This window comes from Maylandia zebra, linkage group LG23 (assembly GCF_041146795.1).
Source record: "Maylandia zebra isolate NMK-2024a linkage group LG23, Mzebra_GT3a, whole genome shotgun sequence".
Lineage (NCBI taxonomy): Eukaryota > Metazoa > Chordata > Actinopteri > Cichliformes > Cichlidae > Maylandia > Maylandia zebra.
The window spans coordinates 12469915-12612274 of record NC_135188.1 but is presented as its reverse complement, the minus strand read 5'-3'; the positions used below and the strand labels follow the sequence as shown (position 1 = coordinate 12612274).

At 42.0% G+C, this 142360-nt stretch overlaps 7 protein-coding genes and 1 non-coding gene across 18 annotated transcripts; 4 read left to right on the top strand and 4 right to left on the bottom strand.

Moving 5' to 3' along the window:
- The first annotated feature begins 17745 nt into the window (after positions 1-17745).
- Positions 17746-25365, top strand: LOC101483373 (elongation factor 2b). Its single transcript, XM_004552765.5, has 13 exons — positions 17746-17900; positions 19066-19280; positions 19496-19677; positions 20059-20270; positions 20368-20546; positions 20828-20933; positions 21201-21453; positions 21597-21792; positions 21885-22251; positions 22377-22730; positions 22838-23020; positions 23575-23707; positions 24982-25365. Exons 1-13 carry the CDS (start codon positions 17898-17900, stop codon positions 25173-25175), a joined length of 2577 nt encoding a protein of 858 aa, XP_004552822.2. The 5' UTR covers positions 17746-17897; the 3' UTR covers positions 25176-25365.
- Positions 21064-21131, top strand: LOC111501704 (small nucleolar RNA SNORD37). Its single transcript, XR_002721627.1, has one exon. It is a non-coding gene; the product is annotated as a small nucleolar RNA SNORD37 (small nucleolar RNA).
- A 2443-nt stretch (positions 25366-27808) lies between the features above and the next one.
- Positions 27809-32747, top strand: hmg20b (high mobility group 20B). 2 transcript variants are annotated; one of them, XM_004552763.3, is made up of 9 exons: positions 27809-27890; positions 28228-28383; positions 29107-29307; positions 29438-29558; positions 29641-29693; positions 29780-29846; positions 29982-30197; positions 30407-30539; positions 32162-32747. In XM_004552763.3, the coding sequence occupies exons 2-9, from the start codon at positions 28303-28305 to the stop codon at positions 32172-32174; spliced, it is 885 nt and encodes a 294-aa protein (XP_004552820.1). In that variant the 5' UTR covers positions 27809-27890; positions 28228-28302; the 3' UTR covers positions 32175-32747. The 2 variants fall into 2 exon arrangements, with proteins under 2 accessions (XP_004552820.1, XP_004552821.1); XM_004552764.5 differs by lacking the exon at positions 27809-27890 and adding an exon at positions 27946-28127.
- A 2715-nt stretch (positions 32748-35462) lies between these two features.
- unc13a (unc-13 homolog A (C. elegans)) lies at positions 35463-81866 on the top strand. The gene is made up of 42 exons (XM_076880813.1): positions 35463-35798; positions 41624-41653; positions 41746-41845; positions 43559-43676; positions 43909-44032; positions 44383-44453; positions 44559-44613; positions 45370-45399; positions 46980-47175; positions 48355-48474; positions 49887-50702; positions 51216-51309; positions 52209-52255; positions 52424-52502; positions 55526-55600; positions 55700-55919; positions 56950-57177; positions 57692-57833; positions 58306-58475; positions 58607-58722; positions 60700-60863; positions 60990-61143; positions 61335-61403; positions 61714-61803; positions 62199-62333; positions 64365-64498; positions 64692-64777; positions 65628-65754; positions 65870-65966; positions 66674-66817; positions 67026-67103; positions 67237-67314; positions 67485-67573; positions 67658-67804; positions 68531-68654; positions 72594-72650; positions 72799-72879; positions 73366-73513; positions 74277-74333; positions 77690-77782; positions 78189-78348; positions 78430-81866. The coding sequence occupies exons 1-42, from the start codon at positions 35777-35779 to the stop codon at positions 78716-78718; spliced, it is 5454 nt and encodes a 1817-aa protein (XP_076736928.1). The 5' UTR covers positions 35463-35776; the 3' UTR covers positions 78719-81866.
- On the bottom strand, positions 81684-95882 carry si:dkey-110c1.10 (unconventional myosin-Va). The gene is made up of 35 exons (XM_004552761.6): positions 95640-95882; positions 94913-95023; positions 94611-94779; positions 92998-93142; positions 92732-92888; positions 92348-92491; positions 92152-92233; positions 91946-92053; positions 91744-91856; positions 91397-91665; positions 91225-91306; positions 90867-91007; positions 90591-90722; positions 90384-90467; positions 90181-90297; positions 89975-90072; positions 89806-89892; positions 89201-89521; positions 88208-88364; positions 87765-88004; positions 87429-87638; positions 87244-87337; positions 87005-87153; positions 86697-86903; positions 86479-86579; positions 86225-86339; positions 85255-85360; positions 84795-84917; positions 84318-84469; positions 83940-84029; positions 83706-83838; positions 83331-83628; positions 82667-82841; positions 82497-82577; positions 81684-82409 (listed from the first exon to the last, which is right to left on the bottom strand). The coding sequence occupies exons 1-35, from the start codon at positions 95664-95666 to the stop codon at positions 82248-82250; spliced, it is 4980 nt and encodes a 1659-aa protein (XP_004552818.1). The 5' UTR covers positions 95667-95882; the 3' UTR covers positions 81684-82247.
- A 68-nt stretch (positions 95883-95950) lies between these two features.
- mbd3b (methyl-CpG binding domain protein 3b) lies at positions 95951-105906 on the bottom strand. 6 transcript variants are annotated; one of them, XM_004552753.5, is made up of 8 exons: positions 105760-105873; positions 102050-102118; positions 101320-101479; positions 100186-100323; positions 99866-99956; positions 99510-99687; positions 98321-98473; positions 95951-97068 (listed from the first exon to the last, which is right to left on the bottom strand). In XM_004552753.5, exons 1-7 carry the CDS (start codon positions 105771-105773, stop codon positions 98326-98328), a joined length of 798 nt encoding a protein of 265 aa, XP_004552810.1. In that variant the 5' UTR covers positions 105774-105873; the 3' UTR covers positions 95951-97068; positions 98321-98325. The 6 variants fall into 6 exon arrangements, with proteins under 6 accessions (XP_004552810.1, XP_023011317.1, XP_004552808.1 ...); XM_023155549.3 differs by having other exon boundaries at positions 102050-102115; positions 105760-105837; XM_004552751.4 differs by lacking the exon at positions 105760-105873 and adding an exon at positions 102459-102838.
- A 196-nt stretch (positions 105907-106102) lies between these two features.
- On the bottom strand, positions 106103-109008 carry LOC101480003 (cytochrome b-c1 complex subunit 10). Its single transcript, XM_004552750.6, has 3 exons — positions 108811-109008; positions 106772-106903; positions 106103-106343 (listed from the first exon to the last, which is right to left on the bottom strand). Exons 1-2 carry the CDS (start codon positions 108951-108953, stop codon positions 106783-106785), a joined length of 264 nt encoding a protein of 87 aa, XP_004552807.1. The 5' UTR covers positions 108954-109008; the 3' UTR covers positions 106103-106343; positions 106772-106782.
- A 501-nt stretch (positions 109009-109509) lies between these two features.
- Positions 109510-134299, bottom strand: tcf3b (transcription factor 3b). 5 transcript variants are annotated; one of them, XM_023155548.3, is made up of 21 exons: positions 134279-134299; positions 130840-130936; positions 128903-128975; positions 124147-124220; positions 123451-123523; positions 122887-122927; positions 122556-122688; positions 122026-122072; positions 118127-118223; positions 117943-118043; positions 117590-117683; positions 117405-117463; positions 116753-116828; positions 116240-116301; positions 115882-116079; positions 115051-115162; positions 114758-114905; positions 114434-114490; positions 113134-113363; positions 112888-113039; positions 109510-112756 (listed from the first exon to the last, which is right to left on the bottom strand). In XM_023155548.3, exons 2-20 carry the CDS (start codon positions 130912-130914, stop codon positions 112894-112896), a joined length of 1896 nt encoding a protein of 631 aa, XP_023011316.1. In that variant the 5' UTR covers positions 130915-130936; positions 134279-134299; the 3' UTR covers positions 109510-112756; positions 112888-112893. The 5 variants fall into 5 exon arrangements, with proteins under 5 accessions (XP_023011316.1, XP_004552806.1, XP_012774973.1 ...); XM_004552749.5 differs by lacking the exon at positions 134279-134299 and adding an exon at positions 133719-134272; XM_012919519.4 differs by lacking the exon at positions 134279-134299 and adding an exon at positions 133719-134272 and having other exon boundaries at positions 115051-115159.
- Between the last annotated feature and the right edge of the window lie 8061 nt (positions 134300-142360).

Genomic DNA, 142360 nt, shown 5'->3' with positions numbered 1-142360 from the left:
CAAACTTTTTTTGCTGGGCCCCCCTTTGTTTTTCAAGAAAAATGTTCGCGCGCCCCGCGTGCGCACGCACACGCACGCACACATCCTCCAACCACACACACACATATTTTGCTCCATTGCGGTTTATTTCACACCTCAAACATTTAGTAAACATTTAAGCAAATACAAGTAAACTGCAATAAATTACAGGTAGTAAGAAAATAAACTACTAACTCTTTTACGCTACGTCCACACCTACACGGGTATATTTGAAAAAGGAGCTGTTTCGTCCACACGTAAACGGCGTTTCGAATCACCGAAAACTGAGATTTTTTTAAACTCCTTTTTTGCGTTTACGTGTGGATGAGGAATAGAGAGTTCGTCGTGCAACGTCAAAGGTATGTGCCTCTTTTCACGTCATGCTGTGCGTCACGTTATTGTTTACATGAGATGAATTAGAATAGCAGATAGAGACAAAATACTGTTAATCTGACTATCTGCAGGTTTTACACGCTTACATATACACACGCAGTTACTGTCCATCTATTTACAAAGACAGAGGCATCACGATGTGATTATTTTACGTGTAGTTGTTTTTTCCTGTGTAATAATATTCAACATTGCTATCAATACATTTTTCAAAAAATGCCTCTCTGTGCAAAATGGGTTTAAAAACATGAACAACTGTGGGATACTGTTTGTCCGTGATTTGAATCGGGGAACAAATTGTGGCAGGATGAGTCTGATATTATTTGTATCCCGCTGTAACTTTACTGTATAAAGAGCTGACATCTCCAAAATGTCAGGAGTAGTTAGTGAGTAGAATGTGTATGGAAGCCCGTTTCCGCCACTAAAAAAAAAAAAAAAAGGATCCATAACTAAAAATTTCGAGTTATTTTCTCGAAATTTCGACATATTAACTCAAAATTTTGAGAAAAGCAACTCGAAATTTCGAGTTAGCGCTGCCAATCAGTAATCTACGTGAATGACGTCATTTCCATGTTACCCGGAAGCTGAAGCCCTCAGCTACAAATGCTACAGCTAAGCTACCGGTATTACATCCAGTCGTGAATGCACAGATTGCTGAGTGTTTTCAGCCTGGCTTCACAAATGATGAAATCCCTGTGTTATTAGCTGAATCACATGGTGTTACTATCAGCAAACATACTTTAATTTGTTGGGATCCGTTTTTGAGTGCGCGGTCCTGCGCCATATGCTTCCGGGTAACAAGAAAGCGACCTCATTCACGTATATTTTTGATTGGCAGAGCTAACTCGAAATTTTGAGAAAAGTAACTCGAAATTTCGAGTTATTTTCTCGAAATTTCGAGTTATGGATACTAGCTTTTTTTTTTTTTTTAGTGGCGGAAACGGGCTTCCATAAATGTGGGATACTGTTTGTCCGTGATTTAAACAGCCCAGCGCTGCTCCCGACAAAGGGAAAAGCAATTCTGCAGGGGAGACCTACCTTGGCACTTGTGCAGGTGAAACCAAAGGGCAGATATGCTTCACCATATTTTCTAGTCTTTGGCTTACAGTGAAATTGGTTTGGAAACATATTCAGCAATGCTTCATCTCCTGCTTTGCGTTTCTAACGCCCCGTGCTAGCAGTGTCCAAGCGTTTTCTTTTTTTTCCCCCCCTTTTCGTCCCTCCCCCCCCCCCAGGGGGCGGGCCCCACACTTTGGGAAGGTCTGGCTTAACATCTGGGACCGTTGGTTTCCTTGGTCAACAGAGAACACATGGATATCATGATGACAGATTTTCTGCCAAATTAGATTTTATGTTCCTTTCAAAAATGTTTTACAGGCCACAATTTTCTAATAATCATTAGAAATTAGCCATTACCAGATGAGGACTTAAGTTGTTGATTAGCCTTAAAAAGAAATGAAGGCTGAAGAAAGGTACTGAGCTGCATAACCTTTGGCCTAACTATTTTTTTCAGCCACTCAGATGAGCTTTGAGAGTCTTTGAGTTTCTACCTCGGTCTTCTCAAATAAAAATTATAAGTGAAATTCCTCCAGAGACTGAAAGCTGTGAAATAGACCAACCATATTGCTGCAGTGAATCAAATTTCATTTCTTGCTATTCTCATGGGATTGAGTGCTATCTATCTAAAACATTATCTATGGATAGACAATATTTTCCTGCATTCTATGTCACAGGGCCACAGACCCTCATCCATATCACCATATCTTCCGTGCAATGGTGCAGGACAATAATCTTTTGAAATGTTTTATTCAGCCTCTGCTGCCTGCGGTAGTAAAATAACACGATCTGTCAACATCAAAACTAATAGAGGTGTAAATCCTTGCACCCAATCAAGGACAAATGTGAAACATTTAAATGAATACATGCCGTACACAGAAAGTACAGCCTTGTCCATTTTCAGTCACTGTAAAAAGTAGATATTTTTAGAGTACAGTCGACTGTTATGTTGGTAAAGAAGCAGGACTTAGCTGCCTAACCTTTGCCCTAACAAGGATATATATATTCTGACACCATTTTGAAAAAGTGCAGCACGCATCATTATGTACCCAGTACGCTGCTGTAGCTCGTTGGCCTATGATGTTTCATCTTTCTCTTTTGTTTTTTTGCCCTTTTGAAACCTTATTGCCACATTCATGCGTGTGACATGATTCATTTCCTTTTCATTTCTTATTCTTTACAATAAACAGAAATAACACTACCAACAAAATGACTATTGACCACAATATAGGACTTTATAATACAAACAAAACACCTGTGTTTTTATGCTCTTTATGTTTCTTCAAGGAAAATCCATGATCCATTGCTATCACGGTGGGTAATGTTTGCAGAGCGTGTCAACACTTATAGAAATATTGCTTCACTTTGACTGATCCACTAAATGATACTTTGCAAAATTGCATCCTGGTTACCTGATGTCTTTATACCATGCTGTCATAGAGAGGCTGACAGAGTCTATTGGCATTATTTTCATTGACCACGTTGCAGATCTCCTGTTCATGCTAAGGGGTAAAGAACACTCTTCTGGCATCACAATAAGGTTGCAATGCAGACCTATACTGATGCATAGTCCGGGATAATAAATTTAGCTTGAAGGATGCAATATAATGCACTGTGATCATTTACATGGGTCATACAAACACAAGAGGAACACATAGTCCCATATAGTCCACAGATTTAATTTTAAAATGCACGTCTTATGTAATCTAGTGTACAGTTTGGTAATGCCATAGAATCCATGTAGACTGTTTCACAGTGCACGACAATATGACAGCTTGGTGCCTCTTACTGTATTTTTTTAAATATCAGCTTTTCTGCACCTTATAACCTTTTTGCATGAAACTTGCTGCAAATGAAAAACCTAAAATTTGCAAATAAACTTTACAGTTTCTCCAGAAATCCCTACCTCTGCTGTTTCCCACCCTTGCTTTTATCACACAATCGTTTTGAGATTTGGCTCAAAGACGTTTTTTGAACATTTTGCTGGGGCTGCATGCAGCTTTCAGCTCAGCTTCTTTATGCATTTATTCCCCATCCATGACTCCATATTTCTCCTGGTGTCTGAATTCAAAATCAAAACACATAATGTATTCTTTAAAAACAGGGATATTCTCATGACGAATGGGTACAAAGGGCTTTCTTTGCACTCTGTAAAGAAGTTTCCCCACCTCTCTTGAGACTCTCTGCCTTCAGCGTCAACCTTCCTTTGTTGTGCCATTCTGGATTAGCTGGCTTGTGAGCTTGCAGATTCGTTTGGTGTGTTCAGTGAGTGCACATCACAACCGCCACTAAGGTTAAAAGTTCTACCTTTTTGAAGACCAATAAAAGGTGAAAAGCTCAAATATTTTTCTCGTCTGATTTCTTTTAGTAGTATTATTTTCACCGGTGATATATGAAACTAAGAAGTAGTGTTTTGTTTTATATAGAGATCAAACTCTTTTGATGTGATTGTGTAACTTTCCCAGAAGAATCAGAGATTTTGTGAAGGAGTGAAATGTTTCATTTGTTGAAAAACTTTAACAAATCATACAACATTAAAATAAGCTTCAACCAGCTTTGGTTGAAGGTTGCTTTCCTCAACCCACCAAAAGAATTTCCACAGAGAGAGGAATTTTTAAAAAAAATAACTCATGGAAAGTTGCAAAAAGATAGATATAGACTGTATTACTAAGATTTTCATTGACAAAAATCCACCCATCAGTTTCTTCAGCCTCTTTTCCAATTAGGCTAACGAGTTTGTCCCAGCTGACTTGTGTGGGAGGTGGAACATATCCCGCTGACACCGACAGCACAGCTGATTTATTTTTCTGCCAAAATAACACATTTTATATTTTCTCATTGTCACTGCAACGATAAAGTTTACTGTGTGGAGGAATTTGGAGTAGGTTAGGGAAAGATCATGCTGTTACGTGTATACAAAGATGCTCCATACTGAGACGTTGGATTATAAGGATCCTTCTGATTGTCTGCCAACCCGTTCAGGGAGTATTCTGCCACTTCCTCTAGGTCACCTTGGATAGATTCGAGCCCCGCTGTGCCTCTGAATTTGATATGCAGTTGAGGAAAACGGATGAATGTGTAGCCATTATGATTATATGCTAAACCATCATTTATTCTGAAAGAAATTCCTTTATTAGGTTAAACCATCGAGTCCACAGGGGGTATGAAGCCAGTCTATGGAATCTAGAGATCTGCGATGACTGAATGACCAAAAACTGAATGTGAGCTGGTTCATAACATTGTCTGTGAACATATTGCAGGCGGTAAGCTGTAACTATGTGCCAGCAGCAGAATGTTTCGGTGTGAATTACCTAAAACATGGCAGATAATAACAGTGAATCAAGGCAAACAGACTGACTTTGCGGGGTGTAACATAGTGGTCACATTTAAACGTCTTCTGTATTTGTTGAGGATTTTTGTTGGTTTTGCTCAGGCATGTTTTGAGAATAGAAATCGATTAAAAATCCAAAGAAAAAACAGATGTATTGTTTGAGCCTTTGACTGTGGTCAGCACCTGATTTTATCAGTAAGATTTTGAAAAAGATATGATTCAAAAACCTGAGGACAACCTTGCACAGCAGTTACATCTTTGATGGCACATACCGTACGCTATGATCCTTTTCCAAATGAACGCATCTGTGACGAGCAGAAGCAGCATCTAACTTTTCCTAGATGAGTGCTAATTAGCAGACAAATTTACTCAGTTGCAATTATAGATAAAAGCTTTATCACTGTCATGTTTGAGCAATTTCCTTTTAGTGTAGATACATAGTGAATGACTGTGAGAGTGTCCATGGATGAACTTCCCTTTCACGGTAGGATTGCTGTCCATCCTGAACAGAACACGTGTCGTGTTGTCGCTTAGTATTTTATTTTCCCCCTTTAGCACCTGGAATAAGAAAATCAAAATTTCAGTGCAAACACTGGATATAGTGGATGTTATTTGCTAGTCAAAGAAATCCTTGTGAGTCTTATTCTCTTTTTTTCTCCAGCTTGTCATGCTTGTACTGATGCTGGCTGGTGAAAATTGGACCCTCTGGCTGTAATGATGCTTGAGACCTTTCGCTGTCTCATCAATGCAAGAGATGTTTGACCTTAAAATATGGTATGCACGTGTAAAACAGCAGTGCTGAAAGAAAAAAAATACCTGAACTCATAAGGAAAATAAAAAATTATTTTCTAGATCCATTCAACCATGCAGCTCATCGTAAAGTTACGACAAGGAGAGACATGACAGAAATATAGACATCCACGAGTGGGTGACTCATTATGAAGAGAAAGGAAATGATCAGATTTTTATGTCACTGATTGGTGAATGGAGGAGTGTAGTGATACCAATTTACAAAAGCAAGGCTGATGTGCAGAGCTGTAATTACAGAGAGCTAACATTAATGAGCTATCATGAAGCTACGGGAACAGGTTTTTGAAGCTAGGTTAAAACGAGAGGTGATGATCAGTGAGCAGCACTATGGCTTCTTTCTGAGACAGAGCACTACGAATGTGACGTTTGCCTTGAGAGTTAATGGGGAAGCACAGAGAAAGTCAGGACAAGCTTCACTGTGTCTTTGTGGATCAGAGAAAGCAAATGATTGGCTGCTGAGACAGGGACTGTTGTACTATGAGGAAGTCAGGAACGGCGGAGAAGTATTGGAGGGTGGTCCAGGAAATGTATGAGGGCGGTGACAGTGGTGTGGTACGAGTGACAGATGGGTGTAATGTGGGAGTGGGATTACATCAGGATCTTTTCTGAGCCTTTTTTCATTTGCATTGTTGACAGGTTGAGAGATGAGGTCAGGGAGGAGTCTTCTGGTATACAGAGTAGGTAGCAGGTGGAAGAGCGCCTGCTGACGTGGAGGTATGCACTGGGGACGAGAAGAATGAAAGCCAGGAGAGACATGTGCAACAGTAAAAAGTACACAGAGTGTCAGGATCTGGCTTTGTGGCAAGCAGAGGTTGGACCCAAATGCAGGACTCCAGAGACAAAACATGAACTTAAACAGCTTTACAGATGAGAACTAAAGCTCAAAGTACAAAAGAATAAACTCCTGCTTGTCACAGTGTGCCAAAGCAGACTGTATGAATTGTGAAGAGTGGACCCAAAATGCAAACACGAAGGAACATGGAACAAAACTTGATATTAACAAAAGGCTTATTTGATAAGCCTGATGAAAATAGTAAGTGAAGTTGGACCCTTTACACATGTACAAGACACTGACGTGGTGACAGCACTCCTTCATTAAACACTCTTTAACTGTGGTTTGTAATGGGACACAGACACTCCCGCTCCGCTGTCACGTCCGCTCCCTCCCTCCTCTTACTGTTACTGTGAACATATAAAGAGTCACAATCACAGTCACATCCCAGCACACCTGTTCACCCTGCCTCTGCGCCACCCCGGGAGCTTGCTGCGCCACCCCTCCTCTGCAGCCGGCCAGAGACCACAGATACACACTGGGGAGAAAGTAACTAGAACTAAACTGGGAAAACTAAATGCTAAACACAAAAGACAAAGAACAAAACCTTGAATGTGATTTTTTTTTTTTTTTTTTAAACGAACAAGCGAAATCCTAGCGACCCAGAGGCATGGAAACATGACGAGGAACAACAGATGACCTGACAATGAATGAATGAAAACACACAGACTAAATACTTGCAGGAGGTGATCAGAGGAAGTGGAAACATGGGGAAACATCTGAGGCTAATATGACTTAACGAGACAAAGGAAGCACAGCCAACTACAGTTTTAGATTTTAGGTTGTGAAGTATAGGGTTGGATGGAGGCAGATGATTCACTGTGGTGACACCTAAAGAAGACAAAAATGTCCAACTTTGCCTAAATTTGTGTTTAGCAAAAATTATATTAAATATTTGAGATCAATAATCTGATTTTCAGGCACATCCTGGATCGTTATATGCAGCATTATCCTAGTATTTTTATTTTTCCCTTCATTTGTTTACGCAGGACAGATTTCATATCCTTGACTACACCTTGTGATGGAAAGCAGGCTAACTCGAGCACAGGACTCCCTGAGACAATTTATTCACAGGAAACAATTGTGCAACAATTTCTTGCAGCAAGAATCTTTGTTTAGATGCAGATTCGGGTCCACAAATCATAAACCAATCGACAGAGTTCTGAAGCCGAACTGCACTAACACTGCTAGTTCAGCAATCAGGAGGTGAATGAAGTTTTTCCCTTAGCTTAAGAAGAGACAGAGGAAATCAGCAGATGAGCCACAGGTGTGATGGTCAATGTCGGGTGTACTGGCACGACACGGAGGCGTGGTTAATTCAAGCACAACCAAAACACACAGGAGAGTGAGAGAGCACAGAGCAGAGACAGACAGAAGAAGGGCTGGAGGACCACGACACGCCAAAATCGTTGCAACTGTGCACTTCTGATTACATGCCAGGAACAGTAATACGTTTATCCCTCTGGAAACAAACATCATTCTCTGTTTGCACAGCACTGCTCCTGTAGATGGCTTAGGCTTTTCCGTGCTAGATAACCAGCCCACGTTATGAAAAATTGGAAATTCAACATTATGAGAAAAAACCATTATGTCACACAATTGTGTTAGCATCTGCTGAAATTTGAAAAGTAAAATCACTGGCATGAAGTCATCCCAGTGATTTAGCATTTCAATCAGAATGCCTCAATCATTTGAATAAAGTCAAGTACAATGGAATTATACTGAATAGGTCTTTTACATCAAAGCCTTTGCTGTAAAAGCTCAGCTGCCAAAGACAGCAGACTGCATTCAACATGTAGGCTTTAAAATACAGTTTATTACATAATCATGATATTTTAGGGTTAGACGATACATTAGCCGTGTAGAAAGCTGCTGCACATTTTTATGTACTCAGTTATAAATCATATGGTTATAGCATTCAGTCTGTTGCCGCGTTCACTGCACTTGATCTCAAAATAACTCTTGTTGTTTTTGATTTCCTTCAGCTTGCCTTGGTCTATTGAGACTAGTGTCAGTAAAGACGCTGGGATCCCAGCTACTTACATAAATGGATTTCTGCTTTGATGAATGTGTATGCTCGAGCAGAATGCTGAGTCTTTCAATCTCGGAGACCATGTCTCGATGTTTTAAACCCTGCAGTTTCAAATAGTCTGAAACTTCTCTGTAGTTGAGTCTACAGAGTAGTAGCACTGGATAGCTCTCAAAGTTTAGCGTTGTCACAACTAGACTTTTCATTCAAGGAAGAAAACAACAAAATTCTCCACCCTTTATAAACAGCAGTGATAAAAAAGGGTGCCAGATTAAACTTGCACCTTGACTAAACAGCAGTTTCTTTGGCAATTCAAAGACATCATTTGCTAATTGGACATAAGGAAAAGAGTGAGTGTGACGTGTAGTTATATAATCTGGAGTTTCTTAAGTACATTATTGAATGTTAGAGCATAAATTAAAGATTTCTATTCTGCTAAGAAATGCTAATAGGTAGACTGAAAGCATTACCAAGAAACCCATTTGTGGCAGTGCTTGCTCAAGAGGTGTAACTGACATTTTGCTAAAGGGAGTTTGCATGCACAGTATATGTGTCTAATGCCGCGTTTCAGTAAAGCCTCTTTGCTGGCATCGCTCTGAAAGAGAGAAAAAGTGTCCTGCCAGAATTAGATCATGAGTCACTTTTAAATCACAGTGCTTTTTTTCATGTAAGTGCCTTTTTAAGGCTGTTTGCATTCAGTCACTTAATGCCCACAAATGCAAAATGTGAGATGAGTTAAAATGCAAACTGTCAGCTATTGTTAACTACTGCCATTACTTTTGTAATCAGTGCCTGCTGCATGATATAATGTTGGTATATCCTCCCATCACTCTCCGCTGCCTACTCTTCTCTATTGTTTCTCTGTCATCTTTTCCCTCTGCTTCCCGCCCATTCTGTCTTCACTGATCCTGTCCTCTGCTTTTGTCCCAATCTCATTTCTCATTCCCCATTTCCCTGCCAAGTGTAGGTTTTGACAAACCTAACTGTGAACTAGTGGATTTTCTTCTAGTCCCAAAACAAAAAAGTTTGTCATTAAAACATTTGCCACCGGAAAGCAAATACAGCCATTTATATACATAAGGGAAAACTATAGAGATATTATATCAGACTCTAACTAACACACACCTTTCTATTGATTTCTCTGGTCTCTGGACACCCTTTAAACATCAGCACGTAAGCAAAATAATTAAACATCAGCATGTAAGCATTGTGATTAAATATCAGCATATTACCACTGTGATTAAACATCAGTCTATAAGCTCTGTGATTAAATACCAGCACATATGCATCGTAATTAGAAATGTTAAATTGTCCCAGACAAGAGTCAGACTCCAGTTTCCTAATCAAAAGTATGGCGTGCTGTTGTTGCTGAGACTCTACCTGCCTTCTAATGCAGACTGGTTAGAGTTTTTAAAAAATTGTCACCTCAAGGGGCTTTACACTACAAGGTAAAGACCCAACATTAATTCAGAGAAAACCCCAACAATCAGATGACCACCTGTGAGCAAGCACTTGGTGACGGTGGAGAGTAAAAACTCCTTTTTAGTAGGAAGAAACCTCAGAAGAGCCAGGCTCAGGGAGGGGTGGCAATCTGCTGTGACTGATCGGGGTTCAGGGGAGGAAGACAGGACAAAAGACATTGTTGTCTTACCAACTTAAACACATTAATAAATATGAACATCTGTTTAAAATGTCAACAGAGTGCATTGCTCAACACATGTTACATTCTTTATGCTACCTGGAGAAAGGTTTCACCGACAGAGAGTGATTTCAATCCATGTAAGTGAGTTGTGCAAAGTATCTGCTTGGAAATCTGGTAACACTAAACTGCAGTGCTCTAACAGCTGTTTCAGTCCTACAAGCACAACCTGAACATCCTGTTGACTCAAACTGCAGAACGAGTTGGCATCGGGGACAAAAATGCAACTTAAACAGTGACATGAAATGACTGAAGTGCTTTTTGAAGGGGACACATACACAGAGCGTTAAATACAAACTTCACAGCGGAGCGGGCATTGTAGTAGAGCGATTATCACAGCAGTGTTGTTCAAACAGCTCAAAACAGCCTTGGTTTACATTTTACTGACCAGGATCCTCTTGGGTGCCGTGCACGTAATGATTTTTTTTCTGCCCAGAGAGAAAGGACAACATCGGTTCTTTATTCAAGCAACTTAAAGAGACACAAATAAATCTGTCATTTTGGTTGTTTGTTTGTTTTGTTGGGTAGAGAAGGCTGACATGGTTTGGGCATGTGCAAAGGAGGGACAGTGGATATATTGAAGATGGAGCTGCCAAGCAGGAGGAAGAGGAAAAACCGCAGAGAAGAGTCAAAGACATGTTGAAAGAGGACATGCGGGTATTGATATCAGCATGGGTTTTTTTGTTGTTTGTTTTTTGGGGGGAGGGAAGGGGGGGTCAATATGTAGAATAGAATAGAATGGAATTAGAATAGAATTCAACTTTATTGTCTTTGCACATGTCACAAGTACAAGGCAACGAAATGCAGTTTGCATCCATCCAGAAGTGCTTTTGCCATAATATAGATATATTAATCAGAATCAGAATACTTTATTGATCCCTAAGGGAAAATATTTTTCATTACAGTGCTCCATTATAAACAAACATTAACAGAGACAGACAATACACTAAGAATTACAAAATATATATTAGCAATAATATAGATATATAGATATATTACAGAAATGGGTCTGTTATAGGTATGAGGGTACAAAATGTGGGTCTATTATGGATATGTTACAATGTACATGGTATAGGTATGTTATGAATATGCTATAACTATAAATATGGATGGATGTGTCCTCTCACCACTACTGTTCTCCCTCTACACTAATCACTGTACCTCCAAGAACTCGGCTGTTAAACACCTAAAGTTTGCAGATGACACCACCGTCATTGGCCTCATTCAGGAAGGTGACCTGCATACCGGCAGGAAGTTGAGCGGCTGGTACTCTGGTGCAGTTAGCACAATCTGGAGCTGAACACTCTTAAAACTGTAGAGATGACAGTGGACTTCAGGAGACATCCCTCAACTCTGCCTCCCCCTCGCCATATCAGACAGCCCTGTGTCGACTGTGAAGATCTTCAAGTTCCTGGGTACCACCATCTCCCATGACCTGAAGTGGGAGACCAACATCAACTCCATCCTCAAAAAGACCCAGCAGAGGATGTACTTCCTGAGACAACTGGGGAAGTACAGGCTTCCACAGGAGCTGCTGATCCAGTTCTACACTGCGGTCATTGAGTCTGTCCTGTGCTCCTCCATCACAGTCTGGTATGGTGCAGCCACTAAACAGGACAGGAGCAAAAACGAGCAAAAAGTTGTTGAGCTCATTGAGAAAGGAGACATCAGAGGATGCAGGGGAGGGTTTGGTGGTCCTGTAGTCTGTAATGGTCTGGAGTCCTTGCCACATGTGTCGGGGGTTGGAGTTGGAGAAGTGTTCTTCTACCTTCTTTTTGTAATGGTGTTTGGCTTTTTTGATACCCATCTTTAGCTTAGCCCTGGCTGTAGGCGTGTGCATCTCCTGACCTGAAGGCGGTGTTGCGGGCCTTCAGGAGGCGACGAACATCCCGCTTCATCCAAGGCTTCTGGTTGGGGTACATGGTGACCCATTTCTGGGTGGTGACACTGTCTGTAGTTTTGGAGATGTAATCCAGTACAGATGAGGCCCAAAGACTTTCCCTCTGCTTATTCTCTCTTCTTGTTAAGTAAAGAACATTATTCCAAATAACACACTTTACTAAAATTGTCAAAATGATGAGCATCATACCTGCTAAACATTAGCATAAAATAGCACATGTAGCAAAGTGAAGCATTACAGCTGTTAGCATCTTTGCTTCACAATACTACGACAAGCTCAAAGTACCTTGTTTTTCCTACCTTTACAGAGCCACCAGCAGACTATAAGTCACATGGGCTAACGACATTTGAAATTGGTAAAACTGAACTGAATTAATTATTGTTATTGTATTGCTATTCATCCATTGGTATATTTAATATTTCTTAAAAATCTATTGATATATTTCTCTAACATTATCTACACATACATCTTTTACAGCATTACAGAGAGCCTTCAGGCTACCTCAGCTGACACTAGAGGCTGGAGACTTACAGTGAGATCACTTGGATGGTTTTGCTTACCCACTAAAATAATGTAGATTACATGCTCGAGGAAGCAGCACCCAAAGGACACTGGGATTACCAAAGATGACCTTAAGCGGCCTATGAACTTTTATTTTTCAGGTGTGATGGCAGAAATGAAAATGTTCTGGTCAGTGAACATTTCTGGCTTTTTGAATTTTGCTTTGGGTTTGTTCACCTTGTGGCTCAAGCCACTTTATGTTTCATGTCTTTCTTGTCAGTACTTTAGTTACTCTAGCATTGAAGTGTCCACATACATGTTAAGATCACCTGATTTCATCGTTTTGGACGGAAACTGGCATGCAAGATTTTATGACATCCACATTTCCCCCGTTCTATGAATTCATCATATCAGACAAAAACAGGCATTTTTTTTACAATCAATGTTTAGATATCTTGAAAATGTGTCCACTGCAACAAATAGATTTCAAATAATTGTGTAATTTTCTTATTTTGGAGTGATTAAATGTTAATTTTCTCTTTAAAAAAAAAAAGCAGTAGTCGCCCTCGGTAACTCAATCAGTTTCAAAGACATTGTTCTTGGATTGCCTTATAATGGATGTATTATTCAGCTATAGCTGACGAGAAGTCTAACTAATGGATTTCACCTTGCATGTAAAGTTCAGTGCTTCCAATCAAGACCATCTACCTTGAAACAAGCTTCAACATCAACTTCAAGTGCATTTTGTTTTTTTATAAGATTGCTTATCTGTAATCATAAATAAGATTTAATCACCCTGAAATGAAAATGAAAGAAAAGGTTAAGGCTTAAGAGAGCAAAGTGAGGCTGATTATTCTGAGGTCAAACTAAAGGAAATATCTGGATTTGGCATCTCAGACTAGTGTCACAGAAAGTATTAGCGGAATAATATTCCTTAAAAAAAATTTGAATTTTAACAAAAACCATTGCCAGGTATGTCTGATGTGATAGGAAACCATACACCTGTAAAAATCTGGGGTCATTTCAATGCATGTCCAGTTACTCAAGCTCAACTGCCTGTCGTCTCTCCCTGCCAGTCATTCAGCTGAGTGTTGTTCACAGATATGACAGCCCAATGGGAGCAGCAGCACGAGGCTTGAGAAGCAGCACAGGTATGTTAAATTAGAAAATTTTACACAGCCTACTTGTTGTCCTCAGAGGTAATTAATGCTGTCAGACTGGTACAGCGTGTGTGTGTGTGTGAGTGAGTGTGTGTGTTTTTATATGTGTATGCACGTGTCTCTGTGTGCTTTTGTTTGTCCCTGTGTGTCCATGTCCATGTTAGGCGTAACTGTTTTCTAATTCCGTTATTAAAACAGTCATCCCCCCAGCGCTCATCTCCTTCCACTATAGTGGAATTTTTAAGCCCTTTAAACAATGCTTTTTAGGGCTATAGCATGTCTGTACAATTCATGCAGAGCTCAATCTATCGATGGGTATCATGTAATTCTTCATGAATTATTTCCTCACACATTATCATTGTAAAAAGGTGTCAATTTTAAACGTGCACACTATGACGTGAATGCAATAAATGCATTTACATAAGCTTCTGAGTTCAGGCAGAACTGCAGGCATAACCTGGAAAATGGATGAATTATAAATAAGATTTGTGGATTGTGGATTTCGACAAAGATAACATTCATCATTCAAGTTTATTGCCATGGGAGATTAAACAAACATATCCTTTGAATATAAACAGGATAGCAGCCACAGCTTCTCTGGCTGTTTTCCCCTCAAAGTTATTTGCAGCTCTCTGTACGCACATGAAAGCCACAAAGATTGAAAAGAGCTCTGCAATTATGACGAACAAAATAAGAATAATACTTTGTTTTCTGGGGACTGGTTGGAGCAATCAGTCAAGTATAATCCAACACAACACCAGGGTCTTTATTTGCCCATGATTATAAGTAAAAACTGAGCTGAAACAGAGAGAGGTAACCATTCACACGCACATTCGTACCTATGGCCAATTTAGAGTCACAGTTATCCTAACTGTACTAATTGCATGTCTTTGAGTGGTTCATCTCCAGGTACCCTGCTTCATCCCACAGTCAAACACGGGGAGAGCATCCAAACTCCACATACAAAGGCCCCGGGTAGATGGCGAAGTTGGACCTTCTTGCTGTCAGGCAACCACTGTTCCACTTATTTTATATTTTAAAAAATACCCTTTCGAAGAGTAGTTTCATACCTTTTTTAATGCTTGTTTTGATTTTTAGAGGATAATTCTGTTAACGCTGCTTCAATGTATTTATTATTTTATGCATTTACATTAACTAAACCTTGAGTATATCCTTACTGCATCCATACAAAGTGGTTGGTTAGTAGTCAGGTGCTACTGAACAAAATCACCCAAGATCACCCCATAATCAGACCATGCAATGCAAAATCCCAAGAGCTGTATCCCACATTCTACAACCGTCAGTTAACACGCTAAATGTTAAATTTCATTAGAATAAGACTAAACAAGCAGGCTTCATTTGAAAGGGTTGCCCAGAAGAAGTTTCTGGCCTCTGGCTCTGGCAAAAAAAATACAACACCAAGTGGAGATGTTTGGTCATATTGCATAGCAACAGATTTGGTGAAAACTAAACACAGCATATCAGGACAAGCACCTCATATAAACTGCTAAGATGTAATTGTCATACAAGAGGACAATTATCTCATGCAACGCACCAAATTTACAATTTACAATACAAAACAAGGACTGAAAAAAACAAAAGAATCGAGGTGTCACAATGATCTCAGTGAGACTACCTGTTTAAAAAACAGATTCAATAATAACAATATAGGCAGAATGTATGCCAGTGAGAAATGTGTGGTACAACTAGTGATGAAGATCATCATTAGGGGTTAAGGATTCACAATTCCATCATTTATTTATTAATTAGAACAAAGCTATTGTTCCTCTATCTTCGGGTTGCCTGTATAACAGGTGAGTGGCACATACAAAAACAATAGAAATGACAATCATGATAATGAATATGAGTAAATCTGAGTAGGCTTCTGTGTTAAAACCTGGAACTGATGTGCCATCTACTGGATAAAAAAAAAAACAACAACAACATCACATTAACGATACTCCCTCTTGTGGTGTAACGGAGGAATAACTACCCTTCCTGCACTATGTTATTTTTGGAGACTGGGGCACACATTATTTTACAACAATCAAAGAAAATACATATTTGAACAATCATACCATTTAACTAACTATAATATTGTAACTAAAGATTATTGGGGGGTGTCCTGTTTTGTCCACAATGTCTTTCTTGTCCTTACACAAGTCCACTCTTTTACAGTAACAAGGTCAAAATAACAGTCAAAGTAACAATTAAATTATGTTACATGATACAGGTAACATAATTTCATAACTCAGAAATGTATAAAATGCTTGGTACAACATAGACCTATTTACATGTTCAAACTCAGCACCGGATGTGCTTGGAAACTGTTCAGCTGTTCACAGTCACACCTATTCGTAATTTTCATGTTGTTTTAGAACTTGAACACTCAAAAACTGTAGAGAAAGACAACAGGTTAGTTACCAATAATACTCTTTCTATTTCCTCTTGTTTGAGATTGTCCTCTCTATATTTAGGGGTTTGTCTTAATTCTGTTATTAATTACTATTTTTTTTCCCTACTTTCCTATTTTTTCTCACTAAAACTCTAACACTTTGCTCAGGGATAGTTTTAGGTTCAGGGCTAGTTTGCAGTGGTCACAGGGGGCATCCAGCTGGTACTTTAGGGTGAGCCGCCCCATAACCTGTCCACTGCCACTTTTCTAAGCCCAAGGTTTGTACACATTCTGTGTGAAAATACCATTCAAATGTAATCAAGATTCTTATATTCAATGAAAACAAACTTATGACAATAGTAATACTGTATGTGTATCCTTAGACATACAGCTGCTCCACTGTGCTTACACTGAAACCTGACACTGGCTTCGATAAAACACATAAAGGTAGCATAAAGGTAGCAGGTAGTTGTTTAACACCTTCCCAAAACAGCTGTGACTCTGAGTAAATGCAATGATTTATATTGTATTCATAACAGAAATATTAAAACAACATAACAAGTGAGAAAATGTACCATTTTAAGAACAACCGTAATATTTGACAGACTGAGACACCTCAGTGACCCACTTCACATTTATCATTTTTATATGTTTGCATCAAAAAAATGTTTAAAACAAAAACTGGTTTAATGAATCCCCAAAACAAACTACTGACATTGGGTAACATTTTGCTGCATTCGAAGACAGCTGGAAAGTCGGATTTCATAATTTCGAATGAAGTTCTTAAGAAGGTTCTTAAGTTTTAACTCGGGAAACTGGGGGGATCTCGGTGGCAGCCAAGAAAATAATGCTGATCTAATGGACCATCTTTTTTTAGAGGAAAAGAAATAATTAACCATCCAGCCATTCACAAAGGCAATCAACCATAATTGACAAAAGATTATAAATCATCATTTAAATTAGTTTACAGAGAGTATGTTCTATATTAAAATGATAAAGACAGGACATCGTATTAACTGTCTCCTTTCTGGGAAATGTTGTTCTGCCTTTAAGAGGATTATCTTCAGCTATAATTTCTAAAAACTCTGTCTTTAGTGTATACTCTTTACCAGTGCCATTTGGGATGCTGTTTTGCACAATAGCTGCCCTTTTTTTATTTCTTTAATCTAACTTCATGTTTTATTTCTTTATTTTTATCACTGTTGTATTTCATATTGTAAGAACTACACTGGAGACCTGTGGACTTTTACTTTTAACAGTGTTGTTTTTATTGTTGATTATCCTAATTTGTTTATTTTTACCTGTTAACATATCTAAATTTAGTATTTGTATGACTGGTACTCACTTTATTTTCCTGCTGACCTTGTTAGTGAAAGAGGCAAATATTTTACCGTTATCGAGCTACACTACAAGACGAAATCTCTGGATGTGTTTTTGTTTGTGTTTAGAGCATGGTTACACTGGACAGTCCTGTGTTTCCTTTGTCGCCAAGTGTAAACTATCGTGATAACATATAAATCGCATGAAAGCACCCGGAAGCAGCTGGAAATTGAGCCACGTTTTCCTTTATTTTGTGCATGGAACGAAAGTTCGAGTGCCCGATTTCAACTTATCGAATGCACCATTACGTGATGACGCATGTGGCTGACGCAAGCAGTATAAAGCGCTATTTTCTGACGTCAGCGCCCTCTTCCCTGCCTATGCCCTCGTGAGGTGGGCAGTGTAAAATTCCTTGTCTCTTTTCTCCACCAAGAGAATCCAAAACCATCTGTCAAAATGGTGAGTTGATGTTATTTTTTAAACTGAGTAATGAATTGTTGGGCACATAAGCTTTCCTCGCTGTCAATATTAAGTTGAGTATGTGAATATTGTAAGGATGTATTGTTACTTGCATAATAGTGTGTGTGGTCTGTGCTCTGATCAAAATGGCAACCATTTTGTTATCTGCCGGTGGCCTGCAAGGCCCGCGAAGGCTGACTAAAGGCAGTTTGAAAATGTTGCTAAATCATACATATCTATTTGCCTACGTTAGTGCCTCCGTGGAAGGATTAACGTTTCTCCCGACTCTTTTAAAGGTTAAAATGATAAATTGTAACCGCTAATGTAGCTAACTTTACAACGACTGCGTTTTGCGGCATCGTTAGCCGTCGTTCCAGTAAATTGTCACTTATGGCCATACAAATGTCACAGAACCAAGATATGAGTAGGCTTTTGAAAATTGAAAACGTAATGGGTCAAGCCAAATGGTTAAAAAGTGAGCTTGACCTCGTTCTGATCTGTAGGAATAATTTGCCGGTACGTCGGCGCTGTCAGTGTTAGCATTTAGCATGGATTCAAAGTCTGTACACGTGGCCTGCTCACGCCGACGTTATGCCGGGTGTTTGTGTTTTAACAGCCTTTTGCCAACGTATTTTTAAGTAAGGTGATACTTTTTTAAATATGGTTTCAAATCGATATTTGGATAAAACCCGGGGCAGACGACTTGGATACTTTTTTAAGCCAAACGTAGACAACAGTAACGTCATCTTTGATGATGGCGGACACCCAACGCCCAGGGTGGAAGTGCAGCACAGCTGAGTTTACCTTATGTAAGCAACATTTTTACAGGGCTGAGGGCGCAGTTATTGTTAGATGTAGCAAATGAACGATCCATGTATACTAAGCAGAATTACACAAAGCGTGAGCCACAGAGCCTGTTGTTTAAAATAACGGACATAAAGGGGGTGCACTTTTACCGTTATCCCGTCTTTAGTATCTTGTCCCACATTAGTTGGTGTCACAAATGATGCCTTTAACCTCATCTGCACTTAACAGGAGAATCAAAATAAAATAATCACAACATTGTATTTTCAACTCACTTTCTTAAATTATTTTTATTTTAAAGCTTAGGGCCAAGAAAATCAGACATGTGTTAAATGGTCTAATCTTGACTCTGTCCCTTCAGGTGAACTTCACCGTAGACCAGATCCGTGCCATCATGGACAAGAAGGCCAACATCCGTAACATGTCCGTGATTGCGCACGTGGACCATGGAAAGTCAACTTTGACAGATTCCCTGGTGTCAAAGGCTGGCATCATTGCCTCAGCTCGTGCTGGAGAGACCCGTTTCACAGACACCCGCAAAGATGAGCAGGAGCGCTGCATTACCATCAAGTCAACGTAAGGATTTTTTTTTGCATTTTAATTGATGTGAGATTTTTAAATTTAAGACAACAAATGTGCTGGGATTAAAGAATCTCATATCAGTTTCATATAGAGCTCAATTTTCTTAATACCTGTACAGTGTATCGTAGTATTTGGTCATTATGTGGTATGTTGGGCTATGTTGAGCACAGAATTTGTGGTAAAATTAAATGTTTTGTCTTAACTTGCAGAGCTATCTCCCTGTACTACGAGCTGAGTGAAAATGACACCGCCTTCATTAAGCAGTCCAAGGATGGCTCTGGTTTCTTGATCAACTTGATCGATTCCCCAGGGCACGTTGACTTCTCCTCTGAAGTGACTGCTGCTCTCCGTGTCACTGATGGAGCCCTGGTTGTGGTGGACTGCGTGTCTGGTAAGAGCCAAACCAAATATTTGTGGGCTTTTAACATTTTCACCTGCCAGTTCCAAGACCACAAAAAATAAGATACTAGGTGTAGTAGAACTGCAAGATATTTTTTTAGCTGTAGCCCAGCTATTTAATAGTGACCTGCTTTAGTGTTTGTGTTTAGATTGGTTAGGAGAGATGAGTATTGGCATTGGGTTTCAGGACAAGTTTACAGTCAACATGACTAAAGAACTGAGAGTAAATTGTTTCCATCCATTAAGAATATGCTCACACACCAAAGGAAGACTTGTGCCAGCACAGTCCTTGATACTTTTTTTGCTTATCTGAAATAAGATTTATAACTTTACATGCTCTTCAATTAGTTGTCGTATTATGTGTCCCTACTAGGCGTCTGTGTGCAGACTGAGACTGTGCTCCGTCAGGCTATTGGCGAGCGTATTAAGCCAGTCCTGATGATGAACAAGATGGACCGTGCCTTGCTGGAGCTGCAGCTTGAACCTGAAGACCTTTACCAGACCTTCCAGCGTATTGTTGAGACTGTCAACGTAATCATTTCCACCTATGGCGAGGATGAAAATGGACCTATGGGTAACATCATGGTGCGTAGCAGTCTGAACGTTTTAATTGGAACAAAGATTTGTCCGTTTGTCTGAGTACTCAGCACAGTTGCTGATATACTGTTGTCTCACTTTCAAGGTTGATCCAGTCCTCGGCACCGTTGGCTTTGGCTCCGGCCTCCATGGCTGGGCTTTCACCCTCAAGCAGTTTGCTGAGATGTATGCAGCCAAGTTTGCTGCCAAGGGCAACGCCCAGATGACACCCGTTGAGCGCTGCAAGAAGGTGGAAGACATGATGAAGAAGCTGTGGGGTGATAGGTGCGTTTCTAATACATAGAACCTCAGCTGTAGTGTTGAGGGCTGTCGAGATGTCAGATTGAGTGCATGGGGGCTCTCTTAAAGAGACCATTTCAGAGGGAATTGTGCAGAGTTTAAAGTGTGATTCTGAGCATAAGGTTATGATGGGAAATTGCACAGGGTGGGGTTTTTTTTTTTTGCTTTTATACATTCTAATTTAATAAAGTAAATTAACAGTGGCTTCTGTTATATAAATGTTTTTAGTGTATCTGTAATGATTAATTACACTTTTTCTTTTCTAGGTACTATGACACAGCAAATGGAAAGTTCGTCAAGTCTGCAATTGGAGCCGATGGCAAAAAGTACCCCCGCACCTTCTGTGCTCTTGTTCTGGATCCCATCTTTAAGGTATGAAACCTTTGATAATGTTTAAATATTTAAAAAGGGTTAACTGGAAGAAGAAATGGCAACACTGGCGGTCCGACCTTATGTACTTGTTAGTCTGCCTTAGTCAGAATAAAAGTTGCCTTGTATGCCTGCATGTGATGACTCAAACATTCTTCACTTTGACCTGACTAATCAGTGATGACAACCTTAAGCCTGAGCAGGCGCAGATGCTTTATTAGCATGTTCATAATAAATTGCACTGAACTAATATAAATGGTTTCCCTCTAGGTGTTTGATGCCATCATGAACTTCAGAAAGGATGAAGCTGCCAAACTGATCCAGAAGATGGACATCAAGTTGGATAATGAGGACAAGGATAAGGAGGGCAAGCCTCTCCTGAAGGCTGTCATGCGCCGCTGGCTGCCCGCTGGAGAAGCCCTTCTGCAAATGATCACCATTCACCTGCCTTCACCTGTCACTGCCCAGAAGTACCGTTGTGAGCTCCTCTATGAAGGACCTGGAGATGACGAGGCTGCCATGGGTATGCAGCTGATGTATTTCAAATTTGCTCATGCACCAAGCAGTTGACATTGTTTGAAACACCTGCTTAAAATAACCCAGAATTTTAGTCGTTGGATTATTATTTTTAAGCTTGACATTGCTTTGCGTGTTAATGGTCATTAGGTATCAAGAACTGCGACTCCAAGGCTCCCCTGATGATGTACATCTCAAAGATGGTCCCCACCAGTGACAAGGGTCGCTTCTATGCATTTGGTCGTGTGTTCTCTGGGTCTGTGTCCACTGGCCTGAAGGTACGCATCATGGGACCAAACTTCGTCCCTGGCAAGAAGGACGACCTCTACTTGAAGCCAATTCAGAGGTTGGTTTCAGCATCTTCTTAATTAATTATTGGCAATAAATTTGTGAGGTAGGTAGGCCAGAACTGATTTGTCCTGCTCTGATCTCTACCAGGACCATTCTGATGATGGGCCGTTACGTTGAGCCCATTGAAGATGTGCCTTGTGGTAACATTGTGGGTCTGGTTGGAGTGGACCAGTTCCTCGTCAAGACAGGCACCATCACCACCTACGACCAGGCACACAACATGAGAGTGATGAAGTTCAGCGTCAGCCCCGTTGTCAGAGTTGCTGTGGAGGCCAAAAATCCCGCTGACCTGCCTAAGCTGGTGGAGGGTTTGAAGCGTCTGTCCAAGTCTGATCCTATGGTGCAGTGCATCATTGAGGAGTCTGGAGAGCACATTGTTGCTGGAGCTGGAGAGCTGCACCTGGAGATCTGTCTGAAGGATCTGGAGGAGGATCATGCCTGCATTCCAATCAAGGTAATATATTGAATTTAAGTAAAAGAGCACTGCACTTAATCTTAAGGTTTATACGACAGATGAGATATTTAGGCGTTATTTTGATATGTCCCTCTAAACATTTGTGCATTAACACTTTTTTCCAGAAATCTGATCCTGTGGTGTCCTACAGAGAGACAGTCAGTGCAGAGTCAGATATCATGTGTCTGTCAAAGTCACCCAACAAGCACAACCGTCTGTTCATGAAAGCCCGTCCCTTCGAGGAAGGCCTGGCAGAAGACATTGAGAAGGGTGACGTTACCTCTCGTCAGGAGCTCAAGGGCCGTGCCCGTTACCTTGCTGACAAGTACGAATGGGACGTCGGCGAGGCCAGAAAAATCTGGTGCTTCGGTCCTGATGGAACTGGCCCCAACCTGCTGGTGGATGTTACCAAGGGAGTGCAGTACCTCAATGAGATCAAGGACAGTGTTGTCGCTGGTTTCCAGTGGGCCGCCAAGGAGGTAAGAGCCTTGAGAGTATACTCGTGAGTGTAATATAAGCATTTTAAAAACGTTCTATCCAGTGATTCATGGATATTTGTTTAAAAGTGGTGTTTGAATGTTTTCAGGGTGTCCTCTGTGAAGAGAACATGCGTGCCATTCGCTTCGACATCCATGATGTGACCCTGCATACAGATGCTATTCACCGTGGTGGTGGCCAGATTATCCCCACAGCCCGCAGAGCTCTGTATGCTTGTGAGCTCACAGCTGAGCCCAGAATTATGGAGCCCGTCTACCTTGTCGAGATCCAGGTCAGTGTTTTTCCCCTGTGATGTTTTAGTTTCCAATTCGTAGCTCGTGGAAAATGGCACAGGGAAAGTTATATCCAAAGCTTGTGTCAATAGGTGGATTGTACGGGACAGAAAAATAAAAAAATACTACAGTTATTAAAGTCATTAAAAGTGAAGTACGGAATACTTGGATTTCGGTGTTGGTGCAGTTAACACTTTGATAGACTGCTACGTTTAAAAGGGAGCCAGAAGGTTTAAAAAAAAAAGTTCGGTATTCTGGTTCAGTGAATCAAATTAGCTGAGATGAAGTATTTCATTGCTTAATAAGTACCCAACGTTGACTAAAGCAGAGTCTCTAATAATACAGTTTAAATGGTTGAGTTGCAGGGCTGACGGTTGCTGCCAGCTAAACCTTGTAAATCTCTTTAATTCTAAATCTTGTTGAACAAGTTTACCACACCTTTCAATGCACTACAGAGTTTAGTAATGCTGATTTTAGTCTTTTTATCACAGCTCACTTTAATAGCATTAAACAAACTGAAGTCGGTACCACTCACCATCTGTTTGCTCCACAGTGCCCTGAAGGTGCAATGGGTGGGATTTACGGTGTGCTGACCAGGAGGCGTGGTCATGTGTTCGAGGAGTCCAGGGTCATGGGAACACCTATGTATGTCATCAAGGCCTACCTGCCTGTCAACGAGTCATTTGGTAAGTCCTCTTTTGTTCTGAAGAGTCAAACGGCATCATCATCTAAGCTTAATTTATGTTCAGGTTTCAATCCCAAGTTCAAAAATTACCAACAGGTGAAAGTTTGCTTGTTTTCTGTATTTTAAAATGAATATGAAGCTGTGTTATATTTAGTAGGGGTGCAACAATACTCGTATTGATATTGAACCGTTCGATACAGTACTTTCGGTTCGGTACGCATATGTATCGAACAACACAAAATTTTTAATTTATTTTATCAACTTTCCTTCTGACAATGCTGTCTGTGTTGAGCGCTCAGTGGATCTGCGCTCGACAGTGCAGCCTAGGCGGAATAGTCGAACGCAGATTCACTGAGCGCAGGGCAAGCTAGCGAGACAGAAGTTAAGCTCTCCTTGCAACATGGCAAATTGAACCTCCCCCACCCTCATTCAGATCTGGCGTTTGGAACTATTTTGGTTTTCATGTGACGTATGACCCTGAAGGTAAGCGCGTCATGGACAAAAGTAAAACAGTATGTTGGATGTGCCAATGTTCAATTACATTGGTGGGAACTAGTGCGTTAGCGCAGTTAGCTCCTTAATGTGTTGACGCCGTCCAGCCCCACACACGGGGCGATCTGCGGTAGCTCGTTAACAGAGACTTGCCGTGTTGTGGCGTTAACATCATTTCAACTAGATTAACGCTGACAGCACTAGTGGGAACACAACGAATATGACAGCACATTTACACCGACATCATCCTAGTGCAAAGACAAGTGGAAGCAGACAAAAACAACAAGCACGCATGCTACAAACTTTACCAGAGTAATTTAGACAGCCGTTAGCACATGATTCTCCTTATGGGGACCTGATATGTTTAATATGCTGCTGAGAATATAGCCCAGAGGAAGCGTATAGTATAGCTTTTATTTTGGAAAGAGACATTTCTCTGTAATAAACTCTCTTTTCCAAAGATGAGTGATTTCTCGATCAGAGATTTATTTTTTTTATTACTTTGTTGTTTCAGCAACATTATATTTAAAAACTGTACTTTTGAGTTAAAATATATATTTATAATTTTAATAAATGACAAATTAAAAAAGCATGAACTTTTTTTCTTTTTTTGTATCGAAAAAATATTGAACCGTGACATCAAAGTATCGAACCGGACCGTGAATTTTGTGTATCGTTGCACCCCTAATATTTAGATGTGACCAACAGGGGGGGAAAATGTGTTTTTCAAGTCATGTGATACTCTGAGTATACGAGGTATTAAATAATACTTTCTGTCACCAGGTTTCACAGCTGACCTGCGTTCCAACACTGGTGGCCAGGCCTTCCCACAGTGCGTGTTTGACCATTGGCAGATCCTCCCTGGAAACCCACTGGATGCCACATCCAAGCCTGGTGTAGTTGTCCTTGAGACACGTAAACGTAAAGGTCTCAAAGAAGGTGTCCCAGCCTTGGACAACTACCTGGACAAATTGTAAAAGCTTGGACACCCCTCTTGGCACTTGTCTCATTCCTCCATGCTCAACACATTTAAGTCTACGTTGTGGGACCGGACTGTACAGAACAAAGTGAGCACTAATGTTTGCCAAAAGGATTGACAATAATTAAGAAATGACTACAAAAATTGTAAACGATAAATAAAAGAAAATAAAAACTTTTATGTATCAAGCTGCTTTCTTTATTGGGGATGATTGTGTGGGTAGTTTTCTTTTTTGTTTTGCCCACTTGTAAATCTGGTGAAAATGTTGAATTTGGAATGATTATTCTTTATTTGCGTTTAGCCTGGCCTGTACTTCTTTCTTTTCTATATACCCCTGCTGCCAGCAACACCTGTGGCTAAAGACAGTGTTCTGGTTGTTGGTCCATCCCATTCCCATAAATGTGATTACTCAGTGCCTCAAAGCAATTTCATTTGGCACAAATATTTACTTTTGACTACCATCTAAAAATCAAACTGGGGAGCTGAAACAAACTTATTGGCCAGAGACAACATTCTTTAATGTGCAGCACTCCACATGTCTAATAGGATAAAGCGATGGCAGTTTATACTCTGAAGATTAAAAAGACTGGTGGGTGGGTGTGTACATCCATGAGCATTTTGTTAACTGTTTGATTTTTATTGTACTGCAGTTTAGAACTTTGAAATCTAGTTAATGTCTCTTCAAGCCTATGGGGAAAATACACATTTATTGGCATACAGTTAATAGTATATAACCAATATGGTTTTGTACAGAGATTTGCCTGCTCTGCTTATTGTCTGGTGGACATGAGTTCTCCAACTCAGATGTCACATGTATTCATCTGTTGCAGCATGAGCAAAGTGGCTTTCCTGCATTTCCAGCGCTGCATAACAGCCACACCCAGAGCGTTCGGTGGGGCGGGGCTTAGTTGTCACAACGAAAACTTGTTGTTAGTAAGACTTCCTGCCTTAAACTACTCTGTGAGGCTTGATGCAACACTGGACATTATCTGTTTTCTAAGTCCTGTGACTTGTGTTTTTGAAGGAGTATTAGAAAAGTATGAATGGGTCTGTCATTCAAATACCGCAGGCTGACTGACCTAAAGCCTTATTTGGCTGCAAATCTCCTGGTTAAGACTTTAGAAATTAAAATAAAATCTAATACGGATGCACAAGAAGGAGCTTTGCCAGTTAAGTGTCAGGATGTTTGATATTTAAAGAGCACAAGTGTAAAAAAACAAAAATTGCATCATTGACTGATTTTGGTGAATTTAATGGTACACAGTTTTAGTAATCTTCCATTGAATCTCTGTTCAGTCAGTGAGTAAAAAAGAGAGAAAGGAAAAACAATGTTAAAAATCTGTTATGTTTTTTATAAACTGTCAAAAAAGTAGTTTGATATGTTTTGAACCGAAGTAAGGAATATCTGACGTAAGCACTCCTCTAATGCCAGCTGGTGACCGTTTGCGAGTTCTGCTTGGAACATAGTTGCTATTAAATAAATTTGTGTCCCACATCATCTTTGAATTAGTGATGATCCTCAACAAAGATAAATCACGAATGACTGAAGAGGGTCCTGCACTTCACATGCACGGCTTCACAGCATTTTAATAAATAAAAAATCTGACCTATTTCCTTGACCAACACCACAAAAAGTAGAAAGAGTGCTTTTCACGTTGATTAATCCAATTCGAGTACATTTCCCTGCTTTTTCTTAAGGGATATGGGGCAGGTTGTTATGATTGTATGCCAAAGTATTATTTCTATTAAGAAGTAAACTTAATATTTCAACAAGCGAGAGAAATTTTTTAGAAAAGAGATTTGGGAGAGAATTGCACAACAGCAAAGATGCCAAGCAAAAAAAAAGATCTTTAAAGCATCAAAGTTCGAGTTAGGTTTTCTTCATCAGATGCTGCAGCGTATTTTCTGTAAGTACTTTTCAAGCAGTGGTATCCACGAGAATGCTTAAAAAACGTAAAACTTTAAAATAACAGCCTAAACAGGTCCCCGGAGGCTTGTCAAGATGGCTGTCGAGTTGCCAGACTTGCTTCAAGCAGGATTTTATAACAGAGGTTGAAAACCACCTTTCCTGTATGTGCACACACCAGCAGTTACATAATATGACCACCAGAGGACACCAAAGTACGACCAACAGCTGACAAGAAGCCCAAGCGAATAGCAAACGAACTTCCGGTGAAGACTTAAAATAAAAAAGTACGAAAAGGTCCTATGGCCACGTTGTGCGCATGTTTCACTGATATGTGTCACATAGTGGTGAATGCTTCGGTTTAGGCGACCCTGAACTAAGAGCCACAGTGGAAAACATTTTTACTGTCAGCCTTACAGCAATAGAGAAGTAATCATGTAGGAGATCTGTAGAGTAGAAAATAAAGATAAACACTGCTTGTGTTAAGCTGTTTTGTAAAAAAAAAAAAGTACGTAACTTACACAACTCCAACCATATCTACACGACGACAAAGCGTCTTACGTCACTACTTCTATTTTCGTCCTGCCCTTACAGCTCTTTAAAAATTCATAACATGTTTAAAACCCTGCCTTTGTATTTATTCCAACTGATCTGAGTGCGGCGCATACTGGTTCTGGGTGGAAACGGGGGGGGGGGGGGGGGGTGAGAGGGGGTCTTCGACCAGCCAACCAATCACGAGTCTCCCTATCGACCAATCAGGAGACAGGCAGGCTGTTCTTCCTGTTTGGCTGAGGGATTCATTATCGGGTGAGTAATAAAATCCAAAAAGTAGAAATATATTTGTAAAAATCTATAATTTTCCGTGGTGAAGAAACACTTCTACTTTTAGGAGTGTCTGATTTTAATTTTTACCACCAGAAGGGTGGGCGGTGTGGCGGTGTGGATTATCTTTTATTGTGTAGATTTCTGCCCGTTGTTTGTGTATGTGCGTGTGTGAGAGCTGCGACTAGTTAACGTTAGCCACACTGAACTGCTAGCAGTCAGGTTAGCTTGAAAATCGGCGTTATTGTGGGGAAATAGCTAATTATAATCGATGCTAGTAAATATATTTTGTACACTACTTAAACCTTCTAATTCTGCACAGATTTCTCCCCACGGAATTACTCTCTAACGGATAAACACGTTTTTATTCTGAGAGTCAGCTGCACGGACACAGATCATGGGAGGGATCAAACAAGAGCAGAGTGATGCATCACATCAGCCCAAAGCTTCACAGACAGCGGATCAACCCCCAGAAGAGGTGAGCACCGCTGCAGCTGACTAAAGTGGACTGGATTTGATGCAGTCAATTTCATTTAAATCTTTTAATTGGGAAAATAAGGGTGTTCATATTTGGTTAAATACTTTGCTTCAGCAGGTACACTCAGGTTTTTAAAAAAAAGTTTTTGGACTCCATGGAGGGTCCTGAAACTAAGGACACACTGTGACTCATTAGTCTGCCAGCAGGGTCTTGATGGAGTGCTTTTCTGTGTCTCTTCCATCACTGTTTTTGCATGCTCTTTAGATGTGGGCTTTAACTGGGCCATTGCAGCACCATGCTTTTTTTTTTCAGCCATTCTGTTGAAGGTTTGCTGCTGTGCTTGGGATCATTGACCTTTTGCATGACCCAGTTTAATATAGTTTAATATATGACTCATTGACTGCAAAACAAACCCAAATCATTACCCTTCTTCTGCCATGCTTTACAGATGTTTTGAGGTGTTTGTGCTGATATGCACCAAATGTGTTGTTGTGTTTTATGGACAAACATCTCTGCCTGGGTCTCATCGGTCCAAATGGCATAGTTCCAGAAGCCTCGTGGTTTGTTCAGATCTATATTTGCAATCCTGAGCCCTGCTGCCATGTTCTTTTTTTTAGAGCCAGTGGATCTTAGCTGATTATTAAGGCAGTCACTAGCTGCATCAGGAGGAGTTAGATTAGACTGTCCTTGCCTTTCTGAGACTGTTGTTTCATCCATCTGCAGCCCAAGAAAAGAGGCTGGCCGAAGGGAAAGAAAAGGAAGAAGGTGCTGCCAAATGGTCCCAAGGCACCTGTTACAGGATATGTGCGCTTTCTGAATGAACGGCGAGAACATATGCGGGCCAGATACCCTGATTTACCTTTCCCAGAAATCACCAAGAGACTCGGAGCAGAGTGGACACGATTAGCTCCGATGGACAAACAGGTAGCTTTTAAAAGTGTCCCATGCACATGCAGATTGTTCAATATAACACAAAATAACGTCATCAGCTGGATATTTAGTGATGTTTTGCACAGGGTGTTGTTGTATTTGAACATATTTCGTATACCAATAGCGTTATCTGGATGAAGCGGAACGAGAGAAGATGCAGTATGCCCAGGAACTGAAGGAATATCAGCAGACTGAGGCCTATCAGATCACCAGTGCTAAAATACAAGACAAGAGGATCAAAAAAGGTAACAACTACCCTCTGCTTACTGCTTTAGAGTTGCTCTGTCTTATGTGAGCTGTATGTAATGCACATACAATTTTTTTTAGAAGACACACCATCTGCAGTTATCGGCACTAGTTCAGGATCCTCCTTAACAAAGGTAGGTGACGCTCTAATCAGTTATTACTGTTTTCTTCGGTGTCACTTTCCCGTCAGTTGTCCATTTGCTGACTCTTTCTGTTTTAGGCTTCTGACCTCTCAAACAGATTTGACATTCCTATTTTCACCGAAGAGTTCCTCGATCAGAACAAAGGTAACAGAGGAACTGACAGCGCCTGACTAGTAGTGTTAAGACAGAACTGTGCCGTTGCTCTGTTAGGTAATCGGACATTCTCGATTAAACTTCCAAGCCCGTCAAACTCTTTTTATTTTTATTCTCTGCGTTCAGCTCGAGAGGCAGAGTTGCGACGCCTCCGTAAGGCCAACATTGAGTTTGAGGAGCAGAATGCAGTGCTGCAGCGGCACATTAAGGACATGTACAATGCTAAAGAGCGCCTGGAGGCTGAATTGGGGCAAGATGAGAAACGTACCCAGGCTCTCCAGCAACACTTGATGGCCATTAAGCACACACTGGTCAACAGTCTCTCATCGGTGCCCTTGCCAGGTCAGCATTGCTTGGGTCAGACTCATGAAGGGAAATGCAGTAGGAGGGCAAAACATTAGATAATGCTGCTGTTATTGAATCTCTCTTTTTTCCTGACTTTTAAACATGTGGCTATAGCAACAGCAAGGTTTAGTTTATACATATTAGAGTCTCGTCTGAAATGATCAAAATTAAACATTTGCAGTCAGTTCTGTATTTATCCTGAACAGGTACTGGGGAGACAGCATCTCTTGGAAATCTGGATTCATACCTGAGTCGTCTCAGCGGAGTGCTCGAGGGCAACCCTCATAAACACCGTGCCCTGCTTACCCAGCTTTGTGAGGTCCTATCTCACCTGGACAGGTAATCTAATTATTATATACAGTACTCAGACTGATAGGGTGGATAATTTAAAATAGAATACTGGGAGCTGTAATGGAGCGAACGGATACTCTGTGTCGTCTTCCAAGAGATATATCGATTTGCTTGCCAAACACTGGCTCTCTGCGAAAGCAAAAGGTTATACCTGAGTTTGAATAAGTCTTTACACTTGAAATGCAATGTGATGGACTCAGACTGGGTGTAAACACCATCAGTTTTTTTTCCCAGTTAGTGGTCTGGTCTTTGTTAATGTCAGCTCAGATGCAGCGTTTAGTGTTTAATGCTGCCAAACACATTTGACAACAGCTCAACACTTTGGCTTATCACATCCTGTTTTTGTCACAGATGTCACACCAGAGCTTTTTCTCACACTCCCTCCTGTGGCGACACAGGTGTTCGTGTCAAAAATATGAAGCTACGTCCAAAAGCTGGTTAGCTGCTTTGGGTTTTATACATATAAACAAACAAAATGTTGTTTGTTACTTGGTCAGCCTTATTGCTCAGTTATAGAAGAGCAAACATAAGACAGCCTCCTTTGCAACTAGGAAAAGCTGGTGGTTGCCTGGTGATTGCGTTGAACTTTTTCACATTTGACCAACTGTTGACCCAGATGTTGAGCATTCCCCACCATAAAACATCTGGGTGACCACTTTCGATCTCGAGGTGGCAGAACAGGTCACCTGGTGGGAGGCAACCTGTCTTCAAATCATCTGAGTCGGTGCTACTCAGCCAGTCTGCAACAGCAACAGATTCGCGATTTTTGATTTAGTAGTGTATTATTATCACAGATCGGATCGAATTGCTAACCCGGTCTCAAAAGTTTTATCCCTGACCGTGTCTGCAAACGTTTGCAGTCTGTTGCCATCTTCAAAGCAACTTTTCTAGGTGCTCCAAAGTTGCTTTGAAGGGAAAAACTGATTGCAAGTGATGCAGACCTGATCCCTGACTTCGAACCAACAAGATTACAAGTTCATTGGACACGGTTGCACTAATTGTAGTCATTCGGCTGTCTCCAACCACTGTTTTCCTGGTGTAACTGTAGCATTCGCTTTTACACTTTGTTAGTTGTTAGCAAACATTTTAGGCTCTGGTTGCCTGTCGTATGTTTACCTTTAGTTTATTCATTTCGGGTCACACCCTTTATCTCTTGAAGTGAAGTTGACTTTCCCTGCTTCACTAAATTTCCGCTTCTATAGTCGCTTCTTGCATGGATGCTTCTTTAAAGGCTGCATTTACTGCACAGGCATGAATGGTGTCAGTTTTCTCATCAAGAAAGTGAACAAACCAGTTATTAAAATTTCAAACCATTACTTAGACACTCATGCGCTGTTATTAAACATATTTGTCTACATTATAAATATAACTTTTACCTTCAGAGGTGGTTGTGTTTGAAATGCCTCCAGAACTACTGTGTAGGGCTCCACATTTACTGATTACTATATTATTTTCCTTCAAAATGAAGCACGCTTTATATGTGCATTACTATTTGTTAACAAATGCAACACACTGTAATATTGGTGCAAAAATTGCACGTGTCCAGGGTCTCCATTTTATTGTTTTGCTTTATATCTTGTCTCTAACGACATGTTTTCATTCCTTGCCAGTGAGAAGTTATGAGGAGGCTGCAGACAGAGACACACCCAGTCTTGGATCACGGACACGCGAGAGGCTTGGTGCTTTTAGGTCAAATCATTGCCAATCAGCAGAGCATGTAGATAGGAACAGGTACTTCAGAACAACACACATAATCCATGTCTGCATGCCTATAGTTTATGAATATGTGTGGACGTGTGTATTCCCACACATACATTTTGTGAATGTAAGTCTGTGCGGCGGGGTTGAGGGGGCTTTACAATTCATAAATGTCATCAAATAAAATGTCATTTTACTTTCTGCTGCCTTAATTAAGTCTTTTGGGAGTCACCTTTCCCTTATCGTGTAGTCGTCTACAGGTACATGGCATGTACAGCAAGCCGAATGATCAGTTTACTGTAAATGATTTGTGGCGTGTGTTTGGCGGAGGGATGCATAAGTAGTTATTTTTAAAAACTGGAAAGGGGTGAGTATGCATGGTGGAATTTCTATTGATAATGTCAGGTTCTGAAATGGACAGTTTGTTTGCCATGTTGTCAGAAAACTGAATATTTGTATTTTTCCAGATGTTCATTAAACCATTCTGAAAATGGAGAATTTATGCACATTTATTGCTGACATAATTGTTTAAAGTGCACAGCCTCGTGTTTAAAACAAATAACAAAACAGCACGTCACACCTGCAGAGGTAGACCCCACAGCAGGTAACTAATTAGACGTGGTTTTGTTACATTCACTGACTGTAAAACGAGGAACTGTAATGATGCAGGGGAAGCTCCGTCCCAGCAGAGGGAGATGTGGGCCCACACACGGTTACAGCAACAGCAGCTGAATCCTGGACTAGCTTCACTGAGGCGTGCTTCATATTTTGCGAGTGTCATGCCAAGGTTTAAAAACGTCATCATTTCTGGTATTTAGATTTTTAAGTTGGTCACAAACAGCTGATGTGCTTCCAGTCGGGCACACTAAATCAACTTACCTAATTACTACCTTCTTAAACTGGATGGTTTTTTTTTTTGCACCTCTGAAATTTTTAAATCTCAAACTATTAATGGTAGAGGAACGGGGAAAATCAAGCACCGTCAAAACCATCTCCCAGCCCATCTTGAAGTATTTGATGAATTTTCTTTACTGTTCCCATCTTAAGATAGGAACAGTAAAGAAACACGGAGGCACTGGAGACAGTTTTGATGGACAGGAGAGACACCTGTGCTGTCATCGTGGCCAAATGCTGCCTAACTACACTTTGGCTGAACGTTAAATTTGTGATGTTAGGAAGACCAGGCCTTCCTCCCGCATTTCATCTGACACTGAAATGCCCAGTTCTTCCTGAAACGATCAATATTTACTAACGTCATAGATGTCATGACAAAGGGGTGAGTGTGTGTGTCACATATCTGTCAATTTTTCATTTGAGTAATTCATAAAAACGCTGCTTCGATTGTGAACTCTTAGATACATTCATCTGTACAAATCACAAAATTGAACATGGATTTAAAAAAAGATGAGGATGGGTATATTTACTGTGGAGCTGGAAGTATAAAGCATATTTATCTTTTCTATGTTAAGCTCACCAGCACAACAAAGTCTCTTCTGCTTCCAGTCCAGAAATACACAATCCGTCTGTGCTGGTTTGAACAAGTGATTGTATGCTCTCGGGCTGTGTAGCAAGACATTTGGCAGTCCATAAAAGTTTTATTTGATTTGAAATCTGCAGGGAGTTTCTGAGAATGGAGTTATAACCACGTAATTTGTAGGAAGGCTGTACTCTGGAAAAGAACAGCACTCAGAGAGGTCTTTGAAAGTGACGTGGATTTGATTTTTAACCAGAGTGCAGAGACGGCAGACCGGTCGGCAGCAGTGGAGTCCCATTACCAGAAAGGGAGAGCACAGTAATGATACCTAAATACAGGAAGGCCAAAGCCAACCTGTGTTTACATTCTTCTACAAGCCGACTTTAACAATGCAAGGCTTTTCATGTGCCCAGACAAATCAAAGGATTACTGAATCCATTTGTGTGCACATAAAGGGGAAGGTTTTAGAAAACCTATAAGCATCTGCAGCTGATTGTATAATGCAGGCGATTGTGGAAAGGGCACCGATTTCCATTTTCTGCTGTGAGCCTTGACTTTGTCAAAGAAATTCAACTTTATGAAAAATCTGGTCAGATGAATGTGTTACTGTTTACACCTTTTCTTCACTATTTGCCATTAGTAATAGTATAGGTGATGCTAATTAATATAAACCAATATATTTGGAAATGTTTTGAGTCACCCTTCATTTCTTTATGTTTTGCTTCATAGGCAACAAATGTTTTTGACATTTTTAAAAGTGCTTTGAGCAATGCAACGCCAGCCTTTCTGGAGGGAAAGTTTTAAAGTTTTGGGGCATTGGCTGCTTTTTCACTCACTCTCAGTCCAGTCCTTGTCTTTCTTAGTCCGTCTGCCTGCTGCAAACGCAACAAGTCTTCATTTCTTCAGCTGAATCTATGAAAAATATTTTAAAAAGTGTTTTTTCATCAACTAGGTGATTCACAAACTCCTATTAGCCAAAAACTTGGCACATCTCAGCATGATGTGCAGTGTCTCCTTAAAAATCGTTGTAGTATATACATGGAAAAAGTGCCAGGTTTAAATCTACATCGGATCAACAGAATCTAAAAGTCCTTAAGAAAACTTCCAGCAAAAACCTGACACAAGATCTGAGATGTGCATCTGGACCTTTAGCCGATCCAGCTACTGTTCATTGAAGCCTCATCTGAAACGGTCTCAGTGGAAGGAAGAAGTCATTCATAAGGAAAGGAAACAGGGAGGGAAGGCTGAGGTGCGCCACAATATACAAGAACTGGACTGAAAATAAATTTGTGCCAACAGGTGTGATGGAGTGATGAATCCAAATTGTCATAGTTTGATTCACCATGCAATACCATCTGGAAAACATGTGATTGGCTTCATTTTTCAGCATGACAGGGATCCCAAACACACTCCCAGTGCAATTTTAATCCACGCCTAGATTAAAATCCACAGTGGAACACTATCAGTCATGGATTCCCCCCCAGAGCCTCAGCATTATTGAAGTAGTGTGGGAACCAAAAGCAGCCAACATCCAAATATTGACTTCCCTCCCCCCCCAAGCCCAATATAAAGAAATGAAGGGAGACTCGAGTAGTCTGCACATTACTGTATTTTTCCAAAAATGTCCAAAGTGTAAAGTTAGAAGTTAATAATCGGGGATTTCACTCCCCCTCCCCCACCTTTACACACCACCACCACGCGCTCTTACGTCACTGCCAGGAGCTGTCCACGCAGCGGTGGTGCTGAAGCTGAACAAGATGGCTGTGTGTTGGGGACCGGAGAGCTGAGAGCGAAGGGGTGAAAGAGTCTCAGATATAAGCAGTCAGCTCATTCAAACCAGAGCGACAGGACGGCGGAGCTGGCGTTCACCCTGCAACTGTGAAAACTTTCATTTTGATCAGCTGTAGCGAATCCCGTCGGGCTCTGGTCCTGCTCGCTGGCGACGGCAGGCTTCTCCATCTCCCGCCCAGCCATTCATCCCCGGACTGTATACTGCAAAGATTAGCTCTGCCAGTTAGGAAGCTGGATCCTGTACTAAAGGCGCAAATAAGAGATGTCATTGCTGTGTGTTGGAGGTAAGAGGAAAAACTAACAGTCTGTGCGCTGGCTTGACTTGCTGTCCGTTTCCTTGACCTGCTGATGTGAGCAGTTTCCATAGCTCCAGTAGTATCTTTACAGCTTTTGGAGGGTTGCTGGTGATACTTTTACAATAGTCACCTCCTGCAGATAACATTACGGAAAAAATCTGGGGCTGTTAAATGATCATTCGATGCAAATAGCAATCTATGAGGCAATATTTCCCATCACCTGCATGTTAGTTTGAATTTTTTCGCTAAAATATATACAGAAATCTTGCACTCCTCTTGCTGTCCATGCTAACGGTCCAGCCTCTTTTTTTCCTTTGATTTTCTTTTTCTTTCTTTTTTCTTTCTTTCTTTCTTTCCTTTCTTTCTTTTTTATTTATTTATTTATTTATTTATTACAAAAGCTGGCATTGCTACAACCGGATCGATTTATGTAGTAGGCGTATGCTTCTGGCAGCTACTGTCAGACATAGTAAAGCAAGATGATATCCACTCTGCTCGTCCCTGTGAGGAGTGTTTTATTCTTTATTTTATAAAAGGTGATAGCATTTTGATTAAATATGTCGAATGGATCCCTCTCTCAGTTTCCACACATAAGCTCTGCAAAAAGGCGTGTTCCTTTAGGCTGCTGGGTTTCTTTACATTACGATTTCCCCTAACCACGTGACTCATTGCAATGCTATAAAATTTCCATTTCTCCCAATCCGTCCTTAAACATTGCGAGATTTTCCAATTGTTTCCTGTTATTTAAAGACCCAAAGGGTTATTAAATATTGTCTATGATGTTTGTAAAAATAGAAATCTGGTGTCTAGCTGTAAAGGCTGTCAGTGAGGTGTCGATAAAACCTCAGCTGTCACGCTTTTGCTGTAAAACCTTTGCAGCATTTACAGGAAGTCACATGTGGCTGGTTTGGGGCTTCATTTCAGGCATTTTGTATGAGGAAAGGACTTCAGATCTTCATTTATTAATACATTATTTATTTTTTAACTGATGAAATGTGAATCCCTTGTTCGTAAATACAAATTTACCCACGTAGCTTTCCAGTTTTCCAAGTCTGCTTGTGCTAAAATTTGGAGAGTGAATTTGGGGGTGAGCACTTCCTTTTCCCCCTACATAAGGAACTCAAAGTTTGTCTTGTGTGAGGAGATTTGTGCTTAAAATGACATTTTTCCTAAGAGTTTTTAAAAGTTTTCTGCTCTCCCTCCCAACAACAAAAACTTTCTCATGTTTTTTACAACAATGTCTTTACAACATATCCAAAGAACTGGCTTCTTTAGAGATGGCATTATAATTGCAGCTACAGCTGTGGGAGAACCACAAGTTTATGTAATCTAATATCTATCTATTTGAATGCATGCTGAAACTGTGCACATCTCTGCCTGTCGTGAGCCACTTCCTGGATACTGCTGCTCCTTTTACTTCTCGCTGAATTGATATGAGTTTTCCTGTTATTAAAAATATTTTTTTATAACTATTTAATACTTCTAATGCTTAGGATCAAATATGTGCTATGCAGAGAATCTCTCCAGAGTTTTGGTGCATTTCCAATTCTGAAAGGCTTGATAAGTTTTGTGTTTTAAGGCTTGGTGAAGAAAAGATGAAAAACGGGAATTCCTCGAGCGTCTTCCTGAGATTTAACAAGAGGTTAGAACAGGCTCTTAGTGTTTGCAAAGAGGCTGCTTTGCTGCTGACACCAGTGCTGGAGCTGATTGCACAGATGTCAGGATTGAGATTCAGGCTCGTTGGTGGTCCCTTTATGTCCTGAAGCTTTGTTGGCATAGCAACCCCATTGGTATTTTAGGTCTCTGCTGGCATTTTCTCATTAGCTTCTAAACACACTGTAATAGGCCTGCAGCTAGGTTAATATTGATACTATGTTCTTCCTTTCATGGTGGATGGGAGAAGAATAGGGAATTATGGGATGAACAGTATGGGCTGTCATGCTGGACTGCAGCAGTCACACAGTTTGCCTGCTGAGATGTGTGTGTGTGTCTCATGATGTTAGATCTGGTCTGTGAAATGATGGATTGTGCTACAAAAGCTGAGTAAGTAGATGGCAGCCATCCTTACTGTCACGCTATGTAGCAAGATGCAAATTCAGGCATTATAGCTTTATAAATGAGTGAGCCATGGCACATGCGCTCATTAGCATTATTGTATAATTTAGCACCATACAAACCTTGACTACATTTGTCTTTTAATGTCTCGAAAACACTGCTATGTTACTGTACTGTAAATAAAGATCAGGAGCAATCATAGCAAAAAAAGATGACAGCAAAGGGCAAATTTTTTATTAATTGAAGTATGTGCAACAGTTACAATGAAGCATTCACATTCTGTTGATAACAATGCTTAGGCTGTAGATACTCTTTCCTGTATATGCTATATATAATCTTTAAACGGCTGACTGGCAGTTGTGCTCTCTCAACGCATTTAGCATAATGGCACTCTAATTCTTGTTGCAGGTATTATACTGTAAGGTTTACTGTAAGATAAAGACCCTATAGTATTCTGGAGAAAACCCCAGCAATCAAACAACCTATGCGCTAGCACTTTGCAGCGGTGGGAAGACAAAAGCATGACTGGGTGGGGGGGGGGGGTGTGAGGAGGAAGAGAAAAGAAAAAGAGAACAGAGGGAGACAGGTGAAAAACCATGGGCTAAAGGAGGGAAGACACAAATTTAATGACATGCTGCAGGCATATATAAACGCGCGGGGAGTAAAAGAGAGGTCAGTGGAGAAGAAGTGCTCGGTGTATCACATGAAGTGCTGCAGCTGTCTAAACTTATAACAGCATAACTACAGGTTGGTTAATTCACCTGATCCAGCTTAAACATTAAGGCAAGGTTTTATTCTAACCTTTAAAGCAGAGAGGGTGTCTCTGCTGAATCCAAACTGGGAGCTGGTTCCACAGAAGACAGAAAAAAGCTGAAGGTTCAGCCTCCCATTCTACTTTTAGAAACTTTAGGAACCACAAGTTCTGCAGTCTGAGAGTGAATCACTCTAAAAGGATAATATTGTGCTATGAAGTCTTCAAGATACTATAAAAACTGCTAAATTCAATTCTAAAAGAAAATAGAAATAAGCCCTCTCTCACTCTCTCCCTCACTCATCAGTCTCACTGCAGCATTTTTGATGATCACATTGTTACTTACTAATACCTTCGCCTAAAACATTGTGTCTGACCAGATACTGACAGATACTGGTTTCTGGTTTCTAAGGCTATCAGGACCAAATGTAGCAGCCTCAGTTTTTTGGGTTTGGGAGAAGAAAATTGCAGAGCAACCACCCCTTTATGTAGTTTAATGTCATCTGGCTTCATAGATAAATAAAGCTGAAGATCATCTGCATAGCAATGAATATGTATTCTGTGTTTTCTGTTAGCATTGCTTAAGGGAGGCAGGTATAATGTAAATAGAATTGGTCCCAGCACAGAACCCTGTGGAACTCCAAGACTCCCCATTTACATATACATTTCTTAAAATCTTACACTCAACTGTATCAAATGAGGGCTAACAGCAGAAACACAAAAATTAGTCCACTATCAGCCATCGGCCCTAAGAAGGTCATTCGTAACCGTCACCAGTGCTTCTTCAGTGCTAAGATCAATTCTGCAAACTGATTGAAACTCTTCAGTTATCCTATTATACTGCACATGATCGCCCCGCTGTTTTACAGCCACTCTTTTGTAGGTCTAAAGGCTAAGACGTCTGGCTCAAGTAAAAGCTTTTAAGTACTGGTTCAATTATAGCCACCTTGAAAGCCTGTGGTAGACATTAGTGACTACTTAGACCTTATTTACTAGTTAACATTATTAATAGACCATCAACTTCTAGTTGCACTGAGGTCACTGTGACTGAATATTATTTAGAAAACAGGGATGAGCTTTAATCACCAATTATTTTAGACTTGCAAGCTGTTTGTTTTTTTTAATGAATGACCATTCAATCAGTGTTCTTTTCTTTTTTAATTATAATATTTGTAATTTCCTTCTGTGCGCTCCCTCTTCAGTACTACAGGTTGATATTGCTGTTGCTGGTCTCAGTATAATGGCTCTGATGAAATAAAAAGAAATAAAAAGCCCCTTTAGCTCCTCTGAACCAGGGCACGAGTAAAAGTATTTGTCCAATTTCCCCAAGTGAAGAAAGAGAAAATGAAATCCTGTAATCACCGTGGCACCGACTCAACATTTTCTGTGGAGGTTTTGCACAAAATATGTAACTCTCTTTATTTTTCACCCACACCGCAGCAGTAACTAGCTACAGCAGTGTTGGTTTAGTCTCATGCCTGTGAGCAAGTAACCCCTCCACCACCCCACCCCTCTTCCCCCAGCTCTTACACACACACACACACACACACACCTCTCCACTTTCCAGCACCCCCCCACCCCTGTCACACTGAAGTGGTTATTTTTAGTGTTGGGGATGCAGCTCACTCTGCCTGCATCCGGCTCCACAGAGAGATTAATGGAGCACAAGAGAAAGAGATAGAAAGGGAACACACGTGCACACTCACCACATGGCAGGGGAAGCTTGTAGGGGCGAGTGATTGACTGAGAGAGAGGGAGAGAGGACCGATGGCTGGTGAGGAGAGGACTGTATATGTGAGAGAGAGAGAGAGAGAGAGTGCTGGCAAGGGTGCAGCCGAAGGTGCATCTGTCAATTACTGCCTACTTAAAAGCAAAGTACCCATTTGAGCTCGTCTTTGTCGAATGCATGTTCAGTGCAGTGAACCTTCCTCACCCCTTTGGCACGACTGCCTTGTCAGCAGCTAAAATATCAGGAAGGAGACTTTACTTTGATGTTGGCTAAGAACACACATGCTTCACGACACTTCCTACTCTGGCACTGGTTTCTTGAATCTGAATAATATTTAAGTGATAAGAGTGATCCCAGGGGTTTCCTGGGGTGATGCTATTTTTAGAAGCCAATTTTTCCACAATGATTATAGCGCCTGCTCTCTGTCACTGACTAAGTAAATGACTCAGTGTCTTTCTTTGTCATCATCATATTTGAAACTGTATTTTTTGCCTTTTTTTTCTATTTACTTTCCTCCTCTATATTAGTGAGTCGGGCTGTAGGCTGTGCAATATAAAGAAATTCTTCTTTACATCCGTTCATACGTGCATGTTGCTGAATTTCCATTAGATAGATTTTAAGTAGCCTGTATTTTTTTCTTTAAACCTAACGTCAGTGAAATGAAGCAATCATCAGGGATTAAATACCAGTCCGCTGAATATTAATACTTCACTCTTGAACATGGGGATGATGGGAATCGGCAGGGTGCAAGACTAAATGAATAATGAATACGTTTTTGACGTCACTGTGGTTTTAAAAGTCATTTGGGTACCTCCAGTAGACCCTGCGTGGAGAAAATGGCTGTGGCACCTCAGCAGAGATTCGTCTGTTGTGTACAATAAACCGCAGAACTGTTCAGTGTTTTATCCATCAGCCTGTGTTGACAGGCATGATGGAAAACACACGGGTATCGTTCAGGCCATCTGTCCATCCAACAAGTCACTCAGAGACCCTGACGTCTCCTGCTGAACGGATGTAGTCTTTCATATTGAGAGCCTGGCATCTGCTCAAAGAGCAAAGTTTAGTTGTAGACCTCACACTTTCTCTGTAAAATGCCAGACTACTGTCAGTCACCAAGCAACCATACTTTGATGCACATGAGCTACAGGCAGAGGCTCGCACTGCAAGCACAGGATGAAGCCTTTGAGATCCGATGATGGAATATGATCTCTTAAAAAATACACAAAAAAAAAACCCTGACAGGCTAATTTCCTTTTTCTTTTCTCAATTTGTTCACAGTGAAAAAAGGCAAGCTTGATGGACCACAAGGTGAGTTGTGTCACGGATGTACTGCATGAAGCTGTTGATTGTAAAACACTGGGGTCATCGAGACCGATGTTTGAATCTGTTCATTTTCACAGAGAAATTCAACACATACGTGACCCTGAAGGTGCAGAATGTTAAGAGCACAACCATCGCTGTCCGTGGCAGTCAGCCATGTTGGGAGCAGGACTTCATGTTGTGAGTGCTTCTCGTCCTGACAATGAAAAAAAAAAAAATCCAGGGAATGAAGTTGGAATAAGGCAAACTTTCCACACCTCTCCGGCATGTGGTTACTTTAGCAGCTACCAATATAGCACAGCCAAGTCTCCAACCAAGATTGTCATAAAACGAGTTTCAGCTTTAAGAAAAGAGAAGAATGCATGAAACGAGGACAGTATTGTGGCGTTGATGTTTTTAACTGCCGGTTGGAATTGAGACAACCTTTTAAGAGTCAAAGCTGCATTACCTTATTAAACTATCAGCTCTATTGTTTTATTTCCATAAGACATTTATAATGTGAACATATTCTTAATTAGTGAAACTAAACCCGTTTTCTCTGCAGCCCTGAACTGTCCTAGACATTACCTGGTGCACGTGCATGTGAGAATTCAGACATCTAATATGAAGCTGTCTTTAACCTGTGTGATGTCCAGTTTCACCCACGTGAGGAGTGAAATTGATGTTATCAGGGTGCTGTGGGAGTCAGCTGTAACATTTGTGTCGCAGTTTTTTTTGTTTCTGTTTTTTGCTGCAATTCTGCTTCCCTTCCACTCATGAGTGATGGGATGAAATAACACCTCTGCTGCTGTTTGCTCTGCTCCGGCAGATTTCACACATCTAGTCGTGAAAGTTTCTCCCCATTCAAGCTTTATTAACACCTTAAAACTCCAGAATATCAATCCAACAGAAAAACTCTGCTACAGTCATGGTGCTAAATTAAATGTAAGGAATATCTTTAAAGAAGGGCTTTCCTCTACTTTTCAGCTTTCGGGGTCAGCACACCATCCAGCACAGTCACCTGAAGATGTGTTCATCTCCTAAGGAAGCACTTTACGCTCATTATTAGGGTTTTTTCTTCATTTAAACCTTAGGAGCATCACTGTTCAGTAACGGGAGATGCATAGTGAGCTGATAACCTGCAAGCCAGATACGTAGTTGCATTACAAATCCATCCATCCATTCGCTTCCGCTTATCCTTTTCAGGGTCGCGGGGGGCGCTGGAGCCTATCCCAGCTGTCATAGGGCGAAAGGCGGGGTACACCCTGGACAGGTCGCCAGTCTGTCGCAGGGCCAACACACAGGGACAGACAACCATTCACACTCATATTCACACCTAGTGACAATTTGGATTAATCAATTAACCTATCCCCACAAGCTGCATGTCTTTGGACGGTGGGAGGAAGCCGGAGTACCCGGAGAGAACCCACGCAAACACGGGGAGAACATGCAAACTCCACACAGAAAGACCCCGGCCTGATGGTGGAATTGAACTCAGGACCTTCTTGCTGTGCGGCAACAGTGCTAACCACCGTGCCACCGTGCTGCATTACAAATGTTAGCTGTATATGAGCTTTTGAGTTCACTGTTGTTTATCACACATAAATATAGATAGTTTCTGTCTGTGCAGTCACTTATATGTTGTCGGGAGCCTGGCTGACTGTCACCTGTGCTTTTCCATCTTCATGCTGAATGACTCATTTCCCTGAGCAGATTGAATCATGGTGCATATCCATCACCAGATTAAATTCAGCTCCTCGAGGAATAAACTGTATTTTTGCTAAAAGTCTTGTGTAAACAGCTCAAGCCTCCACTCAGCTCATGACAGTATTCTGTATTTAACTTCTTTTTTTTATTCCTCCTCATTTTTCTGTTTGCTTGTCCTTTTCTTATTCCGCCATCTCTACTGAGCAGTGAAATAAACCGCCTTGATCTGGGCCTCACAGTGGAGGTGTGGAACAAGGGGCTGATCTGGGACACCATGGTGGGCACCTTATGGATCCCCCTGCGCAGCATACGGCAGTCCAATGAGGTTCACCACATTCATCTTTCTGACTCAGACCTTTGGTTTTATTGGCAATGCTTACTAGCATTTCTGAATTTAGCATACTCAAACTCACATATTAAGCCGTAGATGAGAAGATTGATGGCACTGGTCATTTGTACGAAGACAGCAAATTAGATCCAGGGCAGAGATGCCAAAATACGTATTGATCACACAGTAAGTGTTGCTGCAGTCATGTTTGTTCTTCTGTCTTTTCCAGGAGGGACCAGGTCAGTGGCTGACCCTCGACTCCAATGCGATCATGGCTGAGAACGAGATCTGTGGAACCAAAGACCCGACCTTTCATAGGCTGCTGCTCGACACACGCTTTGAGCTGCCACTAGGTTTGACATTTATCAGTGTTGTGTCAATAATAACGCTTAATTTATTTTGTATTAATTTGAATTCCTTTTTTTTTAAAATGTTACTAGTATTAGTACTGCTGCTACTTTAGAACTCTAAAGACTGTCTCATGATTCCTATTAGTACTTTTTCTAGTAGTTGCCTGATACAGTTTTATTACTACTTCTACTACTAATACAACTAGCGCTCTAATGCCAGCCCTACTCTTTGATATAACTTGAGAAAATTCACTTTAAACTTTGGCAAAACAGTATCAGCACAAAATCTTACAGCGTAGCGCCCAATATTTCACGTGCCAAGTGGAGAATCTCAAGTGTTTCTGTTTCTGCAGACATCCCAGAGGAAGAGGCCAGATACTGGGCGAAGAAACTTGAACAACTTAATGCCATGAGAGATCAAGATGTAAGAATTTTATTCTGCTGAATACTCTTTACTGTATTACCACAACTTTTTCTGCATTGTATTGTTTCCTTATTCGTCTGTTGTTGCCGCTTTTCTTTGCCTCAGTACGCCTATCAGGAAGAGCAGGAGCGACCACTACATGCACCATCCACACAGTGCTGTGAGTGCCGCCAGCCTCCTCTTCTGCATTTACCTCCTCCTGCGCCCGATCCTGCTGTGCCCTTTTTATGCCTCCTGTGTTTCCTCTCCCCACTCCCTCTCCTCTGGCTCCTCAGCTTACTGAGAAGAGGCGTAGACAGGAGGTTGAAATGAAGCTAATAGATGAAGGAAAGGTTAGCTGGCGAGAGGAAGGAGAGCCGATGAGATTAATCACAAATGCATGCCTGCCTGAACACTAGAATGACTTACAGGTGATAGATCCGTGATGAATGTGAGATGACATACGGGGGGTGTCAGACACACTCCCACGCCTGTCCGCCTGTCTGGCAGTGGTGACACTGGGAGCAGGTGCATAACTGTGTGGATACTATGGACCTGTGGAGAGAGGGGTTTGGTTTGCATCACGGTGCTTGTGTTTGTGCAAAGAAGATGTGTGTGTTACCTAACTGCATCGAGGCCAGCTGCCTTAAAAACAGCTTTTTCTAAAGACCTTGTGTTTTTCTCTGCTCAAACACACACACACACACACACACACACACACACACACACACACACACACACACACACACACACACACACACACACACATAGACAGCCACTTATAAACTCTCTCCACACATATTTACATCATAAAACAATTATTTCTGAGGGCTAACGATCCTCCTCGTTTGTTTACCCTGGTTTTGTTGACTGCTTGTGTGTTTAATTTGTGGCCCAAACCTAATTTGGTTTTTCCGACTCCTTTATCTCTTCGCAGGTAATTGGAGTCTGTGGGGAGATCAACAAAGTAAGTTTCTTTCATGCAGTTCTGCTAACAACTTGGAGTAATTCTGTATTTATTGTCCATGTCTCACTTAATGTAATGATCTCCTTGCATAGTATTCCTCAGAGACCATTAACTGCCAAAAAAGTATTTCTTCTCCACACATCCTCCCTGAACTTCCTCTCACCTCATACCCTTGCTTTTGCAATAATACCTCAAACTGTTAAAATGAAATTGAATGCAGCTCTAGCCAAACTCAGGATGCATACATATTTGATGAGATAAAGATGAGTTATTTTCGAGTGATTCATTATGAGACAGGAAGCACATAACCGAATAACTCCCACTTGCATCTCAGGCACTGAACTGTCTAAAACTCTGTTTCCACAAAATCAGAATCTTTTGCAAATCGTTTCAACCCGCTGGTCGACCTGATCAAACATCTCACAGCTGTATGGGTTTATTAGCAGCAGGTCAGTCTTTCATGAAGACATACTGTGGATAGGATGAATCATTTAATAAAAGACTGCGTGGGGGGAAAGTTTCACAATTTAAAAATAATTATACAGAATCTACAAATCAAGATCCAAAACTACGGTGGCCCTGAGAGGCCAAACGGACGGCAACTTAAGAAAACACCAGCAATAAGAAAGACGCAGCAAAAGCGCCCAAACACAATGGAAATAGAAAAACGACAATGTAAATAGGAAAAAAGAAAACATAAATAGGAAAAACAAAAACAAAAATAGGAAAAAACAGATTTCCAAAAGCACAAGGGAAGTGTTTCTGGGGAGACAATAACCCGACGGACCAGTTGTAGGAACCAAAACATGCTAAGAATTGCGCTGGGAGACAATTAAAAGAAGTGGAGGATCTATTGGTTTTGTGAGGAACGAAAAGATGAGAGGTAAGTGTGCTAGCCTAACTATTAGCCTAAAAATCCGTCATCAGTATTATATGAATCATGATAAAACTACCATGTTTTGGGTTCCTGCAACTGGTCCGTCCGTTTATTGTCTCCCCAGACACACTTCTCTTGTGCTTTTAAAAATCTGTTTTTTCCTATTTATGTTTTCGCTTTTCCTATTTCTGTTTTGTTTTTTCCTATTTCTGTTGTCGATTTTCCTATTTCCATTGTGTTTTGTGTGCTTTTGCAGCGTTTTTCTTATTGCTGGTGTTTTCTTAAGTTGCAGTCCGTTTGACCTCTCAGGGCCACCGTAAAAAACAGTTTTCTCTGTTTCCTGTAAAAACGTGTCTTGTTATTCTTTTATTCTAGCCTAACAATCTTTAAGTATTTGTAGGTCAATACAGTTACATTGTAATTTAAATTAAAATAGATTAAAATTCCATTTAATTATAGGGGAATTACATAGTCACAGGCCTACAGATGTTTCCCCCCTGATTTTTAGGCTCTCATTTAGGATTGAATGAGAAGGAAAAAAACTGGATTCTGAGCAGAGACTTCAACTATCTGAAAAGAAACAAGACCACCCCCCTTCTCTACGCCCCAGCTCTTTCATTACACACTCAATGTACTCAATGGTCGTCATCTTTTTGTCTCGCCAACCTCACTTCGTTCTGTCTCCCGCTGTTTTGGTGAACAGACGAGGACCCAGACAGCGCAGTGGATGACAGGGACAGCGACTACCGCAGTGAGACCAGTAACAGCATCCCACCTCCTTACTACACCACCTCCCAGCCCAATGCTTCCATGCACCAGTATCCCATGAGGAACCAGCACCACAGACACTCCTACACTGACGACATCAATGAGCTGGACTATGATCACAGAGCTATGAGGTAACAGGCGTACTACTACTGAGACTGAAGAACAGGGTTTTATTTTGCCTATGTGCACCATAAAGTTTAAATGCAACATAGAGAGAGGAGTTTTTGGTCACACAGAAGATCTAAATGTTTTAACGTTGTGAATTTAACATCACGCTGCTCGTAAACGGAGCACTCCTCCCCGTCTAGCTCATAGCCATGAGACAAGTGAGCCCCTGCGGCCTTGTTTTGTTGCACTGTGTTGTACATAGTAACATGTCCCACTGTGCTCTCCTTCTCTAGAGAATAACCCTGGCCTCAGTGTATACAAGCATGCTGGGGTGCAGAGTTCTTGTATACAGGTTTTGTATGAAGCGGGCCTTTGTGGTTATCTTTCACGTGCGAATGCGTGTGCGCGTGCTTGCATCTGTGTGTGCACGTCGAGTGTGTGAGCATCAGAAACCCCTTGTGATTTCTGAACATAATGGTCGTCACTTTAGACATGTATATATGAAAGGAGGAGAGGCTCTAAACTCATGCATTTCTCAGAAAAGCTTAAATTGAAAGTTTGACCATTTGCTTTGTCAAGGCTGAGATGGATATAATAAATCTCAGCGTCAGTGAGACGTCTTTGTGCAGAAGCTTAATGGACAGGTTCATATTTTCAGCAGGTTGTACTTGCTGTTATTGTTTCTCCTTTTTATACTCTCTGTAAAGAGAGCCCTTCCCCATCCACTTCCAGTGTAAATGATGAGTGAAATCCATATTCCTTGTCCCGTGCAAATGTATTCATCTGAAGTTAATATGAGTTTTCGGTAATCTGATTTAGACGAGCAAAGAGGCCGTGTTCAAAAGATATTCGCTTATTAGTGCAAAATTCCCTAGAAGATGAAATTTCCCACTGAAATGATGGGAATATCTGCATTTGGTTGAAATAACCTCAGCCTCATATTAACTCCAAATTAAGATTGAGCCAGGACTGCTGTGGATCATTAAACGCTGGCGGGAAGAATAACAGCAAGTGATATTTTCATGTTCATGTGGACGCCTGACTGATGTTTTAAGACAACTTTGTGAAGTTGTCGTTAAGCAGGCGGCACAGAGGCTCAGTTTGAGTTATAGCTGTCTTTCCAATATTTGCACTGAGCTCTACTGATGCTCCTCTCCCACCTCTCCCCTCCTCCCCACCTCCTCCCCTGCTCCTCTTACCAGACGCTATGATAGTTTAGACTCGGCCACCAACGGGCGCAGTGATATCGACTCAGGCTCAGGGTCGAGCCGGCGCACCAGTCGTCAGTATTCTCTAGACAGTAGGCACTCGCTGTCCGATAGGTGGGTCTCTGTACCTCGTCTCTAACTTCTCCTCCTCTTCCTCTTCTTCTTCCTTCTGCTCCAGCCTGTGACTCCGTCTCGCTGTGACGTCAGTGGTGGACTTGTCCCGTCCTCCTCGCTCGCTGTGCTTGCATGCATGCGCTCTTACCCTATCTTTGTATATGTATATTCTGTATATTTTAGAGGAAACTACCGAACCTGCATCTATCCTTACTGTGTTCCTGTGAAGAATCACAAACGATCACGCTTGTCCCCTCAATCTTTAGAAGTTCTGTGCTGTGTCGTCTTTACATGTGTGGGTGAGCGATCGGTGGGATGCGTGTGTGTGGTGTTTCGTAACAGTCGGAGACAGAGAGGTTAATTGTCGGTTGGAGTTTGTAGAACTGCCCGTGTGAGTCTGTGTGAGCGTGCCCATCTGTTTTCATGACAGCTTGTTATTACAGCTTCACTCTGTATGTGAGACTTTAAGAAGGGCCCTGTCTTATTGTGGGTGTCCCATACTTGGTAATTATACACATTTAATTTCCACTTGTGAGACAGCAGGAGCCCGTCAGCCCAATAATGTGGCCGAGCAGAGAGGCCGAGACAGATTGCGTTCTTTTTCATCTTCATTTCATCATGTTTTGTTTTACATTCTTTGTGAAGAAAGAGGGCAGACATGTGTTTAGACTCACAAATTATGCAAGCATTTGTCACTGTCTGTGTTAGTCTTTGAGACGGAAGAGAGAGAGAGATTGCAGGATAGGTTATGAATAGGAAAACTGGGGGTTGGTGTGATTGAGTATTTATTTGTCCATTCAGCCATACTTTTGTGTCCTTTACTGTTCGTGCACTATGCATTATTAAACCAGCAGGACTGTAATCAATAGAGCCGAAAACAACAAAGCCGGTGTTTGTGTGCGTCTGTCAGAGTGTGTTTAAGGAAATAATCTTTCTATGTGTCTCATATCTCTCGCTGATTCAGTCTAATGGCTTCATTTATCATTGTGAATTTATCTGCTTTTTTCCACCAGTCTGCTAAATTATCCTGAACCTCGTCAGGTTAACTTCTTTTGTTTTAAATTAAACAATTTAAACGTTTACTTTATGAAAAATGCATCGTTGTGTTTCTGCAATCTAGTGTGCTTTTGTATGCGTGTGATTCTGTACAAATTTGTGTTTGAACTAACAATCATAGTAAGCATTCCTGTTACTAAACAGATGAGTCCCCTTGCAGTTGCATCACTAGTCCAAAGCCCATTCTGGGTGTGATTTAAAGTCACTCCTCTTCTCCTGGTGGTTAGCTCTCTCCCTTTCCGGTCCCAACACAAGCTCCTTTAGTATCTCTGTGACACCCAAACGTGGAAATAGATATAGTTTACTTAATAACCAAAGGCTTATCTAACACGTGTTTTCGTTTCCCCTGCCTTCAGTCCCACAGACAGTCGTTACGCTTCGTCGGGAGAGCTGAGTCGAGGCAGCTCGCAGCTCAGCGAGGAGTTCGTTCCCGAGGACGGTGAAAGCTTGAGAGGTTCGGAATTCTACGATGAGAACGACTCCTATCATTCCTGCCACTCTTCGGTCAGCTACGGCAAGGAAGATTCCCCAGGTTGGGATGGTGAGGATCACCAAGGCATCTACAGCGATGAGGGAGGCTACCTCAAAGATGGAGGGGAGGAGGGGGCTCTGTATGACGAAGAAGAGGGAGACATGTATGGGGAGGAGGGAGATTACAACTATGAGGAGGAGGAGATGTCATATAAGGAAGATGAAGAAATGTATCCACTGGATGGCACACTGAGTGAAGACCAGGAGCCTCCCTATACCCCCACACCCACAAGCACTGCCCCCACCTTGATGCCCCCTTCTGATGGTCTCTCCTCCACCAGGCCGCCGTTGGAGAAGCAGACGTCGCTGCATCAGCAGCGACTTGCCCAGGATCGGCCTCAGTCTCCCAGCACGGCTGCTGGCCTACCTCCGGTCTCACAGGACAGCACAATGGCCCCTTCTCTTGCAGATTCCACCAAGCCTCCCTTTGCACCCACACAGCAGGATCTCTTTGGCACAACTACAACTACACCCACCCCCACAACTACATCACAGGTTCCAGCTCCAGACAGCAAGCCTCTGGAGCCTGAGCCCAAATCTGAAGTGCCAAAGGAGGAACCTCAGCCCCCCGAGCTTCCTCCGGCAACAGAGAGTGTCCCTCTGGCTCTTGAACAGAAGAAAGAGGAGCCTCCTGTTGCAAGGTGAAGTTGCATATTGTTATAAAGGGAAAATTTCAAAATTACTTATGTAGTTATGTATAGATGTACTTCAAGTTGCTATGACCTACACATGAAAACACCAGTAAAGGGACAAGGACGGGTCACTACTCTTTACTGACACCAACTCAGTATGTGTGGTCTCAGCTCCAAAGACACTTCCCTTTACATCCAATTTCACTAAAATTACCTACCAGCAAGTATTAGCCTAAACAACACCTGCACAAAATAATTAATTTTAAAGTTAACACTAACCAACCACTTACTGTATGGAGATAAAATCACTTAAAATAATGTATTCACATACCAGGAAAAGCGTATTTTTAGACAGACACACTTTTTTATTATTTCAGACAAAATAATAATAATAATAATTTTGTATTAAAGCCTATATACCAATCAACATGCTTGTGGTTAACAGATGTTGCTCACCTCTTCATTTCACTGACTTAGCGTGCGGCAATTGTGAGCTGACTTCTTTCTCAAACCATATTTCAGCTTCCCAAAAAGGGAAATCATGGAGCCCGGTCCTGCCAGAGCTAAAGCCAACTGGCTTCGACTTTTCAGCAGAGTACGACTACAACTACAAGAGGTACTGCCAGGATGTGTCTGTGTGTGTTCAGTTTATTTGTATGGTCCTCTTGCTTGCAGTCACTGTCAGGTGAATCCCTTCATTGGCAGGAACGGATCTTAGAGTCGGTTCTGTTGCTGCTCTGCTGATTGCCTTGTTGCATCAATCCCTGCATGTCCTGTTCTTACTCTGTATTTTTCCAGCTTTCGTTGACTAGTCTGTCATTTTTCCCAGTTTTTGGTCGCAGCTGTGGATTATATTGTCTTGTGTTTGATAGTTTCTGTTTACCCCCTGTATTGTTTTTGCCATTTCATTATTTTCTTTTCAGTTGTTTGCCATCCTCGTAGCGAATGCATGTAGTCCATTCTGATTACCCATGGCAGGAGCTGGCTCTCAGGTGGGTGTGCCCTGTAGTGTGTTAATAAATCTAATTTGTATCGTATGTATCTGTATGGCTCACAGATATTTATGATGAGCGCAAGACGCACATAGGAAGCTGTTGCAAGTCTGTTAAGCGTCCTTTCCAAAGCCTGGTGTTTGTATCAATCAGGGCTATTTCTGTGTATAGTGTGACGTTAGTATCAGTGCCGCATGTCATTGTTTGAAGAGCCAAGCGGACAAAGAACATGTCTTTCAATAATGGAGCAGATAGAATTAGAGAAATGATTACACGGATAGCCATCCCGCTGTAATCTTCTTCCACAAACACAGAACTCACTGCTGATGTCAATAATCCCCACACTCACTAAGAAATACACACAGTGTAGTTTTTTTCACTCTGTTGTAAATCATGACTTTGAGAACACCTGCAGTCATTGAGCGAACTACAAACTACAATTGGAACTACAGCGTTGTAGTTTTCTGGAAGGCTGCCTTTTCCCGGTTTTTCCATCTCATCTTTTCCTTCTCTTTCTCCACAGGCCCGAGGAGAAAGTGTTGGCATTGCCTCTCTGCTTTTGTCAGCAGGGTAAGTAACCATGAGGCTGACACCGCTGCAGCTATTGAAAATCTATAACTTATCGACCAAAAAGAAAGACCAGTGTCTCAGTGCATTTATTTTGTAACTTATTCACAGTGAAGGTTCTAGCTGTTAGCTGAAAATATAGCCGATGTTTAAAGTATGTTTTCTCTCCAGGATGGGTGGTGCTCTGTATAGTATTGACAGCATGCCAGACCTCAGGAAGAGAAAAGCAATGCCTCTGGTCAGCGATCTGGTGAGTTTCTGCACTAATCTCTTTATGTTCCCGTGACTAAGTGTCTCACATTTCCCAGATCCATCTCACTTGGCTCAGCAGTCCGTGCTCTCATCCTTAAATGTTACTCCTGTTTTCTGTCTGATTCTCTACTATGTTTATTTTCACGATCTTTTCTAATATTCTACTATTTTTACTCCTGTTGTTCTCTGTCCTTTACTCCACTGCATCCATGCTGTTAAAGAAAATGCATTGCCCTGCTGTTAAAGTCTGACAGGGCATGAAGCAAGGCAGAGAGGCCAGCGGCAGAGGCCAGAGGTTTTCTCTGACTGACGCTGATGTCTGCTACATGCTGTCATATAGCAGACCTTTATTACCCCACCATGCCATGATCCCTATGCCTTTTTGACACTATCTCATTACCAACACATCTTTTGCAGACTTCAATTGTCACTTTTCTTAGAATGTAGACAGACGCACTCTGTATCTCCGTGTCATTCTAAGGAATGTGCGAATAAAAGAAAACCACAAGCGTATTCAGGTTTTGAGAGCACATTGGTTGTCACAGTTTAGGGTTTTTTATCATTTAATTATTATCACTCGCTTAATCCTAATTCACACAGAGGTAAAGACCAATCGGTGACTATCTGGCAGTGTTGGGAAGGTTACTTTTAAATCCACTACAGGTTACAGAATACATTCCCCAAAATGTATTTTGTAACATATTCCATTACGTTACTCAATGAGAATAATGTAATGGAATACTTTGGATTACTTGATATATTATCATGCTTTTTACAACTACATGAATGACTATTGCTGTGTGATTTATTACTTTTACTGAAGGTTACTCGCCATAGCAATGCCAACTAGATTTTTAAATCTTAATATAAAATGAGTAACAGTAAGGTGGATATTAGGTAAAGCTGCACTTTTTGCAGCGATCTCATATAGAAAACTATTCCGCGCGTATATAAAACAGGTCCGCAGCTCCGAACCGTAGTAAAGGTTCCTCTGGCTAATACGCCGGGTTCGTGTCGGGCTCATAGCCGAAAACAAGCTTTACTTTGTTGTCTGGGTCAACTTTGCTAAAAACACGAACACAGTGTAGAGTCGAGTCTTAATAGCTTACTTACAACTGGGCTACGCTGCCCATGAGGCTACATTCGTTAGGGCTATGCCTGTAACACTCTACCTGTTGCCTTCATATTAAATCATTTTTTGAACAATAATTTTTAAAAATATTTCGTCACGTCATTATGTGGGCCGCAAGTAGAGGTGAAATGGGCCGCGAGATTGAGACCCAGGAATTAGAGCCTCTTAATGCGTGTTTTGTTGGAGTTTTCGCCGGCGTGGAATTACCAAAAATAGAGAGGGGACAGCCTAACACAGGGGTAGGGAACGTTAGTCCTCGAGAGCCAGTGTCCTGCAGGTTTTAGATGTGTCCTTGATCCAACACAGCTGATTTAAATGGCTAAATTAGCTCCTCAACATGTCTTGATTTTCTCCAGAGGCCTGGTAACGAACTAATCATTTGATTCAGGTGTGGTGATCCAGGGTGAGATCTAAAACCTGCAGGACACCGGCCTAACATATGAAACAGGAAAAGACCGCCGTGTAATCCCTTTATTTCAACAAAGTAACTGTATTCTGAATACCATCTTTTTAAACGGTAACAGTAACAGAATACAGTTACTCGTATTTTGTATTTTAAATACGTAACGCCGGTACACTCCCCAACACTGCTATCTGGTAACCACGTGTAACCAAGTGTTTGCTGGAGGTTGCTTCCTGGCACTGGAGGAAAATGGTTAAAATTTCTGCCTCAGTGCTGCAGTCACATTTCAAAAGGCACAACTTTCACGTTAAAAGTAAGCGGGTGACCGCAGTAATCTGTTAGCAATCATAAGCATGGTCAGAGACATTGGGATCAGTTTAAGCGATTCAGCATCGATAAACAAAATAAGTTACATAATGCACATGATACATGCACCGCTATAGTTACAACTTAATACCATATTACCAAATAAAAGCATCATAAAGCAACGTTGAAATGTGTCTGAAAAACTGATCCTGCTGTTCTTAAATAAACCAGCTTAACTTTGCTTGTCATAAAGACTAAAAGTTAAGGCCTGACTAACCCTGTTAGGAGTTTCAACTGGTGGTTTCACACTTTGGTTTGACATCCTAAGCATAGCATGCTATTGATAGCTGTAGATATGCTGGTTTGTCACCTCTTGACAGATCCATGCTAGCTGCTGTCTATAGCTTTTGTTTTCACAGCACAAGAGTGGTTACGTCTTCTCATCTAACTCACAGCAGGAAAGCCAATAAGCATATTTAGCATATGATATGTCAAATTGTTGCTTTGATGCCAAATCACATTGTGCACTGGGAGCTGAAATAATGCCGACTCTTAAATCAGCTGCCAGTCAAAGCTGAGTGCCACGCTCATAAACACCCACCATGCACTGACAGGCAGGTGCACCTCTTTCATCACTCTCATTTACACACACACACGCACACACACACGCACACACACAAACAACTTGTCAGACTGTCTGCTATTGATTTATCAGAGTGGAACACTGCCTGAATGAGCAGCAACTAGTATTTCATTCAGAAATCTAATATTCAGGTGGAAATGCAGCAGAGATTTTCTGAAAAATCCCAGTCTCCCTTGATTCCCTAATCGCTTCATTGTTGCTTTTTCACAAAACTACCACATATGCATAAAAAGTGCATCCATTTCTCAGCCATTCTTGCAATTTTAATTCTCTGTGTAAACCTCTTTCTCCTCTGTTGCCTTTTTCTAATACATTTCTACCTTTTTTCTCCCAACTTCACTTCACTGCTACAGGCTATGGTGAGTAACGCACCTTTTGTTTATGAAATATCTGCAGTTGGTTATGAAGATATACTCGTTTTCTGGTACCGACCAAAGTGGTCACTCCAAACAAAAATATGCAGCTGTAATCTCCTACTCTGAGATTTATCACGATTAAAGAAGATATTATACTGACCACCCTTCTTCCATCACACAGTCCTTGGTCCAGAACTCCAGGAAGGCGGGCATCACCTCAGCCCTGACATCAAGTACCCTACATAATGAAGAACTGGTCAGTCCACATTTATATTCTTTAATTAAATTATTTCAAATACTGCTCATAAGCTTTAACTCTGCTGACCTTGGGCTTATCTTTCTTACAACCTTGTAGAAGAGTCATGTCTATAAGAAGACCCTCCAGGCCCTCATATATCCTATTTCCTGCACCACCCCACACAACTTTGAGGTGTGGACAGCCACCACACCCACGTACTGCTATGAATGTGAGGGACTCCTCTGGGGTATTGCTCGCCAGGGCATGCGCTGTACTGAGTGTGGGGTGAAATGCCACGAGAAGTGCCAGGATCTACTCAACGCCGACTGTCTGCAAAGTAAGATGAACGCCGGGAGGCATCACTCCATTTCAGCCCCCAAAGCATTAATGAAGTGAAGTGACTAGTTTACAAACGTGACAATGAAATCTAAATTTAGCAGCTCATATGTGCAGCGGGTAAACACTCCCAGTCACTGCTGGCGCAAAAAGACGGTGTAAATTCAGATAAATACAACCAGTATCTCCGGCTGGCTTTTATAAATTATCATTTTTAATCGTTTCACTTTTTTTAAAAACATTATATTTTTAAGTTTTTTAATACTGGCAGGTTATCTTTTTTTCACTGGCCTTCCATCAGAGACCCGATGCCAACTTCAGCTATCAGTGAACAGAAAGGCTCAGATCAGTTAGATATTCAGCTAAATTTAGAAGAGGTAGAGTGGGTAATCCACTGTCTGGGAGGGCCACTGTTTGATTCCTTGGCTCTGAAGCGTCTTAACTAATTGCCCATATTGTCATAAATGCATCTGTCAGTGATATATGAAGTGTGTGAATGTGGTTTTAATGATTACAGACATGAGAGTGAGAAAGGATCGCAGAAAATACCCTTTTGCTGAGTTTCCGTTTTAGACTTTTTGCGGTGTCAGTTCTTTTTATTTATATTTATTAATAATAGAAAACAATGTAGTCCATTTATTTCCTCTCCTGTCTATTTGTCAGTTCCAAGCACAGAGCCTTCCTCCCTCCTCCTTCTCTTCTTACTCCTACATTCCTATTTTCGTTGTTTTCATGAGAGGATATTACAAACCATTTGTCTTTTCTTGTGATCCGCCTCGCTCTCTTTCCATCTTTTTCACTCAGCATTTTATAGCCCTGCAAAAGCATCCTCTTATATTTCATGAAATACACCAAAGTTGTTATTATAGTGTTATGATATTCGTTTGAAATCATCTGAAAAATTGTAGAAATTTATCCACCATGATTTCAGGATCAGTAAGCGTGAGCTCACTTCTCATCTCACATGGCACCTTTTTCCGTTTTTGTTTACAAATCTGATTCTTTTACTTCTCAATTTTCTTGCCAACCAGGAGCGGCAGAGAAGAGCTCCAAGCACGGCGCCGAGGACCGAACTCAAAATATCATCATGGTTCTTAAGGATCGCATGAAGATCCGTGAGAGGAACAAACCAGAGATCTTTGAACTCATTCAGGAAGTGTTCACCGTCCTCAAGTCCACACATGTCACCCAGATGAAGCAGATCAAACAGAGCGTGCTCGATGGCACCTCTAAATGGTCGGCCAAGATCAGCATCACAGGTTTGTGTCTATAAAAAGAGACAAGCTGCTGTTTATATGCAGTGAACACAGGTGGCGTCTGTGGGGCAGTAGCTCAGAAGGTCAGTTGAATTAAGAGGCATCTGTTTCCATCCAAACACACACACGCACGCACACACGCACACGTATACATAAACCCAGCGGTCCCCAACCTTTTTTGCACCACGGACCGGTTTATGCCCGACAATATTTTCACGGACCTTTAAGGTGTCACGGATAAATACAACAAAATAAAACTAGTACCGGTACCGGAAAAAAGAAGATTTATTCATAACACACGTGAAAAGACCCAGGAAAACAGAGTTAACGATAAAAATGATAACAAAATAACGCTGAAAACCGATTAAAAAACAATACATTTCACACCTGAGCCTCAACTCTCGCGGCCCGGTACCAAACGACTCACGGACCGGTACCGGTCCGAGGCCCGGGGGTTGGGGACCGCTGCATAAACCCACTGGCCTTACCAGCTTGGCTTTTTTTTCCTTCTTCCTAGTGTTGTGTGCCCAGGGTCTACAAGCCAAGGATAAAACTGGTTCCAGTGATCCGTATGTAACCGTCCAGGTTGGAAAGACGAAAAAGAGGACCAAGACCATCTATGGCAACCTCAACCCCGTCTGGGAGGAGACATTTAATTTGTGAGTCATTTTTTGTATGGTTACTGTTAATTAACCTCCTAAGACCCAAACTCTTTTAATTTCTCTTTGCTGTTTGGGCTGATTGGGACCTGATAACTGCAAAAACAAAGAATTCTGTGATTTTTTTTTTTTTACTTGATTTTTGGTTCTGAGAAAAATGAGATCCACATATGAAGACATTAGTTTTAAATTTCGATAGAGCAGTGGCAGTATAATGTCCTCGTAAGTGAATATCAGGCTCTTGTAGAGCAAAATTTAGTATTTTGGTCTGGACAACCCAAAATGTGATGTCCACATATGTGGATGCCAGATCCTAGGAGGTTAAATAAACAAGGTCTATTTTTAAGGCTGGTGATTTCTGTTTACGCTTGAAGAATATGATACGTACGAGTCACCCTAGTAATCTGCCCTTCTTGTCTAACTGCCAGTTTACTTAGTATATTTGGCTCACTCTCCGGTTTGGTCTTTGCAGTGAATGTCACAACTCTTCAGACCGCATCAAGGTGCGAGTGTGGGATGAAGATGATGACATTAAGTCTCGTGTGAAGCAGAAGTTCAAACGAGAGTCCGACGACTTCCTCGGTCAAACCATCATCGAGGTCCGCACTCTGAGCGGAGAGATGGACGTCTGGTATAATCTGGGTCAGTTGAATTGGCACGACTCCTTTTTCTCTGTACACTGCCCCGTTTAATATACTGGATCTCATCACCCATCATTTCTTTCCAACGCAGACCTGGTGACTGTGTTTCTGTGTGTTTTGCGCTCTTCACAGACAAACGTACTGACAAATCCGCTGTGTCTGGGGCCATCCGCATGCACATAAGTGTAGAGATCAAAGGCGAGGAAACGGTTGCTCCGTATCATGTTCAGTACACCTGTCTGCACGAGGTAAACTCGCTTTTTATCTGTGAGTGAACATGCATTTAAAGAGGGTGAATGCTTCTCAACCGCTTTGTTTTTAGAAGGGCGCATTTTGTCAGATTATCCTTCGTCCGCCGTTTGTGCATCATAGACAAATATCGGTTTTTTTTTTCACATAACGGGCTGCCTAAAAATGTCAACTAATTTTAGCAGGTAAGGCATGACGTTCACACTGAAAAAGACTGTTTTCTGCACATAGTCGTGTCTGCGGTGTAAAGAGACAGCAGTCGTTTAAATGCGAGTCAAAATGAACCGCTTCTCTTTATTTGCTATGTGCTGACTGAAACCGTTACGCTAGGTTTACAGGAATCTTTGACAAACAAAATTAGCTTTTGTTATATGTAGGGCTGCCACGATTTGTCGACTAGTCACGATTACGTCGACTATCAAAATCGTCGACGACTGATTTAATAGTCGACGTGTCGTTTGAAGCTTTGTAAGATCGCAAAAGACGCAGGAATAATAGCAGGATTTAAGAGTGTAATAACGGACTGAAACAGAAGATGGCAGCACTGCATGTACAAGGATGCCAGCTGCCGTTAAACCCCGAAGAAGAAGAAGCAGCTGTGTCCCAGAATTCATAGCGCGGCCCAGCTTAGTTTCCAACAATGGCGGTAGCTAGTTAGTTTTAATATTACTCTTATTATTCTTTCTGGGTCACAAAATAAACGTTTAACATATTTTCAGGCGAGAATGTAGCTGTGTAAACCTCAAATATCGGCTCAGTTTATCAGGACACCACATATTTTCAAAAGCGCTCCGACGTTTTCGGAGACGTCTGTTACCCACTAGCTCGATAGCTAGCCGGGGGCTAGGTCACTAGCGCCGTGAGAACACCGGACTCCCGGCAAATTGTTTTCAAACCCACCGCCGTCTTTCACGACTCAGGTTAAATATATATGAGTCACTTAGATAAATTAAAAATGTTGTTGTTTGGCTTTTTTTTTTTTTTTTTTTTAGTATTTTATTTGTTCCTGAGTAAATCGGTTTGGCTGAGATTAAAGTTATAGTTTTTACATAGCTGAATAAACGTCAAGCAGACAGCTGATTATCAGAAGTGTGAGATGCTGGAGAATATACTCCGGTGTCCTGTTATATTTCAGATAGCAAGGAGTTTATTAAACTTTACCAAAACAATCTGCAAATTTCATTAAAATTGAATAAACTATCATCTTGTCTTTATTTTTAGTTAGCACCTTAAAAGCTTAAAGCTGTAAGCTAATGATAGTTATCTAAGAGCAGATGCTGCTGGTGCAATAAGCTGTAGTTTTACGTCCAGTGGATGATGATCTGATTAGTCGACTAATTGCATAAATAATCGGTGACTAGTCGACTATCAAAATAATCGTTTGTGGCAGCCCTAGTTATAAGTGTGTAATGTTGTTTTCGCGGCCTGCGTTTATGAATATGTGTGTGTGAAGCTGTCTTAAATGAGCCAAGCTAAACTAGTTAATTTGCTTGACTGATGTTCACTTTCATAACTGACCCATTAAACTTGAGTTAGTACTCTGGATAAAGGCAAAGATAGAGGCATCACACACACACGTTTCTGCTCTGGGTTCGTGCAGAAAATTCTGCTGATTGATTGTAGACCAGTCCCAACTTTGTATGGAGTCATTACTCAGTCCATTACTCACAACACATTAGCTGACCTTAACTGACAAATGGGCACTGTTATTGCCTCTCAAGTGCCCATAAACCCACTCAGAATATTTTACAGTGGTGTAAGGTTTTATGGATGAGACAGCACCTTGTGTTGGCCTCATAATGTGGGTTTATGGCTCTTTATGCAGCAGAGCCAACAGACACAACAGCTTGTGAGGTTATAGCGCGCTCTGTCTTAATGGCTGAACTGTTTACAAACGAGTGATAACTGTTTGAATTTTTTCAAGCCTTTTTTCTCTTTTATTTCACTCACGCCACCTTCTGCTTTCTTTTCCTTAGAATCTCTTCCATTATGTGACGGACATCCAGAATAATGGTGTGGTGAAGATTCCTGACGCCAAAGGGGATGATGCATGGAAAGTGTACTTTGAGGAAACTCCCCAGGAAATCGTAGATGAGTTTGCCATGCGTTATGGAGTCGAGTCCATCTACCAGGCTATGACGTAGGTTCCCGGCTGACTGCCCGACTCCAGAACGTCACCGTTAATAAGAAAGACCCATGTGTTCAGGCGCATCGTAGATTGTTTAGATAAAAATCTAACATTTGCCTGTCCTCCTCTCATTTCCAGCCATTTTGCCTGCTTGTCATCTAAGTACATGTGCCCAGGTGTGCCTGCAGTGATGAGTACCCTGCTGGCAAACATCAATGCCTACTACGCCCACACCACCCAGGCAACCAACAATGTCTCTGCCTCTGACCGCTTTGCTGCTTCTAATTTTGGGGTGAGTCAACATTTAGCTGGATCGATAAAGTTAGATGTCATACTTTTATTAATTAAATAGTTTTATATACTAATTTTCCCCTAACTATCGCAATGGCATAGTTTCTCTGTTATTTCCCTTTGTCGTGTCCTCTTTATCTTCATTATGTTTAATCACAGAATCTATTAGCACATTTCTTTTATTACCCACAGAAAGAGCGATTTGTCAAGCTCCTCGATCAGCTTCATAACTCTCTGAGGATCGACCTGTCCATGTACCGGGTAAGTTACTCTTTTATAATTTCTTCTGGCTTATAACTAATGATTCTCTGCGTCCTTGCACGTCTCTCTTTATCAGAAGCAATTTGAGGAGGCAAATGTGTTAATTAGATTGACAGTTCATCGGAAACGTGCACAGACACGTTGGGGAAACCATGTACGCCCACACAGTCAGAACAGGGCTTGCTGCCAGTGAAGATTGACCATGCTGGATCGTGCCCACAGATGCAAAAAACTGGACAAGCACAGATGTGAATTCATGTACTGTGGCTCGCCGTTTCTGATTTCTTTCCTTTTTTTGGCCCGATTGCAGAACAACTTCCCGGCCAGCAGTCCTGAGAGACTGCAGGACCTCAAGTCCACAGTGGATCTGCTCACCAGTATAACCTTCTTCAGAATGAAGGTATAGTCTCTTTCTCTTCCATTTTTATCCTAAAGCTTGGTGCTGAGTTGGATTTAAGGGTTTTCTTCAGAAGCAGAAATGGAGAGAATTCTGCAAACCAACTCTGCTTTCTTCACATTGTCTATTTAAGCTGCAGAATATCCCATTTTTCCCCCTGACGTGTCAGTGCTGCTGCCCTGCATCACTGCCTGATCTTTCAACTCTCCCACCTCCCACATGAAGGCTCCAGGGAGATTTTTATTTTCACTACTCCAGTCTTCTATGTTGCATATTTGGGAGAGCACTGTTGCCAAACTTTAACTATATTCTGCAGCTGTAATAAATTCATCATTTCAAATGTGAGCTCAAATGAATGATCCAGTCACTGCATGTCTGATTTTTGTGCCTGCGTTTAGGTCCAAGAGCTCCAGTCGCCACCCAGAGCCAGTCAGGTAGTGAAGGACTGTGTCAAAGCCTGTCTCAACTCCACCTATGAATACATCTTTAATAACTGCCATGAGCTCTACAGTCGCGAGTATCAGGCAGACCCGGTAAGAAGCAGCAGTGATGGGCTGAATGTCTGCGTGTGTGTGTCAGTGAATGTTTTTCTTTTTCCATCTTTGTCAAAAAAATCAACTTTGAATTGATATTTTTTGGCATAAACATAATAAAGTACAAAAAAGTAAAGCCTTGTTAGCACACCATGCATGCGTACATGTACTGGACTTCAGAACATACAGAATCAAACAGTTAGAAAAGTGCAGATGTTCAGGTGTGATGGTGATGGTATCTGCATTTGTTCATTTTTTATTTACTTAAAGGTACATCAACAGTCTTCTATAATTTGCTTACGGCAAATTATAGAAAAAAAAGTGCTGAATTATGATTTGTTTATTTAGTTTATTTGTTTAGTCCATTTTTTCCTTGGTTCATGTTTGGTTTTGGACAAACTAGATCTGTTTTTAGTTGATATCGTTCTGAGCTTCTGGTCGTTACCAAGCAAAACACATAAACTTGGTATATTTCATTCAGTGGCAAAAGGCATTGAGGTTTCCTTTGGAATTTTTGCTGTAGATTTCCAGTGACTGATGATCGTTTTGCTTACATTTAACTTCTGTCCGGTTCAGTTTCCCTTAAGCAAAATGCCGGGAATAATGACAGCCCAACCACAATCTCAGCGCCTTCACACCTGCACCATTAAGTCTGCTTAAATTGAATTCTGGTTCATTTTCCGTCTTGGTGCGGTTCGCTTCTGCAGACACGAGCAGGGTAATTGCACTTGCAGTGAATCAACCACAGACGCATTCGAGGAGGCGGTCTCGATCCAGTTCCAAATGAACTTCAGACTGATTCGTTTATGGTGGGAATATGATCTGACCCAACCACTGAATATATGCTGGGCGTTTGCCTTCTGATAGCCAGGCATGCTTTGCTTCCTGGGATGTAGCAGAGTACCATAAGCCTGCAGAGTACACAAACTTTAAAGAATTGGAAGAAGTGACATTGCAAAGTTATCCTGTAGCTCAGAATACTGTGTCTTCTACCTGCTTTTGCTATTGTTCCTCTTGCACATCTGGCCAACAAGCAGACTGAACTTTCTCATGCGGTTTGTATAAAAAAGACACGTTTTGCTTCGTTTGGAGTTTTCTTTATGTGAAAACAAAGTAAAGTCAAACCAGGGGAAAAAGCTTAAAGTTTTAGAAACTCATCAGCTGATTGAATTACAGGTGGAAGTACAACTTTAGTGATCAAAATCAGCGGTTTTACCCAGAAGTCATCACTACAAAGAGAATAATATTTACATTTTTACATTTCTAATACAGAAAGGATTTCAGTTTTGTCCTCATTCCATATGTAGACACTTGTGTGTTGTTGGTTTGTATGTGTGTGTGTGTGTGTGTGTGTGTGTGTGTGTGTGTGTGTGTGTGTGTGTGTGTGCGCGGTAAGTCCGTGTCTTAGTCTGGTGAAGCCAGGCTCTTCCATCCGTCACTCCTGTAGCCGATTCCAACAGCGATTTCTAGAACTTGCTTTGAGCCCTCATTAAAGCACCAAGCCCAATTCTGACTTCCCCGTGAATTTCAAATAAGCATTTTTTTTCTCTTTGAATAAAACATTTCGTCCTGAGGGACTTTGCTATATTTTGTTGAAATCTCTGCAAGATCATTCTTCACTCTTCAAACCCTGCAGCAGCCAGCTCAGTGTTTTGTTTTGTTTTTTCTCAGCACATCTTCAGCTGTTTCAAAGAAGTCGACCAGACAGTTGACATTCGCAGTCTGTTTAAAGCTGTTTGAGCAGCAAGTGTTTAATATGTATGAGTTGTTGAGTTAACAACGCAGTCGAGATTTCCCTCCAAAAACGTCTCCCCGTTGCAGACGACAGAAATATTATTGGTAAAATTCACATTAAGATTACACAATTACACGACTCTGGACATCCTGTTGTACGGCTTTAAAAACCGTTTCACTGATCAAAATTCACTTATGTGCAGATTTTTCAGCCAAAAGGGGCAATAATAGCAGGTAAACCTCAGAAAGCCATTGTCATGAGTCATTATAACGCCACTCATGTTGTTGCTTTCTCAGGCCAAGCAGGGTGCTGTGCCCCCAGAGGAGCAAGGACCCAGCATCAAAAACCTCGACTTCTGGTCCAAGTTTATCACACTTATCGTCTCAATCATTGAGGAAGACAAGAACTCTTACACTCCTTGCCTAAATCAGTATGTCTCTAAGTTTTCTACACGGCCGTTCTACCTTTGTGTTTGCTTTGTTTCCTTGTACAAATTTAAACAGAATGGGTTTAATGACATTTTAATGTTATGTAGTTATCCACAGTTTCTCATAGTGCCATTAAAACTGCACTCTGAGGCTCTCGTCAGCTTTCCCGGTTACATGTTCTCCTTCTGCATCCAGATTCCCTCAGGAGCTCAATGTGGGTAAAATCAGCGCGGAAGTTATGTGGAACTTATTTGCTCAGGATATGAAGTATGCAATGGAAGGTGAGTAAAAACCGATAATACAGTTAGTATTGTGCTGTAGTCTTAAAAGTAGCGAGCATACAAAAACACAGAAAAGAAAAGAATTCAGTTAATATTCAGAGAATTTAATTAAACGTCTGTGCTTTTGTTTAACTATCGGCTGCTGGTAGTTCAGCACACTGGTTATTGGCCATAGCTGGACTCCCACTCAGTATATACAAATGGATATTAAAAAGCCACCTATTATATTAAACTCTCTTGAATGTTACAGTCATACAAACATTATACGCAAGTTTTGTTTTTGTATTAGCAATAAAATGATCCAGTTATTCTACTCGTGGCTATCTACATCCTCCAAAAACAAAAAACCATTTTAATCATTAAAACACATACGCACGCACACACACGCGCGCGCACACACACACACACACACACACACACACACACACACACACACTGAATGTGTGCTCCATGACAAGCAGCTGTTCTTGCTGACTAACTGCCTGCCTGATTTAAATCTTCCAGTACCGCTGCTGAGAGCAAAGATCTCATTTTTTTTCAAACAATGAAGCAAAATATATTAATTTTGGTAGATCTTGTGATATGCATATTCTGATTTCTAGCATGCATATTTTTTATCTGATATTTTAAAAAAAGTATTTATGCATAAAAATAAAGTTTCTGATAAAACAAAAAGAGGATTTGGCTCTATCCAAGCATGACTGGAATCATGTTTGTGTATTTAAAACTATTTATTCTATAAAAACATTTATTCTATAACAGTTTTTCAGTTTCTCTGTGCATAACAGACCTGCAGGAAATGCTGGCCGCCTAAACAGTCCTGGAAATACGTGTTTTCTCCTTTTCACAGAGCATGAAAAAAACCGCCTGTGCAAGAGTGCAGATTACATGAACCTGCACTTCAAGGTCAAGTGGCTGTACAACGAGTACTGCAAGGACCTGCCCTTCTTCAAGAGCAGAGTGCCTGAATATCCTGCGTGAGTAGCATCTTGTTTTGTAGAAACAGACGCATCCGGTGAAAAAGAATTATAGAATATATTTTTGAAATGCTCGAATTTAGTTTGCAAATATCTAAATTGTTGCTCCCCGTAGGTGGTTTGAGCCATTTGTCATCCAGTGGCTGGATGAAAACGAAGAAGTGTCTCGTGACTTTCTGCACGGTGCTTTGGAAAGAGACAAAAAAGATGGGGTAAACGTTTCCAGCTCCCTTCCTCCTTATCTCTCCTTCAGCCCTCTTGAAGCGCTGAGTCGCTGTTGTTATTCAAGCAGAATTATTGTAATCCATCCTTTGTACTTCCTCTGCCACACTCAGAGTTATCATCCAAAGTTTCTTCCCCACTCCCGCCCCGCCTCCCACACGTTCTCCTGTCTCCCCAGCATTCTTCAAAGACTGAAATAGAAAGCATGGACTCAGCAGTGCAGATTCTTGGGAAGTTTTCAAAAAGAGTGCCCGTGACTTGCATATGCTTAAAGCCAAAGATGATTCTGTTACAGCAGGACATTGTAAATTAATGGCCTTATTCCAAAGGTTTGACTGCAGAAAAGCTGTCCTCAACTCATTACCCTGACTCCCTGGAGTAGCACCTACTCACCTCTAGCCAATTAAGGACCAGGCGGTAACCAGCAGCCAATTACAAGGAGACAGACAGGAGCTCCCACCTGTCACTGGATGGCTGTCTAACTGTCTGTACGGCTGGCTCTGAGAGGTCAGAGTCTCTGTACAGGCAGTGAAATATATCAAAGGTCCAGTTTAATAACGCATCTAATGGTCTGTCTGTATGGTCTTAGACGGGCACACAATCTCACCTGCAACCTTACTCATCCCCTTCTTGTGACTTTTTCTCCTTTAATTTTCCCCAGTTTTTAATCTTCCCGCGTATCTTTTCTGCCCTGCAGTTCCAGGTCACATCGGAGCATGCTCTGTTCTCCTGTTCAGTTGTGGATGTCTTTTCCCAGCTCAACCAGAGCTTTGAGATCATCAGGAAGTTAGAGTGCCCAGATCCGCAGATTGTAGGACACTACATGAAGCGCTTCGCCAAGGTAGGTGCAGTGAAAATGTCATTTGCAGGTTACAAAATAAAAATGCAAGACCGAGGTCTTCAATTTTTTTTCTGTACATGTTAAAACATTTTTTATAATAACAGTAATAATAATAAGAACTTTGATTTGTATAGCGCCCTTTAAGAAACCCAAGGACACTTTACACAAGAGCAGAAAAAAATATTTCCTTTGTTGTTTTCTTCTCCAGACCATCAGCAATGTGCTTCTGTCCTATGCTGACATCATATCAAAGCTGTTTGCCAACTATGTCACCATGGAGAAAGTGGTGAGTGGCCAAAGACATAATGACCCAATGTGGTTTTTCCACAGATGGTCTCATTTTATTCTGTTTGCCAAAAACCGAAAGCCAACTTTTGGAATAAACATAAAAACATGCGCATGTGTCCGCTTCTTTCTAGCCCTGCATCCTGATCAACAACATCCAGCAGCTGAGGGTGCAGCTGGAGAAGATGTTTGAAGCCATGGGTGGAAAAGATGTGAGCGACTCTTCACCACTCGCAAACAGCCAAAACTTAGACTGTTTAATTATTCAGACATAGTTCCTAATGCTAGTATATCAGCCATGTGTTATTATTATCCTATCACACAGCCGCCAGTCAACCCAAACAGCTGAGTGAGTTTGTGTGTTTTTATTGTGGCATTTTAGCTGTGTGTTGAAGCTAGTGATATCCTGAAAGACCTGCAAGTCAAACTCAACAATGTCATGGATGATCTCAGCAGGGTCTTTGCTGTCAGGTGGGAACACGCTCACACATATTCATATCCAAATGAACGCTACAGATGCAGTCTCTTAAACCTTCTCCCTTTCATCCTCTGTAGTTTCCAGCCTCATATTGAGGAAAATGTTAAGCAGATGGGAGACATCTTGGCTCAGGTTAAGGGAACCTCAAATGTGGGAAATGCCAGCAGCGTGGCCCAGGATGCTGACAATGTCCTGCAGCCAATCATGGAGTTCCTGGACAGCAAGTGAGCCAATCTTTAGCTTAAAATGATTCCCTATTTGGAAGCAAGTTTCTTCTGACTGACTGCCTGATTGACTTGTAGATAGAAGATTTGAACAGTAGGTGGGTAGGGTAACGCTGCTCGTGGCTAGAGCTGGAGAAATTCCTGCACAATAACATAATCAAGATGAAAGAGTAGAAAAAAACTGACCTTTAAAACACTCTGGAGACTGAGCTTTCATCTTTCAGGGATTACCAGTGAATACACTGATGTGATGGTTTGAATCTTTGGCTTTGTTGGTTGTGGTTATACGATATATGGATAAAAGTATTAGTCCGTATCTTTTAATCTTTGAATTTGGGTGTTTTCAGTCCCATTCCCACAGGTGTACAGTGTACAATCCATCACCTAGCCGTGCACGCTGTCTTTACAAACATTTATGAATTAACGGTTTCTTAAGAGTTCACTGAATTTAACTGTGGTGCAATAATAGGATGCCACAACCACCCTTGTTTTTGTAGGAATGACTTGGAAACGTTATTTGCCTGTGAATGAATGAAAAATATTGAAATTTCCCCAAATTTTCTGCTTTTCTGAGCGTTTTTTCCCTCATGAAGGTATTTCTCTTTTTCATATTACCTCTTTTTCTTTTGATGATCCGATTTTTCTTCAGGTAGACTGTGTCTTTTCCCCTCTGCTGCTTAATACTTACGTCTCTTTCTTACTTGTGTCTCTCCCTCCTCCTGCCAGCCTGACTTTGTTTGCTAAGATCTGTGAAAAGACTGTGCTGAAACGTGTGTTGAAGGAGCTGTGGAAGCTGGTGATGAACACCATGGAGAAGACCATCGTTCTGCCACCGCTCACAGACCAAACGGTAAGAGCGCATAGAAGTATAAATGCACAAAAGAACATACAAACACACAAAATAGACATATTTAGAGATGTTTTCTTGGCTAATTTGTGTAGACGAAAGAGACATGTACACATATCCATCGCTATCATCTCTTTACAAAATGTTTAATGATTATTTGAAGTCCTTGCGGATGTTTATAGCAACATAAATGAAGATATTACATGTTCATATGGTGACCCCCGCAGTATATAAGGCCTACACGTGCACAAGTATGTTCTACTTACACCTGTTACTGCCAAGGCAACATCAAAGGACAGAAAGAAAGAAGAAGGAGGTGGAGAACGAGAGAAGGGAAAACAAATGCAGACATTTTGTGTGGCCCATGCCTAAGCAAAAGATCAAACAGTTTTTGCATCACATCTACATCCTACCCTCTGCTCACCCCCCCTACACGCAGTATATGCAGCATTGCCCTGCAGGTGCCTTCGTTCATCCAAACAATCCAGACGAAACCCTTAAAAAGCAAAAGAAAAAAAAGGACTGCACCATATCATTCCTGCACCAGCTCATGGCTGCTCTCCAGTATGTCAGTTGTTTGGAGAGATTCCTGATTTATGAGTAACTCACATCAGAGTTGCATAAAAATGTTAGCCTAAAGGATCCGACCCACTTCTGAAAAGAATGATACATTTTGGAAAGCAGCCGCTCTTCTTTTGTTTGTTTTTGGTATATGTGTTATTTCTGTTTGGTTATTAACTAAAGAGCCTCATATCACTGATAATAAAGTGATAATCTGTGGCTACTGTGACCTTCAGTCACAGGACGCAGAGTTTAATGTGCGCCAAAGCTGCACGATCACACCCACAGCGACACTCTTCATGTGAAGCTGCTGAAAGTTAAACCTCGTATTTGCTTTATGAGCAAAGAGTTGATGCTGTAACGAGTTAGCTTAGGTGTTATGGCTGCCTGCTCAGTTCTCTACCTGTGCTTAGTCCAGGCTCTAAACAGGTGTCAGTTGCTCCACGTCCCTCCAGGCCTGGGGCCCAAACTTGTGATTTTGATTGATGTGGGGCTCTTTGCAGCTTGACTGACCCTTCTCTCTGGTTGTTGTTGTTGTGATTACTATTACATCCTGCTCCCACCGCTCTCCCTCCACAGATGATTGTAAGTACAGCACTCCTGTGTGTTTGTCTGTCTGTCAGTCCACGGTGGTCAATTTCTCTGCTATATGTGGCTGCGATCTTCCCCTGTTTTTACCCCACATCACACCGTCTGCCTTCTCACGACCTCACCTCTTTGATCTGTCTCATGTCTCCTCTTTTCTCTTCTCTCCTCCAAGTCTGTCTCTCGTTTGAGAAGACAGGAGCATGGTGCATTCCTAACTAGTTCTAATAGGTCCCACCCCACCCCTCAGCAATCTTCACCGATTAGCCCCCTCTCCCTTTTCTGCTGTCTCTTCTTCATGAACGCTCTCCTCAAACAGGAAATGGTAGTCCTCTCCTCTGTTGTGCCTGGGTTTGGCTTGTTTCTTCTCATGCATTGCGCCCTTTTATGGGGACCCCGGTGAGGTGACTGATCTCTCGGTAGCTTGGTATCTACTGTCCCGACCAAACTCCAGCACCCCTTTTCCGCCCTTTCCAATCCTCTCACCCCACTGTCCCCACCTTTCCTACCTGTTTGAACTGTGTCCTGCCTTCCTACCCCCTACTGTGGGTTTGTTGCTTGCATCTGATCTATTTCAACACTGCAGTCTTCTCTCAGTATCCTGTACGACACTGTAGTGCACTGTATGTCTCTGCGGACCTGTCCTGTTGGTCTCTTCTGGTTTGGTTTCGTGTTCTGTTGTTGCTATAATTACTGTCATTGTGTTTTTATAAATAGTCTCGATGCTATTTCTTGGGTTTAGGTTGTGCAAACGAGGTACACGGTTTGTTTTCTTAATGTCTTAGGACCAAATATTTCACTTTCTGATGCTGACAACCTAAAGATGTATGAAAACATTTATTTTAATGTCAAGTTATTCATTCTGATCTCTGGTAACTTCCAATAAATTATTTAAGAGAAGCTGGTTTAACATCATAAAGATGCAGACTCTAAAATTGTTCTTTGGATGGAAGTTACTGCACAGAGCTTTAATGCTGCATAATTATTGAAAATATTATCTTTCAGTGATTCCACTAAGAAACTGGTAAAACTATCGGCCTGCCATCACACCTAAAACTCACTAGCACCATCCTGTTTAATTTGTGCATAAATCTAAATATTGTAAAACGATTTCTTTCATGATAAGCCCAATTTTAGTCTTGTTCACGTGACTGAGCGCCCTGTATTTTTCATGCAGGTAAAATGTTCGTGTGCTGTGATTGATAGCCAGAAAATGAATTTCTTATTGAGCAGTAAAGAGAGTATGCATATGTTTCCCCTAGGTAAAATTTTTATTTTAACTTTGACCAAGATGTTATATTACATTTCTTTAATGGAAACTATTACGTGCTAAGATACATTTAGATTTTTCCTTTTTTCATGCTTCCTGGCACTGTTTTTGCTTTGGATTGCATGCAAACAGGTTACGAGTGGCCTGGCTGAAATATCAGACCACATGCAAACAATATCTCTGCAATGATCATAAGTGAACAGAGTGCAGTCAAAGCATTTACTCTCATAATGTTGGATTGGCAATCGATCAAAAAAAGAAATAAACTGAAAAAACTGACGAGGGTTTTTCCAACATTCGTTAACATTTTTAAAGCAACGTCTGAGCTTTTGATTGCACGCTCTTATGCAGCCAGTGAGCGTGAAGTCAGACAGCAGGGACTGGCCACTGCTTGAAGTATTAACCACATGCTCTCTTTCCAGGGGAGGCTGAAGAGTGCTTCTCACAGCGATGTAAGGACTAAACCCCTTTAGATCAATGTGTCTTGTCTCTCTCCTCCACGTCTTCTCTCCATGTCTATGTCTCTCTCCCTCAGCTCCCAGTCAAACAAAGCAGTGGAAATATTGTTTTTTTTCACTATCTACATAGTGCTTTTTATAGTGTGCTGTAAACATACCTCTATTGGATGTAGACATTTGTGACTTAAACACAGAAAGTCAGTGTGTTCAGCAGTCACTTAATTTGACTCAGACCTGGCTGGCTATGTGCAAAAAAACAAAAAGACAACAGAGTGTGGTTTAGCTTCACAGCCAAATCAAAGGGAAGCCAAGCTTGCAGGGTAAAAAAGTATATTCATCACAGCAGCCCCTGCAACCAAAGGCACATCTATCTGCACGACTGACAGTTTAGCTTAGAGTAGCAGTGGAGGGATGCTGGATTATTCTTCCCTGTTGCTTCCCCACAGTTTCAGAAATGCACTCTGTTATTTGCTAATAAAGCTCTTCCTGAAACTTTTCTGCTATTCTTTTTTTATTGCATTATTTGAAAGAATACAAAACTACAGTTGGTTTTGGTAAACTTTCAAAACCGTATTTGTAACCACAGTCAGCAGTACTTAGGATACATCTTCTTACAAGAGTACTGCATTAGGCTGGACCAATAAATACCAGCACACACCACGGTGAAGCTTTATAGCTGCTAGATATGTGTGTGTGTGTGAGAGAGGGAGAGTGAGTGTATCTGTGTGCATTTGAGTGCACAAATATGTCTATTTTCCTGCCCTTACTACGAGCTGAACCACTTTCCCTTCTCCTTGTAGTGTTTGTGTGTAATGTTTTGGAATGATTAAAAGACAGATAAGTGTGATAACAGCACTTGAAGGAAAATGTACCGTGACACCTGTAAAGCGGTTCAGAGTGACTGTTTATGAATGTGTGTGTCAGAAACGTCGCTGTCCTCTGTGTGACACTAAGCCATTTACCGCCGCCGTTGTTTTGTCACGATAATAACAGCGCTCCTCTCTCTCTCTCTTTCTCTCTGCTTGTCTACCTTTCTTGTTCCTACTTCTGCCTTTCTGTCTCTTCCAGGGCACTCAGCTCATCTTTAACGCTGCCAAGGAGCTCGGACAGCTGTCCAAGCTGAAGGTACAATATGTTTCTGCTACACTTACGCTCTGGGCCCGGCACCAGTGCTTCGGACTGAGTCTCTAATTGCTTAGAAAATATGCGGAAGAGCATATGAGGGGGACATATTGGTCATTTTGCTTTATGCCTCTCCCGCTGGCATCTTTAGGAGCACATGGTTCGTGAGGAGGCCAAAGCGCTAACACCCAAGCAATGTGCTGTGATAGAGTTGGCTCTCGACACCATCAAGGTAGAGATTCACTTTCATTTTCAGTGATTAAACATTGAATATTCTCTTTATTATCAGTGCAAGCGTTTCAGGAAACAAGAAGTCATAAATGTACAGTCTTAAAACCCAGAGTTTGGGACCAGGAAATGAGGGTTTTTTTTATCCCTTTAGGATGAATTAATAAAAGAAAAATAACACATAATTTCACTCCCAAAGCATTTTCCCAAGATAACACAGGCACCCACATAGCACCAAATGTTAAAACGATTGTTTAAAGCTCTACGGGGGCTCTAATTTGCACATCATAGAAGCGTTTTGAATTGTTATCTGCAGTTGTCAGTATTGACTGGTTTAGTGTTGGATTCATGTGTGACTGTGGGAATGTCAGGATTCGCTGATGATCACTCTGCTGTGTTTATAATTATTTGTGCCCTTTTATTTCTTCAGTCAGCTGCTGGTCGGAAGATGTTGGTAAAATGTTTTTTTCCCCGCCCTTTTATGTGACAGCAATATTTCCATGCTGGTGGTGTGGGTCTGAAGAAGACATTCCTGGAGAAGAGTCCTGACCTTCAGTCTCTCCACTACGCCCTGTCCCTTTACACGCAGGCCACAGACAAACTCATAAAGACCTTTGTCCAATCGCAGAACGCTCAAGGTAACGTACAAATCTGTCTGTGTCTGAGGGGCTTTGAATTTGCTTTACCTTCCAGTATCTTCAGTTGTTAAGTATGAGCTTAACTACCTACAGCATCTTACATAATTCTCTGAGGAAGGGAAATGTATTCCTTCTTCGCTCACACTCTCAGAGGAGCCCCTCTCGCTGCCCCCTCTGTTGATGTTAGGGTTTTCCCAAATGCCAAGTTTCTATACGCTCAAAGTATCTCACGTGCCTCGTAGAGCGTAAAATTGAAACTGCAACAGCACAATATTTCTCACTGTCCTGAAATGCTGAGTCTCCTGATAGCGAGCTTCTGGAACTGCAGCCACTATTCTGTAGATGATCTGACAGCTATTTGCAATGAAAAAATAAATACCTACCCACTCTGTTTTCCTTCTCTTTGATGCTGCTGCTCAGCCTCCGTCCTCCTGTCACATAGCTGTGTAACAGCCATCCCGTTTCTGCCATCAGACGCTCACACATAGTCCCCGAGCACTGGTAGAAATGCCTTTTGAGTGGATAATCATTTAAAATTGAATTTTTTAACTAATGCCATGTGGCTTTTGATGTTGCAAGACACAGTTTTTTCACTGCTTATTTGGTAGAAGTAGCTCAATTTCCCCAACAAATCAGGGAAAATGCTTTTTACATGTTGGTCTGTTTTCTACTCTGTAATTGTGAAACTCTCTGCAAACCTCATATTTCTTCGTGTGTCTCCTTTCTCTGTCTACTCCCACCTCCTGCCCCGTCTGTGGGACAGTGTTCGGCGGGAAGGGGGTGAGATTCACCACTAGTGAGGATGTTTACCCAGAAAAGGGTATGTGGCACTCAGGCTGAGGCTCTGAGACACCAAGGACCACCAGAGAGCCTCCAGAACAAAGCCCAGCAACCTCCACCTTTTCACCCACCCCCACCCCCACCCCCCCATGTGCATCCTGAAACTGTCCTGCCTGCTCAGATTCATCCCAACAGACAAATGCAATGCACAGACTGAACACACTCTCTGCCTTTTTGAACACACATACATGCCCACCACCACAGCAAGAATGGTAACTTTATGCATTCATGCATGAAACGTACACACTGATGTCTGTATGTACAGAACTGCGCTGAATACATACGCCGTGGACAGTATGTATGAGCAGACACGACGCATGATGCGCGGACATCAGACAAATATAATAGAAATGCATTAAAGCGTGGAGGAATTCTGATGCAGCATGATGTCACCCAGAGAAGCCAGGGGGCTGTGTGTGTGTGTGTGTGTGTGTGTGTGTGTGTGTGTGTGTGCAATCTGATGAGTCTGTCCTCAGGTTGTAGAAGCAATTATTTATTTCCAGAAACACTGGGAGGAAATCTTTTTTTTACAGTGTCACTGTCCCTCCCACTGTGTTTGAAATGGCAGATGCTTGAAGAGGAAGAGTAGGATTATTATGAAGATGATGATGGCTGTTGGCTTAGTTTGTCTGGGAGGGCTCTCTGTCCTTCCCTACCCTGCGATCGCATCCAAAAGCAGGCAGAGATGGAAACACCCAGTCAGCTTCCACACGCAGCGCCACCCTCCCCAAAGCGGTGATGGGAAAGGGTTCTCAGCTCGTCTCCCCTTAACAGATCTAGCCAATCACAAACAGTCCATCGGGTCAGGTGGTCTGATTTCCGTCTCTTTAGATCAGAATAAAAGAGTCTGACTTGCTCTCAGATGCGGTATGTTCATACACGCTCACACAGAGACATATGCATTCTGCTGTTTGTGTGTGCACTTGGCTTCGCCGTTTAATTTGATGCTACGATGATGATCTGGTGCTGCGCAAGCCCTAGCACCCCGACAGTCATCTCAGATGAGCGGCTCAATATGACATTGTTAACACTGCAGTCTGTTACACGTCAAGTTGTGTCACTTTCCTCTGGAAAGAGACCAAAGATGGAAATGTGTAAGGAAAGAAAAGCATTCAAAGTAGATTTTTATGCAGATTAATGCCTAACTGTGAAAGGTATCCACTACCAACAAACACTAGCAAATGAATTTTGTTGGAATAGTTGAGATTTTGAAGTGTTGCTCTGAACTGGTGTGTTCTCAAGTTTGATTGTCTGACTGAGCTGAATCCCACTTTCTCATCCTTTACCTGTTCAAAATGGTGACACCAGCTTTTTAGTTCTGATGAAGTATGACTGGAAATAATTCAAATGCTCCTTTTTGCAAGTTTTATGGAAAATCATCTATTTGAGATTGAATAAACAAGCAGCAAAGAAGCGTATCTTTCGCCTTCCTGCCAGCTGGTGGATGTCCCTGACTGTAACAAGGAAGCAAATTAACTCCCTGTCAAACAGATTTCACTGAGTAGTTTCTCCAACCATATTAGAGTGGATGATTAGAGCAGGATGAATGACCAAAGCTCAGTGGAATTTACTCGCAGCTGAAAGAGTCTTTGATCAGCGCTGACGGTCGGTCTCGCGTGCTGCTGGCTGTGAGCGCCGATATTTGCGGTTAAAATAATCAACTCATTTGTGAATAAGTGGCAAACTCAGGCGATGCTTTGGCACATTTAAAGTACAATTCTGAGATTTAATATCTATTTTGGTGACGTTTTGCAATATGGTGCAAAATGTGCCTCTGATTGCCGTGTTTGTTAACGAAGAAAGGGGCTGCTTTTTCCTGGCAACATCTTCCTGCCTCCCAGCCAGAAAAGTTTCTTTCTCATCTCTCATGGATGTCCTCTACTGAGTAGACAAGGCCAGATGGATGACTGCTGCTCTCTTTGGTCCTGTTGGCAGTGAAACCAGCAATCCCATAATGCTCCCCTGAGAGATGCAGAGAGCCGCGTGCCAGGAACACTCTGCCGTCTAACTCCCACAGACACCTTGTTTAGTGGGCGGCTGGTTAAAAACACAAACACACAGGCTGCTGGTCGTCGCCACAAAGATACCGTTGACAGAGCGAAGACGCTAATTAAAACACTGAAAATTAATGTCCATCTGTCACTGTATCCTTCTGGAGTTGTACGTGGATATAAACCGCTTGTTCACATGCGGCACAAGGAAAGATCATCATCCTCCCTCCCAGACAAAGGTGTTAGAGCCTGGTGAAAGCCATCTAGACTTGTCATCTTCTTCCTCAGGCAAAAAGTAGAACTCCAAGGACCCCAAACAAGCCCAGGTCTGGCGTAGCGTAGAGATGAAACAGTTAAATGACTTTGATGTTTGATTGAAATGCAATGAAATGACTGATTTTAACCAGGAAACATCTGAGCGGTCAGTTATGAGGGTGTGTGTCGCTCTCGATCCATAAACTTACATTAAATGATGAAAAAACTAAACAAGGAGGAATAAGAGCAATCTCTCTTCAAGAATGGAAATATAGACATTAAAAGGACAAAAGAGCAGAAAATATGAAAAATCTTCTATTCGCTCTTCTTGCAGAAAGCTTTATTAAAGCAGTCAGGCATCAGTACTGTCATCCTATACCGACGGGCCGGGGAGGCCGAGCTGCTTCTCCCTCCACGTGGTCCCTCCCTCTCTTGGCCCTCCTCTTGACCATGCTTGGGTAAAAGACTTTACCAAGGAATGGGTGTATCCATCTGAGCATGCCCAGACATGATCTGTGTCGGTGGGGGGGGGATCCACACCGTTAGCTGACCTTCTCCAGCTTCTCTCCTGTCTTCTTCTCTGCCTCTTACTAACCACCCCGCATCCTAACAGACACTTTGCATCTATGAGTGGGCAACAGTTACCACAGTGATTGCCTCTCAGTCGCTCAGGTTTAATCATAACGTAGAATGCATTACCAAAGGAGATAATACAGCTATTGCAGGCTTATTGTTATTATTATACACTACCGGTATTAAACACATATGCCCACTCATAGCTGCTTTGTCTGAATGTCCACTTCCAGACCACAACATATGCACAAGCAGAACTCTGTGCTTTATTTTAAACGCTATTATTTTATAAAGAAACATTTGAATAGTCAGTACTCTGCTTTATATTCACCAGGTTATAACTGAGTCCATTTCGTTGTTTCTTTTGTGAAACTGAAATGGAAGTGTAACTTTTTTTAAATTTAATTATGGAGGAGAATTCGAAATAGAGGGCACAGCGGCTGCGACATTAGCACAGTGGAGATTGGGAGACTCGAGGGTATTAATGGCACTTTTACTCTTTGTCCTGTCCCGTCAGGCTCTGGGGTGGACGATGCTGTAGGAGAAGTGTCCATCCATGTGGAGATTTTCACTCACCCGAACACCGGAGAGCACAAAGTCACAGTGAAAGGTGAGCAAAAATATTTTGTATCTTTGTTGTTTTCACATTTATTGGGACTGAATCTGAGGGTATTTCTGGAAATAACATTCAAGTCATAGTTTAACATTTAAACATTGCTAGACCCCGCGGGCAGGACTGTATGGCCATAACAGGGCACCAGAATATAGCTCTAGCTTTCATCTGCCATAGAAAAATATGATTTTGTAATGAATACTCTTCCAATTCTATTTTCATTATCTTGACCATAAACTGAATGTGAGGCCTGAGGGAGAGCCAGTATTGTCTGAGTTTCCTGTTCACTCGCCCTCGCTTACCGCTCCACTTTTTCACACATTTTCTCCACACGAATCTCACAGTCACCCACACCTTCCCGCTCTCTTTCCTTCCTTTAGCTCTGTCTTTCTGTCTGTTTCAGTGGTCGCTGCAAATGACCTGAGGTGGCAGACGCAAGGAATATTCCGGCCTTTTGTGGAGGTCTATATCATCGGCCCTCACCTCAGTGACAAAAAGAGGAAGTACGCCACGAAGTCAAAGAACAACAGCTGGGCTCCCAAATACAACGAGACCTTCACTTTGTAAGTGGTTGATGTGCATCGATGATTTGAGGGATTGTTTCGAGAGATTTTTGTAATATTCTCCATCGCCCCACTCTGCAGCACCCTGAGTAATGAGGTGGGTCCTGAGTGCTACGAGCTGCAGGTGTGCGTGAAGGACTACTGCTTTGCTCGAGAGGACCGCACCGTGGGCATGGCTGTCCTTCAGCTGAAGGACGTGGCCCCTAAGGGCAGCGCCGCCTGCTGGCTGCCGCTGGGTAAACGCATCCACATGGATGAGACGGGACTGACCGTCCTGCGCATCCTCTCCCAGCGCAACAACGACGACGTGGCCAAGGAGTTCGTCAAGCTCAAGTCCGACCAGCGCTCTGCTGAGGAGGGCCGTAGCTAGGGGGCCAAATCGCAGTTTAAAATGCCACGTCAGGAACTCGAATCTGCCCAGGAGCTCTCCTGAGCCACTGCAAGCCACTGCCCCGATTATCCAGTGTTGTAAAAGCACACATAAGACAAGAGTCGCCACACATACTGTAAATACATTTATTTCAGTGGAAATGACAGAGTGCGAAGCAAAGCATCACTCGTTTTCTGAAAACGCACCATTGTCTTTATTGTTACTGACTTCATCAAACATGTTTTTGATTCAGTTATACATAGAGTTTAATCTTAGAGCATATAACTACTTTCCTCTAATCCCAGAGGAGAGCCATGTCATCCCACACACACACGCACACCTCACTTGACTGGTCAGGGTGAGAAATATCTTGTAGCCTTTAATATTTTGGCGTTCTTTCTCACTCTTTCTCTGCCTTTTTAACCTTACCCTCAACTTCACCGACCCCCAGCTCCTCTCGTCCCTTCCCTAGTTTGCAACCACTTAGAGAAGGGACCGTAAGTGCCAACAAGGAATTGCTCAAATATGCCAAGACCAGCCCTAAGCACAACCGGACCAACTGTCCACCTGACCCGTAAACAACTACAATGGCTGCAGCCTCAAACATTCCAGATATTGGGTGGGGAAGACATACAGGGAACAAAGCACTATTTAGTTATGATGAGTTTAATATTTATTTACTTTTTTCTTCCAGATTATATCTATATTTTAATAATTCTATATATCATCACATATATATATATAAACTATTAAGGACATGTAAAGATAAATACAGGATTGTTCGATGGAACTGTGGTCGGCTAAAGATTGTCCTCGTCCGTCTCTCTGTCCGTCTACCCTGTAACAGAGCACACTGCCTGACACCCTTAATGCCTTCCGTCTTGTTAACCCTTGCACATTATGTATGTCCTGTTTCCTATATGATAGAGAGCGGAGCCTGATGATCAAGCGCTGTAAATCATCGGACTGTATGTGTGTGAAAATGAGTGTGAATGTGCGATCCAGTGTTTGTAATACGTTCTAATGTCAACCTCGTGTGACCGCCCGTGTTGTCTGTCACCTGCAGATGTAATCAGTGAAAGCCATCACAAGTGAAGGACGTCACAACGGGTGTAGCGGGAGTGCGATAAGATTCGGGGGATTTTTATTGTTTCATTCAGTTTGTTTAATTTATCACAGACCAAGGTTATATTGTGCGGTGGATATTTCCACCTGGTTTACTGCAAACATTCCTCAGCCAGGCAGCTCTGTAAGGACAGTCAACTGCCTTTAAAAAGTGCGTGCTAATTAAAGTCCTACATGTATAATTAGATGATTAAAAACACAGTCCCTGAGAAGCTAAAATAACCACGTGGGTTACACAACAGCACATTCCCCAACACGGGGAGAGCACATACCGCTAATGATCCAGCGCTTATCGCGTCTAATGATCCACCTGCAGATGCCGTAACCCTTAATCGTGAGTGAGAAACGAGACCTCTGCTAAAGGGCTGCAGATCCAGACCGAGCCAGGTCTGGATGTGACATTTAAAAGAGGGCCTACTGTCCACAGTACAGAGATGTAGTGTGAAAATAGAAGAAGCACAGGGGCTTTGCTACACATAAAAACACATTTATACTCTGAGCTTGTTTTACAGCAGTTCACCTGAAGCTACGGTCACTTTCATGTGAAACTAAATGTTTTAAAACGACTGCTCGCTGTCTAACATGTCTCTCAATGCGACATCTATTTTTAAGAAAATACCCTTTAAAAAAAATAATATATTTGTTGTTTTCTCGTGAACAAAAAAATCATGGGGGTGATGATAATAACAGGATGATCGGTTGGTTGGATGTTTTTCTGCCTCATTACTAAGATGCCCCCTCCCAAACCTGAATAATATCAAAGTCCCCATTATTAGAACAAGGCCTACAAACTGAACTCTATGCATCTGATCTATAAAGTCTCTGTAGATGAGTGATTTGGAATCAGTCTTATAATGTTTACATTGTGGATTATTATTCTAATTATATCAGCACAAGCGTTTGTCTGATATGTTGTAAATGCCGTCTCTGTTTCGATGGGCCAAACATCACAGCTGCGGTAGAGCTGACCAGAGACGGGAAGTTTGGTCAGCTCAGAGGAAACCGATCGGGAGGGAGATCGATCGCTGCGGTCGGGTAGTTGTAAATAGCTCGGATGTAACAAACACACGTCATACTATGTGAAGTGAAGTTTCGCTGCTCTTTTGTAGACTTGAATTTTGCTGCGAGTGACTGCACAGCTGGTGTTTATGTGCGACTGGGTGCCCAATCTGGAAATGTAGCTACTATTGAAGGGTATAGAAAGACCGCGTGCACTCTAGAGATCAATAACAGAGCGTCTGTATTACTTTAATGGGGCCTGATCAGGAGCCATTCAAAGTAATGCATCGTATATCATTATATATAACATGCTGCCTGCTAGTGAAAACTACTCACAGCTAAAAGTTAAGCAATCCCTTAATATGATCTTGTGTGTGTACAAGGTCTTTTATTAAGAGGGCACATCTACTTTTAATAGCAAAATCAATAACAGGTACGCAGCTGGAAATGCCACGAAAAAAAACAAAAACTTTATTGCTGTTGACAATGATACTTTAGGAGAGGAAATTCTTCCCCTTCCTCCACCTTCAGAGGCCCGGACTGCGTGTTGGATTATCAGGTTGGCACGTTGAACAGGAACGCACACACAGAGGTGGATGAAGCACAACGAAAAGCACACAGACACAAGTGGACACACATGCATGATCCGTCCTGAAGTGTCTCGCTGAGCAGGCCACACAGACAGATACCTGCACAGCGCTGCTGGTCCGGTACTTCCAGATACGGTGCATGATAGGAACAATAAACAAAAAGTAAAAAAACGTGTATTGTGCCAGCACGCATAATTATTTGATGTTTAACTGCCAATTGTTGTCTTCTTTATTTTGATATTTAATTATCGTTTTCTATTTTTCAAATGTTTGTGAATATATAAATATGTATTACTGATGCTGTGTAGTGGTACAAAGTACTCGCATGAGAATTTTTTTATACACGAGATGTTTCTAAAGATTCTTTCTTTTGGGCTTGTTTTTTATTATTATTATTATTATTATTATGGTTGTTCTTATTGGGGGTTGAGGTTGCTGGGACTGCAGTCTCATTGTGTTTCTGCTTCCAATAAAATATGAAATAAAAGCTCGTGGTCATTCTTTGTCAAACTGTTCAAAGGAATAGCCACATTTAGTTTTATTTAGTTATATTGATTTAATTTTATCCAGGTCTTTAACACGTGCTCTCTTTCATGCCATTTTAGCTATTTTTCCGAGATGTACCTTTCTGAAATAACTCGCAACCTTCTATAAGATACAGACTACACCGATGACAGCCTAATTAAACAAGTTAATGCACATTTTAAAAGTCTGAAAGAAGAAATTCTCAGTAAGTCATTTCAATTTCCAAGGAATAACTTCAGCAAGTTAGGAGTTAAATTCACTGGAGCATTAATAAATTTGCATCCTGCTTCTTATGCTTTGCGCAGAAAGGAGATCTTGAGGGAGTCTGGGATGACTAACTGCTCCGCGCTGAGGACGGGGGGAGGCGAGTAGAGGAATATGACAGGAAACACTCTCCTCACATCCATTAGGAGCTGTGAAGGCTGACTGTTAGAGCGGCCTTTGAGAAGCCCCTAGGACAGCAAAGACAGAGAGGAACATGGGATGCAGTGTATTTTCCACATGAGGAACATGTTTAACCTTACATCTGCAGACTGTACCTGAACAGAACGTATGAAATTCAGAGTGACTCTTTCATCCAGATCGCTGTGGGGGGTGTAGAGAGTCAGAATCTTCACGATCTGTCAAACAAAATAAGAGACCAGCAGCCAATGAAATCATGCACACACGTTCGTCTCCCAGCAGAATCCAAGTAGACAAACAGACCCACCTGCTGGCTGGACAAGGCACTGCAAGTCCGGACGATCCCCTGAGCATCCGCCTCGGTCTTTTTCCCCACCTGCAGCAGCTGCACTGCCTGGATGAGGGGCTCTAGTGTGGCCACAGCGCCCCCTGCCTGTAAACCGCGGCCCCGCAGCCACTCCTCCAGGACGCTCACATTGTAGCTGTGACAAGAAAAGGATTTGAGATAAATCCGTGTTTATTTCTATAAGACCACACAAAGCAGGTGGAAAGAACAACATGCAGACTGTTGTGCAGCACGTGATCTAGCTCTGGAATACAACAAAGGCGAAATTAATGTTGACACTCTTTCAGGGTGCTGATTATTAAAGTTGAAGCTGTGTTTGTGGGGATGCTGTATTATACATATGACATTCATCTCTGCAGTAGGTCTAGGCTGCTGTGGGCTAATCTCCTTTCAAATTTCCTTTATTTGGCCTTTACATGCTAAATGCTAATCTGAAAACAACTAAACCTCATTTTAGATCACACAACTGAGATACAAACAAATTGAGGTCATTTAATTTTTTAAAATTTATGGACTTCAAAATCAAGATATACTAGTTAATGTGGAATATGTTTATGGTCTGCGTCTTTATTTGCATCTCATGTCAGACTGTAAATCTAAGTGCAGGGTTAAAGTGTGTTTCTACCGTATTTGCAGGCCACGACTCCAGCTGCACATGTCCTTCCTCAGCAGCAGGCTGTTAAAAGCAGAGGCACAGATGAGGTAGGTGAGCTGGTGAAAGGCTTGCTCCATCAGGGTCTTGGGCAGAGCTTGTTGAGTCAGAGCGGTGTGAAGGGCTCCGAGCTCCCTCAGCACAGACGCCATCGTGGGAGCCTCGCCTCCTACAGTCCTGGGGTCTGAGCCGGCCCGCTTCCTGCTCACTGCCAGCTTCACCGCTGAGCCTGATAGACCTTGGATGGTTTCGCTCTCCAACAGGGCAGGGACTGAGGGAGGGGAGGGTTAGAAAATAGATAAGAGGAGCAGAGAAGGGGAGAGCGTCAATCATCACTTTTTGCAGTACCTATGATGTTTTGTAGACGGGTCTCGGTGATGGAAAGGAGCTGCTGATAGGCCTGGATAGAGAGGTCGCTCAGGGTGCGGATCAAGTCATTCATATCAGCAGACAGGGGAACCAGTGTGTCTGAGTCGAGGGTCTGAAAAGCAATCAGTCCAGTCACGTGTGAAAGTAATCAGTGAATCCTAAACTTTTATAATCTAGTCAGTGACGTAGAAAGTAAATGAAAGCTGAGCCTGCCTGCTTTGGAGAGTGCTGGGTCAACAAGTCGTGGAACAGACAGATGTTCTTCAACCACAGAGCAGCCATGTCTATGTCACTGACATGTTTCTGCAGAAAAACGATGAAAGGGAAAATGGTTACATTTTAATTAGAAATCATTGCTAACAATGAAAAATGAAACTGTGATTGTTTGAACAGATGTGTTTAAAACAGACTTTGCTATGGTTATGTTGGCATGAGATGCTCATGTGGGCCAAATTAATCACAAGGACAAGTTTCAAAGTCAGCTGTCAGTGTCATTTTGTAAATGGCTGCCTGCCTGACTCGACGTGAACCGTCCTCAAACATTAAACTTCAACCATACGACACACCGAGAAGGCTCAGAGATCAGGTCACCTTCAGAGCTGCCTTCATAGCGGTGACAGCAGCGCTACAAAGAGAGCGAGCGCGAGCTTGGTCCCCGCTGCAGTCGGCCTGGCGGACACACAGGAAGAGCACGCTGGCAGGCAGACCGGGAGCCAAAGACAGGGCGCTGTCAACACGGATGTCTGAAGCACAAACAGAAAGGGAAGCAGTGGCAGAGAGAGGACAAGGCCAGGCCAATGCTGTCAGCTTCAAGAGCTGGCTACACTTATTTCTACAGTGACATCATACTTACCGCTGAATTATTACACATTCAAACCCTGCCCTCCAAATTACATTTTGACACATTTTACCATCATTGTAAAAGTGCTTGATTATTGCCTTTCAAAACATGTTTTCAATCTCATCCCTCATCTTAAACGCCTGCTTCACAGCTCCTCAAAACCTTCAAGAAAGAAGAGAAAAAGAGGTGGGTGAAGATGATTGAGGCAGACGGGGGGTTGATCTCACCTGTGACGAGATTCTTGATCAGTTTGGTTTCGTCTCTTTTTCTACATTCCAGTAAACCAGTAACTGCTGCTGGCTTCGACTGGGCAGGAGAGGAAGTCTCTGTGGCCAAAGCTGATGGGAAAACTGAAGAGGAAACACGCCGTGGCAGTGAAACAGAGAACAGCACATTGAAAACTATAAATGTAGAAGATTGTTAAACTGAGAGGCAGATTATTGTAATTATATTACTCTAATAATAAGTGTTCATTTACCATTGGTAATAAAGTCTCATGATCAAAATGTACACAAATCAAATCAGTGATAGAGCCGCCAGTCATAGGCCCAGTGAGGGAGCCTATGTTAGGCTATTGTTGCATTGATGTTTTTTGTTTTAAAATTCCACAGGAGACTCAGCGGCTGCAGATTTTTTTCCAGCCTGCAGTGACTTTCAGCTTCCGGGCTCATTCAGGTAAAGTCTCACCTTGTGTCAGGAGTCGCCTCAGTGAGACTGTGTTTCTCAGTTCCTTCAGCTCTCTCCTCAGCCTCACACATTCACGCTCTCGGGCTTCCAGCAGCTCCTGAATATCCTTTAAAAAACACATTTAAATTTGTGACTTCAGCCTCAATGTGAATATATAAAAATTATAAACGATGATCTGAAACAAAGTGACACGCAAACAGAATAAATGAATAGACGAATGAATAAATGATAAACGTTACAGATGGACAGCTTTAATAAGTGACAACCATCAGATCCAGAGAACTCTTACAGTTTTATTATGACCTGAGTAATGATACCAGTGAAATGTCCTGCCGTGACTATTTAGATTAGATTAGATTAGATTAGATAGAACTTTATTAATCCCTCGGGTGGGTTCCTCTGGGAAATTCGATTTCCAAAAAAGCACAGCACCGACAGAAGTTACAGAGTTACAGAATATTATATATATACACACACACACACACACACACACACACACACACACACACACACACACACACACACACACACACACACACATATATAAATACAGAGACAATATAAATAAAATATACGAAGGGGACCGGGGCTGGGAAACTCCAGGCCTGAAGGCCCGGTGTCCTGCAGGTTTTAGATCTCACCCTGGGTCAACACACCTGAATCAAATGATTAGTTCATTACCAGGCCTCTGGAGAACTTCAAGACATGTTAAGGAGGTCATTTAGGCATTTCAATCAGCTGTGTTGGATTAAGGGCTCGTGTAAAACCTGCAGGACACTGGCCCTTGAGACCTGGAGTTCCCCCACCCCTGCTTTAGGCAATGTTTTCTGTTTTAACTTCTTCTCTTTTTTTAACCTCTCCTTTTATTGACTTTTCCAGCCCTTCTCCTAGTGTTAGGCTTTCATTAAAGATCATTAAAGTACTTTTTTTTTTAAAAACCCTCTCATGTGGGGCTTTAATAAATTTATACCTGTCTCTGTGCAGCAGAGGAAGAAACAGACACCGCTTGGGCAAGCTGACTCCTCAGAGTTTCCAGTTCCTTCTCCCACTGACTGCACTGGTTACGTAGCTGGCTCTCCAGAAACCTGAAACACACACACAGACATGTAGATTAAGGACAGAATAACTAATAATGAGCTCATCCACCAAATATAAATCACTGCACAAAACTGAAAGCTAGTGCTCTGCCAAAATGAAGGAATGAGTTGGTGTTGAGAGACTGACTTGTTTGCCACTCGTACAGCATCATAAGCATGAGCCAGATCTTCTCCCTTCATCTTCACCGATGGGTCTTTGGCCACGTCCATCTTCTCCATCAGCTGCTCCTGTCATTACAAACATGAACACAGTGAGATAGTAAAGGACACTGCCTGTGCTGGTGATGCTGCAGTGACGATGTGAAAGTTAGGACTTCAGTCGTGTGGTCCTCTTTATTTCATTACCATTGAGGCTTCAGAGCTCCACATTGAGACTCTCTTCTCTGCAGAGGGGGACGTCACGCTGATCCTTCGGACCTCCTCTGGGGATGGAACAGCAGATGGGAATGGTGATATGGAGAGTGGGGTGAGAGACTGGGGGGACAGCGGCGTCGAGGGAGAGAGAGGTTCCAGACTCTGGGTGGAGTCGGTTCTTCTGTGGCCTTTGGTGCGCTGCGACATGAGGAGGAAGAAATTACAGGAAGCACTCAAGATTAATTTTCAAACGAACAAATTGCATTTAAGGCTGTCTCCCTTTGCAGCTAGCTAATGACCTCTGTGAGCAGACTCATCTCCCTGAGGTTGTCATATCTCTGCTCCAGTCTGGTGAACTCTCTCAGAAGACCCTGATACTTTCTCCTCTCCTCGTCCACCTCTGCCCGAAGAGCCGAGGTCACCTGAGACACAGCCTGATGCACACACTCTGCACATAGAGAGAGAAGGAAATGTTTGACAGACACAGACAGAAGAAAAACAGCTGTGACTGTACAATGCTAGTAAAGGGAAGGCCCACCTTCTTGTTTTTCTTCTTGTTCCAGCAGGGAAGCCGAGAGATCGTCTCTCTCTTTGCAAAAACTATCCCTTTCTTTCTGTAGTGCTTGCAGCTCCTTAAAGAATCAAAGTCAATAAACAGACCAAATCAGAAGCATTCCCTACTAGATAAAAGGAGGAAAGTGTGTTTATTGTTTGGAGACCTACTTCTTTAAGCTGGAGGATCTCCTGGGCAGCTTTCTCTTCAGCTCTTCTTCTCTCCTCTGCCTCCTTTTCGCTGATAACAGGCCCAGGCGGAGGCTTCTCCTGTAACTGGCTCTCTAGTTTTTGTATCGTTGCCCTCAGAGCCGCCAGCTCGGTGCTGGAAGCCTCTCGCTCTGCCATTAGGGTTTCTCTCAAAGCAGCGCTCTCCCTGGCCTGGATGCACACAAAAGCAACTTTGCCATGTGAATGTAAAGTGAAACGACCTCTTGACTCATACAATTAATTAATGCTTATCAAAATCACATGAGATGGTCAAATCCCTGCACAACTCTCACCCACCTCCTGGTCTGCTTTCAACTGCAGCTGCATCAGTTTGACCTCCATGCCTTTGTTGAGCTCTCTGTATCTCTCCACAGAGCGGGCCTCAGACTTCAGTTTCAGCAGCTGTCTCCTGGCAGCCTTGCGGCGAATGCAGCACTGCATGAACACGACCGCCGCACGTACGCGCCTGTACGCCTGCCTCGCCAACCACCCACGCACCGTGGCCTGGAGCAGCACGGCCGCCCTCTCTGCCACCAGCTGAGGAACCAACAGGTTTTTAAATGCATTCAGGTCAAGTGTTTATAACTTGTAATTGCGTGTAAATAGCCTCTTTTAAGATTAGAGCAAACATGGATAAAACATATTTACACAGGAAAATAAATCAAACCCGAGTATAAAGGTTGATGCCATTTTTTAAACATCTGCTGTGCCCTGTAATGAGGGAGACACTAAATGCTGACCAGTCTGTATCTGCGGCGCTCCAGCATCCCCCTGGTGAATGCCTGGATTGTGACAGTGGCGTGTCGGATCATGAAAAATAGCTGCCTGACCACCATCATACGATAAGTCTTCTGGATCACCAAGGCAGCCCTGGTGTAGCGCAGGATCAAAGCCAGTCTGCAGCCATGCAACAAAGAAGAGTTTCATATATGGAATATTTTATTAAGTTTAGACTTTTGTCATTTTGTCTTCTTTCAGCTGCTCCCTTTAAGAATCTCCACCGTGGTTCATCTGCCTCCATCTCAACCTATCCCAGCATCCTCCTCTGTCACACCAACCCTCTGCATGTCCTCCTTCACTACATCCCTGCACCTTCTCTTTTCCTCCTTCACGGCGGCTCCATCTTCAACATCCTCTCGCCCTCCTCTGCACATGTGCAAACCATCTCAGCTGTCTGACTCTGAGTTGTCCCTGCGATGGACTCATTCTTAATCATGTCCAGTGAGGAGCTTTACGCCTCAATCTCAGCTCTCTGTCTTTTCGTCAGTGCCACCGTCTCCAAGCCAGACATCATAACAGGTCACGCTGCCATTTTTTAAACCTTTACTCCCATTCTTGCTGCTATATTTCTGTCACAAATCACCGCTGACACTCATCTCCACCCACTCCACCCACTGCTTCACCTCTCTCTCTGCTTTTGATAGCTGACTCCAGGTATTTTCACTCATCCACCTTCATTTCCTCTGCTCCCTGCAGCTTCATTGTTACACCCATCTCCCTCTCTTGCTTTTACTTTCATTCTTTTCTCAGAGCATACCTCCAAAAGCTTTCCTTCACCTGCTACCTACTCTCACTACAATCATCTTCTAAATCTGGGTCATCATATCTAGTGTTTCAAACATTAACAAGAATTCTAGAACATTCCAATTGTTCTTTTAAAAGAAATGAAGTGGCTTAGCCTGACATAGCCATACATCATAGTAAAGAGACACAAACACTCTTGCTGTCCTCACCGTCTGGCCAGCGCCCCTCTGCTGTATCTCTGTATGGTGAGAGTAGCCCAGAGGATCCTGGTGTATCTGATCCGTGCCAGCCATCCTCTAACTTGACTCTGGATGATCACAGCAGCCACTCTCAGTCTCTCAGCTCTCAACCTCTCCAAAAGAGCCACCTGACCAGCCCGGAAAAATACTTTTGTCTTTCCAAAGCAGTACTGGTCCGGATCTGGGATGAGCTGAGGCAGGGCCCGTCTGCACGAGGCCTGGGCCTGGTCCTGGCTCTGAGGTCCCCGAAGAAGAATTCGATACCTGCTGAAGAACTCCTCATACGTCCATCTGGATTCACAGATCAAATAGAGTAAATCTCAGAGAAAAACAGTTGATATTTCTGTTTTTATAACATAAAAATCGATCAATCAACCATTTACAATAAGATAATTATTTAATCTCAATGAACAGTTATACAAATTGATTCTTTTGCTACTTCGTGATAGCATTTAAGTCACTGTTTTGATTAAGTTTTCTGATTTATGTGACAATCTTCGCACATGTCTCAGAGCCACACTGTCACGACACTGTGCTCGTATTATAAAGACTAAAGTCTTAGAATTACTCAGTACCTGGACGGATAACCTGCTGCACTGATGCGGATGGTCTCCAGCACCCCACAAGCTCTTAGCTGCTGGACTGTCCTCTTAGGGTCAAACCTAACATGTATATAATGTTATAAAAGCAGTACCCATTAAATCACACCAAAAAGCTGTGGAAGTAAGCAAAATAAGGACTCACAGAAAAGGCTCTTTGAGGTCATTGGGTTTAATACAGCGGACGTAGTGAGGGGTGGTGCTGTTGAGAGTTTCCATTAACATCTGTAAGGACTGACGGAACTGAGAGGCCCAAAAAAAAGAACAATGAGCAGGAAAATTATGTTTAGGATGAATGGATGTGCAAAAAAAATGAAAAGATAAATGAAAAAAGAAAGAAAAACATCTAACCTGAAAGCCTACTGTCAGCTTGTGTTCTCTGGTGGCTCGTTTACCTGAGCGAATGCTTCCATTGGCCACAGGAGACGCATTTCTCTGCTGCTGGAACAACTCAGCGACCAGCTCAGACTGAAGCGCGCACACACACATACAGCGCTGGTGAAACTAATGTTGCTTAGAAATTATAAATTCATATATATTTAGAACATATCTACCTGACTTGCTTTCAAAATGTTAATGAGCTCTTCAAAGACCGTGTCTCGATTTTTATCTAAAAAGCCATCGCATTCATATTGGACCTGACGAAAAGAAAAGAAACCATCACTGCAAACACAGACACACTGAAGAGAATTACAAAAGGCCCTCAGAGAGAGCTCAGATATTCACCTGAGACCTGACGAATCCAGCATTATGTCACTTACTGTGTCAGCAAAGTGCAGGACGATGAAGGCGCTGTTTGACATGCGAGGCTTCCTGAAGTGAGGGTGAGGCTTGCTGTTCAGGTGCTGGTCGTACAGCTTGCGCACCCAGCTTTCATCAGAACCTTTAGGCATCTGGATAATGCACAGATGGACAGTTATTACACATACTAACACAGTTGTCACAAATGTCTAAATTAGTTAACATGCAAATGCTTTTATCCACACAGGAAAAAAAAGATACGAGAACGAACAGAACTAGAGGATTGGATGACCGACCCTGCACTCCTCATCCAAGAGATCAAACATGCCCAGCTGTCCCTCTATTAGATCGATGCACTGCTGATTGTCACTGAACTCAATCCGGCTCCATGCCAGCTCCTCACGGACGTACTCCTCCTGCTCCAAGTGGAACACATGCTGCAAACACCACCAAACAAGTAATAATGAGACAGAATTAGAGAAAGACCATACCCATGATGGAAACCAACAAAAGACTGAAAAGACAGTGATGTGAGCGCAGGTGAAAGGACTGATTTCTTTGATATAACAGTTCAAAAGCAGCATAAACTAACTCTGACAAACACGACACAAACAGGAAGGGCACAAATCACAGAGGGAAAGGACGACAGCTTACTCTGTTGAACTGTTGCTGCAGTTTTTCATTTGCATAATTTATGCAGAACTGCTCAAAACTGTTCCTTTCAAAGGTCTCAAACCTGCTCCAAGGGAGACACCTGTCAGTCCACGTCAAAGGCATACAAAAACTTTAATCACACACTGCACAGTCACAGAGTTCATTCACTCACCCATAGATATCTAAAACCCCTACAAAGGATTTGGTCCGTCCTTGCTGGGCCCGCAGAGCTGAGTTGAGCCTCTGGACAGTCCACGCGAACAGCTGACCATAGATGTGTTTAGCAAGTGCGTCTCTGGCTTCTACGGCCTGCTGGCCAGTCATAGGTTTAACCAGCATCTCTCCTCCTACAGCAAATCTGCGATGGCACAGCCAGTGAGCCATCTGAGATCCCTCAACTCCAAGCAGCTTGGAGAAGACAGCCAGAGAGCGGTCCTCTGCCTGAGAAGCAAAGCAACTATTATGAAGGAATATGAACAAAAGACGAGTGAATGCAAAAGTATTCATGTAGATCATTACATCAATGTAACCCCGGTCAGAGCTTCGCCCACTGGCTTGAATGTTGACATTTCCCAGGTGGAGCACAGCTGACAGGATCCTGAAGAGTTCCATCTGTTGGTCAGGCTGCACACCTGCAATTTCAACATATATAACGTGAAGGATTTCCTGTTTTATCGTCAAAGATATATCGTACGTGCATGATTTGATGTAAACATTCTACCCAGAATGGTGAAAGCATTGCGAGTGCGCTCCAGGTCTGACAAATCATCAGTACCAGGTATCTGCATCTCTCCTCCCTGGTTAGTGTAGCGGAAATTCTCAGGAGCATCTGGACTCAATAAAACACACTCACACTCAGTGCACTGTGAACCTATTAACGTGGACACGGTATTCTTCTGAGAACAAACTGAGGGGGTTGCCTCTCACCCAGTTTGAGGGACCTCATTTCAGGCAGCTCTCTGGATGCACACAGCTGATAGAAGATATGGTAATTCCTCTCTGTTGATGCCTTAAAACAAACAAATAGGAAGAAAGCACGGATGATGCATCATTTCTACAAGACATTTGTGGTTTTGTGTGGCTTTTTGCTCTGGCCTAACTATATTGTAGCAAGTTAGTTTACCTGGAAGACCACCCGTGACTTCTCCAGCAGATAGGTCCTCATATTGGCCCCAATGATGTCCCCCTTTCTGCCAAAGCCAATCTCGATGTACTTCCCAAAACGACTGCTGTTGTCATTTCGGGTAGTTTTAGCATTACCAATGGACTGAAGACCAAAATATAGAAGTTTTTATATTAGTAGAATTTTTTATACTCTGTACCTTACAAAGTTGCACAGACCGAAATGTTGCATACTAATAAAAATAATGGTGAGCAGAGGTTATTCTTTGTCTCTTTACTAAGATTTTTTGTCACTGATTCAGGTGTGCAGCGCTTCCTAAATTTGATATTAAAACTTTTAACCATAACGAACATACAAAAAGAGGGAAATATTTGGGTCCTTTACCTCCATGATTGGGTTGGAAGCCAAAACTCTCTCCTCCACACTGGTCTGCTGTGCTGCTCCTCCAACCACAGCGAAATATCTCATGGTGAACTTTGCAGAGACAGTTTTCCCTGAGCCAGATTCCCCACTGATGATGATAGACTGGTTCTTCTCCTCCCTTTGCACAAAGACACAGTGACCATGACATCCCACACAGTGTAGTTAATGCTCAGAATATTCAAAAAGTTAATTAAGCATAAGACCACCAAACACCCAGGACCCCTGACCTGATCATAGTGCGGTAGGCCTCCTCAGCCACAGAAAAGATGTGTGGTTCCATGTCAGCCATGTCCTGACCGCTGTAAGCGTCTATCACCTCCTCTCCGTATATTGGAAGTTGGTCATATGGATTTATGGCCACTAACACAATACCTGGAGACACGGGAAGGAAACGCAATCTCACCACGAGAACCTGAATATTAATATATACCTGAATATATAAACATGGCTGTTATTTAAAAACAGATTTTAGAATAAAACTTGAAATTCTAATATAATGAGGACATGAATAAATGCTTTTATTTACTATATAATAATGTGACACTGCTACGTTTCATTAACTTTTGTTCACTCTTTCTGGAGCAGGTCATTTCCTGCTTGTTGTTGGTTGCTTCTCTCAATCATAGCAGATACAATCATGTGAAGAAGAAGGACTTTATATAATCCTGCAAAAAACTAAGTAAACACCATGATTCAGTAGGTTGTAGAACCACTTTTAGTGGGCAATAACTTGAAGTAATTGTTTTCTGCATGACTTTATCAGGCTCTCACATCGCTGTGGAGGAATTTTGCTTGAAAGTATTGCTTCAGTTCACTGAGGTTTGCAAGGTGCGCTGGCCCTGTGGCTGCAGAACAAGCCCGAAACAATGCTGGACAGCTGGTGTGAGGTGTTTGTCCTGATATGCCGTTTTTGGTTTCCTCCCAAACACTGAGGCTGTGCTTTATGATCACACATCTCCATTTTGGTCTCATCTGTTTGTTCGGACGCAACGTTGCAAATCTAAGCTGTGCTGCCATGGTCTATTCAGAGAGCAGAGGCTTTTTCCTGGAACCTTTCAGACTTTTTCTAACTTTACCATCATAAACCTTTACATTTAATGTGCTAACTGAGGCCTGTAGACTCTCAGGGGACTTTGGAGGGAATTTGCTGGAAGATTTTGTTAAGCACCAGATTGCCAGAGACCAGCAAATTACCAAAACCTTAAACCGTATAAACTAAAGTTAATCAAGTGCATTCGATTAGCAGCACCTCGCTCGTACTTCTCCTTTTAATTGGAAGCAGTAAAGGTGGGCTTAATTTTCACGGGGCTGAACAGAGTCCTGCAAGCTTTCTTTTTCACATGGCTGTAGCTGCCCCTCCCTGAGCCTGGATCTGTCAGAGGTCTTTGCCCTTCAAAGTGAGTTCTTCTTTCACACCATGGCCAAATGCTGCTCATGTGGGATCATTGGATTATTGGATATAGGATCTTTGCCATCTCAGTGTAATATATATTGAGATGTCTGGTCATGAAAAAGGTCAAACATTTATATATAAAAATGAAGATTTAGTAAGATGAGTCATCTAATTCAAAGATAATGTGCAACTACATACATAAGAGTTTTTTTCTTTCCTTTTACAGTGTAGCAGTGAGGGTGTAGTTTGAGCCTTTGACCTCCTATATTATAGACAGCATTATGAGCTGCAGTATAATCATGCAGACAGAAGCACACAGGAGCTGTTTCTGGCTTTTTTCCAGCAGGAATTTAAAGATCCTCTCTCACTCTCGCCAGTCTATTGTTGGCTGAGTAATCATCCCTGTTTTTCTAAAGTTCCCTGCCATCTCTCCAGTGCAGTGCTCACCACAGTATGTGTAGATGCTGCTATAGTCCAGGAATCGAACCCGGAGGTTATGCAGCACAGCGGGCTCGTGGAGAAAGCTAAGAGCTGTTAGATCATTCTCGCCCTCCAGTATGTCGGGATTCCCCAAAGGTGGGAGATCAGAGGGAGAGCCCACTGGGTAATGGACCTCCTGTCATTGAAAGCGGAAGTTAGAAGTCTCGGATGTAAGACATCGCTGAGAAAGGGGTTTTAGACAGATGCAATTATATCAAAATTGAGCATTTGGTTTAATCTATAGAGCGTAAAACAGTACTGCATCTCACATTTCCATTTGAGAGCTGTAGCAGCAGGTGCTTCTCTCCAGACCTGTAGTCCTGGAGAAGCTGGGCTGAAACCCAGACAGCATCTGGATCAGGAACCCACACATTTGCCCCCTAAAAAAGGAACAGACTGTCACTGGTGTGCAAAACACAGACTGAGTGAAAAAAGAAGAAAAGTGCAGGATTAATCTGGATGTGCTGAAAAATCTGAAAGCTGATTTTATTTGCCATTTTACTTTTGTTGAACACTGTTAAGGTAGATGTCACACTTCCTGGACTCACCCAGTGAAGCTATTTGGTACCCATCAGCATAAAAAGCTCCTAAACTGTGTTAAAAATTAACCGCAGTCATCCTCCCTCCAAACTACCCGCGAGGATTAGGCATTGTTTAAAGCTGAGAAATCTAATTCGCTAATTCACTTATTAATGCACAGATTTTAAAAATAAGCTTCCAGTCTCACACATTTTTCATATATTCAGTAAACACTTTAATACCTCAGACTAACACACTGCTACCAGATCAAAGATCAGGAATAGTCCTAACTAGGACAATGAAACAGACTTGCTTACCTGACAAACTCATAGGATGCATCTACTTAGTGCTCAAACATAAGTAGCAAAGCTGTTTTTATACACTAAAGGATGTTTCTTATTCCAAGCACCTCGAAATTGCAGATTCCATAAATAATAATAAATCATTGCAAAGCCCTCAAGTTAATCCTAATCTTACCTTGCTGTACAATTCCAGTGTTGCCATCTTTAATGATTCAAAGCACGAGGACAAACATCACTTAACACAAGAGACAAGGTAACATCTGCAGGTCCCTCTGAGCAAACAGCCGGTATCCTCCCTCTCCTTGCAAAGCCGCGTCACATCCAGCTGACAGTAGCTTGCACTTTGTCCACATAAAGACACGAGGACTGGCAAGTTAACTGTTAATCTGCGAGGAGATGCAGTGATTGGATGTGCCGAGTGTGAAACATTTGTCCAGAGGTGATCATTGAAGGCATAAAAAAAAAAAAAAAAAAACACTCAGCACATTTTGTGACATACTGACTCATTTTAATAAGCAATACAATCAAATTCATCTCAGCAAACAGCCTGCTGATGTTTTATAGGGAATTTCATGATTTCAGCGGGACGCATTATTCACTGGGGATTAAAAAATACAAAATATTACCGCTCGCGTGATACAATGAAAAGACAGTGAGTCTAAAATTCAGCTAATTTGCTTTCTACCCAATTCTGTGCGTGTGTTTCAGAGGAGGCAGCGTATTGTGTGGTAACACTGACACATTAGAATTATTTTTAAAAAGAAAATACACGAACTGAAGCCGTGATCGTAACAAAGCTTTGAATAAGCAGCGTCTCACAACATCAGTAAGCACCTATAACGATGATGAGAGTTAAAACAGTAATAAGTGTACAACGGAAAGAGGTCTCGCGTCATTTCTCGCCCACAGTCCCGTCGTGCGCTCTTTTCACCTCAAAGCCAAAAACGCCTTTCAGAACGACTGCCTCCTCTTTGGTCAATACTGAACGGGACTCAGCACAATGCAGCTGGCGCAGATGTTTTCTCAAAATGACAACAAAAACTGGACTCTGCCCGTTCCAACGGACACAAACTAAACCGTAAGGACGAGCTGTGCGTGTGCTGCGTCAGGAGTGTATCGTACAAATTCAAGAAAGAGAGATGGCAAACGTACAAAAACATTCACTTCCAATCTGCCCGGAACAAATCGAGTTTTGTTCAGATTTGACGTGATTGTCACAAAAAATACATACTCATTCAAAGCTTTTTAGTAGAAAACACACTTATCACCGAACACTGAATTTGCCACGATTTAGATAAGTTATTATTTTAGTATTCGAAAGTTCATTTGATTTCATTTATTTATTTATTTATTTTCATTTCCTCAATAACAATCACGTGGGCTCTAAAATACGGCCGAGGAGTCCATCCAGTGGAGTTATTGATGAACGGATGCATTTGAGACTTGTTTCTGGGGTCAGGCGAAGGGAAAAGGGCTCTTTAGGTCGTACTGGAATAAGTCGGGCTTAGGTTTAGGTTCTTCAGAGCTGGACTGGAATGGGGAATCCTACTGTTCATGGTCGTAGATGTAGGCGTAGAGCGACTCAATCTGGACTTTGCAAAAACCTACAAAAGAAAAAAATATTAGCAAATCGATTTACTGCACAGGTGATATTTTATACAGTGTAGTGTAATGACTGCACTAAGTTACAGAACAGGAATGATTTGGATCATCACTGAGAAACGGTTCTGGGTTTGCAACAAAAAAAACAAACTGCAGAACGCGTCAAAGCTTTTGTTCCAGTCGTTTTTTGTAGATTTTCTCCCCCACATTTATCTTACAGGCCTATAAAAGAGACAGGTAACCCCAGTATATTACATTTATACACGTTTTTCCCACCTCTGGCTTTAATGCTGCTCATCCACCTAGAACAGCGGTGAGTAATTAATTTTCCCAATGGGCTAAAATAGAAACTGGGACTGTTGCGGCGAGCCCCCCCGATAACCTTAAAAAGACATAAAATTAATATTAAGCAGACGTGATTTCAACTTATTGCTGACACACCGTGAGCTAGAATGTCCTGTTGCAAGCTGCCCTGTTCTGGAGATGCTGGCGCTAACACATTTCCACACTTGTGTCCGTTTAAATCAAACCTCTTATTTTTTTGTAAAGATGCAAACACTCCGGTGAGAACCGAAGCAACCAGGCATGGACCCTTTGGAGGGTCTCTGATCCAAATGAATTCCAGAATGGTTTGTTTATGGTGACAGCATGATCTGACCGTTATCTGCTTAACTACCAGGTGTGTGCAGCAGATTTGAGCTCAACACTTTACTGTGGTCAGCCATGACAGACACAGACATGCAGAGTACACAAACTGTAGGAACTAATCCAATAATGAATACAAATTCCTCACATTATCCACTAAATCAACTAAGACTGGTAACTGAATTCAAGCTTTTTTCCAGGCGCTCACTTATTCATCCAGGGGTCACCCCCATTAATGCGTATATTTGATATATTTGATTGATTTTTTACACCGGATACCTGCCCTGATGTGACCCTCCCGGGGATCCGTCTCTCTTCCCCATCTTGAACAGTGTTGTGTCTACTTAGCACTAAATGTCTGGTGCACAAAGTACACCGCATATGTCACGACTCAAAAAAGTTGTTGTGACCGGATTCATCCAGGAACTATTTTCATTCTGCAGATTAGTGTTATCTACCTTTATTATAAAAGAGAAGTGTGATGTATCTATCTACAACCAATATTCACACAATTGGACAAAATAAGCCTGGACAGATAAACAGTGATACAGAGTTTAAACACATAAATCTAATCTTTGAGTAAACTGTCATTTCAGTGTTTCCACCAACCTGTGCTATACACTCTCCATGTCTTCACTGCCATTGCCCTCTTCCTTTAAAGCCTCTCCTTCATTGGCAGCCTCCTCGACGTGGGCCAACATATCGGCCATGAGTGCCTCTTCCAGCCGCTTCCTCACGCTGTACACCAGCTCCTCCTGCTTCCTACACGTAAACACAACAGGAAGCTGTTACAGTTGGCAGTTACATCTGGCCATAACAGCCATTAAACCAACAAAGAGCAGATGGTGTCTTTACAGAGATCACTGGTCACTTGCTATGGGTTGAGGAACACTGACCAGAAGAATACTGGAATTGGGCTAATCAGAGAGAACAGAAAAAAGGCAAGCTTACTTTGCATTTGGCAAATAGCCCCATTTTTCTAATGCATTTAAATTTGGGATAGAAAGAATCGATACCTGTTGCATCTCTCTTTAGCTTAATGACCTTATAGTACCATATCACAGCATTAGAGCACTTCGCTCTCGCACTGCAGGCTTACTTGCTGTTCCTAGAGTATTTAAAAGTACAATGGGAAACAGCCTTCAGTTTTCAGTTCCCTCTTCTATGGAACCAGCTTCCAGTTTGGATTCAGGAAACAGACAGGCTTCAAACTTTCCTTTTTGCTAAAGCATATAGTTAGGGCTGGATCAGGTGACGCTGAATCCTCCCTTAGTTATGTTGCTGTAGGCATAGGCTGCTGGGGGATTCCCATGATGCATTGAGTGTTTCTTCTTCACTCACTATGTGTTAATAGACCTCTCTGCACTGAATCATACTTTTTATTAATCTCTGTCTCTCTTCCACAGCATGTTTTTTAATCCCGTCTTCCTTCTCTCACCCCAACTGGTCGCAGCAGATGGCTCCGCCCCTCCCTGAGCCTTTTTCTGCCGGAGGTTTCTTCCTGTTAAAAGGGAGTTTTTCCTTCCCACTGTTACCAAAGTGCTTGCTCATAGGGGGTCATATGATTATTGGGTTTTCTCTGTATATATTATTGTAGGGTCTACCTTACAATACAAAGTGCTTTGAGGCGACAGTTGTTGCCATTTGGTGCTGTATAAATAAAATTGAATTCAGTTCAATTTTACTCCACTACTGGAGGTCTTACTTCCTGGAACTGAAAATCACAGGCTCAGGTAAACATGAGTAGATTTTTTTTCTGAAAACCCAAAACACGTGTAGACTGTTTTAAGAAACCCACCGGATGTCTTCATCAGTGACTATGAAGGCCTTGCACAGTGGCTGCGCAGTGTTGAGCCAGACTCCCGGGTTCTTCTCCACAGCGGCGGACAGCTGCCCGGTGATTGGAGCAGCGCTCGTGTGCAGAGCGCTGGCAATCGCCGACAGGAGAGTTTTATCTGTGCAACCTGGACCGACACCTGTGGGACCAGCATGTGGTTACCAAACACTTTCCAGAAACTGTTAACTACACCCATGTTTATTTATATTTTATCAAAGTTTAGCAGTTACTGAGCTCAGTCGAAAACTGCTCTTAGAGGAAATACCAAAATGTCATTTTAGGACATAAAGTGCTTGGTGAGGCTGATGAAGTTTTACCTTGCAGGCCTTTAGGCAGTTCCATTGTTTTCACCAGCTCCTCTGCAATGTCATAAGCATTCAGACCACTGAGTTTCTTCTCCCAGAATAACTGTGAACAAAATAAGGAAGAATGTTTCAGCTGCAGGCAGTTCTCAACAGAAATACATTGTTCCTACGAATGCAGTAACCCCCCCCCAATCCACCAGTATTCAAGCAATACTGGTCTGTCCAGTTTCCTAGCTACACACACTCTTCATTATCTGATCCTTTAAATTACAGTATCAGATTACAGGCCTCCTCATTTCTCTGGCTTATTGTCACAGTAACAGTTTATTCACCTGTCTGGGCTGGTCAACGGCTTTCTGAGGGTCCGTCTTCACTTTGTTGTTGGGATGGTTGGTAACCTTGGTAACGGGCTGCTTAAAGATGGAGGCCGTCTGTCTGACTGGGAGTGATGTGTTCAGGTCAGGTTTACCCTTAACAAAAATATCAAGAGAGGATGAGAAGGACAAGAGAAACAGGATCCGTCTCATTCAACTAGAGAGCTAAAGCCTCTGCTTCATAGGCTCAGAGACCGGTCAGCCGCTGCTTGGTGATGGCAAACGGTCGCTGGGGGAAATCAGTCATGAAGAAGAGCGTGCTGAACCAAAAACCTCCAACTGATGGTTGTGATCGCATGTAGCTCGTCACGGTCGCCCATAGCTTGAATGACTTGCCTGCAAACACCATTTTACTCTCTGAGCTGTAATTAAATTTGAACTTGTACCACAAACTATGTTTCATCTCATTCTCTCCGATCTGTATCTGCACTCAGCACATCCCTCATTTCTGATTTAATCTTACATGTTGTATCCACCAAAGAAGCACTAATCAGTTTCCTGAGCTGTGTTGCGAGCAGTGGACGTCAGACTCTAGCTCAGATCATAAAAATGTAATCATGTAATCTCACCATCATTGAACAGTTTGTCCACTCTAACTGCACAGTTTTGTTGGGTACATTACTAAAATGTGACTTTTCCGCAGGTTTGATCATAATGCATTCGTTCTGCATCACTCCAGACCGAACTGTCAGGAGAATATTTCGAGAAACTCCTCGCCATCACCTTATCTGGAGCGGTTAGCTGTGCGACCCACAGAAAGTGTGGGCCGCACAGCTAACCTGTTACCACAGTGATCGATGCAGGTTAACAGAAACATCTCTGAGTCTTGCTTTAAGCTCAGTCTACACAGCTACACTGTTAATCTTGCTTGTACACTCCTTAGAGCTACTGATCCAATCTGTTTATCGAGACGAGCAACATATAATCTGCAAAAGAGATTAACTTTACAAAGCAGTGGCTGCATGCGTCCTTCCTCCACTTAGATCACAGACTTCACACTCGGGATTCTGGCATGCAGATAAAAGGGCAAATCTGGAGCCCGCTTTAGCACTGAGGTCAAGCGGCTGATTTTCACGAGGCCAACTGTGTCACCTTGTTCTGGCTGTTGTTATCGTATCGCAGTCTCTGGCGATTCTTGTTCAGCTTGCTCATCAGCATCTTCCCCGTGCGGAAATCAAAAGAGCTGAGGTCCATCTGGTTACCAAGGTAACGGGCCAGCTGAGGCTTGCTCCGAAACTTCTTCCCAGATGGACTAACGAGGAAGACGCAGAGATGAGGCGGGGGAAGAAAAAAAAAAAAAAAAGGTTAGCACTGCCTCTCAGCAAAAACAAAGGTCACACCGAGACTGAAAACACGAAAGACAAAAAACAAACAGAGACGACACAGAAAAGTGTAACACACAGACGACAACATGCAACAAGTCAACAGCAACAAAGAGAAGCAGGAGACATCCAAATGAGCGGATGAGCACTTTGTGAAATGGATGCAGACTCCACCTTGGCTCTGTCACCTACCAACAAGCTGCACACGTCTCAGGAAAAATGGGCACATATGAAAATATATACTGAACATGTGTAACTACACCCCACCCTCCTCCATCAGTGATCACAATGTGAACATGGCAAAACTAAAACTAGTCAAATGTTTCAGGGTGGAAACATTAGAGCTCTGCTGCTGGGAGCAGCAACAGCATCATCTTGAGCCTGAGAGATGACCAAACAAAGGAACAACTGTGGGTGGATACGTGCTAGAGTAACTCATGCAAATGCATCTAACATCACACACCACAGTGAACACCAGTAGGATTGTACATTTAGCCTACCACAAACTATACAACCGACCCGCCTCCCCCCTCTCTTGCCTCTGTTCCTCATCTTGCTCTTCTCCTCTGCTAAATGAGAACAAATCTGAGGTTTGTTGATTCACTTCACTGGGAAATAAAAGGTCATTAGCGGAGATTACACGGAGCTTTATTTATCTCAACACCTTGTCAGGTATGAGGAGCTGCTGCTAGCCTGCACACACTCCTTGCAGTCCCAACAGTTGCTGAGGACTTGGCCCGGCTGGCCTTGTTGTTGTCGTGCAGCAAACAGAGCCCCCCTCCTTCCCTCCCATTCCCAAACTTTACATCGACACCGAACACACTCCTGCCCCGCTTCCGTCCGCACACTCGGTGTCTCGTGCAACTTCTAAGTTTTGTTTTTGTTACAAGCCCTTAGCTCGTGCAGTACCTAAAATAATAGACATCGCTCTTTCCAGCTGACAAACCGGACTTTCTGGTCACTTCTTCCATTTTCCAGCCTTTGGGGAGAGCAGTGCAATCCCACCTTTTCTTCTCCATTTCCCACGCGAGTAATCTCTAAATCCACTCAAACTTACTCCAGATGACCACAGTGGCTTTTAGGAAATGTGCCGATGTATATTTGTATATAATGTTGTTGGGACGGCAGGCCTATGGCGTCTCACGCTTTTGTTTCGACCATGTTACTACGCGCGTCCTCTGGAGTAGATCTCTGCGCGAACATCTCGGCTCTTTGTCGTAGCGCAGATCGCTCCGCCGCGGACCTCAGCCACATCACTACCTGACTGTCTCTCCGGGGCACGAGGGCTACATCCGCAAGGAAAACAGGACAGATACGTCAAAGCGTCGCGACACAAACAGGAAGCTAGTGCGTTCGGATTTCGGTAGAAAAGCACGTCCTTATCGAAGCGTGAGCTGATTCTTGGGTAAAGTAGAGCAAGCGACCGGGGGAAAGGAAGATATTACTGATGTTTAAAAAGGGGAAAATAATCCTCCTAAACCTGGAGGGTCAAATGTAAGGCCCGGGGGCCAGATTCAGCCCAGCAAAGACTCCAATCCGGCCCACTTGACGGCTTTGGAAAATGTGCAGGAAGACATAAATCTTTGGACTTTTGAAAGTTTTTTTATGCAAGATTTGCAGTTTGGTTTTTTTTTTGCTGATGAAGCACTCCTTGAGGCCATACATACTACAAGCAATTAAGTGATAGATAAATAATTCAAAACATAAAATTTCCTTTTTTTAACAATCAGTCCAAAAAAGGACATTTTCTGTGAATTATAGTAACTTTCTGTTTTGTTATTGCAGGACATTCTGGCTAATGAGCTGCCTGTAATTTTACACATTAATTTTACACAGTCACGCTAAAAGATTAACACGTTTAACAAAGTAACACGTGGATAAACTGAGACGTTTCTTTTTCTTACATTATCATATTTCTCCAATAAGTGGTTACATTTATTTACACTGACGAAAAGGGCAGTTTCACCGGTCCGGCCCACTTAAGATCAAAGTGAGATCCATGTGGTCCACAATGTTAAGTAACCGTGCTCTATACTGACCCCTGAAGAGGTCAGTGTTAAAACATGCATTGTAACGTAGTTACATGGCAGTACACGCAAGAGTTATTATACTCATTTTTTATTTGTATTTAGTTTTACACATTTATTTCTAGTAAAGTTAGCTGCCAGAGGGATTTTTTGTTATTTTAGTTAGATTTCATTAACTATAATAACCTTATAGTAACCTTCCATCCAAAAAGGTAAAATTTTTACTGCTGTAAGTAAATTAAGTCTTATGATTTGGTAATGAAAATATTAAACAATTTCAATTTATTGTAGTAACAACCAGCCTGTGTTAAATACTTGTTCAATAATAACTTAGAGCATCTGCATCAAATGTCGCGGCATGACTGAGGAGGACACTGGATTACCACCATACTTGTTTCAGTGGAAGTCATCATCAGCTCACCAGGCTGTCTTTAACTCACAGGCTTATTTACAAATGAGTGTTCTGTGTGTTTATGGTTATTATTCATAATGGTTCATGATATGGTTTCAGATAAGCTGTTTATGCTTGGATTTGTTGTGCAGGCTATAAAGCTGGCACCATTGATTTCATTTAAATAGCAAAGTGAGTTGCCTTCAGGTTGTATTTTGCCTGTCTGTAATATCTTAGCTGAACATATGAAGTTCAATTATCTGAACTGGTATTAAGTTTGGGCTCTCACATTCACATTAATTTTCCTAATGTTTTATACTCGGTTGTCTCTCAAAATTTTAATGTTAAAATCTGAAACTTGGGTGACAAACCACTTAATCTTAAAGATTTCCTTAAATATTTGAGTAACAGTTGAATAATGAGTCTTTTCAAACTATTTATTACATGAATATTTTCATATTCATATTTGAATATAAACAGAACAAACTTACACACGTTTAAACCCAAAACTTGTGTGTGATATCACCAAAGACCGTAAAACGGATACGTTCATGTGTTTTAATTTATTCTTGTTCTTTTTCCTCTAATTTAAATATTCACATTCATTTTTTTTAGTTTTATAAATCAAGACTTTATAGAAATTGATGTGTCTTAATTGCATGCATTACTCAGGGAGATGATCCAAACATTCTCGTACACCCGGACAATGACAAATAAAGATATTCTATTGATTCTATTAAAAACAGCTAATACTGAAAATTGTTATTTGAATGCATTTGAGTAGTTAAATTCTTGACTTTGAAATGTAAGGTTTAATAATAAATAAATAAATTGAGATCTACTTAGCGTTTTTCAGTTTTTGAGTGATTGTTCATGTTGAATTAAAACAATGTTTTATCAAATATGTGAATGCAGTTATGCGATTAAATATATAATTATAATATTATGATTGAGTATAGTATGACTGCCTCCCCCTTGCTGTGCTTAGTTATACCAGAGTTTGGGTTATGCAGCTAAATCCTACAAATTCTTGACCTGAAGCGACCCTGTATACGCTTTTATTTTGACAGATCTTACAGGAAGTTGTGCGTTCTACGTCCCCGTAGCTTGACGTCAGTGTCATAACACCAGAGCAACGTTAATCTATGGGAAACATAAATTAGGCTGCAGCTACAAATAGACCGTAAACAATAAGCACGAAGCGGCGCTGACAACAACCACGACCGGTGCTAAATAATTAAATCCAGCAAAATACGCAAAATAAACACATTTATTTGTGGTTTCTTCACCAAAATGCGCAGGTTTCTGTGTGAACTGCGTGAAAGTGGAGAGCCGTTTCACCACGACAATGCCGACCGTTGTCATTCAGGCTCGGAGCCGGCTTTTATCAATGAACAAAGTAGATGTCACCGATGTACCGCACAGCATTTCAACTACACGTCACGCTTAGTTTCTATAAGAACAATGCAGGAAAAAGAAACATTATTTCTACTTTGCACGGCTAAAAATCTGCGCCGAAACAGCACCGTGTCGACGCAGTCCTGCCTCCGTGCTTAAACCGTATTATCTGTGAATCTCAGAGATATTAAAGCATGCTGCGAGGCTCCAGGGACGCGGACAGCCTGGCTTCAAGCCGGTGCATGGATGTTTGCAGAATGCGAGGAGACTAGACGGTGGGATTTGCCTGATCGATGGCAAACATAGTTTCCGAACATATTCCGAATAACGCATCAAACGCTAGTCATAATTACACCCACAGCTCGCGGTTTTATTGTCCTTTACGTGTACTTACTCGTTTTTATCCATCTTGAAGACACTATCTGGTTTTCTCCCTCTCGCTATGTTAAATCCCTTCTCCCCTCTCTTCTTTCAGTCCCCTCCCCCTTCGATGTTAGAAATGAAAGACATTATCCACGCAAATTTCGCAGTCTGCCTGATAAAAAGAGCATAATGTCTGGCTCAAACTGGCCTCTTCTGGTTGAGCTGCTGGGCTCGTTAGGCTGAATTAATATGCAATTTTAAATTATTTTTACAGCACGAGAAAAGCATGCTGTGACAGCTACTAAATGAAATAAAATAAATAAATAAAAACATCCAGTTGATTTTAAGTAAATAAACGAAAATTTCTCACCATACAAGTTTGAACAAAGCATTTTAATAGTTGTACATTTAGAGAACAAGGAGACATACTGGGAGTAAATTACATTTATTCACATTTAATAACACTGAATCAAAAACAGCAGTTTATAAAGAGAGTGCATCTTGAAGTCCAAACTCCTAACAAGCCCTCAGTGACTGACTGTTGAGACAGGGCATCCCACAAAAGCTCAAAGTGTGAAAGGAATCCACCCAAGTGCCCATCCCAACGTTGTGGTCCTGCAGGCAGACACACGGCCCGTTTATTAGAAAAGTGTACATGAACACGTCAGGCTGAATGGCTAACTCCTGTTTTTCTCTTAGGAAACCTTCTGCCTGATGCAACAAGTGAAGGATTTCTGACATGATAAAGAGGTTGGGATAGGGCGAGGGTTCCAATGGTCTGCAACTATTAAATAGGGTCTGTTTTAACCAGTAACACATGTACAAAAATGACAGAATGGATATCAAAGATATTATCTACAATATCTGTGGTACACCCAAACATTGCCACATAATTCATAATAATAAAAAAAGAAAAACTAAATCATTTTCAAAAATTAATCATACAGAAGCATGGAGCCTTTATTCTTGCATATTACTTCAGTGAACAGGAAAAGAAGAGCAGAATGATCTGCACAGCCTTTATACACCTGTAACACACTCACATGTTAAGAGTTTACTCGTCTGTCTTGAACTTCCCTCTAACGTACGGCACATAGTCTAGGATTAATCGCCAATCTGTGAAGTGAATGAGTGCCACGCCGCCCACTGTTCCCCAGGCAACCATGTTTGGGACCCTGGAAGGAAGAAAACAGGACTCCTGAATAAGACAGAAATGTAACCACACCCTCAATGCCAGCTTAGATTACACCCCTCAGTCACCATACGACATGGTAGTAATAGTCTGTTATTTAGTTTGTACTGGATGCCGTTTTTATAGATACTATTATATATATATATCATTATTTATTTATTTTTTATTTGGATGACCATAAAAATAAATTTGCTTGCAAAAAGATATGCACAGTGTGACAAAGTGGATGAGCAATTGTCCCAGATGTGCTGACTTTTTTTGCACATTATTCTGTCTCTGTATTTATTTGCTATTTGTCAAAGTAACATTGCTGCACTAACTATCCCGGGTTTGTTTGTGTAAGCATTCTGTTGCTGGCAAAACACACATTCTGCAAATTAAGGCAAATACTCAGTTACATGTTTCTTTATGTTTTATTATGTTACAGGTTAAGTCATTTGTTCATACTTACTTTGTTCTTTCTTTTCAGTCTTCATGTAGGTCAGGTGTGGGGAAAGGCCCACCTAGCATTTCCTTATTTTAAAGTGCTGATGATGCCACTCATGACATCAGCAGGTTGAACCAAAAGGAGGGGTTTCTTTTACCATAGAAATGCTTCCTTTTGTTTGTTTCAAGGTCTGAAGGGATTTGCTGAATCTTTTTTTTCCCTAAATAGAGCCGTTTAGTTGTGTAAAGGTGCTAATTAGAAGTGTGAGGAGTTTTTTTTTGTCATTTTTAGTCAACTATGTAGAGTTTTAGATCACTCAGCTCAAGTGAGTGGTACTGGCTGGACTAAATGAAGGGAAATTGATGGCCCTATATATAGTCAGTCTCTGCCAGACTCAGATGATGAAGGAGAGGTGAGCTGTGTTACGAAATCCATGTACTTTTGAGTTTTGTTAATTGGGTTACTTTGGGGGGAAGTTTTGTTAAGTTTCACGTAGGATGGAGTTCACTATAAATAAATTGCTCACCTCTGGAAACTCGAAATGTCTGCTGAGTCTGCTTCTCTACCACCTTCCATGATGTTCGAGTCTGACTACCTCACACACTGACAAAGAAAGAGGAACTCCTGTCTGAATAAAAGGGAATGATTTACTAACAGAAAAAAAGAGGTGTTAATGATTTGGAGCGATACAGTTTGTTAGGGAGTAAAACATTCCCAAGTTTTATATATGAATAAAAATACAATATACTAAGATTATATCAAATAGGCAAAATGATGGGGGCTGGCAGCTTACTAATGCCATTCTGCTGCAGGTGCTGCAGGCAGCTCTAAGCACGCTGGAAACAACGGAGGCGGCGCCGCCCTGCTGGCCAAACCTTGTGTTACACCATTTCTAACAATATTTTGGAAAACACAATCTCTTAATGGCCTATAATCAGTCTTTTACCTCTAATACAGGTACACAAACATCAGTTTGACTCTAGTTTTACTAAACAATGAGTGAGGATTTCCTGTTATTAGTTATCCAAACTGGATAATATTAATGTTGTAAATGGTTAACGAGCAGTAACTGTAAACATTCCGGTTTAATTAAGAGTATGAAAAACTGGGAAATCCTTACATTTGATGCAAAAATAACAAAATATAATAATAATAATAATTCTCATGTACACTATTTTCCATCAGGCCAGTATGAGCGGTTCTGTTCTTACTGGGAGGATCTGGATGTATCATAGCATAACAGACATAAACCTTGACTCCCATATCACTAACTGAGCTGTAAACCAACCCAGCTGTAACACTCAGCCATTTAGTTCGCCATTAAAAAAAAAAAAAAAAAAGCATCTCTATGGTAACAAACAGCTAGCCAGCTAGGCTAAAAGGGGTGACGCAGGACACACAAAGGAAAAAGAAAAAAAAAGCAGGACCAACCCCCCGTAAACCCGCTCCACCTCTTAACTTACCACGTCCTCGCAATACCTATGTACTTGGCTCCGATGATTTTATTTAATATTTTCTGAACCATTGTGACCTTCTCGTAGTTGCTCTTGTCGCGAAGGACCCCGGGCTGTCTCTTCTTCTGCCTGTTTAAAAATAACCACCACATCCGCGGTTGCGTGCAGCAGTGCAGGGTCGTTTCAGGCCACCATTTTAAAGACCTGCGTTTACAAAAGAGGGCTGTTTAAACATGTTGGCTTCAGAGCTCCAGTAACGGCTCACATCTGCTCTTTAACGTGGCGCCTTTGTTGCATTCTGATGGCGCTCGAGTGAGTTTTTACCCTGTCCGAATATTGGCAATAGAAAATATGGACAAATTAATTTAACCCTTTATTACAATGGTTTCCTTTATTTTCCTTTTTTTTTTTTTTTTTTTTTTTTTTTTAAATGTATACAATATTCAAAAGCCAGACATTGGAAAAGGTATAATCTGTTATTAAAATGGCACATTTATTGCTACATTACTGTTATTTACAGGACAGTTCTCAACTATATATATTTATATATGTAAATATATATGTAAGAGAGAGACAGGCTGAGTCAGGCGCTCTGAGGACCAGCAGTCAACAGTGTCCTCGCTCCAAGATGTCAAGCTCTGTGCCTGTGAATGTCGTTAACACTCAATGGTCCAACCCCCTTTTATTTCAACAAAGATGTGACAAAGCTGTCGAAAGAAAGTTTTTAATTATGCTCTCGTGTGAACAAAACAAGTCCAAGCCCATCAGCTGAAACATTTACAAGCTCCTGCAGTGACTGGGGTGGCTGTTTGTTTGTCAGATTTCAAACTGTGTCTATATCAAGACTTCAAACAAGAAAGAAAAAGCTCCCCCCGCCACAGAAGTCCAGCCCAGGGAATACTAATTTACATCTAATCCGATTCTTCTCTTGGAATTGCCATCGCAGTATCCAGTACACAGATTGATCATGTGACAATAGACAAAACTTCAAAACACAACTTTTTGACTTAAGTGATCAAGGATGTCCCAAGAGTCTCCATCAACACCATCAAAGAGCTGGAAGAGTGAAAGGTTGGGGTTTAAAATTGTCACTAGTGACGACACATACTGAAAGTCACTGCAGCGAAGGGCTTGGACGCCACAATGCAGAAAGTCTTTACACCTGAAAATAAACTGTCCACGCCGACACCATGCAGCACATACCGAAACAGGTTTCTGTGCATCAAAAGCAGACAAGCAGAGTCAGAAGCAGCACCTCTTGAACCCTGCCACGCTTTAGCAATACAGGACAGACAGAAAACTCAGGACCTGGACCCGTGACCTTCACTAACACAGCAGATTGGACAATCCAGTTGAATATTTCAGGGGAAAAAAAGAGGAATAAAAACTAAACAAGATCTATGTAACATTTATTTATTTTAACTAGATACACTGAAAGAAAAATCTCTTTATACCATTTAAACTTCTTCCTGAAAACTGAAAAAAGCATTAGGAGAAGGGAGGGTGGGGGAATGAACAAGTACCTCTTTAATCTCCATGATAAATGAAATGATATGGTTCACAAAATAAAAACTGTCTTAAATGAAAAAAATAAAATAAAATACAAGTTCAGGCACTGATAAGGCATCACTCTCCCATCATGACATCTTAAGTCTTGAGAATGAAAAGGCCACACTATTGATTTGTATAGGTCTTTTTCTTCATCTCTTTTTGTAGAAATTAAACACACAAAATGCTCCACCTCCCATTTGTGATTACATGTTGGTAAAAAGAAGCCATTCACAACATGACATGACATGGGAATAACATCACAATAACACTGTTTTTGTTCTCCATATTGCCCTTAACCTTACACCCAAACACGGGCATCTGCCTCCAAAATAAACGAGCAGGAAGTTGAACAGCGAGCTGCACGCCAAGCGCTGCTCGATTGAGGACAGACATCAGAAACAAAGAAGAGTGAAGTGAAAACTATTACACGGTACTGACAAAACCCAGGAACACAACTTTGAAAATGAAGGCGATCCACATTTGTATGGTAGCTACATTCAAAAACCAGTTGCATAATTACTGTTAGAGACAAAAATCCCCTCCCCCATTTTTCTCCAGCGCCCCCTGCTGGGGTCAGAATGCCTCAGCAGGTCCGTGGCACCGATTCTGCCCACACGCTCCCAAATGGACAGAAAGAATTCTCTTGGGTAGCTGATGAGACGCTTCACAACTAAAACTGGAATAAAAGGACACACCAAACGCTTTTAACATTTTCCATTTGTCATCCCGTCAACCCTTTTCCACCGCCATCCCAGTTCAATTTTGAATTAAATGTCAAATATCCCCTTATACAGCTCATCTACAATACACTCTAAACTTCAAACTAATATTGCCATTTATGTAAAAAATCTACAATGTATAGACTAACAAAAAATATATATTTTTATATATATTTAATTTTGAAAAATGAAACAGAATAATGTATGAAGTGAATTTACACATCACACTTCTCTCGGTAAGAAACGTGAAAACACACTTACTCAGGAGAAAGGTGAAGGGCTGCAGTTCAGTGGGAATGCTCATTTAGGAAACAAAGCTTCGGTTACACAGAAGCTCGTCTGCTTTAACGCCCGTGGACTGATGAGATCCCTCCGTTGTAGAAACCCAGATTTTCTTTTTAAATTTTTTTTTTTGTAATTTTTGTTTTTCTCCTTTTGCTGAACTTCAATTAAGGGGAAATATTCGAGCCGTTAAGTCTGTTGGCACCATCAAAACCACTTCAAAGATACAGCACTAAAGGGCGCTGTTCACTCAGCGAGTAATTCAAATGGCTTTCATACAGACTTTCACAGGGACTGAAACGTGAAACAGGTCAACACTCAAAGTCCAGCCTAAAACTACATGACTGTGCTTTCGTCTGTGGATGCTTTAGTACATAAAGCGGTACAAAAACCTGGATCGATAACAAGCAACTACTGGAGTAACACTTGAATTTGTGGTCAACAAACAGGAAGAACAGTTTTGTTTTGTTGACAGATTCTCCCACTTGGATAGATTATCGTCTTCAAGGGAGAAGTCTTCAATTCCAAGTCTCCAGATGCCTTGTGTGATGTGACCGGGCTCCGGCCAGAGACTGTCTCTAAGTCAGAGTTCCGTCTTTCATGCTTCAAGCTGCGTTTCAACTGTCAAAACTGTGACCTTTGCCTTGTGACCTTTTCCCCAACCTCCACACACACACACACACACACACACACACACACACACACACACACACACACACACACAGAAAATAATTTTGACAGTTCAACTTCAACTATGGGCTTGGTTACATAACATATGTAAGACTGTACCATCACGCTGGGAATGACATACATTAAAAATAATTGCTCATACACATAAGCAATCCCTCACAATAAATGTTCCTCACATGTAAAGCAATTTGCTTAAATGTCAAATAGAAAACATGTAACAATTAGGCACAAATCCTTGATTCAAATCATTTGTTTAGGTCTCTCTCTCTCTTCTCCCCCCCACTCCCACCAGAGCACCTCTCGGCAGTGTGTGAAGCCCCAATGTGTGGCAGGACAAAGAAATAAAAATAGTACTCCTGTGTTCCATCATCATCATCATCATCATGTGGAAACCAGGAAAAAAAGAAAAGAAAAAAAGTTTACATGTAATTAAAAAAAAAAAAAGAAAGAAAAAAAAAAGGCAGTTCTTCACATTTGAGCTTGTAGTCATGGTTGGGAGTGCGACAAACAGGCTGTGTCAGTTTTGGCAGTATGCATGTGTGTACGAGTGTGCATCTTGAAATTTGAACGGACAATACACAGACATGTCCACATACACACGCTCTCACACACACACACACACACACACACACACACATACACACTTGAGAATAACGGGTGGAAGAAATCTGTTAAGGCCACATCCTCTGACAGCCAGAAAAACACCACCAGATCTGGAAAAAGGAAGGAGCACAATGACATAATGCAACGACATTCCTGCAAAACACACAAATGATAGAATATGACTGCGGGTATTGTATACTTGCAAGTAGGTTAAATTCTAACACGAGTCTTTTGGGCCTACCTGGTGTTACATGTGGCCAACTGGATTGTGGCCATCTCCACCCATGCTAGGATGGCCTCCTGAGAGCTGCATGGGTGCTTCACCCACCACCCCAGACACCTTCTCTTCCTCGCGGCGTTTTAAACACGCTGCCTTTGGGTTTAGGTTACGCTCTGAGAAAGATGAACACAGAAATGAGCCTTCTTAGTCCTCGACAGAGGTCCACAAAGCTGGGATTTTCATCCATAAGAGTACATGCAAACTGACCTCTGACTTGTTGTTCTAAATTGAGGATGACATTAACAGCTTGGTGAAGGATGAGAAGTTTGGTCTGAGGTTTGTCGTGGCTGAGGTGCAGCTGGCACATCCTCCCAAGCTCCTTAAATGCCTCGTTGATGTCCCGTACCCTAAGGCGCTCACGGGCATTGTTAGCCACTCGTCGTTCCCTCTCGCGCTCCATCTTCACCTCGGGGGGAAGGTCCTCATCGTCTTCCTGACTGGTTTCAAGCAAAAATGAAAGGATGAAACTACAAAACAAAAGTGCTCATTCTACCAGTTCACAGTTTTAACCCTCTCAGGCTCAAATTAAACTTTCTGTTGCTAATGCACATCCAAGTCCTGCAGTGGTACTTCTGAGTAAAAAAAACTCATAAAATATGTATGTGGGGTAATCGGGTTGTTAGTTTTTAACTGTTGCAAATCGGCAACGCCTGCCTCCAGAGGGTTAAGCAGACTTGTTAAAGTGCTGGGAAAACATTACTGAAGAAAAGTGCTGGGGGCAACATGTGTCTTGTAATGCAACACTTGAGTTGCATTATAAGCCAGCAGTTTATATGTGAATGAGGAAGAACACTATTTACATTGTGGAATTATTTGCATCACTTTGAATTTGTGGAGGGAAAAAAAGGGGCAAAAAAACAAACAAATGCAAAATGCAAACTGTGTACAGACTAACGGCCTCTGGACAACATAACCAACAGGCGCAAAGAATCACAAGGCCTTTTTTCTTTTTGATCCTGCAAATGCACCTTAGTAAAGGGCTCTAACCTCATAATACAAAAGTTCATTTTAAAAGAAACAATTCCCAACACTGCTGAAGAAGCAGTTCATATGATCATTTAATTAAAATGCTTATCCCACACAAGTTCAATTAGAAAAACATTATCTGCTGTGTGTGAAGTGTTAGCAGATTTAAAATCTATGTCTTGTAAGAAGCTAAGCATGGTAAGCAGCTTTAGCCTTCACCTTTACAACCCCGAACTTCTTAGGATTTTGTGCAGCGTTGTTCATTACTGTGATGCTGGACTTGGGATAAATGTCTATTGTTTCATCCTTGCATTTGTTTGTAGTCTAAAAAGCATTTTGGGTTCAAATTTCAAAACTTCCAGGTGGTAACTGTGCAGAAATGGTGACTAATGAGTAGCAAAGTTCAGAATGAGAAATACTGTGACGACTCTGTCGAGCAGAGATCGTTTAGACATCAGCTCCAGCGGCATTTGTTTGCTCAGTGGTGCCTGGCAAGAGCCCACAAAGCATTAGAAATTGATTCTCTATTGGAGAAACTTACTCATCATCTTTCTGGTCTGAAAGGCCAGAGAGCATCTGGAGGGTCAACGCCTCCTTTCTGAAAATGTGACATGAAGGGCGAGGGGGGAGTTTGACATCGTTAAAAACCTAACAGAGCCTAGGCAATCACTGGGAAACACAGGAAAGAAGAAATGCCTGAGATGAATTAAACTTGTATAAAAGTGACAGCTGACTCCCTTTATATTCTCTTAGTGACAAAACGATCCTCACCTTTGTTTGACAAAGTAATAGTTTAATTCTGTAAAAATCAGGCTCAAAGTTTTTAAAGTTTGAGGTGAAAAGACTAAACGTGCAAGGACCTTACCTTGTTCGACTGCGTGCCGCTTTGGTGTCTTTCTTTTCCTCCTCTGACTTGTCTGCAACAGATGAATTTTCATCGTCCTCCTTGTCTTCTCTTTTGATATCTGAGCTGCTGGAGGAGTGTGAGGAACGAGCCAAACCACCCGGGAGACCTACGGACAAACACAGTGCGCGAAGCTTTAATATTTTCAGTTTCAGGAGTGCATACAGCACCGGGGAAGCTGATGAAGTCCAAAAGAAATCTGTGTACATGTAAAATAGACATTTTTATAATTAATAATCATTAATCAAACTTACTGGTAAAGCCTTCTGGCTGGCTTACTGCTGGTGTGGGTCCAGATGCGTGATGACCGTGCAGGAGAGTGCTGCTGGGAGGAAGACCTGTGGGCTCCTCATGTTTCCCACCCTGCTGGTAAAGGTGGAGAACGGTCACGATAGACTCACGAGGACAGATCGAGCAAAGCTGATACACAGACTACAAAGCCCCCCCCCCCCAACCGAAATCCAGGAAAAAAAAAACAAAAAAACAACCCAAAACTGACATGACGTATATTGAAAATAACTGAATACTTTTTGACATTAATAATAAAAAACAAACTTATTTGCTAATATTTTTTGGAACTGGTTTGACATAACTCTGAGACAAAGTATATAAAATGAACTCTTGCTGTACACCGTTTGGCCAGCAGATGGCACAAAGCATCACCACTGTGATGGTTTTTTGTTTCTGGTGGAGATAAAACCCAGACTAATTTTTCTGACTGATTTTTCCCCCCCCATTTAATCCAAATCCTTTCTTGGAAAATAGAAAATATTTATCTGTTCAAAAGGACAATTTGTTGTGCATCATAAAATTAAACACACAACAAACTTTCCCCTAATTGTAAATCATTTCCCACGTCTCAGTTTTCTAACATGTTTTAAAAACCGGAGCATGTTCGTTTAAACCTCGACACTGACACAGCCTCTTCAGGAGCGTACCCAATTTGAATCTCTATGAATGAAAACGTAGACCGCGCCAATGCTTAGACGAGGACTTTTGTCTGCTTTGTGTTTAAAAGCAGCATCACGAGCCCACACCTCTCTTAAAAACAAAAGAAAACATGTTGAACAGAGCAGGTGACTCACCATTGCGGGATGTCTGTTGCTGAGGGCAAGACTTGCATTGGGGAAAGCCGGAGAGAGGCCTCCGAGGCCCCCGTTGTGTACTGAAGACAGCAGGCTGTGCATGTCAGAGTGGGCGCCCTCTAAGCCGGGGCCCTGGCCCACAGCGTGGCTACGGAGCACGTGGATGGCCTCTTCCAAGCGATCCTCCATTTTACTCTGCTGTATAAATACATGAAAGATGTGCTAAGCTGTCAAGATGAAGGTGGGACATCAACTATTAAAACAAGTAACGGCATACAAAGGCTAGAAGAACACACCCATACCGGCAACGTTAGGTTTTTAATTACGATTGATGAAGCAGAGAAATATTTTGGCATACCAGTGCATGTGGTGGCCCTTCATAGTTGGGTGTGGTTGGTCTTTGCCACTGAGACTGAGGTCCTGCAGGGAGAAATATTGGGTGTCGGTTAAGTAGCATTTCTCAACTTTTCACCAGGTGGCACTGCAGACACGTTTTTCTGCTGAATAACATTAAAAACGCACAAGAAAACATTCACTCAAGTTCAACACACTCATTCTTCGATGACAAAAATGCAATCGGGTCAGACTGAACAAGTGAAATGAACTGTACTCATTAAGGTACTGTCCAGTTCACGCTGATTCATTAACCAAATCTGTGGTTGCACGGCAGAGATAAAACCACCTTAACTCAGTTTACCAACCTTTTGATTTGCTAAATCTACACAGCCTTGAGGTTCATCAGCACAATGCAGAACTGATACAAATTTTCCACATATTTCAAAAAAGGATAAACTTAAACATCTGTCATTTTAATTAGATTATCTTTTATTGTGAGTTTTTTGAAGTACTAACACCGTATGAGAGAATGTACCTGCGATGGCCTGAGGAGATCCAGGAGTAGATGGAGCTGAGGAGAAATTATTACTGTTGTGGTCCGATGGGTAAATCTGAAAGTATGAGCAGATAAAAACTTCAAATTCAATCTCCTGGGTTCAAAAGGTAAAAATACTCATAGGTAAACATGTCCATACATCTTTTAATGTCTAAACCTTCTTCTAAAAAATAAAAGTAAACAAAAATAAATAACATTAAATATCTAATGGTTAGATATTTCTTATTGTCATGACCTTGGAAATGCTTAAGGACCCAGGTTATTGTAAGCAGAACAGCAAAACAACTGATTCAAGAAGGGTTTATAAAAATTTAACTATGCCACTTGAAGCCAAAAAACAGCTGTTTTGGTTTTTCACTCCCCCTTCAGGATATTTTTTTTTTTTTAAAACAATCAATCTGTTTAGGATAAAAAACTCTTTATATCCAAAATAATCCTACACCATCTAACTAACATTTTTGCCATTTTCAGACACTCCCCGAGCTGAATTTCCACTCATGTCTCCAACAGAATTTACCATCACTGCTGATTTTCACTTCGTTAGAGGATATAAAACTCTCGGGAAAATTATTTAAAGTGTTTTATTGCCCAGCACTAATTTAAAGCAACAAACAGAGAGAAAAGAACTCACTGAGGCAAGAGCCTTTCCAATTTCATCTCCTGAACTGCCAGCTGTGGTGCCTCGGTTGGCTGCAGAGATAAAATAAATGCGAGTCAGATGACTTGTTAATCTGAAAAAACAACTCAGTCTGACCACGTAGCCGTCGAACCAGTGACGGAGAAGTTTGCGACGCGCTCTTTTCAAAGGTTCTTTACCCATTATGCCTTCTCCGTTGATGGTGGGCGTGTGGTTGTAGGTGGTCGGGGCCGAGTGGAAGCCGTTGACCTCGCTGCTGTGCAGAGGATAGTTCTGTGGGGACAGAGGCAGGGGTGATGTTTCTGGGATACAGGTAGCGTCATAAAGCACAAAAGCCGTTCACAGAAAAAAAATAACCCAATCTGCATCGTGTACTTGGCGCCTTGAGAATGGATGTTCAACATGCCGTACCCAAACAATTAACAGCACGTTTAAAATAAACCACGATGACTTATACTGTTGTTACATGTTGTTATGTGGATGTTACCACAACATCAACCATCAGCATGGGATTGAGGCCATTTCTACTCACCATCCTGTCCTGTGGATTGATTGCAGAAAAGGAGCCTGGTTGTCCAATGTGAGGGGAATTACCCAGCATGGCAGAGTAGCCAGAAGATGACCAGGGGTCATCTAAGAAAAAAAATGTTTGGAATTAATATGAAAACAGTTCAAAGAAGATTACAGGGCAATAGTAATATTTTATGAAAGGTTACCTTGCAAGTAAAAAGAGGTAGGGTAGACTCCAGGCTTAGCACCAGGATATCCCCCATTTTCTCTGGTATACTCGTCACCAGATGTGGAAGCATACACCTAAACAAAGAGACGTGACAAACAGTTGGACTACGGTTATACAACACTACAATACACACCAGCGTTCATGTGTGTTAGCGGTTTACTATGAATCCTGAGCCATCACGAAAGATGAAGTACTGTGGCATTGATCCATCTCGTCTTTGCTATGGATAACCATTTAATTACACTAGCGCCAAGTGACCACAAGATGGCAAGAGGGAGTCTGCCAACGGTGGAGGAGGAAGGCCGGCTCCTCGCCCGTGGAGGAGAACACAGTGGCCATGGCATGCTGGGCACAGCGACGGCTTAGATCCCAGTGCACAGTGAGCACTTCCTCTCTAGCTCCTAGGACCCCAGTGACATCGCACTGCCTGGCCTGCAGCCCCTCCCTATAACACACTCGGTATCAGCTCGCACACATACCATGCATTCAGTGAGCCAACACACCCATCCATGCACAATCCAAAAGCTATGTCCTCAAACTCGCACTAGAGCGTCAGAGGATTGAAAATGACAAAGAACAGCTCTGGTTAATATTGTAGACATTTTAAATACTTGCACCTTAAAGAATTCAACTGCACATTGTTCCTAAATATTGCAAACGACCACTGATGCTAGGCCTCCGAACACAGCAACAGAAGACGGACATGAGACGCCTTCAGTTTCCAGACTATCAGCCACCACTGAGTCCTCCTTTTCCTCTCCTCCTCTGTACTACATGCAGACAGAGGGAGAGAGAAAGAGAATGGAGGCTATGCTGCAAAGAATGCTAATCCAGAGAAGGGATTTTTTCTGTAATTTGATTTAACAGGGAGAAGTGGAAAGGGAATGGAGAGATGCACTTCTAATTACAGAGCCATCTGCCTGTTCCTGGACCACATCCAACTCCACAGGCAGCTGGGCTGAGGAGAGGGAGAGAAGAGAGGGAGAGAGATGGGGGCTGGGATCCAGTCAGCAAGACAGAGAGAGAGGGAGAGAGAAAGAGGGAGAGATTGCAGTGGGTAGGGGGTGGTTAAGGGGCAAGGGGGAGGACTGAGGGGGGAAAAAATGAAGGCCCTGATGATTTATGAAATGGGTAGAGAGATAAGGGGTGTTGAGGGGGACAGGAGAAGGTAATCTAAATGACTTAAACAAAGCTTGATATGGCCAGGGGAGTGTGAAGGAAACAGGGGATTTAAAATGATCACGGTTAATTCAGGGGAAAACATGATGGAGATGGCTTCATTTAACAATAGGCTTTGAGTTGTTCTTTCACGGGGAACAATGTCGAGTGAATCCTGCCGCTCTAGATGGGAACACAGGACTACACAATGACTAGTGCTGCTGGATAATTGTATTCTCAGGAAGAAAGGGATTGCTAGGGTAAAATCCTCAACTAATAGGGGTTTAATGTAATTCAGGTTATGACCGTGTAAAGGTCTCTACACCAGGAGGAGAGAGAGAAAAAAAAAAGCAAAAACAAAAAACACACACACAGAGATATATATAAAAAAAAAAAAAAAAAAAGCGGCTTGTGGCAAGGGGTGGGGAGTAGATGAAGATTAACATCAAACTAACCTCAGAGCGCTTTATTCAACCACAGGGGTTTGTGGTTAGTATACTGGACAACTAGGGGGCAGAAGAGAGGCTCCTCCATGTTTTTTGTTTGTTGCACATGAAAAGAGGCGTACGATTTGCACGGTTAGAGGATCTTGTGCGCAGGTAACGCTGGGAAACTGAAGTCAGCTAGCTCGAGGGCAATTGAGATATGGCGTTTACAAAGCAAAACGATTTCTGAAACTCAAGTGGATAAAGAAAAGTAGAATATGCTGATGAGGTGGTTTAAAAACAAACAAATAAATAAATAAAACAGCGGCAAGAGAGGAGTGTGGGAAGAAGGAAAGACCACAGGATCATCACCAGCTATCATTAATCTGGGCTCAGACACGGGGCTAAGAGGCCTCACAAGCACTGCGCCTCACAACTGGGTCACTCACAGGGGGAGGCCCACCCAGGCCATCATGTGGTGAGGCGTAGGCAGAGGGCTGGGTGAGGTGGGGGAGGGGGGTTCACACACAGAAGTCTCATCATTCGCACTAAAACCACGCAGCCATCGTTCACGCTGCGGGGACTGACTGAGGTTCAGACAGTGAGAGAGTGGGAAGAGAGAGAGAGAGGGCCTCGACCAGACAGAGCGTTGACACTCCATCTCTGTGATGTAGTCGCTTTGGCGAAGCCTGTCTGCACGTAGAGGTTTCGGCAGCCACTTCAACGCGACAACACCCACAGGTGGGAGATGGCAGCAGAAGCAAATTTCATAAACAAACAAGAAATCAAAAAAAATCTGGCTAAGCACAGAGTTCGCCGAGTTCAACTTTGATCTGTTCCCATAGTTACACTCAGAGTCAATCTGATAAACACCAATCTAATCAATGCACAGACTGTAAGTCAACTTAAGAGTCAAAACGCAGCTCTGTTCAAGTCTCCCTGAATTTCCTGTCAGACTACACTTCAAGACGTCTTGTATGGACCCTGTCAGACATGCAAGCCTTTGAATGTGCCTTCTTTATGCGTGTAACGCTATCAGCCTTGGTCTGAGTGAACGCCTGAATAAAAATCTACGCAACATACAATAAGATTATTTTAAAAACAAACAAAATAGGGCAAAGATGGCTAAAAATGTTTGAGAAATTGATTTTAATCTTTTCTTCTGCTTGTGTTCATAGCATAGGATATGTTCATCTTCGAAGTCAGAAGACGCTTGTGCAGTGGCAACATTTTATATTGATGATCCACCAGCAGCTTAGACATCAAGACAGAGTCAACAGCAACACAGGCAAGCCACACACGACCAGGTTTCTGAGTTTAAATAACCTGCAATCACTGCACAAGACACATAATGAAAAAGATTCCTAGTCTGAGTAACAGCAGCACATGCTGAGAAAATTCTTTGTCAGCATTCACTGACTGTATATTCAAACATGCAACAATGACTAGTATCTCCAGCTATGGTTGGCTGCCATCATCCTCACATCAGCTGCATCAGCAGCTGCCAACTCTTATAATGTGACAGTACAGTCTGGGCCCTGCGAGACACTTCTTTACCTTCGAGCAACAATTTCTCAGTTTTAAATATGTTCAAACAAGAAATGTAAACACAACTTCATCCTTTTTGTTTTGTTTTCCCAGGCTCAAACGTTACAAGTAGCCCAGCATTGAGGAACTAAAACATAGACACTGTCATGTAAAGAATTCAAACTTTGGACAGAATTATTATAATTACATAATTAGCTATACATCTACCTGTTTGCACACTATAAAGGTGCAAAAAAAAAAAAAAAAAAAAAGACAAATTCACAATATTTTACGGATATTTGTTTGACTTTGAGCTCGATAAAACCAATGAAACCTTGAACTACATCAGAAAACAAGACTTGAGACCCAAACCTTGTGCAATTTGTGCGTCAGCAAACCGCGAACCACGTGTTCTATCAAAGTGTATCATTCAATCTAGGCTACAGAAAAAGGTAGGTAGACATCAACAAAGCACCTAAAAGCCTGCAAAATTACTTGACTACATGACAATCAACCCAGAAAACCACTTGAAACCACTTGACTATACAGACAACCACAGTGATGATGTTTACTGGGGCCTGAGTTGCCTAACTGTCAGCTCGCTAAGAGTCTGACTGAGCAGAGGGTCTTTACCCCTGTCTGTCACAGAACTGTTCAAGCAGAGCGAGGACAGCAGTGTGTGTGTGCAGAGAGAGAGAGAGAGAGAGAGACGGCGAGAGAAGGGACTGGCTGCGAGCGGTGTAGACGAGCAGAAATAAGCTCTTACCGAGGACGGCAGGCCAGGGGGTTTCCGAATCTTCTTTGGCTGGGTTTCTACATACAGGCAGCAGAGACATACAGAAAATGTTTAAGAGGCAGGAACACAAATACGGACTAAGTGAGGGTACATGTCATGTTAGCATGTTTGTATTTTTAAAGCTAGACCAGAAAATAAAAATAATTAAAAAAAACAAAAAAAACAAACAAGATGCAGCAAGTGCTTGCCGCTCTGTACGCGCATCAGTTTGAATGAAATGCCAAAGTGCATTCGTGTGCATACACTGTAGCTTTGTATTTAGATTTATGTTCAACAGAACGACAAAGAGAAAACCGTTTTGGTCCCAATGATCTGACGACACATTTTAAACGTCACTTTGGGCTACGGGTCATTGTAACGGACAGTTTTCACCATTTTTGGAGCTACCGAACATAACGCAGTTAAATGGTCAATAAATAATCAGCAAATGAATTAATCCTGAACGACACACATACAAAAAATAAGTACTTAGTAGCCACACTGCATGCCCCATGACGTACCTATGGCTCCTTCAGGCGGCCTTCTCCTGGGGTTGTTAGGATATGAAGGATAAAACTGAGAGCCAGACTTCAGACCAGAGGGTGACATGGCATCTGGGCTGGGCATCGCAATGTCGCTAGGAAGAAAACCAGGCTAGGGGAGGACAGAGAGATAAGATTTACTAATAAGACACACAGAAGCGTGGGAAAGCATGGTTTCTTTTCTAAGAAACCAAGACCGTTGTCAATTCAAAGTGCCCGACATGAAAAGAGAACTGAAAATACGGGGCGTCTTACACACAGGCAAACTACATGAAATTAGGTCACACATGTATCTCGCGGTTAAACATACCTGGTTTCCAAACGAAGAATACGGTGGTCTCTCATTTTTACCTGTGAGGTGAACATGATGGACATTTAAACATTAATTCAAGTGAAACCCTGAGCTGTATACGCAGATTAAGACGCAATGGACTGTGCTAATACAAATGAAAAGTAGGTTTTTCTAAAGTACAAAAAGTCCAGAGATGCCCTCCCTTTTTTTCCCCTCAGTATGCTCAGCTGCATAAAGCCGCCCGCCAGACAAAACCCTAGGGAAGGTTTCTGCTTCAATACCCCAACATCCCCAACACTCAACGAATGAGCACACACACACACGCACTCACACACAGATATAAACATATGCATATACATACACATTCTGCCATCCAGAAGACAGCTCTATGGTCATAAATATATGCACGACTGTCCAATCGGTCTCCATCAGTTTCTTAAAGCTGGCGTTTGACAAGGCAACATTCATCTGGTACCAAGGATGACGTTTTTATATTTTGTAAACTGATACGACTCAAGTGCTAAAACTTAAACAGATAAAAGTCACATGTATCAAAGTTTACTTAAAGGAAGCAGAACATACCAGCAATCCCTGAACTGATGAATGGAGAGGACAAGGCTTCGTGCTCACTGTAGTGGGATCCTTCTCCATAACCCTGTGGGAACAATGGCACACATAAGACGACTAACCATAAAAGGCCAAGGATGGCAGACACTAACCTCAGGCATATAGACTAACACGCTTACATGGCCAGCTACATCTTTTTAGCACCCCTGCGTGGCTTAGCGCTTACCCTCCCTCTGCTTTTCTGTCTAACAGGATCCATGCCAAACAAATCTGCATCAGCTCGAGGGAATCAAACCAACTTTCTTAATTATCAACTTGTGGTAATCAAAGCTTGCTGCATCCATTTCACCCCCCTGTTCCTTGTATTTACACAGAGTTGTGCCAAGACAGTTATGGTAGATGTGAAGCTTGCAATTACCGGTGGGCTTCGACAGAGGTTTGGGCTACCAGAGAGCTTGCCAATGCAGGATCCTGGGCCAAAGTTATTAGGTAGAACGTAAAACTACAGCTTCAAATTGCATATGGCACACAGATGAGAAAAGTACTAAGCTGTAGTTGTGGTTGGGGGATAGGACGTTTGTGTTTTCATCTATGGCGCAGCGGTTAACTGAATGTGAGTGAGTGACAGTGTCGTGGCATCTGGTGTTAAAGCTTTGCAAACTTAAAGTCATGAGCGACTGAAGAGGCCGAGTGTATGCATTTGGAGCTTACCCGTCCTTGGCTGAACGAGGGGCTGTTCTGTTCCGCGGAGCCCCAAGACCCAGAGCCGCTACGCTCGTCTATTGCTGCAGAGACACACAATGAAAGGTAGGGAGGAACGGCATTAGTCCAAACAAACTAGATACTAGAAGAAGTGAGCAGTCCAAGGGAAGAACCTTAAACGACTTTAATGTGCATTATTACAGACATGAACGGTTTTGACTATGACTATAAGTGGCCACAATCGGCATTTCATAAGGAAGCCAAAGAATTCACACTGATCAAAGCAAATTCTCTGTTATGTTAAACGTTTTCCAAAGATACACGTAGGATACATGCTGTTTTTTATGCTCACTAAATAACAGGACGTTTACCATAAGCATTCTAATGTAATCCAATTGTTGAGAGAGTAACATGTCATCTAAACCACATTTAAATTCCACCCAGTCAATTTGACAAACAATGTGTGGTGCCAAAAATTGAAATGCTATTTTTTAGGTAAAGAAAAAGCCGATGCGGAGCACAAAGAAAACACAGCCAAAAGACTGGTGGAGCAGAAAACTCCAAAATACCCCCATCATCCCCTTCTCCCTGTCTTATGCACTAATGCTATCCAGGCTCTCTGGAGACACAAGGCTTAATTGCATGCTGATTTGCATAATTGTGCATATTAATGCGGTTTCCTTATGAATATTCATATTTCGTCTTTGATTTTTTTTTTTTGCCTAATTAAAAAAATGTGTGTGAGAAAGCAAAAGAGAGCGAGCGAGTGGAAGGAGAAAGCAAGGGGACGGGGGGGGGGGGAGAGACAAGAGTGAGAGGGGTCTGGGTGAGATCAGCAGCCCGGCTGACGAGCGAGAATGAGTGATGAGACTAACAGAGCGGTGCAAGCACCTACACACGCTGCGACAGCCGTGATCTATGGAGCTGATGCCAGTGGCATGGAGAATCAGGCGAGCCGCTAGGAGAGGGCATCCGAAAAGATCGGCTGTGCCGAAAGGCCATGGCACTACTAAAGCGCAGCTCCACCGTCAACCATGTCCGATGGCACAGGACGTCAGCAATGAGCTCACCGCTAAATAAAGATGACAGACTTTGAATGGAGACACTTAAGCCAAAGCTCCATGCCAGCAGAAGTAGTACCAAATTAGTGAGACAAAAATCTAGTCTAGATGAGAGGACTCAACAATGTCTGCTTTTAGCCTTGCAAATTTTCATTCAAACAACTTCTCTTTTCCACTTCAAGACACTCTAGCGTCATCCAAAACTGCTGTTAGACCATGAGTATTTTCACAAATACAGAAAAGTAACTGGTGACACACATTTACGCATCGCCGCTGTCGACAATAACCTGCACTCTGCACAGAGTTGAGAGAGTAACTTCATCTTCGCAGCTATTTTCAATACCCCACTCATCCGCCTGTGAAGCCTCCATTTGGACAACGGGGGTGCAGAGGATGAAGCGAAAGCACGGCTGTGCAGGAGAAGTCTGACAACGTTGTTTCACACTTAGTGGAGTAATTAACTCGGAGGCAATTAAACAAAGGTGGAGAGCTGCCGAGGTGACACTGACGCCTAGGAGAGCCCAGCAACGCCAGAAGAGAGATCTTCCTATTGTTGTTAATCTCCTGTCACGTTTCATGTCAAACAAAATTTCAGTGGTACTAAATTAGAATTAGAATAAACCGTGTATTACATTATAGGTGCTATTGTGCTGCTCCACATGCTGCCATAAATATTTTTACGTCCAGCACAAAAACAAACAGTGAACATAGTAGCTATCAACTGTTATCAGCTGTTGCTGTAATTGATCATCATGACATCACGTAGTCATGATAATGCTACTGGGTAGCAGTGCTCACACATTTCCTTACGTTCTTTGACAGCACGCCGTTTGTTTGTGCTGCATTTTATCATTTTGCCAGAAGAATACTTTTCAGTGTTTCTATAGTGGTATTTGTAATCACTAATAATGACAAAAAGTCCTACTGAAGTACATCAGTAATATATTATTTAATTATTCACCTTTTTAAAAACAAATAAAATTTCTAATTGAAAGAAAATGACGATGAAAACAGTTCTGACTAAACCCTTACATTGGCGTCTCCTCTCAGCGTTTACACTGACAAGGCCTTCCAACGTTACACAAGGACAGCAACAGAGTACTTAAGAAATGAAGCTCATGCCAATTAATGCATCTAATCTCTAATCAAACTTCAACCATTTTCAGTCTAGAAAGGCAATGTGACCATTACTACTTTACTTTTGAAAAAATAAGCCATCAAAATTATTTAAACTTGCACTTACTTACTTCAATTTCTTTCAGTAAGCAAATAATACTACCACTAAACACACAATTAGTCTGGATTATCATTAATAAGTCGAAGGTTTAGCATGAAAACGACAGGTTCTCTGGATTTCTATCACGTCCATCTAGATTTTGGCATGACCAGTGCAAATGTACTCAACATAGCAAGGCAAATACTGACTCACAAGCAGAGCCCAGAAAAATATTTATTCACTGAGCCACAAACTTTCTAAGAGCTGCGAGCTCTGAAAACATTTAATTTAGCTGAAGGAGGAAGCCACTCGCCTTTGAGATTTCCCCTTTCTGAGGGCTTCGATTTTCCTGCTGCGACAAAGTAAAGTACAGAAAACTACAGTACGCGACAGTCCTGCAGCTGTGTGCAGGCGGACAAGTTGAGGTGCAAAAGGTAAATGCAAAGCTAGCCAGTTAGCCACCTAGAGAGGCTACATGTGACAATTGTTTGTTGTGATCTGAGGAAAGCGAGCTTGTCACGTCCCCTGTATTTGTGTTTGTGTGTGTGTGTGAAGGGGGTTGGAGACGTTGCCAGCAGCTGCAGAGGTGACAGAGGGGACGCCTGCCTGAAGGCTTGTGGGCTTGGCCAGCTCCCACCACACCGTCACACTCTGCCTCCCCTACTTCTTAAACATCCCACACTTCTTGCCAATCCTCTCCTCTTTCCTCTAACATCCACTCTACTCTCCTCGACACACCCACACCCAGCCACCCACACACACACACAGGCCACTGAGGAAGGGAGGACGCCTAATGCAATTAGCACCCCTCTGAGCACTTTTGTGCTGATGAATAGAGGTGGTCTGGTGGGCCACTGGGCTACTTGCGGCCGTTCCCGCGCTGCTGGATCCCTGAATAGACAAGCCGCCGAGGTGACGTCATAGATAGGCGTTGTGGTTTAATGGACATCATTTAGAAAATAAGTCGGTTTCCTGGCCCACAGCCATGCAGTACTGTTTCCCTTACAGTGGCTAAGCTTCAAAAACAAAACAAAAAGAGACAACTAAACGCCACATGTACCCATTCCACCTACAAATAACGCACATTCATTTAATGCTGTAGTTTTAATAACATGTTTCCTCGTATAGTCGCGTTGTAGTCGGTGCACTGTGCGTGTTATAACACGACACAGATCTACGAGAACCTCTTAGGCTGGAATTTGCACATTAGCTTTTTGGCTTTCTAGTGCCATTAGAGGGTACCTGCCGATCTCCAAAATGTTAAAGGTGGCAGCTTTAAGTATCACATTAAAATGGGTTTCAATGACCGAGGGTCACACTTTGGGACGTGGGGAGGGGTGAGGAATTAACTCCTCACTGCTTAGTAATTGCCTGCTGTAATAGAAACAAACAGAATCCTGCCTTCCACAGGCTGATCCCTCTATTCAACAAGCTCTCTCTCCCACTCTGGCCACTCTCTGCATGCTGGGCCAGTTTAAGAGGCTGCAAGCTGGGGGTGAGGGACATTGTCTCAGATTCAAGCCATTTCCTGCAGATCAGTGGGGGTAAGAGCCCTGTGCTGTGTTGGGGGAGGAGTGTTTTACACTTCAGGGTGGGGGAGTCGTTTCAAGTCCATAAGCCCCCTTCTTTGCCTTTGTTCCTCAGTGGCTAAGTTCTCACTCTGGGGAACACTGGGGAGTGTGACTCGATTTCACACACCAGGTTGGCAGGGTGACAGAGGAATGAAAGTAACATGACTTACTAATAACCTTCAGGAAGAGAAAAAAGCTTACTCAAAGCCTTCAGGTGCTTGAGTGGTTTAATTGCGGATAGTTTCACCTTTAAAACTGAAACAAATACGAAAATGGATAAACAGACATAGAACAGGCTGCAGGGTTTCAGTGAGCATCTTTTTTTTTTCCTGGGACTGCTTCCATTACATTACTCAGTGTAATACATGTAAACAGATATAACCACAAACACTTTGCTATACATTTTTCTTTGGCAGAAGGTTGATCCAATGAAAACTATTCAGTCTGTGGATTAGAGAGAGGGGGGGGACGTCAGTTCTGAAAATATAGCTACAGTCTCAAATGAAATTCTGTAGAGCAGCATGCACCACAAATAAAATTTACCTATACGAAGGAAGTGGAAAAGATCTCAAAACATCGGTAAATAAAACTGAAACTGTCTGCACGATAAATACCACAAAGGTTAGGTTAGAAATTTTCGTCACCTCAGAGGGTTGACCTTTAATGTGTGTGCTCCATTATGTCATCTGTAAATTACAAAGAAAAACTCTTTTTCCCGTTACTCCAGTTTTACATTTATAATACCGTTAAAGAGCACCGATTTAACAGCAAATTTGCTTAATGTTGCCGTGTCAAATCCCACATTCAGCCACCGTAATGTCAATTAAAAAAAACGAGTGGTAAGATTAAGAACGGTGCACGAATCAAAACTAATACAGTTTAAGAAAAATGCAGTGAGATCAAGCCGAAAAGCTTACCTGATCCACCAAACTGAGAGCTGGCGAGTGTCATCGTTCTGTTTTTCCCATTGGCTACTGGAGGCGCGAACATCTACAAGACAAAAGCAGTGAGATACCATAAGTAACAAGGAAAATGATGGCACACTTCACACATCCTATTTTCACTAATGGCTAACATCACATCACACACACAAACACATCGTTCAGTTGTGAGTACCCCTCCCCACCCCCTCCACCTTACAGGCATTTCAGATTTGGATGAGTCTAAAGTGAGATATAAAGGGGATTTTAAAAAACAAAACAAAAAACTCGATTTAACCATCTATAACTTTCAGCATCAACAGAAAAACCTAAAAATCTATCAAGTTATAAATATTGATTTTAAACATAAGTGAAGTTTTATTCTATGGCAAACAACGCATAAAACAGTCTAATTAAGTTAGACCCCAAACAATACAAAATACTGCCCTTTGAAATGAAACTATAATGACGTAACTGACGTGTGTTAATAATGTCAGCAAGCCACTCTGGGTTTTACCACAGGACCATCTTTCAGTGACACGGCCAAAGTCTGCTGTACAAACCAAACATGCCTGTAACTAGGACAGAATAACACAATCTTCCATTGCCGCACGTGATTTTTTTTCCTTTTTAAATGTATGACATAGCCAAAGATTCTGATTAAAAGACCATCTTTTCTTCCATTACGTTTAACTGCCTAATACACATTTAGTTTTCTTTATGACACGGCCAATCTCACTTGCTTTCCTATGAGCAGACAACAAATAAACAAAGAGGAGGAAATTCGTTTGTGTAACGTTCAACAGTTTCTCACCCAATTATCAATGTCATATTTAAACAAAACATCTGCTGATACAAATTGGCAGCTGATCAATCTGGGCTTTCCTAACAAACCCAAGTGACTAACAATGAAACCTGCGACAAAGCCCTGCTCAGAACATAGGCTAAGTTTCTTTGAACTCTAGCACAAACAAAGCAGCTAACTGCAACAAACAGCATTATAATGGTGCTTTACTAATAACATATGCACACAAAATACATTTCTGTTGTTCTCTGCCGTAGCAAAACAACATCAATTCAACTTTGGGGGAAAAAAAGAAAAAAGAAAAAAAATCTCATAGGACATTACGTCTGCTAACGACAGCTCACTGAGAGTCGGAGTTTGGAATTACCGATTATTCTTTGCGTATAATAATTATCCAGGGCTTGCAACTTAGCCTCGCCAGCTATTTGGGTTATTGAGGAGAAAAGAAAAATCTAACACAGCTCCACCGGGGCTCCATGATGTTTATGTCAGCTGAAAAAAAAGCTTCACAATAAACTGAAACGCGGGTAAATAAAGCTCAACAGAATTCCTCTATCCACTTTGTAGATAATGTCTGGAGCATAGCTCTCACAGCATCTTTGTGAAAATGTCATCTTAAAGACTAAAAATGTGACAATAAGAAAGGTGGAAGCTGTCTGCTCAGCCACGGTCTTCTATCACAATATTTCCCCCTAAGAACCTCCTCACAACACAAACAGCAGTGAGATTATTTGTACCGTTTCCTGTAGCTGCTCCTGACTCAATATTTACATTTTAAAGTGGATTCTGTTTGACGGCAGGACGATCAACTTCCTCGTAACCTATATCTCTGCATCACCTCAGTAATTGGGTAGCCTAAAGTGTGACTTTATTCTCACCCATCACCTGGAGTACAGCATGACTTTTACCTGCACTACTCTGATGCCAAGAATGAAATATCTTGATCTGACAGAGAGGCCGTTATACAGAGATTTTAACATTTCTATTTGTAACGTTAAGCTTTTTTTTCCCCCCCCCTTGGTCTTTATCCCACATCCCTCTGACCTCCGCCTATGCCCAGACCTGTATCGCACTCTCCTCCTCCCATAGCCACCCACCTACCACTGCCACCCAGAGCCCGCTCTCTTACCGCGCTGAAATCCAGGAGGTCGCTGAGTTCCTTGTCAGTTTCCACTGCAGCCATTCTTTGCTGCTGTTCGTTCATACCCTTCAGTTTCTAATAAACCCTACGAGAGAAATTTGCAGATACAGGATTTTAATGGCGCTAGCAAACACAAAAAGAAGTTACATGTTCCTCTTAAACAGAGATGATGGCAAAGGATGAGTTAAACTATCCTACTTTGTCTAGCTCACACCCCCTTCGCTTACGCTTTTTTATTGGCGGGTTTTTTCTGTCTCATTAGACACCAGTGCAGGGGTGCAGTATGTCAGCAATTTGGCTAAAAGTAATTTTCTCATGACCTTTTTTTTTTTTTTTAATTCAAAAAGTTCCCCAAATATGAAAATTATATGCAGGTCTTATTTAAATGTTGCATATTTGGGAAATAACTCAATGAAACATGGGCTAGCTACAGCAAAAAGGACAACACAAACCTACTGACCACTACACACCATAGGCAGGTCTACTTAAAAATGCAAATTTCCCCTCAGACATTGCCTTCCCATCCAGGCAGTGGAGGAGACACCGCCATGAAGTGATGAATACTCTGCCTTCAGTCAAATCACTTCTAAGTAATGACTTTAAAAAAAAAAAAAAAAGTCTTTCATTTTACGCAACCCTGGCAAATAACACAGCCATATGTCGATCATTGCTACATAAAAGAATTTACAATTACAGACATAATTGGGACTATTGTTAGCCCAAGGAAATAGGGGTGAAAAGCAGAGCTAATGACTGTATGCAAACACGTCATTACCAAATTACCATATGTCAACTCAGAAAGGACCTTGTCAAATGACACAGTGAGCACGAAGACTGGATTTACCCAGTGTTTTGCATTCCAACGCAAGCCTGAGGGCCGCTCTCTGATGCCGAGCGGTGTTTCTCTACGCCTCACAGGGAAACTGGGGGTAAGGGAAGCAACTGGAAGAACAGAAGCACTTGGACACCAACAGGTGGTGTACTTTTACAGCCTCTTTTCCAATTCAGCACTAGCATAAACAGATGTTATAAATAATAACAAAAAAAAAACCAAACAAAACAAACAAAACAAAAACAAGAAAGATGCACATCCTGGAGAAATGCAAGTGTGTGATGTAAACACGGGGCAAATTTGGAGTTTTCTTAAGAAATAAAAAGTCTAACTAAATCCTTTGTCTGCATACACGAGAAAAGTTATTTCAAAGGTAGCCAAACACTGCTGTCCCAGTACAGAGAAGGCAGAACAAGTGAGACTAATTTAACCTTGGGACGAGGAAAGGAAGTGAGAATACACAAAACACTGCCCCAAGTGTAAATAGGCTAGAAATATGGCTGTCATTGCCATCCCAAACTTTTAGAATAAGACGCCCTACAAAAGGAAAATCTGCCATGCACACACACACACACACGCTGCTAAAAAAAATGACTTTAGCACAGAGTTAAATGGAGCAGAGCACATGGAGGGGCTTAATGTTAACAAAATGGCATCTTCAGCTAGTGCTGGATCAATATTTGAAGAAAGCACATTGGGGGTCTTTGTCACCCACACAAGGCAGAGAAGGCAGGTCACTCTCCACAAAAGGACACTGCACTTCCAGTTATCACAAAACACTGAGCCAAACCGAAAACAAATCACCACTTAAACTTTATAATAAACCCTAACGAGTTGGGTTTAGATAGCTTCCCGAGTTTTTGGCTTTCAAACACAATGATAGGCCAAATTAGGTCCCTGTTACTTAGCCAAGAAACAAGCATTTGAGGTTGTGTCCAATCCAGCCTGCTGTTAAAAAACAAAAAAATAAAAATAAAGGGGGGAAGGCTATAACATGTTTATAACAATGCTATTACTACAAGAACACAATGAGCATGTTCTACTGTTGATTCAAACACTGCATGAAAGTAACGGATGTTGGGGCCTCACGCCATAAACACGTTAATAGGAATAGTTTTACAACAATGCCAGAGAACATGTGCACCACAGGATGCAGGCTGCACATTATTTGATCAGATCCGCTAGGCCATATCCAGGGACCAACCTTCCCCCCCCCCCTCTCTTTTTTTCCTTTCTTTCTTTTTTTTTTTTTTTTTTTTTTTTTTTTTTTACTGTCAGCTAAACCCACTCACGGCTTATTCTGATCCGCGGTGACATCGTCCACAAGACCAACAAACTACACGTCTAATCAGTGTGTAAAACAAGTACCACGGCCCTGACCGCCCAGAACAGGAGCGAGGCTCCAAACTTCATGCAACAGATACTAAAGCTCTTTCTTTCGCATGTTATTAGGGTCCAATCGTGCATTATGAGGGAGCAGAGTGGAAGAAACGGTGGGGGTGGGAGCATGAGGAATTTCCTGCCAAATGTGCAATAAAATAAGTCTAGCTGGTGGCCAGACACTTCCATAAAGGAATGTTTAAAGGGCTACCAAAGGGATTTTATGGAAAGTTTTTCCCGGCCTGTTTGGAAAACACACGTCGGTACGCATCACAAAGTTCAGCCAAAATGCTGGACAACGTAAAGATTTTATATTTTCCCTCGGTGGCTCGGAGCTAAAGCGGCTAAGGCACACGGTGGAAAAAAACAAAAAAAACAAACCGAGGCTCGTCGGGCAGCTCGAACATTTAACGTTAACGGGCTCTTTTTGCAGAACAAAGGAGTAATTTCCTTCTCTCTGTGGTCGATGCGGAGACCATCACACACTTGGCTCGCCACCTCAAACCAGACAAAAACTTACATCCCCCCGCTTTAACCACACATTCCCGAAAACTTTTCGACAATTTGCAGGCGTCAAAATACGCGTCAATGAAAGCCGTCGAATTCGTGCAACTTCCCCCGAAACACGAAGTGTACAGAGTGTGTTTTTTTTTACCTCTCCTCCCCGTGTGTCTGGTATCCAAGAGTAAAAAGAAAAGCGGAGACTCGCAAGGAGAAAAACATAAAACTTCAAGAGTATTTCGACCTCAGTGCATGAAACGCATTGGAGCACAGTAGATGTCTTCCTTTTGTCCCGGGAAGCCTGTTTTTTCCACACAACGCCCACGTGTTTGCCTCTCTGTAACAAGTCTGTGTGCAAACAAATCTATTATAGTAACTAATCTCACGTCTTCCTTTTTTGTTGTTACAACTGAGATGATTTCATTCTTCTCGTAGACATCTTCACCACCTCCGTCCACATTGTCAGACGCAACAACGTATCCCTCCGCACAAACGTGACGGCCTCAACGCCAGCGGTGTCCGATTTCAAACGCCTTTCGGAGATGGGCTGTTTTTCAGAGGGGGAAAATACACACTCAACGTTTTCCGGTACTCGAAACACGGGAAACCTGTACCCGCGACGCTTGGTTTGGGCTCCGGTATCTGTAAGCCTCAAAATACGGGAGCGCTACGAGCACTAGCGTACCCAGCGGAAGGCTATCGTAAGAAAGTTACCTGCGATTACACAGCAGCAGCTCGACGAGATGGCACGATAAATGCGAAAGAGCTCAGCCAATGGGAGCGCGTGTGTTCATGATTGACAGCAAGGGAATCGAGTGCGCGGCCGGAAAGGCCGTTAGGGGCCGCCTTCTTCTTGACGCTCACTTTCCCTGTGTGCTCAGGGAGGCTGGCTGAGGGGGCTCCGTGCCCGCTGACATCATTTTATTTATGCGGTTGGTGTGCACGCTTTTCCATTTATTTAAAAATCAACATTTCTAAACGGCGGCTTTACATATATCGATTATTTCTGTAATTGTGTACTACTACTGCTACTTTAAGATTTCGCAATAGTTATACAATACTGTATATAAAACTAGCTTAATTTCTCTAGCTAGTTGTTACACTGACATATGCATGTTATCTTTTACATATAGGGTACATGTGTATAGATTATTTATGTGGTGATTGCTTACCTTCATTTGTATTAACCCAGCACATGTAAGCAGTATTTAATGTGGACATTTCCAGACAATGTCCACTTTCTCTAGAGTGTTTAAATATTAAAACATCAGCTCAGTTGCACTCATGGCATTAATAAATCTGATGCTTATATAATGTGTGGTGTACTTTCAAGACCCTTTCTAATAGCTGGGGGGTTTTCTAACCAAAAGTCTAAAACACCAAAACAATACTATATTCAAAAACTTAAATTAAAAACTTACACACATGTTATCAAAATAAATCTTCTGTCTCCACACACTCAGCCAAGTGTTTCTGCAGGCTACTAGTTTTTAGATCCGGTCCGCTTCTTGTGAATGAGCTGACAACCATAAGATCAACATGGCCCTAGTAACTGCCTGCTCCAGAGCAGAGCGGAGAGGAGGGAGAGCAGAGTATAGGATCACAGAGAAGTGGGGGTGAGAGGGAGAAATACTTCAGGAAAAAAAAAACAGTTCAAACAAGGAGGGCACACGGAATGATCAACTGAAATTAAACAGTGACGCTAAAATGTCGCTTTTATAAGGTAACCACACCAAAATGTAGACGTAGACGCTAGATCAGCAAAATTGTCATGTTCATAATGAAATGCAATAAGTTTAGATAATGCCGTTACCGACTCTAATGCCACTGCCTTTATTCAATATGCACGCAACCTGCCAGTGTGATTGTGCTCAGATGAAAACACACAATAACCTCTCTTTTCAAAGGTGTATGTAGGTGTTAGACAGCTGTTGTTTTTAACCTGAGGGCATACCATGTCAAAGAAGAGGGAAGTTAAGAGGGCTGTCCTTTGTCTTCTGCCTATAAACTAGTTATTATTTTATATACATTTGGGACCGATAAAAGAGTCCACAGAAGCATCTCTTTGCTATCAGAGTTATCACTATCAGCTACTACAAGAAGGCTATCATTTGAGTTACTGTGTGGGCAGGATGCCCATTCTTTGGGTGTGAGCTATAACAACAAAAAGACATTGAAAATACAAATTCAGCATAGTGTTATTATCCACCCTGAGGCCCCAAACTGTCTGTTTACACAGAGGTTACCAGCAGGGAGTGGGAATTCGCTGTCAATAGGACATATAGGTAAATAATCCATCGGGTGGGTGTCCCCTGGGTATAAGAAAAGCCTTGCACAGAACATTAATTAGTCTCGTGGACCATTTTAGGAATGTAATGGGGTTACAGCTCGGAAGAAGCGCACATATGGGCCATAAATACCTTCACAAACATACCGTGCACCCATTCACATTCGTTGGCACATACAGGTACTCACACACATACAGACAGCAAAATATAAAGGCAGCTTTAGCATCACAGAATAATCGCGCAGCTATCAGCGAAAGGGCACGCCGAGTTATTTGTCTAACACCAATTTCGAATCCCTTCATTGAGGAACGTATTAATCAAAAGATTAGACACGAGCAGATGGAAACATCTGTTTGGGGAAATGAATTTCTAGTGGAGTCAGAGAAAAATCTCTCGTATTCTTGCTTTTTCCAGGAGACGTTAGGCCTTGAGTAAGAATAGTGCTGTTGTCAGTATTAGCAATGAGGCTTGTAAGCCCTCCAAGTAGTTTGTAGTAACAGCTGGGTCTGACATGGAGAGCATGTACAAGGGCAGCCAGGCTGAAGAGAAGGAGGGGAGGGGGGTGGTAAAAAAGACTTTAAAAAAACATATATATGCTGAGGATCTTCATCTTAATGAACACACAGAGCGTCCAGTGGAAATGTGTTGTATAACGGGCAGCTGATGACTGGAAACGCTCTTTCAAGAATTGTCTTCTCATGGACCAAATTAACATCATAGAGCTAAGGACAAAAAAGCTTACTTAATATGTTTTTCCTGATACTGAGAAATCTAATTTTATATTCAGCTGTAACAGAATAATTAGTCCAGGTTGGAATATGCGAATGTTATACCACTCACGCAGACATAAAAGAACACATAGTGACTTCTTAAAGCCCACTTTTCACGCTGAAACGATGTTTGGTTATCCACACTAACTGTGGGTAATCTACCACATGGTAACCTAAAAGCCCACGGCGTCATTATACAGGAAGGACTAAACAAAAACAAAAATATGTCATCTATAATCTGAAAATACATTCACAGGACAATGGACGGTTAACGGCACAATGGGATGGATGCTGTCACACATGCCCTCTTTGATTCCTTCGAGCCATTCCCAGCTTCATATCTGTAATTAACGACAGATGCACGTGGAAAATTAGCATATGTTTGCCACATTGGTGCTAATCGGTCATATATTTGTGCATATTAATGAAACACTCTATCTGTGTACATGTATTTTGAATTGCGTAAATTCACACAGGAAATTACGGCGTACAATAATGTGCACTTAATCCTCTTGGACTGAATCAACAATGCTTTGCAGAACGCTAACTTACAGGGCCGTCCTGCATATGTCACCTCTGATATAGCTCGCATAGGAGCCAGGCGCGCAGGCCGAAACACATCACTAGGTTATATCACACGCGAGGATAAGCTCGTAAACATACAGTATAGGCAGCGTGCATAACGCAAACAGAGCTCCGTGGTGAGGCAAGCTGCTCACCTCACTCCATACTGAGCCCCTCGCAGCCTGTAATAGTAGAAGCTTAGGTTTGGATGGGGGGAAGGGCAGAGGTGCACAGGTTTCTGATCAGACAAGAAAACTAGGCCAAGACCAACAATCCCTCTCTCTCCCCGAACAGCCGCGGCCCCTCCTGAAAGATACAACTTTGTTACACGGCTCTGGCAATCACTTACAAGGCTGTCATTAATGGAAAAGCAACAGAGTGATTTTTAGCCACAGCATGTGTATTTAGAGGCATAACCACTTCTCATAGCCGGCCTATGATTCATGCTTTCTTGCCCCTTTGGAAGCTGTCCTCCAATAAGAGTTAGAGGCTGGGGGTAGGAACGGATAGATTGATAGCGTTGGCTGAGTGCCCGTGCTCCGAGTCTATCTGTGCTGAAGGGGAGGAGACGGGGGGGGGAATCTATCTGTTGTGCTCTCTGTGCTCATGATAAACTGACTCCCGTCAAGCTTCTTCCCCCCTATTACAGCTCGCCTGGCAGAAAAACACCCAAACTCACCCTGACTTCCAACATGTTAAGCAACAATAAAGTGTTTGGGGGGGGGGGTTTAAAAAGGGCAATAATCCACAAGGTTATGCTATCAGTTGTCAGCCAGTAGCTGGACGGCATATGTAAAACAGAGCAGTTGTTTTGGAAAAAGTGAGAACCACACGCCAGCCCGAATTCGAACAAGTATTCAAAACAGCCAAATTTAAGGGAACACAGTGAACCCAGATTTCTGTGCTTCACAATTGGGACCATTGTCAGCAGCAAATACAATGTCTTCCTTCCTTATCCGCAAACTGTAATTCCCACAGAGCTCCACAGTTAGAAAGAAAATGAGTTTGAGGGATTGTCCATGACATTAATCCTCACAAACACTACAGTGCTAGGCAGGATCCAATACAGACAGACAAACACAAAATCAAATCAACAATCTATTTACCAAAGGAAAAACTAAATCAACAATCTTTTTGGCTTCTGTCTACTCTCATTTGACAATGGCTTTCCTGGATGCCGCTTTCCTCTGTTGTCTCTGCTGATTTTATGGGACCCCTCCCTGCCATCTTGGATTCCCATTATTGTGCAGTTGTATGGGTGCCCCTGTTCTGCTACCCACGCTTCAGGTACAGCGAACAGAGCACAGGCTTCCTGTTTACAAAGCCGGGCAATTGAGAGACCCACCACCAGACTGTGCAGCTGAGGGGAGTGGGAAAAAAAAGAAAAAGCAGATAGGACTCTGCAGTGGTGGTTGATATTGTGGGGAGTGGAGGGTGGGCGGGGGGCGAGGGATGAATAGGAAGGTGAGAAAAATAAAGAAAGAGAGGCAGACCGAGCAAACTGAGCAAGTGCAAACTAGGCAGGAGTATTCCTACCTCGGTCCAAGAAAAAAACCTCAAGCCCCACTCTGAAAATAATACAGTAGTCACATATCGAGAGGGAGGTGTGCGAAAAGTCACATGATAACAATCAGATCAAAAGCTGAATTGACTCTAAATCAATTGAAGTAGGCATGTCAGGGCTGCCCGGGACACGAGGGGGAAGAGAGGGAGTGAAAGGGAGATAGATGTGAGCCCGTGTGGGGGAGGGAAGCAGAGATTGTTGGTGTCGTGGGAGCACTGCAACAACAATAACAGCAGTGTGTGCATGTGTGTGTGTGTGAGCGACAGAGTGAATGAGTTAGAGTGGAAGTGAGGATGTGTTATGGCTCACAAAAGTGATGAAATGACATCTCCTTTACTTCAGCACACAGCTGCTATTGCAGCAAAGAACACACTGTCGAGATATCTGACCTTCTATTTTCTCGGGTAGCCGCTGGTCAGAAGTGTCTGCCTGCCTGTCATGCTCACCTCTAATTAGCTATAGCTGCACAATGACCGCACTGTGTCCATTGCAGCCAGATTCCTGCCTATAGATACTCACATAATCAGTGTAATCTTATTTTCAGGGGTGTTCACTGAGGGGGGGAAAAAAAGCTGAAAATCCAGCGTGCTGCAGATGTGTTTCGAAGGCTGTTTGTTGCACATTTATATTCCCTAAATACTCTTGATCATTAGATGTATTACTGAGTAAGTGGTTAAAATAATAGAGTAAATACTTTAGATTAAGCTCTTAGGTAAAAAAAAAAAAATCTGATATGAAAACTTGTGGGTATAAAAAATATTTAGGTTGAGCCTTCTCTTTTTCGTTGTTTTCTCGATTTCTTTCATCTCTTTTTCTCCTCCCCTCCCCCTTTCTTTGCAGATTAGAATTCATTAGCAATCAAAGAGCCTCCAGAGAGCCTCAGCTCTTAATTACCTACTCATTTGCATTTTTGCATATTAATGACTGCAGGGTTTTGGTACGGTTTTTGCCGCAGTGGTTTAAAGGCACCTCAGTCCTCTGTTCTCTGGGGAAGAGCAGAGATGTCCAGAGGCAAGGCTCCAAGCCTGTCCAGTCCCCCCTCTATCCTCCCTGATGGGAGCTGGATGGAGCAAGTAGATGAGAAAACGGGGGGGCGGGTGGATGGCCGGAGGCATATGGGACGGGTGGGGTGTGGTGATTTGGGGGGGAAGAAACTACTGGGGTGCACAGGTTAAAGGTCAATGTCCCTTATCAGCATAAGAAAGAACACATGTCTTCTGCACCGCCTAATTGTTGTCATATTGAGCAGTTTAAACACCTGATCTGAACAAAATATACCCTGAGAGAAACTGGAAATCTATACTGCAGAGATCCCTCACGTGGCTTTTATTGAGGACGGCAGCTAGTTGGGATGAAACTCATGTCCCACAGTGTGCAGAGGCAGGGGCATTTTATATCCCAGGAGAAAGGTGTGTAGTGGTGAAAATGAGGCTAGAGTGTGTGTGTGTGTGCGTGTGTGTGTGTTGCCGTTTCCTTTTACAATGCAGCCCCTCTCTAAATGCTCACTGGAAGGACAGTCGGCGGCTTACTCAGCGAGCCCTAATGACGATGGCGCGAGCAAGATTTAGAAACCCCACCTTAGCGCTCCAGCGTTGCAGACAAACATGTAAACAGAAAGAGTTGCAGACACTTGTGTGCACGTTCACATGCGCAGACTGAGGGAATAACACCGCTAGTAGACAACAGCTCCCAGGCATCTCCTGGCCCCCGAAGTGTTGCTTTTCCTCTTATCCAATATGTTTTGACTGCAACAATAATGCCTGAACATGGAAAATAACATCACACCCCGCTGTGATTTTAGATACCTTACAAACATAACAATTAATGACTTGGAGCCCTGAGACATCTGGCCAGGAGATTCAGCATGACTGAATGAAACATCTCATACTCTCACACGTTACCCAGCGTGCATTTGTCTTACTGTTCATGCTGAAGCTGGATCCCGTTGTTGGAAATATGGAAAGTGAGTATTTTTGGCACTTAAAATAAAAATGTCAGCAAAAAGACCATGCTTCAGTGTAGTGTTAGTACATGCAACATGCATGACACATGTAGTTTGCATGGCGCATCCCTGAATGCATACTGCTCACAGAGTGGGCTTAAGTCGACTTAACTGCTATTAGTGGGGCATTATAAAATGTGTGTGTGCACGTGCAGTCAGGGCCTGAGGACTGCAGCAATGTGTGGGCTATTGGGGTGGGGTTAATGAGCTATTCTGTGACCCCTGTCACCCCGCGGGATTGCCTTGGGGAGACAGGCTGAGACAAACAGGAAGACAGGGTGACAACAAGCTTGTGGTTGCAGTCTGCCTCAGGACTTCTTGTTAGAATTAGTCTTAAAAATAGTAGAGATGGCCTCACCTTAATTCATATGCTTAAATAGCATCTTAGCCTTTTCCTTTGGAACCAAACTAGCTAATTACAGTTCTCTTATACTACATTTATAACTGAAATATAAGAAGCATTATGGTGTGCACAGTAATCTGTTATTTATTTAATAACTGGGGAGGTCTTTATTCTTCAGTCATAATGTACACACTGTGTTGTCATGTCTGGTGAAGAGGATGAATGAGCCTAAGAGATGTATGGCAGCAAAATGAGGCTCACTCAGCCTTAAAAAGACAATAGCAGCGACAATACTGCCACCTTCTGGTCAGTTTAGAGAACTGATTTCATAGGTGGCAGCCGTTTATGAGGAAGGCCGTAAAACATAAACACATAATTTAAGAAGATCACATAGAATAAGAATGCTATGATTACACATCTTTCTAAAGGTAATTGTGTTAGCTTTGTGTTGACAGGCAGGTGTTGCTCTAACACCTTCCTGTTACAACTGTAGAATTTAAAAAGTTATTTGATAGCGAGTACTATAACACTGTACACGCTGTATAATTAACAGGCCTTTGTTTTATAACACTTCCACTTAAGAGCACTGTTTACACAAACTTGTGTCAAAACACACACACACACACACACACACACACACACACACACACACACACACACACACACACACACACAATTATCCACACAAAGCTTTGCAACCATCATTTTTAATAGAAAGATTTTATATTCTTTAAACCAGACAACCAGATGCCAGACATTTTTGGATATATTAAAAAAAAAAAAAAAAAAAAGGAAGAAGAACAGAACAAATAAAAGACACAAAATGGAATTATATGGTTTAGACTGTGGATTTAGTGGTCTCATGTACAATTTCTTTGTGTTGCCAAAAAGTGCAAATTCTCTGAAGAAGAAAAAAAAAAATCACCTATAGTTCACCCTGCAGCTTCCAACAGATACACACTGACAGATTTCTTAGCAATGAGCAGAAAAACAAAAGAGGTTATGGAATAAAAATCCACACTGAATCATGTAGAGAAAAACATCTGCTGCACTCTGAATATGTCTATTTATATTTTCTCGTCGCTGTCACTGGAGTTAATGGTAGAAGTGAGCAGGTATTCCACCTCTGGGATAAATTTGTGATACACAGAGCGATGCATGTGCCCAGCAACAGGAATGAAAGAAAAAAAAAAAAAAAAAAACAGCGCACACACACACACAGACACATGTGGAGCAGCTGTTTTCTGCTTCGTGTGATTCTGTGT

Coding starts and splice junctions, on each gene's coding strand:
- LOC101483373 (XM_004552765.5), top strand. Junction 19,281..19,495: donor TGCATTACCATCAAGTCAAC/GTAAGGATTTTT, acceptor CTTAACTTGCAG/AGCTATCTCCCTGTACTACG. Junction 23,021..23,574: donor TCTACCTTGTCGAGATCCAG/GTCAGTGTTTTT, acceptor TTTGCTCCACAG/TGCCCTGAAGGTGCAATGGG.
- hmg20b (XM_004552763.3), top strand. CDS start 28,303: ATGGGAGGGATCAAACAAGAGCAGAGTGATGCATCACATCAGCCCAAA. Junction 29,308..29,437: donor TAGCTCCGATGGACAAACAG/GTAGCTTTTAAA, acceptor GTATACCAATAG/CGTTATCTGGATGAAGCGGA. Junction 29,559..29,640: donor AGACAAGAGGATCAAAAAAG/GTAACAACTACC, acceptor AATTTTTTTTAG/AAGACACACCATCTGCAGTT.
- unc13a (XM_076880813.1), top strand. CDS start 35,777: ATGTCATTGCTGTGTGTTGGAG. Junction 67,315..67,484: donor AAGCCATGGGTGGAAAAGAT/GTGAGCGACTCT, acceptor GTGGCATTTTAG/CTGTGTGTTGAAGCTAGTGA. Junction 73,514..74,276: donor CCAATCGCAGAACGCTCAAG/GTAACGTACAAA, acceptor TCTGTGGGACAG/TGTTCGGCGGGAAGGGGGTG.
- si:dkey-110c1.10 (XM_004552761.6), bottom strand. CDS start 95,666: ATGGCAACACTGGAATTGTACAGCAAG. Junction 86,340..86,478: donor GCTGTACGAGTGGCAAACAA/GTCAGTCTCTCA, acceptor TGTGTGTTTCAG/GTTTCTGGAGAGCCAGCTAC. Junction 85,361..86,224: donor CCTCTGCTGCACAGAGACAG/GTATAAATTTAT, acceptor TGTTTTTTAAAG/GATATTCAGGAGCTGCTGGA.
- mbd3b (XM_004552751.4), bottom strand. CDS start 102,568: ATGGAGAAGAAAAGGTGGGATTGCACTGCTCTCCCCAAAGGCTGGAAA. Junction 100,324..101,319: donor ATAACAACAGCCAGAACAAG/GTGACACAGTTG, acceptor ATTTTTGTTAAG/GGTAAACCTGACCTGAACAC. Junction 99,957..100,185: donor CCGTTGACCAGCCCAGACAG/GTGAATAAACTG, acceptor TTTTGTTCACAG/TTATTCTGGGAGAAGAAACT.
- LOC101480003 (XM_004552750.6), bottom strand. CDS start 108,953: ATGTGGTGGTTATTTTTAAACAGGCAGAAGAAGAGACAGCCCGGGGTC. Junction 106,904..108,810: donor ATAGGTATTGCGAGGACGTG/GTAAGTTAAGAG, acceptor TCTTCCTTCCAG/GGTCCCAAACATGGTTGCCT.
- tcf3b (XM_023155548.3), bottom strand. CDS start 130,914: ATGAACGAACAGCAGCAAAGAATGGCTGCAGTGGAAACTGACAAGGAA. Junction 115,163..115,881: donor GCAACAGACATCCCGCAATG/GTGAGTCACCTG, acceptor CACCTTTACCAG/CAGGGTGGGAAACATGAGGA. Junction 114,906..115,050: donor CCAGCCAGAAGGCTTTACCA/GTAAGTTTGATT, acceptor GTTTGTCCGTAG/GTCTCCCGGGTGGTTTGGCT.